This window comes from Suricata suricatta, chromosome 10 (assembly GCF_006229205.1).
Source record: "Suricata suricatta isolate VVHF042 chromosome 10, meerkat_22Aug2017_6uvM2_HiC, whole genome shotgun sequence".
Taxonomy (NCBI): domain Eukaryota; kingdom Metazoa; phylum Chordata; class Mammalia; order Carnivora; family Herpestidae; genus Suricata; species Suricata suricatta.
The window spans coordinates 65601263-65715936 of NC_043709.1; the positions used below are offsets into that span (position 1 = coordinate 65601263).

At 48.1% G+C, this 114674-nt stretch overlaps 1 protein-coding gene and 2 long non-coding RNA genes across 4 annotated transcripts; 2 read left to right on the forward strand and 1 right to left on the reverse strand.

The window, feature by feature from the left end:
* The first annotated feature begins 1284 nt into the window (after positions 1 to 1284).
* Positions 1285 to 31739, forward strand: LOC115305700. Its single transcript, XR_003914948.1, has 4 exons — positions 1285 to 1319; positions 23778 to 23814; positions 30707 to 30802; positions 31690 to 31739. It is a non-coding gene; the product is annotated as an uncharacterized LOC115305700 (long non-coding RNA).
* A 13139-nt stretch (positions 31740 to 44878) lies between these two features.
* Positions 44879 to 59078, reverse strand: LOC115305699. 2 transcript variants are annotated; one of them, XR_003914947.1, is made up of 4 exons: positions 58898 to 59078; positions 47651 to 47783; positions 45486 to 45526; positions 44879 to 45125 (listed from the first exon to the last, which is right to left on the reverse strand). It is a non-coding gene; the product is annotated as an uncharacterized LOC115305699 (long non-coding RNA). The 2 variants fall into 2 exon arrangements; XR_003914946.1 differs by having other exon boundaries at positions 44879 to 45526.
* A 2346-nt stretch (positions 59079 to 61424) lies between these two features.
* VDR (vitamin D receptor) lies at positions 61425 to 93780 on the forward strand. The gene is made up of 8 exons (XM_029955941.1): positions 61425 to 61572; positions 72193 to 72323; positions 79680 to 79864; positions 80077 to 80197; positions 83107 to 83278; positions 89229 to 89380; positions 89598 to 89714; positions 91012 to 93780. The coding sequence occupies exons 1-8, from the start codon at positions 61427 to 61429 to the stop codon at positions 91269 to 91271; spliced, it is 1284 nt and encodes a 427-aa protein (XP_029811801.1). The 5' UTR covers positions 61425 to 61426; the 3' UTR covers positions 91272 to 93780.
* The last annotated feature ends 20894 nt before the right edge of the window (positions 93781 to 114674 follow it).

Here is a 114674-nt window from a genome sequence, read left to right on the forward strand (position 1 = left end):
CATGTGTCTGGTGGAGCGGGTCCCCCTGTGTCCCAGCTCCCCCGGTCTTCCTGAAGTGGAGAGAGTATGTCTGTTTTGAGCAGAAGGTTAGGACAAAGAGACTGGCCTTCCCCTGGATTACAGCCGAGCCGGTGCCTTATGACCTCCTAAGCAACTGACAACCCCACCCACCCCAACGTCCACACTTCCTTCTCCTGTCTTCTCTCTCTGGCCCCCATCCCCTCCTCCCTCCTGACCCTTGACCTCTGCCTTGTGCTGCTGGTTTGGATACTGCTGGGTGTGCTCCTGGCCTCTGAGACTCTTATCTCAGAGAGCTGGGAGGAATTGGGGCCGGGGGAACCCAGAGTTCAGAAGACTCTGTGTCGACACTGTGCAAGGTAGTAAGCTCGCTTTCTGCCAAGGCCGCCCCAGGAGAGGGTGCCATGCTGATGGTGAGGCACTGCCCCATACCCACATGGCAGCTTCCTGCTTCCCAGAGGGCATGGACGATGGGAACTGTGCCCAAGTGTCATGGAAAATCCAAAGCCTTGATCTTTGTTCTTGATTGCTCCTCCCCGATTTTTACGACTGGAAAGTTGCAGCCACTTTGTTCCCATCCCCTTAGGAGAGAGGTGTGGGGAGGTGGGGGGGAGCAGCTGAGTCAGCGGATGGGGGTACAAAACTCCATGTTTGCAGGGACCAGCCATGACCCTTTCTCTCTCACTTACACCCGCAGTTCACCAGTAAACAGACCACGCTTCCCAGCTGGGCGGCAGAGGGTGCAGGGATGGTGGGTATGCCTGTCCTGGGCCCGTTTCCCCTCCCCCAGGATTGAACCCTCCCCCGCATGGGTCCAGGCCCATGATTCCCCTTGCTCCAAACACATCTAAGTCTTCTGATGTCTTGGTGGCAAGCGGTGCCCAGCCCTTCTTATTCCTCAGGGCAGGTCCAGTGTGTCTGTTTGCCACAGGATCCAATTAGAAGTTTATGGTAAGAAAACCACTTTGCAAGGTTGCTTCCCTCCCCCTGCGCTTGGCCCAGCTCCCACTGCCCTCTCCCTTCCCTTCTTTCCCATAGCCAGGGTACATGGAAACTTCTCAGGTCAGTGATCCTCACCTTCCTTTCCTCCTCAGCAGAGAGGGGCCCCACCCCCTTCTCTGGGGCCTGGCACCTTCTTTCCCTCAAAGCCCTGCTCTCCTTGGACAAAGCAGATGAGATGTGGTGGGGGGGAGGGGGGGCATGCCTTGGAGCTGAACCCAGAGCAGGAGTTCCGCCTCCACCTCGCTCACCTCCGGCACTGTCGCCCGGGAAATGGGCTCTCGCTTCCTGTGATCTTCAAGGTGAGCCTGGGCAGACTTCGCCCTAGGTGAGGGAGGACGGGGTGCTGAAGCAGAGAGAAGGCCCAGATCCTGACAGCAGATTCTGCACTTCAAAACCAGCTTACCACCACTCAGCCCACTCACAGATGCTGCGAACGACCAGCAGCACTCCTGAGGACCCTACAATGTAGCTTGGAGGGGGGTGTGTGTGGCATCAGCTTTGGGGCTTCAGAAGAGGGAGGCCTGCCTCCTGGGGTGGGGAGGGAGGTGGATGGTGAATTAAGACCTGACCAGCTCAGGAGGTTGGGAGGGAGTGCCCGGTGGGGTTGAGGGTGTGTGCTGCCAGCCTGGCACCTGTGCTCAGGCTCCTCTGCCTCGCCGGGGCTCAGTGGCATTCTGTCCCGTCTGTCTGTCTGTCTGGGTGGTGCGCTTGCCTGGAGTCCGGACTAGGCAGTGGCTGTGGGGCGGAGGGAACTGAGCTGGTGGCCTGGTGCTGAATGCGTGACCATTACTTGGTGATGCTCCGCCCCCCAGGGCACCATGGCTCCCTGCGGGGCCAGAGCTGGGCTGAGAACAGTGCACTGAGAGATGCTGGGGGCCAGGCCTCTTCATCACACATCGGATCCGCCTCACCGCCCAAGCGGGACAGATTATTTCTGTTCCTTCAGAGTCTGCCAGTGCCTTTGCCCCTCTCCAGGAGTTACTCAGTTACCAGTGTCAGTGTTCTATTTCCAGGGCAAGGCCCTCTCCTCCTGGCTGCCTTTACCCCAGGCTGTGGGCATTCCCCTCCATCCAGGCCAGGGAGGGGCCAGGTGCCTGGGGCAAGGTCACCGTCATCTCTGTTGGGGAAGCCAGGGCCAGCTGAGGGTGGGTTAACCCCTCTCTCCTTCACATCTTTACTCTCCCATTTCCTGCCAGAATGTTCCATCTGCACAAGAACATGCTGTATCTCTCATCCAAGACCCATGCCCTTCCAGCCCTGCTGCTCTCACAGTCACACTACTCACAGGGATGGGCACCACTGGCTGCTTCTTCATGTCCCCTTGCCATTCCCTCTTCACCCCTGCCCCATCATCTGGCTTCTGCCCCACCACCCACCTCACCACACCCACTCACATGAAACTCGCTAAACCCAGTGCCCACTTGTTGGCTTCATTTACACCCTGTCTCTGCAAACTGAACTCAGCTGGCCCCTGCCCTGATGTGCTCTGCTCTCTGGGTTTCCTTGCACAGTGGTCTCCCAGCTTTCTTCCTGCAGGTTTCTCTCCAAAATGGCTCCTACGCCAGTGTCCTTGGACTTGGCCATGAGCTCCTCTCTCCATGTGTCCATTGCTGCAGGCACCACCATGTGGTGACGAGTCCACATTTCTGGCAGCCATTCCTCCTCTTTGAGCTCTGACTCTGACAAGCAGAGTTGACTTTTCCACTCAAAGTCTCCCAGGGGTTTCAACTGTGACCCATCCCAAGGAGAATGCTTGATTCTAACCCCATTGCAGCCCGGTCTTGCCTGTACACCTTCACCTTCTTAGTCACTAAAGACTGTGGTTTTGATTCCTCCTCACCGTTTACATCCAGTTTACCATCAAGTCCAGCAAACCCTATCTCCAATGTGGATTCCACCATGTCTAATTCCACCATTTCTCTTAATTGCCACCACCATCCTGTTTTCTTTTAGACTACCTTCCTCTCTTTCTGGGACTCTATGGTGGCCTTGTAAGTTGTCTGCCTGCTTCCAAATGAAGTTCCTCCATTTCAATCTCAATAAAGCATTAAGAATCATTCAAGGTGCCTGGGTGGCTCAGTCAGCTAAGTGTCCAACTTTGGCTCAGGTCATGATCTCTCACAGTTCATGGGTTCGAGCCCCACATCAGGCTCTGCACTGATAGTGCAGAGTCTGCTTGAGATTCTTTTTCTCTCCTCTCTCTCTGTCCCTGCCCACTCGTACTTTCTATCTCTCAGAATAAATAAATAAGATTTAAAAAAAAATAATCATTCAGACCATAAACCCTTTCCCCATGAGCCTTTCCATATTTGTGTGTGTATGTATGTGTGTGTGTTCAGAACGTGACCACAGCCTATACGGTCTTGTGTTTTGTTTTGTTCTCATTTCCTGCTTCACTTTGTCTTATGCCCGCCCCACTGGCCAGCATCTGAGTCTCCTTTCAGTCGCTGGTGGTCAAAGTTCTTTTCCTGCCTTGGGGCCTAGAATCCCTCCCTCCCACCAACGCACACACAGCCAGCCCCATTCTCACCCTTCAGGTTAGCCGGAGAGTCTCCTGGGAGAGATTTTCCTGTCATCCTGTCCAACCAGCCCTCCTCCTTCAATTTCAATTTCAGCCCTGTATTCAGTTTATTTTCATAATCGTTGCCTTACTACACTTGTCATCATATAATTCCTCTGTTTACTCTAGAATATAAGCTCCGTGAGAGCAGGAGCTATAATGTTTTCACCACTGTGCCTCCAGCACTTGCAGAGGGCTTGGGCCTTGGTAGACAGACAGTAAAGTTTGTTGAATGAGTGAATGAATAAATGAATGAGTGGTCTCGGCTGCTTATGGTCATTAGGTTCTGGTGGGGCTGGAAGGAAGGTATGGAGAAAGGGGAGCCTATCATTGGTAGAATGATACTTCCTGTGCAGGGTTGCCAGATTTAGCAAATAAAAATATGAGACACCCAGTTAAATTTACATTTCGGATAAACACCAAATCATTTTTCAGCATCAGTATGTCTGAAGTTAAAATTTCACTGGGCATCCTGCATTTTATGTGGCAGCCTAGTGAGGGAGGAGGGTGGGATGGGAGAAGGTGTGGAGCCTGATCATGTCATGGGGCTGAGGGAAGGTATGCAGGGCCACTGGTCAGCTGGAGCTGTCTGAGACCCTGTCAGTAGGAGCAGAGCACCAGTGTGCACCCCAGTGTGTAGCACCCTTGGGTGGGTGGGGGAGGTAAAGAGGAAACTCTGGAGACACTGGCTGAGATCTGGGGGAGCTGGATTCTGGGGTAGCTGTGGGGATTCAGGTACTTGCCTTTCTAAAGTCACAGGTGGAACCTTCCTTTTCCATGACCTTCTGATTTGTCCTTGAATTTTGTTAATTTCAACACACACTCACCAGATGCCCTAGGGATTGCTGGGCACGGGGCCAGGCATTGAGGGCATAAAAGATGAGTAAGACTTGTCCCTGAGCACTAGACAACATGATCTGGCCTGGGAGGAAAGCCACCAGTACCCACTGTTCGCAGACACAGGGCTGGGTGCTTTCCTTGCTTTATCTCATTTAGTCCTCCAGACACCCCACAGAGTAAAGCATCCTAGCTGCTATTTCCTAAAGAAGGAAGGACATGTTCAAATGATTCTGTAACTTAGCAAAGGTCACAGAGGAAGTAAGTGATGGGGCTGGATGTAAACTTGATTTTCTAGTCCCTTGGAGAAGAACTCATCCCCCCTGGAGGCTCTCAGCTGTCAGGGCCAGGTCAGAGGCTAGTGGGGAAGGAGGAGGTGATTGCAAGAGAGGACTTCCCCGGACAATGCTGCCCTGCAACAGGGTTAGGCCTCAGACTTCCTAACAGCTTCTTTACAGCCAGGCTCGGTAGAGCTGCCTGGCACACGACAGGGCAGGCCATCCACACACGGCCACTGGCATCCTGGTCTCACGGCCTCTCCCAGTGACATTAAACATACTGTCTTGTGACCTCAGGCCCTCCAAAGGTACCTAAGCCCTGAAGAGTAGAAGCAATATGGGAGAAGGGACTGGTGAAATGCTAACCCCACTCTGACACCACCACCCCCTTCCACTCCAAGGGCTCTTGTGCATTCTAACTTGGGCCATAGCTGGGCTCACATTCCTTTCCTTAAAACCCATGTGTCATAGACTCTCAGGTCAGGTTGGGTTCCCACCTTCCCATTCTTGCCCTCCTTCTCCCTCTGGGGAGGCCAGGCCCTTCCGCTGCTTTGACAAGTGGGCTCCTGGGGCATCAGAGGTTCCTGAGAAGGAGATGCTTCACAGCCTATCTTGCTCACCCTCCTCAGAGCCTTCTATGCCTTCTCTCACCCATGCTTGCACTTATATTCACACACACACGAGCACCTGGGTGCTGTCCATCTATCTGTCCTGTAACAGAAGGGCATTGGTGTGTCAGGAATGGGCCCACTGTCATTGAGCATCTGTGGGAGAATTCATCCTTGGGCCCTTTGCTGAACACATGTCATGATGGGCCACTTGGGTTGTGGAGGCAGTTGTTGAATGGGGTGGCTTGGACTGAGACAAAGAGATGCCCAAATAGGGATGTGTGGGAGAGAGCTGTTTAGCTGAGAGGGAACTAGGGTGAAGAAGGAAGCACATGGCAGGATGCTTGGACCCAAGGAGAAGACAACTCCCCATGGTGGCAGTGAGGAGAAAGGGAATAGCTGGAAGACCACTGAGGACAAAGATTCTAGTAATCAGCATTATGCTCTATTCTATCATGCAGCAAAGAATGGTCCCTCAATTACTTTCATGTCTCCAGGCAAAGTCTCCTATATCCGCTGGTCTTGATGAGTGATGTTTTGGAGAAATCATGGTAAATGGATTGAATTAGATGTTTGATTCAATGCAAGTGGGGCATGAAAATGTGCACAGGAGACAAGACATAAGAGGGAGAAAAACTTATGGAAGCAGGAGCTGGGAGCCAGAAGTGGGGAGGCGGAGCATATGGCCAAGCCTAATCCCACCCCAAACATTCCTGGCAAGATTGAGAGGCACTCTGGATTTCCCACCACCTACAGGATGACTGTTGAAGTTGATATTATTTCCTCTCAAAGAGCAAAATGGCCCAAGAGGAATTACATGTAAATGTACATGTGAAAACCAGTGTGCATTCACACTCACATGAACATTTCTTTCCCCTGATAGAGCTCACACTCAGTGATTTGGCAAGTATGAGGTTAACTTTATAAATGAAGACAGCCAAACCAGAATATTTAGGTTCAAAAATCTACCACTGGCCTGAATTATCTGGTTTGGCCATCTAGACTTAGCACATTAACCAGAAAATTGCCAAAGTCCCGTACTTGTACTAGGTGGACACAAATTTTAGGGTGGCCTGCATCCTTGCAGATCCACAGATATCTCTTCACACATTACTATTAAGTATATCTCTCCACGTGTTATTACATCTAATGTTTATTTGTAATTAACACAGTGATTGTCCCAGATTACTCAGGATCAACTGTTCATACCAGGCTGGTTTTTTACGGCTGCCTATCATGTGATGGAACCATAGGTATAAAAACACTGAAAAAGTAGCACATACTAATCAAACAGAATGCAACCATTGCTTCTGTTCTTGTTCTTGTTTTTATTATCTAAGAATGTGTGCTCAGAAAATGCAATGGTGGGGCACCGGGGTGGCTCAGTCAGTTAAGCGTCTGACTCTTGGTTTTGGATCAGGTCATGAACTCACTGTTCGTGAGTTGAAGCTCCACATTCAGGCTCTGTGCTGACAGATTCTCTCTCTTGGGATTCTCTCTCCCTCTCTCTGCCCCTTCCCTGCTTGTGGTCTCTCTCTTAAAAGTAAAGGGATAAACTTTAAAAAAAAAAAAAGAAAGAAAATGCAAGGAAGTTTACTATTAGCCCAAATTGCACATAATTGGCAAAGAAAGGCTGCCTTTAAAACAGAACCCCAGGGGTACCTGGATTGCTCAGTCAGTTAAGCAGCTGACTTTTGATCTCAGCCCAGGTCTTGATCCCAGGGTCTTGATCTCTTGGTCATGAGTTCAAGCTCTGCACCGGGTGTGGACCTTACTTAACAATAAATAAATAAATAAATAAATGAATGAATGAATAAAACAGAACCCCAAGTGAAAACTACCAAATATGAAAATTAGAAAGATAAATAAAGAAATAGAAAGAGGGCAGCAGATGTAACGGAAGCCTTTTGAGCCAAAAGAGAAGAGATTTGGGTTTTCACCTCAGTTTTGCTAGGAACTGGATTTGAAAATTTGTCAGGGTCATCAGTTTTACCATGATGGAGTAGGTGCAGGTGATTTTGAAAAGCTCCTTCCAAAACAATTTAAAATATTAAAAAATAAAAAGAAAGGGAAGCTCGAAACTACTGAGGCTTTCCGAAAGTGTATAACTCAAGTAGATCATCAAGTGTTTATGAAGAATGGCCTGATATGATGGAAATGCTATTTCTCAAATTTTCATGTGCATATTAAATGTGACTCTCTGAGAATCTTGTTAAAGTACAGATTCTGACTCCCTCGGTCTGGGTTTGAGACTCCTTAGTTCTAGCAAGCTCCCAGGGCAGGCTGACCCTGCTGGTCCATGACCACACTTTGAGAAGCAAAGGCATAAGCTATATGGGCCTGAGTGAGAAGTTCCAGTTCCAGCACAGTTTCTTATCTTTGCTGAGCCTCAGTTTCTTCTTTTGCAAAACAAAAACAGTCTTAAATACATACTCCCAGAGGATGTTGTGAAGCTATAGCAGATAACACATCTGAAAGCCCTGTCTCTGTTGTAAAGTGCCTTACAAACGTGTGTCATTACTGTTTTGGGGTTGCCGGCTTTGCCTTCAAAGACTCCCCGCTGCGGCTGACAGGGCAGGTAGAGGATGGAGTGGTAGCTGTGCGCATCCTCGCCGGAGGTCCGCCGCGCACTCACCTGAAGCCGATTCCCTGGGAGCTGTTATTTGCGGAGCCAGATGTTCTGCGTGTGTCTCCCTCCGCCCTTTGATTGCTGTTTTGCTTGTGCTCCTGGCCCTTGACCCACAGAGGCCTCATGGCTTCCAGCTGCGCTGGGGCATCCAGAAGGCATCTGGCTCCCAGCCCCGGGCTCTTCCTTTAGCTCACCACAAGCTCAGGACTGGCCTTGGGCAGAACTCTGCACGAGGCAGTTTTAACTCCCTGTTTTTCCTTTAGGGAGCCAGTGTCCTCAACGCCCTCCTGCCCTCAGCTCACTCCACCCAGCCCACCCCCACCAAACCTCAAGTCAGGAAAGCATCTGACACTCGAATTCATAGCAATGGCTGATAAGGCTTAGGGGTGACCTCTCTTCAGGGGACGAAGCCAAGGTGGGGGGGGGTGGTTAGAACCGCAAAGGAGTGGTTCAAGCCTCAGGGCCTGGGAAGGGTGGGTGTTTTGGAAGGGGTTAGGAGGCCTCTCTACTACCTCTGAAATCCTAGACTTCAGTGTCCTGCATCTGCTTGCCTTGCCATTTTCCATTTCCAGCCAGAAATATTCCTTCCTTGCTGTGTGTGTTCTTGCTCTTGCTCCTGATGCACGCTGGGTGTTTGTGAAAGCTGAGACCAACTCTTTGATTTCAAAGACTGATGTGAAAATCTGGCAGATCCAGGTTTCCTGGCATATAAAACTTGGGCACAGACGTCATTATCAGCCAGGGGTTCTTGACCTCCTCGGCCCCTCAATAGGTTGGCATTTGGGGCTCACATGTGGGACACAGTCTCCCCGGCATCCTGGGCAATATCCCTCTCTCCCCGGCCTCTGCCCTTCTGCCTCTACACTTCTCTCCCGTATTCAGGCCAGTCTCGTCCAAGCAGGGGAGAAGAGTAGGACTATAACAATAACCTTGATTTAATTATATTATTATTTTAATTTTTATATTTTTATAAAATTTTATAATTATAAAAATTTATAATTATATTTTTATATTAATTTTTATATTATTTTAATTAATTTAATTTTAATTTTTAAAGCATGGTGTTCCTAAACTCAGGTGCTTTATTTAACATTACAATCAGTGACGTGTGATCTCTGTTGAGAGCTGTGTTCACAGACTCTCTTTGCTCCAATACTGGGGCCAGAGACTGTCTGCTCAAGAAGGGGAGCAGACTGAATGAATCAGGCAACAGACTGAAATGAATCAACAGACTGAATATCTATCAAGCCTCTGCAGATACAAAGATAAATAAAAACATGGGCAGTACGCGGCCAGACGGAAGGGGGGAGGCAGATGTGTTTCCTCCAAGGTCAGCAGAGTCCCTCAGCTTTTCTTATATCTAGTAACACCATCTCTGTTGACCTGCTGTTTCTACCACCTCTTTCTTTTTTCTCACCTGATGAATCTTGCTATTTTATTTTTCATTTTAAGTTTGTCAGTTTCAGTAGTCTCAGAAACCAGCTCTTGAGTTTGTCTCCTGGTTCATTTATCTTTGCTTTTATTTGTTTCTACTTTCTCTGAATCTCCTATTGAGTCTTTAATTGAATATGTAGTCATTAACATTCAATCTTATGTTCTTATCAATGTATTTTAAACTGTCCATTTTCCAATAAAGACTGTTTTCTCTGCATCCACAAATTTTGATGTGTGTTGGATGATGTGTATTTTTGTTATTATTTGGTTATAGCTTTCATAACTATAACTATTTTCCTTTGACCTATAAATTATTTAGGAGAGTACTTGAAGTTCACCAAATAGGATTGTATTTATCCTTTTGAACTCAAGCGTGTATTTTACATCATTGTGGTCATAGAATATATAAAAAAAAAATTGAGGGGTCTTTTTTTGAGACTTGCTTTATGATCAATTTTTGTAAATATTTTGTCATGTGCTCTTGAAAAGGACGTGCATTCTCCAGTTTGGGGATGCAAGCCTTTATATATGTCCTTCAGATCAAGATTTAATTTCTATTTTTATGATTTGTGATTTGTGTTCTTTTTCAATTTTTGACTTCCTGAGCTTTGAGTTTCTGGGAAAGATAAATGGAAATCTCCCATTCTCATTTTGGATGTTTTAAGGTGTTTTTTCCTTAAGATTTTATTTTTGGGGCACCTGGGTGACTCAGTCGATTAAGCATCTGACTCTTGATTTCAGCTCAGGTCATGTTCTCACAGTTGTGAGATCAAGCCCTGCATTGATCTCTGTTTTGACAGTGCAGGGCCTGCTTGAGATTTTTCTCTCTCCCTCTCTCTCTGCTTCCGACCCCCCACCCCTGCTCTCTCTCTCTCAAAATAAATAAACTTAAAAGAATTAAAAAAATGTTTTTAACGTTTATTCATTTTTGAGAGACAGAGACAGAATGCAAGCAGGGAAGGGGCAGAGAGAGAGAGGAAGATACAGAATCAGTAGGAGGCTCCAGGCTTTGAGCTGTCAGCCCAGAGCCAGACATGGGGTTCAAACCCACAAGCTGTGAGATCATGACCTGAACCAAAGTCAGATGCTCAATTGACTGGGCCATCCAGGTGTCCCCCCAAATTTTTTTAATACAAAAAATTATTTTTAAGCAATCTCTACACCCAGTGTGAGGCTTGAACTCACAACCCTGAGATCAAGAGTTGCATTCTCTACCAACTGAGCCAACCAGGCACCCCTCACTTTGGATATGTTAACTTCTCCTTATAATTCTGTCAATTTTTTGCTTCATGTATTTAAAGACCATCTTGCTAAATGCATGCAGATTTAGTTCCTAATGTATTTTCCTGGTATAGTTTCTTTAAGTAAATATCCTCTGGATCTCTATAGTGCTTGTATTTTTTTCTTGCTTTAAAATCTATGTGATATTAATTATTAATTAATAATTTTATTATCACTGATATTAATATTGCTATCCCAAATTTCTTTTTATACCATTTAACTTATAACATTTTTGTATATTATTATTGTATGAATTATGAACAGACTATAGATTGACTTTTAAAAGTCTGACAATGTCTGTCCTTTAGCAGATGGGTCTATTAGCACTGTCCACATTCACTTTTCTAGCATTCCCGGGCTGTAAGGCAGAGGTGCCCAGAGGAACTGAGAATGACATTGCCAGTCTCAGAAAACCAACATGGATTCCTCACTCACAATTTTCCCGAGTCCTGGCCCTGAAAGTTACCTTATCTGCACTTATGTTCCCTTTACTTTCTGTGTAAGATGCGGTCATCCTCACTGCCACCTCCATCTGTTGGCCCTGGATCTGTCCTGTGTACCTCTGTCCCCCGCTTCTTGGCTCACACAATCTACAGAAGGGCATTGTACTCAGGGTGTCCATTTCCTTCAGCACAGAGGAGGGATGCACAAATGTGTGGACCGGTTTCAGCACTAGCACCTTCAAGTCTGAACCAAACCCTTTGTTCTCCTGGGCTTTGTTCTCCTGGGCTTTGTCCACCTGGACTTTCCTCTGTCCTCCTGTCCTGTGTCACTGTGGCTTTTCCTATCTGATATTTGCCTCTACAACCCCCCTTCTTGCATGCACAGATGCCCCCCCCCTACATACATATATACACACAGACATGCTCACAAGTTTCTATCCTGGCTCCAGCATAAACTGGTTGTGGGGAACTTTGCTTCGATGTTTAGGGTGAGGGTGAGGAGAGGTGAAAGGCAGGTAGCAACACTTATCCAGTGTCCAAATGGTGTCCGTGTGGGAGATTCACGAAGCCATATTTACGTCTTTGTGAGCCCTGTATTTCTTGCCCACAAGGGGTTGGGCTTGAGGTGTCCAGGCTCTCTCCCCATCCAACCTGAAGTTAGACCTCATAAGGCTGAGCTGAGCTGAGCTTGAGTGGGGAGGTGTATCATCTCTGTAGGTTTCACCCTAGTGGCTTAGGGGTTGGAAACTGGAGGCCATGTTTGTGGTCTGGGAAAAGCCCAGGCAGGGGCCCTGATGTGTATGTAGCAGATCAGGAGTCTGCAGGTAGTAGTGGCACAGTGTGGGCAAGTCAAAGGGGGCCCCAAGAGATCTGGCAAGAAAAAGAGCACCTAACCTTTCCACCATGGCACACCAACTCCTGGCTAGGCAAAAGGGGACTCTCTTACAGCCTGGTCAAGCATGAAGTACAGAGACAATGGGGGGACAGAGTCTGGGGGTAGGAATGATAAAGGGGACTTTATGATTGAGTATCATCAGGGCCATGGCCACCAGCCAATCTGCATTGAACTTGAAGGATCTGAAGACCACCTCATCAGACACCCTCCTTAGGGGCTGAAGGCAGGGGATGGGTCCCTTTGCTTGAAAGCCTTCCTGCCAGGGATGGGAGGACACAATCAGAGGGGCCAGGATTTCTTTAACAAGAGGGTTCTCAGAAACTATAATCTGTGCTTAGGAACCAAACAACTCCATTAAAAATATATGTTCACATAAATCAGTGACCTTTGGGTACATTGAAACAATTTCTAAACAATGAATTATGGCCAATAAACCAATTTTTCAGTACTCGAGGATGGGATAAAAGGCAATAACTATGTGGGTGGAGCCATCCATATAACACCTTCCACTTATTAAGTGAAGAGATCAAAGCTTCCACATGTACTATGCCTAAGTGAACTTTTGGGCTCTTATCTACAACAGGAGTGGGGGCATATTCTTACTTGGTAACTTCCTCCTCTATTTCTGTTCATCCCCAGGCACATGCAGATATAATCAAGCTATTGAGCATCAGTTGGTCCAGACTGACCTGAATGGACACGGCTAGATAAGGATAACAAGAACCCCGGGCTGGGGGCAGCAGCCCATAGCATGGGCATGGAGTGGTATGTGTCTCAGGAAGCTCAGCACAAAACCAGATCTTTTAGCGGACTCTGTACAGACGTCACCCCTGTGCTGCCCACTTGCTTGGCCAAGGCAGACTCAAGGTTTGTCTGCAGCATCTTGGAGAGCCTCCCTTGACCTGCCTTGAGCCCTATCTCCTTTGGTGGGTGGGTGGGGGAGTCACTGGGAGCAGAGAGCACAGCAAGTTTCCCAAAAGCACCTAGCCATCAGCCCCACTTAGAGGAGGAAAATAGAACTCTGGAAGAAAGTATCTCAGCAGTAGGTGTGTGGGTGGGTCCCTTCCTCCGGCACCCGGCAGTTAGAGTAATTGCCCGATTACTGATTCCCGCCATGGCAGGTGAGGTGTATAATTGGGTGGGGGTGTGCATGGTGGGGGGCCTGAACTTAATAATGTGAGTTTAGGAAATTGAAAGCTGGCTTATTGGCGAGGAGAGCACCCCAGCACCTAGTGCCTCCAGGAGAAAGAATCTGCTCCTAGGAAAACTTAGAAGCTGGAGTTGGGGGTTAGGGCAAGGATGGAGGCACTGATGGTACCCAGAGATCTCCAACTTGGTTCACAGGAGGTTTCTGTCACTTAGAGTGAAGCTAATAAACTCTAAGTCACATCTGGCCCTTAGCTGATCTTTGGACATCAAAGCAGGGAAGGTCTGAGGACGGCTGTCATCGTGCCTCTGTCCCCCCACCCATCTGTCCGCCTGCGTTTAATGAATAAAGAGTCTGGCTAAAGGCTTCACGCCAAGCCCACGGGCTCCAGGAGTCCCTGGGGAGCCATGGAGGGCCGGATGGCAGGGGCTGTGACGCCTCTGTGTGTGTCTCGCCTGTGGTCTCAGGCAGGCTGCAGATACCACAGGGCTGCGTGGTCTGGGGGTTCATCTTTCTCCCTCCCCACTGGCCATGCTGACCCGGGCCTCCCATCCTGTCTTGGCCTGGTCCCCCCTGTGTCTGGGGACCCAAAGAAGAGGGCCTGATTGTGTAAGTTTGGGGCCAGACCTCGCTGTCAGGGGTATCTTTGGGTTCAAGAGGGAATTTGGGCCATGGGGTAGGGTAAACAGGCTGCGTTCCTGGGAAGAGCAGTCCTGGCCAGCTGCTTGAGGTTGAGGGAGAGAGCCCAGTGCCCAGACCCAGAGCCAGTGGGCCAGGCCACACGGAACCATCTGGAGGGAGGGAAGACTGCATTCAGCCAGAGGGTGAGTCCTCTCTTGTGCCTAACACCTTCCCTGGCCCTTCATTTGGACTTCAGTCTGCTTTATCTTTGTTCACAGTTGCTAACCTGGTCCTGAAAGTCCCACTGGGCCAGAGAAGCGTGCCACCATGAGCCCAGGGGACTGGGCTAGCTGAGAAGTTAGCCAGAGGAGAGAGAGAATACTTGACCTTTCTGAGCCAAATGTTGTGAGGGAGCAGGGGCTTGTCCAAACTGGACAAGGAAGCCTGGCGGTATGTGTAGTGGGATTTGGGTTGCTCAAAGACTCCATCTGTCCTAATAGTACTGACTGTGGCTCTTCATCAGAATTAGTGTTTAAGTCTCTAGTTAGTTAGAAACCTTCCTAGGATTGTTCTAAGCCCAATGAGAATATTTTGGGAAAAGAATGTCCTTATTTAAAGCTGGGGAAAAAATGTGATTCTTGCTGTCCTAGTAAATTTATCAATTCCCTGTAATTTTCTTGACCCAAAAGATAACAAGATGTGCCCCAAAAGAAAGGCTTAACCACATCCTTCCCCTATGTGATCCTTTTTCTGCCCCTCTCCTTCCAAAATGCAGCCGTATAGCCTTGGCAGAAACCATCAGTTCAGTCCAGCTCTACGCATGGTTTCCCACCACTCTGAGTATGTAACCTTAAATCGTTCAGGCTGCCGTATCTGGGAAGCCCCTAATGTCCTTGGGTTAGAAGCTCCCACAATGACATATGATACCCCTGTCTTTATTTCCCCAAACCTTCTCCTATTGTGGGAGGTAATTGCAATCACAGAGGGTCCTGAACTGGAGGGCCAAGATGTGGGGTTTGTTGTCATGGGATCTTTCCTCCTTTCAGATTGTCTCTCCTCTGGGCCCCACCAGCAATAGGGTAGCCATAGAAAGGATCCAAGGGTTCAAAGTGGTCATGACTGAGCCCATACATGGCCCAGGTCATGGCAAAGTCAATGTCATGGCAAGGCCAATGAGCTTCTTGGTCCCCCTATATGCTGATCATTCTCTGTTCCTCACTCTTAACTGTCCCCCAGATTCATTCTCCATCTTTCTTTGCTCTGTTCTATGTTCCAGGAGGCTGACCCCTCTGGACCACATCTCCCTGGGACCTCTTGCCTATTGGCTTCTGATTGGGTCCATCCAGGAGAGTCACTTTCCAAGGATCAGGGGGAGGAGAAAGAGGCTGGATATTTCTCCTGGCTTCTTCCTACTTCAAAGTAATTCTCTGGCAATAGTTCCATGCCTTTTGTGGCTTTCAGTTCCCACCAGGTGGCCCACTCTTCAAGGTTCCGGCTCTCATTGGGCTCTGGTTACTATTTCTTCCCTATCCCTTGGGCCACGGAAGTCGATGTGGTAATGATTTTCTGCCATATCCGTATACCATTTTTGTTCTCTGAACCTTACCCACACATCTGTCAATTGACCTTTCTTCAAAAGCCTCTTCATTTGACCCTGTGGGGGTGAATTACTTTCCTGTTAGGGCCCTGCCTAATGCATCTCACCTCCCCCATTTTCTGAACAGAAAGCACTTCTCTGACTAATAGGATCCTTGAGTTAGTGCTCAGAGCCTTGCTGACTATACTTCTTCTGTTACTACGTGAATGAGACTTCCAGGTGGTCCTTGCTGTTTCATCCATTTAGGGAAGCTGATTTCACTCCCTCTTACCATCAGTTAATCCCCTTCATAAGGGTCTGATGGTGGACATTGGTGGATTTGGGCAGCAGGACATTGTCAAAGCTCTGACCACATAGTTACGTCTTCTTCCCACCACATCATCAGGCAGGACTGGATGTCACCACCTGAAGAGGAATAGCACTGAAAATGAAGAACAGGAGGATGTTAAGCAGAAAAGAAAGAGAGAAGCATATAAAACTATATGGACCTCCCAGACATTAGTCAGATAAGAGGAGTATTTCCATGCTGGGCAGGAGATGAAGTAGCTGGGGGAGAAGGGGAAGAAGAAAGCAGTGCTCAAGAGTAAAGTTCAGGAAGGGCACCTGGGTGGCTCAGTCAATTAAGAATAAAGTTCAGGGGCGCCTGGGTGGCTCAGTTGGTTAAGTGTCTGACTCTTGATTTCGGCTTAGGTCATGATCTCACTATCGTGAGACTGAGCCCCTTGCGTCGGGCTCTGTGCTGAGTGTAGAGCCTGTTTGAGATTCTCTTTCTCTTTCTGCCCCTGCCCCATGCTCTCTCTCTCTCTCTTTCTCTTTAAAAATAAATAAATAAATAAATAAATAAATAAATAAATAAACTTTAAAAAAATGAATAAAGCCCAAACTCCTTGACATGCATGAAATTTAATGACTGTCAATCTGGCTCAAACTTAACTTTGTAGACTTCCCATGCCCTTCCCTGTGCATCCTTCCACCCTGAGTTTCTGAGCTACTTGCTCTCCCCCGAAGGCTCAGAGCACTCTTACACGATCCTGCTCCTGCTGTTCCCGATGAATAGAAGACTCTGAGATTTCTATTGCTATGTAATAAGTATCATGCATGTTACAGCTTAAAACAACACCCACTTATGATCTCCCTGTTCTTTGGGCCAGAAGTCCAGGTGGGCTCTACTGGATTCTCTATTTAGAGCCTCACAGGGCCAAAACCAAGGTGTTGGCTAGGGCCCGCTCTTCTCTGGAGGTTCTAGGCAAATACCTGCTCCCAGGCTCATTCAGGCTTTTGGAATTCATGTCCTGTGGCTGCAGGACTGAGGTCCCTGTTTCCTGGCTGGCTGTCAGTGGGGTGTCTCACAGCTCTTTAAATCCACCCACATTCCTTCTCAGGTGGTCCCTTCATCTTCAAGGTGGTGATGGCATGTCAAGTCTTGCTTGTGCTTCAGATCTCTCTGATTTATTCTTTGCTGCCAGCTCGAAAGGGCTCCTATGACTAGATTAGGCGCACATGGATAATTTCCCTTTTGTCACATACAATCATGGGAGTAACACCAGGAGGTAAAGGTCATGGGGACCATCTTAAAATTCTGCTCCCCATACCTTTCTCTCCTGAGTTCACATGTTATCACAGCTGTAAAGCCTTCCTGGCCTCTTCACTCAGAACTAACTGCTCTCCGAGCACTGTACTGGCACGCCATTAAACTTATCACAATATCCTAATGGGCAATTTGAGAACTGGAATCTGCCTTATTCATCTTTGTATCTTCTGTTACATCAACACCTACCGCTTAGTAGGTGCTCAGTAAACATTTGTAGAAAGGAAGGAAAAGAGCCAGGGAGGTTGGAATAGGTAGAGGCTATAAAGACATAATGACAAGTGTGTTAAAGGTCACTTTGTTTAAAGGATATATTTCTATAAAGATATCAAGGATACTAAGACTGCTTCATTTTTTAAAGTTTTTTTCTATTTCTTATACCCCCTTTTACTCCTCCTTCTCCTCTTCCTCTTCAAACTTGATTTGGAAAAGATTTAGTTTCAAAACCTATTAACTATCCCAAGAACTAATGTTTTTGTACCTTTGTTTCCTAGCAAAGTGCATAGTCTATTCATCAAAAGAACCAGTTCAAGAAGTTGATCCCAAATTGTGTAAGTTCAGAGGTCATTTCCACTCTTACAGGTCAGGGACCCGGAGAACAGGGAAGTGTGGGCATTTTCCAGTTCAGATAGATGTGAACCAGGCAAAGTCTCTGACTTTAGCATCAAGATTCTGAAGGAAATGAGAAAAATCCAATCCTTTTCTACCTGGAGAATCATCCTTTTCAACAACAGGATATAAAAGTTCTTGCTTGTATTCTACCAGGCAGGGAGTGGGGAGAGGGGCTGTCAATGATCCCATTAGTACAGTCCTTCTCTTTTTCAGTAATAAGGCATGGTTTGCCACACACCTCAGATAAAGCAAGTGGCACCAAACCCAGGGCTTAGCTAGGTCCCAACTCCTGCAGAGTTCCAAGATGGTCGTTCCCGGTTCTTCCTACATGTTCCAGTTTCTTCCTTCTTCTTACCCCAGATGTGAGTACTAAAATGAAGAGAGGCCACCCAGTTAAGAAAAATTGTCCTTTTTATGCACTGACATTTAAAAAAAAAATAATAGGGGCACCAGGGTGGTTCAGTAGGTTGAGTGTCTGACTTTAGTTCAGGTCATGATCTCATGGTTTGTGAGTTTGAGCCCCACATTGGGCTCTGGGCTGCCAGCATGGAGCCCGCTTCAGATCCTCTGTCCCCCTCAGTCTCTGCCCCTCCCCCACTCTCTCTCTTCTCTCAAAATAAATATTATAATAAATAAATAAAAATAAAAAATAAAAGAATAATAAATATAATATGTGTATATGGTAAAACCCAAGTGGAACAGAAAGCCAAAAAGTTAAAATTCCCTCCATACAACTCACCCCAAGTTCCTCTTTCCAAAGGCTGACACTGTTAACAGTTTTGATACCTTCTTGCAGAAAAAAAAATCATGATACCTGGATTTTAAGTTCAATTATAGTACTTCTGCAGTTGGTACATGGTTTAATTGGGGCTTGATTCCTGTAACAATCATTTTCTCTCCTCTGAGTAGTTAAGCCAATTTAGAAGCATTTAGCACAAGCATTTTTCAAGCAAATTAAAATATTGAACCTGTTTACAGTTTATCCAAGGTGGAGAATGAGGTTTATTTTAATGCCTCCAGGCAGCGGCTTCCTCTCTTCAGCCGCCCCCATGCCTTTTCATCCCCTGTTCATCTGGCAGCAGTCAGGAAGTTCAGGAAGACCTTTTTGGGGACATTTCAGTATTCTCTCTCCAGCAGATAGAAAGTGGAGAAAACTATCTCCCTGGCATCATCCCAGTCTGCCCTGATCTCAGCCTTTGGTAGATGCCGCAAGAAGGAAATTGCTGAGACATTCAGAGAAGGAAGAGCCGAGATGTCAGGGAGGCAGGAATCCTCGTTAGTTACAAAATAACATCCTTGCTAGTTGTATTCTACTTCACTGTCAGGATGTAATTTGGAGCATTTACTGAGTGTGTGTATGTTAGGTGTGTGTGACTCTGTTTTTATTGAGGGTGGCAACCTTCCTGTTTATAAATAAAGCTTCAGCAGAAGCAGGTGAGTCCAAATCGAGGAATGGCTGATCTGAGCAAGATCTTAGTTCAAAGATATATCTTAAGAGACATCTAATGATCTAGATGGTGGGGTCAACATGGGGCAAAGGTCTCTATCTGCTACTTCTGAGATTGCTTCCACCCCCGCTGTCATTATCTATATACCTTCCCTCTGTTTACAGCCTCACGGATCATCTGGATTTTCCAATCTTCTAAACCAGCAAACAGAATCTAAAACTCATTTAGGTATAAAGTCATTTATAAATGAGGCAGTGCCTCCAAATCAAAACAATGAAAAAGTTTTCTGTTAGATGCTCTGGGGAGCACTCAGGTTTGGAAAACCTTGCATACTACATCTGTGTGAAGAGTTACAAAGTGGATTCATATATGAAAGGCCCTGAGAAGTCCTGTAATGAAGAAATCTATTTCATACCAATTGACTGATTCATTCATTCAAATATTTGTTTCAACAGTGTACTAGATGTTATTCTAGTCACCAGAGCTCTGGCAATAACCAGAACACATATGGTTCTCTATTTTAATTGGGGGAGCAGATTACACACAAGTAAAACTGTTAAGAATTGCTGTGAAGAGTGATGTGGTGGTGGTGGGGTATTTACTTTAAATGGCACGGTCAGGAAAGACCTCCTCCAAGGATGTGACACTTGAACTGAGACCAGAAGAAGGCAGCTCTATGAAGATCTGGGAGAGCATCCCTGGCAGGGGGGTTAGCAAATACAAAGATGCTAAGGTTGGAGTGAGCCTTTGCATGTTGGGGGTCTGAAAGATGGGGGGCAGGTGCACCCGGCATAGAGAGATCCAGGAGCAATACAAGGGGAGATCTGAGGTAGGGAGGGGCCACATCATTTAGGACCTTGTCATCTACAGCAAGGTATTTACCCAGTGTTTCCCACCTTGTTTGGCCATACAAGACTTTTCCAGTTTTTTAGACTGTTTTTAGCATCTAGTAACTTTCCATAGAACCAGAAAGTTGGTGATCACAGTTTGAAAACCCAGCCTGAAGCATGATCTCTCTCAGAATATTTGCATCCTCTTGGAGGAATTTATGTTCTAATAAGGACATATAACAGAATAATAATGCTCAAAAGTGAAGATGCAGACTTTCGCTAGCATGTGGGAGAGTACGTTCTTTTCTTTCCTATTTTGATGTTTATTTTAATGATAAACATCATTAAACCTGGTTGTCAGAGGTTATTTTAAGAGTTTATGCAAGGTTATTTATGTAATGGTCATAATGTTACTTGTGTACATATTAATGTGTGCTATTTTTAGTTTTGTAAGTTTTAAATATTTAAATGCCAAAGCTACTTGAATATTGGCTCTTTTTTCTTATATCCTAAAACAGTTTTGAAATCAGTGTCATTGGATAACAGAAAAAGGGAAGAGGGAGACAAGCCAATTGTGATTCTTCTGTGTGGCTGACAGTAGAGGGAGGGGGATGGAGAATTTCCAGCTATAGTCCCAGAGAGGTAAAGATTGAGGCCACTGAGGAAAGAATCAGTGAATGGCCATGACCCCAGTGGAAGGAATCGAAGTAAGAGATCAGGAAGAAGCTCAAGACTAGCAGAAGGGGGGGCGCCTGGGTGGCTCAGTCGGTTAAAAGTCAGATTCTTGATTTCAGCTCAGGTCGTGATTGCACAGTCGGTGAGTTCCAGCCCCCTGTTGAGCTCTGTGCTGACAGCTCGGAACCTGGAGCCTGCTTTGGATTCTGTGTCCCCCCCGCTCTCTCTGCTCCTCCTCCGGCTCATGTTCTATCTCTTTCTGTCTCTCAAAAGAAATAAATGTTAAAAAAAAAAAAAAAAGACTACCAGGGAATTACTGAAAAGTAGAATAGAATGTTCCGGCCACTCAAGGCCAGACCCTGTTAGGACCCAGACAGGCTCCCCATCTATCTGGGTAGATTTTAGGTCAACTTTCTGGAATCTCATTTTGATGCCAAGCTGGTGGAAGTGACTGTAGGAAGGTAAGAAATTTGGGAAAAGGACTATTTCAGAGTCCAGAAAAGTAAACAAGAAATAATTTTACCACAAAGAAGAACACAGGTTTCAAAACAGATCAGTAATATTAAGATAAAAATAAAGGTATAATATCTGATATTTATTAAGTGCTTGCTACATTTCAGACAACCTGCTAAGTGCTTTGTGTGCATTTGTAAAATTTGATTATTTATTTATTTTGAGAGAGACAGAGACAGTGCAAGTGGAGGATGGGCAGAGAGAGAGGGAAAGAGAATCCCAAGCAGGGATTCCAACAAGGGGCTTGAACCCACGAATTGTGAGATCATGGCCTGAGCTGAAACCAAGAGTCAGATGCTTAACTGACTGAGCCACCAGGGCACCCAGGTGTGCATTTCGAATTTAATGTTCATGACACATTTTAAAGTGGGAAAAACACACTATCCCTAGTATATAAATGAAGAAGGTGGCCAAGCGGGTGCCCAAGCAAAGAGCTCAAGGTGGCAATTGTTAAATGGCGGGTCTGAGAGTCAAACTTAGATCACTTTGAATCCAGAACCGTAATACTTAATCACGACTTTATACTTTCAAAACAGGGAGGCAAAAGATTACTTATTAACTTTTGAATTTGAAGGTAAGGTAGGGAAAGGGAATCTCAGGTCAAGATACACTAAACTAAACTAAACCTTTTTCTTGTCTTGAGAGGGAAAGAATACAAACAGCAAAAAAGTAATGGAGTCAGTCCTAGTCAGAGGATGCAGAAAAGAGATTCTGCCTACTAAATGCTCCAGCTCACTCCCACCACCAGCTATCCATCTACAGAGCTTGCTCCTCAGCAGATCTTTCTACTTAGTTGTTACTGACTAATGGTTATACATATAAAGGGTAGAAGACTGCATTATTGTATGCACAGTTAAATAGTCATACTACTGTTACAAGGACTACCCATATACTGAGATTAAGAAAGAGGAAGGTGCAGGGGCAGAGCAGGAGGGGGCGCCTGAGTGCCTCAGTCAGCTAAGTGTCCAACTTTTGGTTTTGGCTCAGGTCATTATCTGATGGTTCATGGATTCCAGCTCCACACTGGGCTCTGTGCTGACAGTGAGGAGCCTTCTTGGGATTCTTTCTCTCTTTTCCTTTTGCCCCTCCCATGCTTGCTCTCTCTCAAAAATAAACTTAAAATTTTTTAAAGTTAAAAAAAAAAAGGAAGAGGAGAGTATTAGTACATCAAAGGCCCTCTGAATACTCCTTCCCTGACAGGTCACTATCATTCTAAACTTTGTTGTAGTAATTTCTTTGTCTTTATAGTTTTGCCACCTGTGTTTTTAATTCTAACTATTAGATGACCTAATTTTGCATGTTTGGGACATTAAATAAATAAGACCATTCTGTATATATTCTTCTGTCACTTGCCTCTTTTGCTTAATATCCTATATTTGAAACTTACCCATGTTGATATGTGCTGTTGTGGTGGCTTCATTTTTCACTGCTGTATGGTATTCCATTTTTTGAACATACCACAATTTACCTATTCACTATGCCATTGATGGATATCTGTTTTCTTCCAGGGATTTTTGTTTGTTTGCTTTTTGCTATTATAAATAATTTTTAAATGAACGTTTTTGCATCTTTCTCCTGGTGCACATGAACAAAAACTACCTAGCTAGGAGTGCATTTGCTGGCTTGTAAGTAAGGCTTGGGCATGTTATGGCTCACTAGGTAGAATAAACTCTTCCTTATGGTAGTTCCAATTTACCCTGCTTTCAGCAGTGAAAGGAGTTCTGATTGCCCCACAGTTACGCTAAAACTTGAGTTGACTGACTTTTTAAATTGGGAGATATGAAGTGGTGTTTTATTGTGGTTTTAATTTGCATTTCTGATTACTGTTGAAGCTGGACCTTTTCTCCCCATATGTCTATGGACCATTTGTGTTTACTGTGAAATGCCCATTCAAGTTTTCTGATCATCTTTGTGTGCTATTGTTTGTATTTTTCTTATTGACTCATGGTTGTTCTTTATATATCCTTGATACTGATCCTTTTTTGGTTCTCTGTGTGGCAAATATATTGTTGCACTCGTTGGCCTGTCTTTTTACTCTTCTGATGGTGTCTTTTTATAAATAGAAGTTCTCCATTCTAATATGGTCAAAATTGGTAGTCTTTTTCTTTTTTAGTTTTTTTCTTTTCCCCTTTTTAAAAAAGAAACTCCTCCTTTCAAACATTCAATGAACTTCAATTTTTTTACATGTTTATTTATTTTTTAGAGGGACAAAGTGCAAGCAGGGGAAATGCAGAGAAAGAGGGAGATACAAAATCCAAAGCAGGCTCCAGGCTCTGAGCTATCAGCACAGAGCCAGATGCAGATCTTGAACCCACAAACCACGAGATCATTTCCTGAGCCAGAGTCAAACACTTAACTGATTGAGCCACTGGGGCACCCAATGAACTTTTTACTTTTGAATAGTTTTAGATATATAGAAAAGTTGCAAGTATCAGAGACAGTTCTTATATATCCCATGCCCAGTTTCTCCTACAAACATTTTACATCACTACAGTACACTTGTCACAACTGATAAACCAATATTGGTATATTGTTATTATCTAAAGCCCACATTTTACCTTAGTTTTTATGTTCTAAGATCCCATCCAGGATACAGCATTACATTTAGTCATGAAATCCCCTTGGGCTCCTCTAGACTATGGCAGTTCCTCGGACATTCCATGTTTTTGATGACATTGAGAGTTTTAAGTACTGGTCAAGTATTTTGTGATATATCCTTCGATTGGGTTTGTCTAATGTTTTTTTTTTTTTTTCATGTCAGACAGAAGTTATGGGTTTTCAGGAAGAGGACCACAGAGGTAAAGTGCCATTTTCATCATACAACATTAAAAGCATATGTATGCTATTAGCATTACTCACCACCGATGATGTTAACTTTGATCACCTAGCTGAGGTAGTGTTTGTCAGGTTTCTCCACTGTAAAGTTACATTTCTCACCCTTTTCCATACTGTACTCTAGAAAGAAGTCATAATGTGTGTACCATACTTAATGACTAGGGAGTTATGCTCCACCTTCTTGAGGAGGCAATATCTATAAGGTATTTGGAATTTTTCTGTAGAGTTGTCTATTTTCCCCTACTTATTTACTTATTCAATCACTAATTTATATTTATTATAGATATTTGTTTAGAGAACATGGATTGTGGGAGACAAATTTCTCACTATTGGAGAGAGAGGTTACAGACAAGCAAAGGAACAAGGCTGGAATAAACCATGTGGCTCTCGATGAGAGCTGGAAAGATTAACATGAACTCATGTTTAGCTTAACATAAATAAATACTGATGGACAGAAATAGAAATACTTACAGATGACTGTATATACTATACCGTATATAGCATACATATATGTATTTCCGAACTCTGTCTCCTGAGAGGCGCTGCAATACCCCAATAACCATGGGCACATACAGTGCTCAGATCCAAGAATCTTTGGAGAAATGACTGATTCTAGGACTGGGCAGGAAATATGCAAGATGAGCCTGGAGTATCTTACAATGCCAAAAAAGTAAGAATGTGCTCATGCCCCCACAATGATAGGGGTATGTCAAAGGGACACAGAAACCTTCAGAGCTCTCCATGGCCAAAGTTAGAACAATCTGAGCTGCAAAATAAATGATGAAGTATTGGATTATAATACAAGTATAAAAGAAATCCCATTTTAATGTCAAAGCCCAATTGATATTCTCGAGCATTATTTTGTAAGAGTTTTCTCGGTTTGCACTTTCCCATTTAAGCCTTTAATCAATTCATAACAGGTTTGGGTATATTGTTTGTGGTGGAGATCTAATTGAATCTTCTTCCATATGGATAAACAGTTGCCCAGCTTCTTATATTGAATAGTTAGTCCATCCTTCCCCTACTAATATGCAATACCCACTCTGTTAAAACTAAGTCTCTATACATGAGTGGGTTTGTGTTTTGATTCTGATTTACTGGTCTAGTTGTCTTTCTCTGCCTTGATATTCCATGATATTAATTTTTAAAGTTTTATACTGTGATGATGTTAGAGTGAGTAACCCACTTTGTTCTTTTTTTTAATCAAAAATATTTTGTCTGCATTTGGTACTTGAATTCCCAAATAAACTTCAGAACTAACTTACCCAGTTTTAAGAAAAAACCCTGTTGGGGTTTTAATAGAATTGCACTAAATTCATAATTCAATTTGTAAACAATTGACATATTTATTATATTAAGTCTCCTTAGCCAAGAACATGGTGTTTCTCTCCATTTACTAATCATCATCACTAACACATTTCTATAGAGTTACATACTTTTCTCCTTGAAGATCTTGGACACCTTTTGTTAGATGCTATTTCTAGGAACTTTATATTTTTGCTATTCTTGCAAGCTGGTTCTTTCCCCTTTATTCAATTTTTCCATCATATAACTGATGGTACATAAAAATACAATTGAGTTTTGTATATTAATTTTGTATCCAGCAATTGTGCTCAACTATTGTTAATTCTAATATTTAGTGGAAATGATTTTGGGTTTTCTACATATATAATCATGTCACCTACAAATAATGATACTTCAGCTTCTTTGTTTAATCCTCATGGCTTTCATTGGTATTTCTTGACGCTTATCAGTGGCTAGAACTTCCAGTATGGTTTTGAATAGAACCAATAATGATAGGCATTCTTATCTTGTTCTAGATCTTAATAGAAGTATTTCAAAGCATCAAAGTTAGGTATGCAATTTTCTATGTCTTATCAGGTTAAGGAGGTTCCCATCTATACCAAGTTTGCAAATATATTTTTAAAAATCAACAATGAATGTTGCATTTATTGGACACTTTTTACTGCATCCACTCAGATAATCACATGGTTCTGTTCCCTTTAATCTGTTCATGTTTCACACATTGCTGGATTTGGTTTGCTAATATTTTGTCTAAGATTTTTCTGTTTATGTTAATGAATGAGATTAGCTTGTCATTTTCCTTTAGTGGACTGTTTTTGTCTGGTTTTAGTATCAATGTTATGCTAGTCTAACAAAATGAGTTGAGAGATGATCTTTCTTAATCTATTGTCTGGATTTACATAAGATTGAAATGATGAGGTCCTTGAATGATTACTAGAACTTACTGTGTGCATCAGCTCTTGTGTCCCACATCACACCCTTTTGGCTCTCCTTTTATCCAGCAATTGCAGTGACAACCACTTCACACAGATGCAACCTGGTGGCATCTGGCCTCGGCTACCCCACCTATCTGTCACTTTCTGTCCCTGTGAAAGTAGCTTGGAGGAACCTCTAGCACATGAGGGTTTGCAAACCTGTAAGTTCAAGACAGTTGACACCCTATGGGGGAAACTTTGACAAACAGAGGGTGGAAACTGAGGGATAAATGCTTTTTTCTTTCATCCCTTGGGCAGAAAATGCTAGGAATCATTCCACCTGGCAGTGTTAAGCCTTACTTGTCCATAGTGGTGATACTATTGTGTTGGCTGATTCTCATTACATGTTAAAATTTTCCTGGTTCCCTACTCCCCAAATAAAACACTTCCATTTCCAAAATAACCATCTACACTCGAGCCTTTGACTTGGGCTCCACTTTTGGGGGAAACCCAGACTACTTATGATTAAGCTGTTTGGTCTGGTGTTTTCTTGGTGGGAACATTTTAAATCACTAATTCAATTCTTTTTCTTTAAAGCTTATGTAACTATCAAGGTTTCTATTTCTTCTTTGGTCAGTTTTTGCAAATGGTATTTTTCTAGGCTTTATTCACTTCCACAACTTCAAACTTATTGGCATAAAACCATTTATAATATTTTCTCAACTGTTTCATTTCCACAGCATCTCTAGTTAGACCGCTTTAGTCCTCTTATTTTTCTTTTGCATCTTCTTGATCTTGTCTTGATTAATCTTGCCATAGATTTGTCCATATGATTAGTTGTTTTAAAGACCCAGTTTGTGATTGTATTGATTTTTCTCTTTTATATCTTTTTCAACTTAATTTTTACTCTTTTTATTTTTTATTTTTTTACATACTGCTTTTAGGGTTGTTTTGATTTTTCTCTCCAAGCTTTTTTAAATGCTTATTTATTTTTGACAGAAAGATAGAGCATGAGTGGGTGAGGGACAGAGAGCGAGGGAGACCTCAAATCCAAAGCAAGCTCCAGGCTCTGAGCTAGCACAGACCCCGATATGGGGCTCGAACCCACAAACCATGAAATTATGACCTGAGCTGAAATCAAATGCTAAACTGACTGAGCCACCCAAGTGCCCCTTTCCTCTTAACTTCTTAAATAAGATCATTAATGCATTAATTCTTAGCTTTAAATTTTTTTCTTTTTTTTTTCTTTTTTTTTTCCATAATATTTTATTGTCAAATTGTTTTCCATACAACACCCAGTGCTCTTCCCCTCAAGTGCCCTTCACCATCACCACCACCTGTCTTCCCCCCTCCCCACTCCCCCCCAACCCTCAGTTCATTCTCAGCTTTCAATAGTCTCTCAAGTTCTGCATCCCTCTCTCTCCCCAACTAAATTTTTTTCTAATGTAAACATTTACAATTATGACACATGGACTCTGCAGCCTGACTGTCTGAGTCCAATTCTTGGCTCTTGTTGCTTGCTTGCTGTGTGGATTCAGGTTGCTTCTCCGTGCCGCAGTTTCCTCAGTGACACCTGCCTCAAGTGTTGTTATGAGAATTGAATGAGTAAAATACGTAGAGCACGTAAAACAATGTCTGTCATAGTAAATGCTAGTATTGTATATTACCTCTAACAAAATATTACCTATTTTGTTATTAACTACGTGTTCATCAGTATTTCCAGTGTGCCCCTCTTCATGGACCATGTGTCCATGCCCCTCTTCACTGACCCCTGATGTTAAGCACAGCTAACTGACTTACTTTGGTCAATGAAATGTGAGTAGAAGCATTTAAGAAAGCAGCTTGCAATTCTACATGTTCTCTCCCTTTCTCCAAGCTCAGTTCCCCAGGGATTGGGGAAACACATATTGAGATGTTGTTAGTATATTCGATGTTGTTTCTATAGCATGATCTATAATATTCTGATATTATTTTTATTTTGTTTATATTTTATTATTGTATTTTATTTATTTTATATAGTGAGAGCATAAGTAGGGGAAAGGGGCAGAAGGAGAGAGAGTGTAGTGTAGAGCCCACTGGAGGGCTCTGTCCCATGACTCTGGGATCATGACCTGAGCTGAAATCAAGAATTGAATGCTCAACAGACTGAGCCACCCAGGTGTCCCAGATATTATTTCTATTTTAATCAAGTTATGGTCAAAGAATACAACCTGTCTGAAAACAATCCTTTAAAGTTGTTGAGAGACTAGCCTTATGGTCTAACATGTGGCAGATTTCCATAAACATTCTATGTAGGGCTTGAAAAGAGTATTTGTTCTCTAATTGTTGTGTGCAGTGTTCCTTTAATGAACATTAGATCAAGCTTGTCTGTCTTCTCTATCCTCACTGATTTTTTTATGTCCTTAATCTACCCTTTCCTGAGAGAGATATGTTAAAATCTCCCATTATGGTAGTGGATTTATAATTTACTTTCCATCCTGTTATTTTGGTCCAGATTATTGAGGCTATGTTATTAATGCATTTGCATTTGGAATTATTTTAGCTTCCTAATTATTGTCCATGTTTTTGTCTTACTGGGCTATATTCTAGATAATTTTTCAGTCTTAGCTTTCAGCTTACTAAGTTTTCCTTCAGCCATGTCTCATCTGCTACTTAATCTATTTGCTGAGTTTTAAGATTCAACACTTTTTATTTCCAGAAATTCTTTTTGGTTATTTTCCAAGTCTGATTGGTTATTTATAGTCTCTTATTCCTTGGTAACTTTTTTGAGTTTCTTTTTCATTTTAAAAAATCTATTAAACTTAGCTATTTTATATCCTGTTATTAAAAAATTTAACCATCTGAGGACTTTGTGGGCCTAGTTCTAACTCCCACTCAGTGTGCTCTGTTTCCATTTTGTGACTTTGACCATGGACTGTAGTTTTCCTTGAAATTTCACCTGTGGCAAATCCTCGAGTACTGGGATGAGGACAAGTTCATATGGAGAGGATTAAATTTGATTCAGCCAGTTACCTGATTAGTACCAACCTAGGATCAGTTTAAAATTTCTGCTTGAGGGTTGTTTTTGTTTTTGTTTTGGATCACCCAGCATATGAGTTTGGGCTACAAACCCGAGTTTGTGGTTGCGAATTCTGAGGGGATATTTATGATTTTTCCTGCCATCTAGAGTGACTCAGACCAATTTCCTTACTGTTTCTTTCTAGGTGAAATTTTATTTCTCATTCTCCTTACATAAAGAGTCTTGAGGTGTACCTTCTGAGAGCCCAACTTTATGCAGGATAAGCTGTTGGCTGTATCTCTTATCCCCACACCCTGTGAAGGCCACCACCAAAGCTCAAGGTTCCCAAGGTTCTAAAGACACTCTCAGGTTGAAGACCAGTTTTGGTCCTTGCTTACCAATCTCTTCAATTTCTTTCTTTCTTTTTTTTTTTTTCCCAGTGTGGGGATACATTTAAGATTAAATGTTGTTTAATTAAAGCTGTTGTTAAAATTGTTATTTCAACTAAGAGGGTCATTGCACTGGTAGAAATGAAACATTTTTGGGGTGCCTGGGTGGCTCAGTCAGTTAAGCATCTGACTCGATTTCAGCTCATGTCATTATCTCACTGTTCAAGAGACTGAGCCCTGAGTCAGGCTCTGTGCTGACAGCGTGGAACCTACTTGTGCAGAGCCTGTTTGGGATTCTCTCTCTCCCTCTCTGCCACTGTTGGTGCATGCACCCTCTCTCTCTCTCTCTCTCAAAATAAATAAATAAACATTCTTTAAAAATACTTAAAAAATAAATGAAATATCTTTTTCAAGGCTGGGGTTGAGATGAAGGTAACTCAACCTTGACACATACAATTCTTTATTAATTGCTCTGGTTCCAACACCACTTGCCCTCAAATGCCCTCTATTTGAAGGGTGTGCAGAGTTTGGGAGAAAGAAACATGGCAATAAATCTTTAATGACTGCAGATGAAATGTCAACGGACAGTCTAATATAGTAAGATAACAAGAGGGGAAACTTATTAATCACAAAGCAGGAATTGTGTCTACTCACATTCAGGGCTTTGAAAAGGAAGTAAACCAGCTACAGGCACCAAATCAGCCTCTCTATCAGGCAAATTGCACTGTCAGAATTGACTGGGTACAGCATATCAGTCCAAAGTTTAAGTCTTATGGAATGGAGGAGGAGGTGGGGGAGGGGAAGGTGATGAAGCGGCATATGTTTCTCTAGAGTTTCAGCTCCCAACATGGCGGAAGGATTGAATTACTTTAATCACATTTAGGAACAAACAGTGGAGATTTTGACACTTGCCTTTGGGATTCACTTTTAATTTCTGTCAAGATCAAGCATAAGGTTCTTGGGAGGAGGAAAAGAGGACAGGAAACTGAGATATTGAGATTACTTTGAGGACATAGAATAGAGACTCAGTTGTAGTAATTCATTGTTCTGGGTGCAGCATCCTGTTCAGAACCTCTGTTTCAACCCAGTGAGGAACCAATAGCAGGCATTTTCATGACTGAGCACTGACCTACTTGCTTAAATGTTTTCTTTTGACCCATCCTCACCTATGTTTTGGGTTTCACTAGAGGGAAAGGCACAGAGAATGCAGGGAAGTGTTGGCAACTGGAATATTATTCTATTTTGACAGGTCCTTGTCGTAGACTCACTGACCATCAGCTCTTTAACTCCTCACCACTTGACAGATAAGAAGCCTGGGGATGAATAAGGTACAAAGATACATGAGGTAAGCTGGGAGCAGAGGGAGGTCAGGAATGAATGTTCTAAGGAATATTTGGCTTGTCTAGACAGAGAGGCTGGTGAGGAGAGGGTTTGGGGTAAAGTGTCCACTAAGGTGAGGCCTGAGTGTGAAGAAAAGATCGAAACACCTGGTGGTTCAGACCTCTTCACCGTGTTCTTTCTGGGCTTGGCAACTACCACTCAGATGTCACTTAAGCTGGACACCCAGATTCTAGGAAACTTAACTGAACAACAACTCTCCTTGAGAATGTGGGTTGAAGGAAGGTCTTTGGTGGTGGCCAAGCTAAGAACGTGGGCCACATGTGGCCACCACAACCTTTCCTGCTAGTAGCCAGGGCTGGGAGAGCTTGTCCTGTTTGTCTCTCTGGTTTAATCTCTTAGGGGCTTGTAGCATCTGACTATTGGCAGTTGTGGTCCCAGGAACAGTCCTGGGACCACAGTTCCTGGATCCCAGGAACAGTGGATCCTACATGGATCTTGCCTCAGGCTTTGCTTCAATAAGCTAAAACTGATAAAAGAATTTAGCTTCTTAGCCTTTAAGAACTTCTCTCTCTTATACTCAATGTGCCTCCATTTCTTCACAAAGCAGAGAGAGGAGGCACAGAATGATGCAAAAAATGAGAACTGAATTTCAAGGCAGTAGATTTGGCCTCTAGCTCCTGCTTTGCAGCTTTTCAGTTGTAAACTTGGATGGGTCACCTAAACTTGCTGAACCCTCATCGTTTAAATCCTACCTCTCTGTTATCTAGTGCAGAGGTCTCCAGGGGAGGATGTGCGACATGATCTACTGGGTACAGTGGGACAGTGTTAAACTCTTTCTTTTTTGTTTTTTTTATCTTTTAAAAATGAAGCTTTAATATGTTTAATATACAGATTGACACCAGCACCTCACTTGGTCCTTCTGTCAGATGGTCACACACCAGGTATATTGGATGACATATATGAATGCAAAGAAGGAGTGTCAGTGAAGTGAGTAAAAATTTTCAAAAGTCTCAAGGATTTCATTCGAAATATGAAATATTTGACTATGATTTGAAATACTTACATCTGTTTATGTTGATAAGGAATCTCGCCCTGTGTAGTATGACTTGAGATATGAGCTAATGATAGAACTTTAAAAACCATATTCATCTATGGGGATGGCGACATTTTTTGTCAATAGGTTTTGTAATCAAAAATGTTTAGAGGCCACTTTTTGGTTGTGAGACTTGTGGGTGATACAAAGCAACACAACCCCACTCTCAAAACTCTATCAGAAGTGGAGGTGGACAACCAGAGACAACAGTTTCAACAATGGTGGCATTTTTAATGACAAAGGACAATGAAGCACATACAACAAAGGGGCATCCATGCTGTGCAGTGTTTGTCCTAGGCCAGAGGCCAAAGGCAAAGGAGAGGAGCTGTCAACAGCCACATCTCTCTGGAGTTGGGGCCTCAGGGGAGAGTTGTTTAATGCATTCCTGGACTGCTTACGGAATGTCCTTCCTGTTCTTCTGGAGAAAGAAGCAGGCTTGCCCGGGATGAGGCTTGTGGGGCTTCTGCTCAATGGTATGAAGGAAAGGAGCTCATTACCTAATTGCCTTTGGAGACTACCCTTTGCGGAAGGGGGCTTCTTTTGAGAACAGTCAACTTTTCCCTATGGAACTTTGCAGCAGAGATTTGACAATGCCTGTCCTCTCGCTTGCTCCCATGACCCCTACTCCTATGCCATGGGGCCCTCCATTTATATCCCCCACTTCCATAAGACACTCTTCCCCAGAGGAGCAAGCTAATAGTTGTCCGAGGCCTAGGGACTGGGGAGGGGGGGGGGGGTCTCTTCACCTCCTACTAGAGTAACTGTAGTTGTTGCAAAACTTACAGTCACGAGCAATTGTAGAGGCAAAACGCCCCTGAGCGTCCAGTTTATTCTGCTGGTCTCTATGGTTGGAGTTGGGGCTTGAAAGTCATCATTGTCTCCTGGGGTTTGGATGGGAGCCCAGCAAATACCTAGGAGCTTGGGAGAGCTCTGGAGCTGCCTCTATTTGGAGGTGCAGGTGGGAGTCTATACCTTCATTCATCCGGCCCCTAGGCTCTGCTTTACCATGCCAGCAGACACTGTGTGTGGGCCAGCAGGCTGGCAGCCTAGGGCTCAAGGATGTGGGAGCAGGTGAGAAAAGCAAGTGCCAAGAGCCCCAGGGATGGAGACATGAGCTGGGCTACTGGGAATGGAGCCCTGAAGCCAGATGAATTTGGACTGAATAATCATCAGTGCCCTACTCTTTCTGAGCAGGCTCTCTATGGACACTCACTATGGCATTGTACACAACTCCTCCAGAGCTGTCCTGTTCTGGAGAAATCAGGGTTTCTGAGATGTCATAAAACTTCCTAAGGCTAAACAAGCCCCTCAAACCTGGAAAAGATGGGAAGGATGGTAAGATAGCTGAGTTAAGGCCACAAAAATTGAGTGGATACATACTGTCTCAGTGACCTAACCCTGACCATGTAGCCTTGGTGATAGAATCCTCCAAAGTCTTGGAGCCACCATGGAGCCACTACAGGAGTCAGAGGGTGCTGTGTATAAGCCAAGCTGGTCTCCCAAAGCCCTTTTTGGGAATCTCACGGTGCAAGTTCTAAATGAGGGGATCCCATGGTGAGAGGGACTTTTTAAACTTCAGGTTAACAACTCATTGTCAGTCATGAAATCAATTAGATGGATCTCCTTCCCAGAATGAAGGCAGGCAGGCCAGAAGGGAGGGAGGGAGGGCAGGAGGAAGGGTGGAAAAAGAATAGAACATTTTGCAGGGCATCTCTTGTTCCATAAAACTTGTATGTATGCATGGGTGTACTAGGTCATGATAAATACCTATTTCTTATTACGGGTTGAGGTTAAAAATGTAAAAAACACTGTCCTGGGAAGATCCTTGTGTTTGGGTTGCTTTCACTGCTTACAGCTTCTTCCATTTATCCATTCCATTTTTACCATCGGGAACATTAACAGAGTGAATGCTCCTATCGTAGGTAAGAAGACAAATGAGTTAACCTTTCTGAACCTAATGTTTTTTAATCTCTAAAACAAGGAAACTGAGAAGAAGCCTACTGGCTTCTGTCTTTATGAACCCATGACTCTGTGTCTCTCTGGATGTGTTTTTTGGAGTTTGCTGAGAAGCTTCCTTTTGTTCCCACTATGCCTATACCTATAAAATATTTAAGGAGAGAAATGAGCCCTAAAAAAATGGAAAAGCAAACAGATGGGAGTGCTCCAGAAAGCTCAAAGGTCATATTTTTACCGGGACTGCTGCCTCTGGACAGCTTAGAAACTGTCTATGGGGACAGGGTCTGTAGGAACCTCAGGGGGACTGCAGGATCCGTTCCAGCTCTGGTACCATGGCAAGGGGTACAGAGAGTGCCAGGCAGCCTCAAGGACAGTGAACAGGGGAGCCAAACAGAAAAGGGGAACCCATCAGACCACCATAGACACCAGAAGCCCAGTAGAGAGATCAAGAGGCCAGGCAATGCCCTTCCCCTGATTTTGTAAAATGAGGTACAGAGGTGTGGCCTCAGCCTGGCGCTTCTGGAATCTTTCTTCTGAGGCAGATCACCCCTGGAAGGGCTCCTTTGTTTCTCTACAGACCCTTGGGTCTATAGCACTACAGCATGGCAAAGGCACACAGCAAGTGCCTACTAGATATTCTTTGATGTAACTTTCCAGAGATGAATACTGACAAAAATGAGCATCCTATAAGGATTACCACCCCTCCCAGGCACAATAAGAATATAAGAAATGTTAACTTCAGGGAAAAGAAACAGAACATTTGTGTTTTCTGCAGAGGTTCTAGAACATGTGTCAAATAGCAGTCAAGCTCGAGGAGTTCAAAGCTATTCTGTAGCACAGGAATGCTGACTTACAAATCTTAACCGGAACAGGGTCTCAAGAGCAACGGCCCTTCCTAGTCCCTGGCTGGGAGAAGGTAGGATCAGGAGCCAACTGGTGATTACAGTAAGACTGGGAGAAGGGAATCTCCGTATTCTTGCTTTTCTACTTTTCACAAAATGACATTCCCAAGAACAAAGCTGAGGTGAAAAAGCCGTCTTCGTTCAATATAAATACAAGCCAGATAATCATCAAGTGATCAACGATGCAATACAAACAATACATGCTACGAAGACCAGAGAATTGACAGTCACTTTTGCGTAGAGATTTTCAGGAGAGCCCTGATGTGAGAGACAGAACCTGATAGAGGCTAGGTCTGCAGAGACAGATGAGAAAGAGCAGCTTAGGTACTGGGGAAAGAGAAAAAGAACTTGGTTAGGGACATTGCAACAGGGCTGGTGGCAGCACACGCTGGGGTATCTGAGGACACCTATGATCTGCAAATCTAGGTCATCCAGATTGTGGTCCAACAGGTGAAAAGCCCATGGAAATAACTTTTTCTTTTTAAGAGGCACCATGGAGCAATGGAAAGTGCAGAGAGAAGACCTGGGTTCAAGTTATGGTCACTCTCCAAAGGCAAGAACTTTGACAACTGCTCACCATCGTACAATGAGGGAGTATTTTCTACTCTGCCTGACTGAGAAGGCAGTGATGAATGTCAGACAAAGAGCTATGAAGAGACTAATAGTCAATGGCTAAGGAATACTCAGTAGTCATCTTCTACCACATTGTGATAAGGTTTATTTTCAAGGTGTTAGGTTCACTCATCTGGCCAATGAAGCACCACAAAAGTGACATCTTCCCGAGGCTCATGGAACTTCCTGAGAATGTCCCAAGGTGTTGGTTATCAGAGATTTCCTCTCCTATTTTTCTTCCCATAAGAATGACTGCTGGCTTCCCCAATGATGCTTTGGGCAAGGGGTTTCTTTCTTTTATTTTCATTGCAAGCAGGGACTCTATCCATCAGCTGGCAGCACCTCCAAAGGGGCACTTCCTTTCACCTATTTCTCAGGATTGATGGGTCATTCCTCAACTCAACCAGTCTGTGTCTCTTTTATTTTTTTTTTAAACCTTTCCAGACTTAAAGTTTTCATGATAGTCTCTTAATCAACTGTGTGAGTGCCTACCAAATTTTGCTGTGTGAAGGTTCTTCTTTCTGTTCACCTCAGTCCATTTCTCTTGATCCCCTTATTGAGAGTTTGAGAGCGGCTGGTTATCATACAGTTTAGCATAACTGCTTCATGAATGGTTCAGAGGCTTTGTACCAGCAGATTTGCTGGACTGTAGTACTGTCCTTCATTGAACAGCTGTTGGGCACATCATTTAACCTCTCTATGCCTCGATTTTCCACCTGTTCAGCTTGTCCCTCTGAGCCACGGTTTCCTCCTCTGCCTAAAGGAGCTCACCAACTGCTGGATGGCTTTGTGGGATCTCTATTATAGAATATTATATTGTTAATTACTATTTCTTTACACATTCTCCCACTGGACAGTGAGGGGAGCATACCTTTTTCATCTCTCCTCTAGCATCTTGAAGGGTGCCTAGCTCATAGCCAAGGATGAAGAATAATTTCTAGCCAAATTTTCTACGGCATTCCCCCCCCCACCCCCCATCTACCTACAATTCCAGGTCTCATGATAGACTCTTTTCAACTCCTCTCTTCACACCAGTGTCGTTTAGGGTGGGTGGTGGGGGACTGGGGATCGGTCCAGGGAAGCTGACACTAAGCGCGCTTGAATGAGATTCGCGACAGGCCGAGAAGGGGTTCAGCCACGGTCGTGGGCGACGGGGGACAATGACGCAGTTCCAGCCTCCCACTGGGGCTGCGTTTTCCGTTTGCGCTTTTGTCCTAGCGAATGGGGTTCAGGCTGAGTTCCCAGGCGCTTTGCAGAAGTAACGTGACGGCGAGCGGCGTGCGGGATTTCCCACGAGCGTAGAGAAGGGATGGAAGCACCCGGCGCCCCCAGCGCCCCGCCGTCGGTGAAGTCCCGGTCGGGTCAACCCAGGTAGGGGGTGACGCACCTGGAAGAGGTGTGCGCAGCAGGCTGGGTGGAACCACGGCGGCGGGTGGTGGGCGAAGGCATCACAGATGAACGCGGGCAGAGTGTGGATCTGAACACACATAACCCTCGAAAACTCTCACGCCCAGAGAAGGAGCATGCTTTCCTCTGTGGATCGCCGCCGTGGAGGACTACCCCGAGCAGAATCTTCCAGTGGTTGATTCCAAGTCAAGATGGTAGCAAAGCCGGCAGCTTTCCCTCAGGGCGGGGGCAGGTCCGTTGGGCGGAGCCAAGGGAAGGGGCATGTCCAGGGGCGGGGCCATGAGAGGGGCGGGGCCAGGTGCTGGGCTGTCTCTGCTTGTCAAAAGGCTGCAGCCGAGCGGGAGGCCCCGGGAGCGCGGAGCAGCGTGCCCACCCGCCTGATCAGGTGCGGAACTGGGAGCGGCGGGGTCCCAGGATCGGGATTGGGCCCGGGGTCGGGATTCCGGGGGGTACCGGGTCTGAGTGCCCGGGTGCAAACACTATAGTGTAAATCGCAGGGGCAAACTTGGCTACTGAGGTCTGCGTTGTCGTGCCATGAGGCTGAGGCACTGACGGGACACTGAGGTATGAGAAAGAGCTAAAGTTCTTGCCAGGTTGGCGAGAGGGGCAACGACCTCGGTGCTCAGGCAGTTTAACAGACAAATGTTCTGCTACACAGTGCTCAGCACTTGGGCAACGAGAAGCGTTTGTTTCCTTCCTCTGTTGGGGAGCCTTGGCGTGGAGTGGAGGAATAGGAAAGGAAGATCGGCTGTCTATGGTACTAAGGTCCGCTGGAGATGGAGAGTGTGTAACTTTATCATCTTCTAGGACCTACGTACGGCCACCTACGATGGTGGAATTGGATCTTTTAAGTAGTTTTTTTCTTCTTAAACCACCAATGATTTTAGATCTGTATTAATTTTTTAGGAAAGCCTGTCTTTAGATGTTCGTTCAGAGGAACTCAGGGGCAAGCATCTAACCAGAGAGGGAGCTCATGGAGTAGTTTTTGTTTTGGGGAGTGAAGGGTCCCTCCTCTGTGGGTGGTGGGGGAGAATTTAGGGGAAGTATCTAGGAGGGAACAGCACGTGGTCTGCATGGAGCAGTGGATAGTGACTCCTTCTCCTCCACACACCCTGGAACGCTGAAGCTGAGACCCAGGTTACCCGGACTGGGAGAGCCCTAGGTCTCCCTGCCCAGGCCCTTCCCGCATCTCCTCCTCCTCTTTCTCCTCCTCCTCTTCCTCCTCCTCCCTGCGGTGAGTGAGTCAGCCTCCTGTCTGGGCTCAGTTGCAGCCAGAGGGGCCAGAGCCCAGGCAAGCAATTGGGCAGGCATTTTCCGAGCATTGCAGGAGCTCTTGTAGGCAGAATCAGCTCCACTCTAGCTCCCTGCTGGAAGGCTTTCTTCCTCATGGCCGGTGGTGGCCACCCCTCTGAAGGGAACACCCAACACAGCGATGATTATGGGATGGCTATGGTATGATTCCAGAAGGGGTTGACTGTGAAGAGATTGTGGATTTGTGGTAAATCCACATCTCATATCCTTCTCTTGGGATCAGGAGGTACACCCAACACTGTAGACTTCCAGCCTCTCATTCCATTTCTGCCTAGTGATCTTGTTAGCAGTACAGCTCGGTTTGCAAGGTGTGTGTGCCCAGGAAGTCAGTAAGGTTCTGGGACTAGGGAAGGCATGGTATTGTCAAAGAAAGTTTAAGCCAGGATAAGAAGTGGGCTTTGTTGAGGTGGAAATGGATTGTCTGGACACTGGAACCTCAACTCAAGGAACTGCTGAGTGTTGTGTACTGGGGGGGAGATGGGCTTCCCCATCCCGTCCTTGTCCAAGTGCTGGAGGGGATTGAGGGTCCTTCTGGAATGATATGTAGCCAGACCAGGAGGTAGTAAGACTGTAAATTTCTCTCTAGCTTTTACTTTGGGTGCTTCAGATCCTTGAGCAGAAATGGGAGCCGACTCAGTGGCCTCTCTGGATCTATATGAGACAAGCCCACAACCAGGCTGTGGTGTGGGGCTGACTCAAACTGCGAAATGCTAGAGATTCACGGACTGTACTCTGGTTGGGTCCCATGGCTTCAGTTGGCTGGTCCCTCATTAGTCACGACTTGGACCCTTTCCAGGAAAGGAAGGAAGAAAAAGGGTAAGAAAAGATGAGAGTGAGATAAGGAAGGAGGGAAGGAGAGTTAGGAAGCTTTCCTGACCCCTCACAGCTCCTCAGTCAAGGCCATCACACTTTATTTGTATGAACATTGTGGAAGGTCTGGTATACTTTGGGGCGCCCTGGTTATTTATATTTCCGGTTTCTCAGTCTTCTTTCCCATCCTACCTCAGAGCTGATCTCTTTTGGGACTAAGTCCCAGAGGAAGTACCAAGAGGTCCTTCCAGACCCTCACCCTCTACTCTCAGACCAATAGCCAGTGTCTAAAGCCAGTGTCTCCATGTTCGGCCTGGGGCTTGGGGGCCAGAGCAGGCAGTTAGCAGGCAGGAGAGGGAGCTCCACTGTTCAGTCCTTCACCCTACATCCTCAGGAAGCGACAGCCATCCCAGCCTAGATCTGCTGCTGGAACCTCTGCTAGAAGCCCCGCCCCCCCAGTTGTCTTTGTCTAGCATTTGGGTGCTGGTAGCTGGAGGGCTGGAGTCAGGAGTACCTGGAAGTCTGAGCTAGGATGAAGTTCCAGTTTGTTACTGAGCAGGAGGTGTCATAGTAATCCAGCTCTCCATTTGTCCACTGCTGTGAGTCTCCTTGGATGCAGGAAGAGGGAAGTAAGGAGATGACAAGTTGTGACTAAACACACCTTTGAGGGATGACAGGAACAGAACCCACCAAATCAGGCCTCTTCCCTGAGATGGTCTGAGCCTGAGGATGGGCAGCTCCTGTCTGTCCAGTTCTGAGAGGATCCGGGTGGGCAGAAGTTAGCCTGGCTGTCGCTCTGGACCACAGGGCCTCCCTTCCAGTCATGCTCGTCTCTAATTCCCTCTTCACCCTCTCCTGTGTCAGTGTCCTCTTGGTGGGCTAGAGAGAGTGACCATGTAATTCACTGGCCAAACTGGGAGTGAAAAGGGGTGCTCTTAGTAAGTTCTCTCAGGTCAATAGACATAAACCACAACTGTCTAGGGCCAACTGAAACATTTAGTCATTATGGTGAACAGCACTCTGAACCTATCTGAGGTTACACTGATGGGTGGGAGTGGGTTTAATGAGGAAGAGAGGTTGGGGAGGTACTTAATGATGAGGGGGAGATGGAGGTAGCTTACTTCTCAGGGCAGCCCCAGCACCCCAGCTTGCTCTCTGGTGTTGTCACCCAATTCCAGTGTTTTCCCTGAGGGCAGCACCGCTTCCAGCCACCTTCTCCTAAAACCCAACCTACCACTCGCTCACTCGTGTGACTTCCCTTCACCCTTGACTTATGACTGGCCTCACCTTTGGTTTTCCTGCCCCACCCCTACCTCAGATGGGGACAGGAAGGCCTGCCAATTCCCCGTCAGCTGCCCCTGGGGGAATTGGGACTTATAATGGAGCCAAGACTCATGCTTCCTCTTCCCTCTTCCTCCATATCTGCAGCCTCCTCATTTTGTCTGTCCAGCTTCCCAGATCTCTGGGGGCCACACCATACCACAGGGAAGTCCAGGTCTAAAGCGGGTAAACAACAATAAGGGAAGGGTGATCAAACCTTGCTCATGTGGATAAAGGGCACAGGTCACTTGCAGTCAGGTTCTGGGGAAATGGTGAGCAGGGTGGAGGTCAGAGCCAGAGAAAAACTGCTTAGCAGGAGAGGGAGTCAGTTCCCCCGGACACTGGAGTTTGATTGTCTCATGAGGTCTGAATATTGGGGAAATGGTCCAGGGCGGGGACAAACTGTTCTTGCTCAACCCAAGCTATAGGCGTTGGTGGCAATGACTGCATTGTGCCGCTGTTAACGTGTAGAAAAGAAACTGCCCTCCCTTCTGCGTCTGTGGTCCTTGTGGCCCAGATGCTCAGGGCGGGCTCCCTGGAGAGTCTTCAGAGGTCCAGCATGAGAGTGATGGGGGTGACTGACGTGGGGGTGTAGCCTCCTTAATGATGGTGTAGTGACTGTGAACTTTGGCAGGAAGGAAGTTGTTCTCATCACCAACAAATGAAAAGGGCAGGTGAAGACCTTTTGGGAAGTCCCACCCTTTGAAGTGACTTGTGGGGAGAGGGAAGGGGGAGAGACTCCCTGGGCTGGCAGGGGGAGGAGAGGGGAGTGGCTTGTCAGTAAATGGCAAAAGTGAGAGGCAGAAGCAGCAGGCACTAGGGGAATCTGAGTGTGTGTCATACGTTTGCAAACCTGCCCTGCAAGTCCCGTGCCAAGGAATAGACCAAGCAGTGTTTCCAGAACGAGGTGCCACACAAAGTCCCCATTCTGCACAGGGGAGAATCCTGGTCCTGAGCAGGGTGTGGGCAGCTACACCAGCGGGAACGTGGAGTTTGGGCAGCACCCAGAAGCCAGTTCTTGGGAAGCTGCTGCCTCTCACTGGCCTTCTGACCACAGGTTGGAGCTTTGAGGTGTTACGCAAGCTGTGACATTCCAGGCACTGTGAGGCACCCATGAGCCCCTAGGCTTTGTTGGTGACACATCCAGTGTGTGCCACCTGCTGGCACTGGGGTTGAAGCTCCAGGAACAGCTACTCACTGAGTGCTCAGCTTGGTTGTACCAGGTGCTGTGCTAGGTACATTGCATGCAGGGCCTCCCAGATCTGCCTTGTAAGAAAGGAACCACTGTTATGCTCCTCTTACAAATGGGAAACTGAGGCTTGGTGAGGTTGAGCAATGTGCCAAGGTGCCATAGCTGATGAGTGGGACAGTCAGGACTTATACTTGGGTCTGTCTTAACTTCCTTGGAACCCTACCACTTCTGCATTCATGGGAGCCCACAGGGCATTTAGCGCCATGCCTTGGACATAATGGGTCTGCAGTAAATGTTTGTGAGTGGCATGGTTAGATTTACTAACTGGTTTGAACAAGTTGACCTGGGAGCAGGCTTGGTTTGCCCAGAGGTTACTGTGGGGACAGTGGCCTCCCAGAAGGAGGCTCCTTCTGCCAGTACGCTCAGGCCTCAGTGCTTCTCTAGCACTACTGGGAACCCAACTTGGGTAAAAACAGCAAGCTCAACCCAAGAGAGAGAGAGAGTTCATTGCAGAGAGATTGCATGGAATCAGGTAAGATTTGAATGGTCTAGAGGCAAATAACAAATACTCTTTCAATTTCAAACAAGCCACTTTATTGATAACCTACTCTGGGCGAAGGGCACCAAGGATGACCTTTGTCCCTTTGGTCAACTGGTCCTAATCTCATCGTGGTTACCCTTTCCCCTCCTAGCTACCCCTCAAGGAGCACTCCTGAACCTAGCCTACTGGAAGGGGAGATGGACTCTAGCCACATCTGCCAGCCTCTGCCAGGCACTGTGTGATCCCTTATCTCCTTTCATCTTGACAGCTTCTTCTTGGCGGAAGCTACTATTATTCTTTCCAGGGTGGATATGGGAAACCAAGGTTTAAACTCTGCAGCAACCTGCCGTGCTGTAGAGTTAACCCATGACCACAGCGCTATCCTGCTTGCTGGTGCTGGGCTTGGCCATGCAAGCCACTCTTGGTGCCAGAGCCTGGAGATGGAGTTGGCAGGAAGAGAAAGTGCTCATCCTACCCTTCAGCTGTGCCCCCCCACCCCGGGTTGCTTGGTATATTCCTGAAATGTTAGGTAATGTTATTAGAAGCTGTGCTAGCAGCCTCAAAGAATAGGAAGAACACAGGATTTGAGTTAAACATACTTGGGTTCAAATCCCATCTTTGTCACTTTCTAGCCTGTGACCTTGGGTAGGTTTCTTAATCTCTCTGAATCTCAGTTTCCTCACCTGTTAAGTGGGATAAGAATAACTCTGCTGTCAAGAGCCATGTGAGGATTACAGATGACTTAAGTCAAGTGTCTGGCATGCAGTAAGCCTTCGAAAAACTTGGGCAGATGGTCATTCAGCAGATATACATTGAGGGCCTACTATGTGACAGGCATTATTCAAGATGCTGGGAGTCTAACAGTGAAGTCTTGCACTTGATCTCAAATTTATTAGACCAGAAACTCATCGTCTTGCAATTGATCTAAATTTATTAGACCAGAAACTCATCGTTGCGAGAGATCCCTTTAGAGAATGGCTGTCTTTGCACCTGGCTGAACTCAGATTTGGCAAATTTCTCTTCTAGCCATTTGTTAGCTGATGAGCCTGGGAAAGTTATTTAGCTTCTCTGAGACTCAGACTCTTCAATTCTTTTTATTTATATTTTTGACTGAGATATATCATATACACATGGGTATACAATATGCTTATGTATAGATTAAAGAATAATATAATACAGTCTGTACACATCACCTAAGTTCAGAATGGAATGGCTGTAGCGCCTTAAAAGCTCCTATTCTTCCTATTTGCATCTCCTTCCTTGTTCTCCACTCCACCAATATTTTGAACGTTAGTTATTTCCTTCCTTTTCTTTGGAAGTTAACATCTATGTACATTTTACAAAACAAAGTATTGTTTACCTTCACATGCCTATGGAGCTTACCTACATGCATTTTCCCTGTGATGTACATCCTTCACCCCCTGTCATGCTTCTGAGAGTCCCCCCGGGTTGACACACTCAGAGGTAGTTCATTAGTTTTCACTCGGGGTGATGTCCATTGTAAGGATGTGCCACAATTTGTATGTCCTCCCTCCTGGTGATGGACGTTTGGGTTGTTTCCAGTTTGGAGTTATTATGGTAATACCGCCAGCAGTACACTGTGCTTGTCTCCTGGTGCGCGTAGGTGTTTCTCCAGGGCACATACCTGGGGGCAGAATTGCCAGGGCACATGGGATTCTGTGTTTGGCGTTGCTTCACAGCGCCAAACCCTTTCCCACGGTGGCTGTACTGAAAAGCATTCCCTTCAGCAGTGGATAAAAGTTCCCATTGTTCCCCATTCTTTTCAATACCCAATATGGGCTTCATTTCTAAATGAAAAGGTTACCCTAAATGAGTTTCTAAAGTCCGTTTCAGCTCTTATAATTGGATCGTCCTCTGCCGGCTATGTGTGTACCCCTGTCTGATGTGTGTACACAGGTGGTCCTGTATAGGGATCAGCCTGACTCTGTGAGCTCTGCTCAGGGTCTCCAGGTGCAGCTAAAGCCCTTCCTTGCTGGGCTTCCAGCAACAGTGAGGGAGGGGTCCCATGGCCCCACACCCATCCCAATATTTGGTGTTTTGTTCAGTTCAACCAAGAGCCTGGTGTCAGTGCTGAGCACATAGTACACGATCAGTTAATACCCACTGGATTGCATTTCTGCCAAGAGTATTGGGATGGCATATTTTCCCTGGGCGTCGATTTTGAGGAAGGGACATACAAGTATCAGAACTTTGTGTTTATTAGCTGATCAGAGTTCAGGGCCCTGGTGGGCAGTGATGGGATGGATTTACATCTGTCCAGGGCTTTTTGATGTTTGAAAGCCCCAGATGAAGTAAACTGAAAACTAATTGTTCAGAGTCTGGCCTTGATCTTTGACCTGCTGACTTGTCCAATCTGAGAAGCAGAGGGTGCTAGAGGGTTGGGGTGGAGAGAACAGAGGAGGTACCCTGGGGAAAGGAACAGAATGCCCACAGAGAATCTTTTCCCCTTCCAAGGTTGAACACTCTGAGGCCTGGGGGCGCTGGGTTGAATAGATGTTAGATAGACCCAGTGTCCCAGCAGCCACATATACAGCCAGCTGCCTACTCACTCAGCCACCCACAAAAGAATGTGGCTTGCTGGGCAGTTGCTTGGACCACCCGAGGCTGCAATCCTGTAATTACCCAGCTAGTCTGTGCCTGTCAGCACCAGGGGCAGGTGAGTGCCTCTGCACTGGGCCTCATCTTGGTCACTAGGCTCACACTGGGCTCTGGGGTAGGGCCCCGCCCATTCTTCAATCACCTCCCACCCCAACTCTGCCCCAGTGTCTCTCTGTACACCAACCTTTGACCTTTGTGAGGCTAACATATCATATATCATAATAAAGCTGACAATCGCAATAAACCTATGGTTATTATAACTTCTATATTCCAGGCACATGTTAAATGTTTTCATACATTTTCTCATATATGCCTCTCAATAATCCTATGAGGTAGGTAATCTTGTTATCCCCATTTTATAGAAGAGGAAATTGATGTTCAAAGAAGTTAAGAGGTTACATTTCTTGCCCAAAGTCATTGAGCTCCTAAGTCAGAACCAGAACTTGAATTCGGATCTTTCGTAGTCTGGATTGTCTGCCCCCGCTTCACCTGCCCACGACCTGTCCTGCGTAGTATCCCTGGTCGTTTGGCTGTCTCCTCTCTCCTCTTCCTGTCTGAGGAGGGCTGGAAAAGAGGGAGTAGGTGGTGCCAGCCGAGGGAGAATGGGACAGTTCCAGGCTGGCCAGGATGATGCTGGAAAACACCTTCAGGGCAGAGTTCTTTGTTCCAAACAGCTCTGAATTTCCGGACTTCTGCCAGGGGCGGGAAGGTACCTCTGCCCAGCCTATTTGGCAAGCACACCGACATCTTGGGTGCCATGATGTTAAGAAGTGGGGGCTGACAGCCTTAGGTAAAATTCCATTATAATAAACTCCATCTGAGATCTGAATGGCTTTGTTGAGATGAAATTATGTTAACCAGTGTGCAGTGGAAGAATTCAAGTGTGGAACCTGAGAAACTAGAGGGTAAGTGGAGCTAACTTACCAGAAAGTGTCTTTTAGTAAAGTTCTGGAAAATTTTGGAACCTAGGAGGAGAGGGAGAATCAGAGTCACCCCTGTTCCGCCTTCAATGCCAAGCTCCTGGATGGTTGGGGCAGGGCGGGGAGGGGAGAGCTTTGTGCTCGACTTCACATCACAGGGCTGTGCCTGTCTGTTCAATTGTCCCTGTACTCCCTGTGTTGCAAGCCCCCGAGAACAGGGCTGGGTCCTCTAACTGAAGTGTCCTTACTCCGAGCAATGCTTAACTCATCACAGATATGCTCAGTGGCTGTTTATTGGACAGAAATGTGTTTGTAGGTAGACCGGGACCCCGGAACTATAAAAGAGAGTTGGGGCCCCTGGGTGGCTCAGTCGGTTGAGTGTCTGACTTGGGCTCAGGTCATGATATCATGGTCTGTGAGTTTGAGCCCCACATCGGGTTCTGTGCTGACAGCTCAGAGCCTGGAGTCTGTTTCAGATTGTGTCTCTTTCTCTCTCTCTGTTCCTCCACTGCTTGTGCTCCATCTCTCTCTCACACAAAAATAAAATAAACATTTAAAAATTTTTTTTAAATAAACATTAAAAGAAAATTTTTAAAGAGAGTTGAATGTCAAGAGCTTTGTGTGACTAAATCCTTAGAAAAAGCTGGGCTGGGGGCGCCTGGATGACTCAGTCAGTTAAGCGTCCGGCTTTGCCTCAGGTCATGATCTCACAGTTCGTGGGTTTGAGCCCCACGTCCGGCTCTGTGCTGACAGCTAGCTCAGAGCCTAGAGCCTGTCTTCTGATTCTGTGCCTCCCTCTCTCTCTGACCCTCCCCTGCTCACGCTGTCTCTCTCTCTCTCTCTCAAAAATAAATAAAACATTAAAAAAAAGAAAAGAAAAAAAGAAAAGAGCTGGGCTGCAGCTCAGAGGACTTCTCCCCAGTTACTGAAGCAGTCCTGCAGAATCACAAGCACTGACATTCCCTGTGCCAGGTGCAATGCTGAGCACTTGACCTGCATTATCTTATTTGACCCTCACAGACGAATGAGGTAGGTTTCGTTGTTTTTTTTCATTTTACAGGCCAGGGAACGGAAGCTTAGAGAACTCTGGACACGGCTGGCGGGAGGTGTGTGGGGAGGCAGGGTTTGCTCTCATGGCCGCTGCCTCCAGAGCCTCTCTTACTTGTGTCCCCCTGCACACTGAGCTCTGCTGTCACTTGGGCTGGTTGCGTGGTGTGGGGGCAGGGGTAGGGCCAGGTGATGAGTGAGGCTGGAGGGCTGCAGACCCTAGTGGGGTGGAATGGGGGCGGGGGCACAGCCTGGTCTGGAGGGTTAGCCCCACTTCAGGCCAGCAGGGTTGCCCCGGGAACTGCAGCCCAGTGTGGCCCTATTAGCCCATTTTTTACTAGGATGCTGGACACCCAGAAGTTTTCCAAAAGTGAGATCTCTCTATTTTTCAAAAACATTGACAACTAATTAAAAAATGTATAATGACCAGTTGGTAATGGCGGTGGCAGAGCGGACACATTCATGGCCAGGTTTAGCCTGCAGGCCCCCTGCGTGTCCTCCGGTAGTTTCTTTCTTTGAACACGTGAGTGTTAGAGAGAGTGGGACCAGGAAGGCCCTTGTTGATGTAGAATTTCTCACTAAAGGCATTATCACTCTCCACGGGTCACCTTCCCAGCATGTGATAATACTATGTCGCGCAGATGTTTCTTTCTGGAGACTTATAGTGAAATCAACCTAAAGATATTCCATGAATGAAACCCCTCCCGCTCCCACTCCCCTGCCCCCCCACCTCGACTCTATATTCCCAGCTAGACACTTTCCTAGAGGTGTTAGAAGGAAAGTTCTGTGTAAAGAAAGAAAAAAGAAACTAAGAGTCAAACAAAGGGTCTCTAGGGGGAAAAAAAATAGAAAGAATAGTGGATGGGGGCCCTGGGTGGCTTGGTCAGTTGAGCTTAAGCATCTGACTTTGTCTCAGGTCATGATCTCACATGAGTTCGAGCTCCTTGTCGAAGCCTGGAGCCTGCTTCAGATTCTGTGTCTCCCTCTTTCTCTCTGCTCTCACCCCCTTGAGCTCTCTCTCTCTTTCTCTCTCAAAATAAACATTTAAAAAAATTTAATAAAAGGAGAAAGAATAGTGGGGCTTGGGGGTTGGGGTTGCTAAGCCATGAGTGACGTGCCCACCTATGCTGCACTTTGGGTCTCCCAGGCTGTGAGGACCTCATGTTTCCAGAGAAGGTCATGCTCCTTGTCCTGCTGCAAAATGTGTTCTCACAGCCTTCCACTTCATACCTGCATTTCCTCCTCCTCTTAAAACCTGGGGCAATAATTGTAAAGTAGTAACATTTTAATGGAGTATCACAATTTTTATAAAACACTTTAAATATCTTATCTCAGATAAATATTGTGAGATGTTTACTCTGTGAGACAGGGCAATGGGTACAGAATCCCTTGCTTGTGGCTTGGTAAAGTAACGTCGTTTTCCCTCTCTTCTTCCTTCCATTCCATAAGATAGGGGTAGCCATGGAAGACGTAAGCCCAGTGTGCAGGCAGCACGAGGTCCCCATGGGCCTTCCCTTCCCTGCTGTCCTCACTCCTTACCTGGAGATGACAGTTGGGGGCAGGTGGCACAGCCCCTGACAAAGGTCCCACCTCCCTGAAAACCCCACGCCAGGGGGACTATGGAGTGGGCATGGGGTGACCTCAAACCAGGGGATGGCTCGTGGCCAGCTTCTTCCCCATGCCTGCCCCACTGCCCACTACCTCGAGCCATTGTTCCCAAAACTGGGCAGAAAATAGCTCACTCCAAGGAATTATTTTTGTCTCTGTTAAACTTCAATCCTGAGCTCCTGCAGAGCCTGGCTGCAGAGTTATTTTTGAGGTCAGGGGGAGCTCTGGCAAAGGTAAGGGGGGGTGGTAAAGGGGAGGCAGTGGGAGGGGCCACAGGCTCCTGGCCCCTTGCCCTGCAGGGCTGCCCATGGCTGCCTGACAGAGTGGAGCCTGCCTAGCCAGCTGGGGTGAGGTCTCTTCACACCTCCTTTGAGCTGGTCCCTCAGGTGCATTCCCCAGGGAGATTTGCTGCTGTGGGAAGGAGCACTGAGTGAAGGAGTGGCAATCCTGTGACCCAGTGCAGAGGCCAGGTGGGCAGCAGGCCTGGTCCCAGGGCCACTGGGGTGGCACACCGCTGACTGCTAAGGAGGGAAGGATGGTTCCTCTAGAGACCCAGGTGCAGCTCCTGTGTGCCCTGTGGCACCACTGAAAGGTGCTCTGTGTGGCAAATCTGTTCCATCTTTGCCCCCAGGTATCAAAGAAAAACAAGGAAGAGGAAGATAGCCAGTGGATAGGGATGGGGGAGGGGATTATAGTTTGGAGAGGGTTCACGGGTTAGGACAAAGGCAGCCATTGCCTACCACTTGGTGGCTCGGGAAGAATCCTCCTGACAGATTCCGATGTTTTGGCCTGAAATCTCGAAACAAGGTTCTCTTCAGTTACAGCTCTGAGGGGAAGGCCCTGCGTGTGTTGTTGCCAGCAGTGAGTGTGGACATTCCGACTCAGGGTACAGGCTGGTGTGTGCCCACACAGGTCAGGGACTTTCCACAGGTGTCCGTGGTGCAAGTTGTTTGTGAGCATTGTGTGTCTGTGGCTGATGCCCTTCCTTACAGCGATTCCTGGCAACAAGGAAGTGACCTCGTTGACGGGGAGAGAGCAGTGAGCCACGTGGAACAGTGCAGGCAGGTCTGGGGATTGGGCAGCTGTGCGTAACTCAGCATCCCCTTGCCCAGCAACCATATCTGGCCACCCTGGACAGAGTGATGCATTAAATAAGGATTGAACTGGTGGTGTGCAGCCGAATGGTTCACCAACTTCCGTCTGCCCTTTTGAGCCCTTTGTTCTTTCTTTGGTTTTCGCTCAGAAAACATATTTTCCTGTTCAGCGGGGCTGAGTTTTCCAGAACTCTCTCCTTTGTCTCTGCCTTTCGGTTCAGTGATGCTTGTCTTACCCCCGCCCTGGTAAAGGATTTCCCCCTGAAGGAGGATGGGGTGGTGGCTCTGGGTGTGCACCAGCTGGGGTCTCAGCTGTCTGAAGAAGAGGCCCACTGCTTTGCTGACCTTGGGGGGCTTTCTCAATAAACCAAGGGGAGAGAGAGCCCTATTTTTACGTTCCATACAACGCCGGAGCTCAGTTCAGGTTGGCATGAGAATCTGATCGGACTCTGAAAGTCTTCGGTTTAAATCATGAGAGACTCTTAAATACTGAGAACAAACTGAGGGATGAAGAGAGAGGGCGAAAGGGGAAGGCGGGTGATGGTCATGGAAGAGGGCACTTGTGAGGAAGAGTGCTGGGTGTTATATGAAAACCAGCTTGACCATAAACTATAAAAATAAATATATACACAATGGAATACTACATGGCAATGAGAAAGAATGACATATGGCCATTTGTAGCAAAGTGGATGGACCTCGAGGGTGTCATGCTAAGCGAAATAAGCCAGGAAGAGAAGGACAGAAACCGTATGTTTGCACTCATAGGTCTAACAGGAGAACAGGAGAAACCTAATGGAGGACCAAGGGGAGGGGAAGAGGGAAAGAGAGTTAGGGATAGAGAGGCACGCAAAACTTGAGAGACTATTGAATGCTGAAAATGAACTGAGAGTTGAAGGGGAAGGGGGAGGGGGGAAAAGAGGTGGTGGTGATGGAGGAGGGCACTTATGGGGAAGAGCACTGGGTGTTGTATGGAAACCAATTTGACAATAAATATTATGGAAAATAAATAAATATCATTACAATAATTTAAAATTCCTGATATTCAAGACTCAGTGGGTTTACTAGAAGTAGTACTCAGTGGAGGAAAGAATGGAATACACTTTCTCTTACAATGAGCGTGGTCAGTTGGTTCATCTCTTCCGGTGCCCTCTCTCTTTCCAGCCATGCAGAACCAGTTTCCCTGCCTCCAACACTCTCTTCCCCTTTTGCCTCCTGGCCTCTGCACATGCACTGGCTGCCCGGAGCCCTCATTACCCTTCTTACCACTGCCATGTTGAACTATGATCCTTCCTGTCTCTGCTTCCGGGCCAAGGAGTGGCCTCCTCTGAAGAGCCTCCTTTGCCTTGCCAGCACAAAGCCAGGAGCTCCTGCAGGCTCTCGTCATGTGTGCTTACCTATATCCTAGCATGGGTCCCACGGCTCTGTGCTTCCTGTCTGTGCCCCTCAGTGGACTGTAAGCTTCAAGAGGACAAGGTCTGTGTGTGGCTCTCCATTCTGTCTGACTTCAAGGACAGGCCTTGCCATGGTCTCGGTGCTTAAAAACATTCAGGAGTCACCATCAAAGATAAACCATCAGAGGCCAGAGCCAGCCTACTACAGTGTGAGGCCAAGAAAGAATGTTACAGCTCTCTGGCCTTCCAAGGGGGTTCCCAGGAAGAAATCTGCACAGAAGGATGGCTGGAACTCTGACAAAACAGAAGCTCTGGACAAGACCTTTAGGGGGAAACCATTCTAATGAGAAACTGAGGAGCAGTTGGTGTTCCCTTGGGGCGACTGCATTGCCTTCTAAAGAGAATAGGAACCTATTTAGCCTAGGCCCTGAAAAGCTTCATGGATACATGAGGAGTGTCCACCCCCTCACTAATAACCCAGAAGATAGAGAGGATGCCTTAGCGTAGGTCAGCACTTCTGGGACTGGAGTTGTCCTACGTATCTCAGAAGACCTGGGATCCTTCTCTGGTTCTGACACAGGCCAAGCAGTCTAACAGTGTAAGTGAAAGGCCTTCCAGGGTCCCTGAGGGCCAGGGGCAAACACGAGTCCAGGCCCCCTGAGCCAGAGCCAGCCCAGTGTCTGGGTTAGGGGCCACGGTGGGTCCCCCTGTTGCCAGGGTGGCTACAGCCCTCACTGCCGCCTCCGGGCTCCAGCCCCTGGCTCCCTCCCTCAGTCTCCCCTGCGTTCTGCACATTCAGTGGTGGGCAAGAGCAGCTGAGGAAATGCCACTGCCCTGAGGACACTCCGGCAGCCTCCCGGGGCCACTGAGCCTCAGGTCCCACTAGGGGAAGACAGATATGTGACGGATGCATGGCAAGCCCTAGGTGACAGAAGAAGTAGGGGAGAGATGGTATTGGGTGACAGAGGGAAAGGAAGGGAAGGACAATGGGCTGAAGTGTTTGGTACTCAGTGGCACCTCGGGAGCCTTGGGTCTTATCTTTCTTGCAGAGGAAGAATCCAGGTGTGTAGCTCAGCTTCTCTGCTTGTAAGAGAGAGATTAGCCATTGTCTGTAGCTTCCAAAAATCTGGCTGGGGAAAATTTCCCCACCCTGAGCAGCCAGATTTTCGGAAGCCACAGCCAATGGGTGGGGTGGTCAGTTTTTTCCTAGTTCAGTGGAAATGTGGCTTTCTGGGCAATGTTTGGACCAAGAGCAGGTCTTGTGCCCTCTATGGCATCTCTGGGAGGCCTGCAAGCCTCCGTATTTTCCAGGTTCTGAACTTGTACTGACAGCAGTTCTAGCTCTAGTATTGAGCTCCAGCTTACATCCAACTGCATTGTGCCAGGGACCGTGCTGAGTGCTAGACAGAGATGTTGGTCCTGCAATAGCCCTGTGACCTAGGTGCTCTAGTATCTGCATTTATAGAGAAGGATGTGGGAATGGGCTTTGAGGGACTGGACAGGAGTCACATTGCCAAGGGCATCAGGCTGGCCAGGGCAGTTGTGAAGGTGAGTGAGGGATATGATGCCAAGGATCCTGAGTAGCTCAGCCCCACAGGACCTGCGCTTTGGATCTGACACAGTGCAGAGTGTGAATGACACAAAGACTGCATTGGTCCCAGAGGAAAATGAAGAGAAGGCTGGCTGGGGTGGACAGGTTGGGAGTGGGTGGGGATGGGCTCAAAGTTATCTGTCTGGGCAGAGGCAGACTCAGGCCTGCATGGACTTGAGCTGAGGGCCCAGCAGTAAGAAAGATGCTTAGTCTGTGTAGAGGGCCACAGAGACACTAGAAACTGGGCTTGAGTCTCTTAGGAGAAGAAGCAGCTTTCTCCTAATGTCCCGAGGCCATTGTTGCTTTAAATTCCATTTAGCCATTGCCTACATTAGCAATAGTAGGAGTTCAGGTCTCCCCAGAGGAGGGCTAGAACCACTTCTCTTGCATTCTTGGTGTTCCCCATTTGGGCTATTACAACTTCTATTCTTTGGTCTCCAAGTCATCGGACCAAGAGCCTCCTTGTCCCATCAACCTTGGCCTGGAGCACATGTCCCAGGCAAGTACCCCCATCCAAGTACCCAGGAGAGCTTCCCAGAGTAGTGAGAGAGCAGACCAGGAATATCTCACTTCCCTCTAAGATTTCGCCTTACTGCCCTGGGTCCGGCTCCAGAGCCAAGAGCTGGAGCTGCTTGGACAAGAGCAGATGGGTTGCCCTCATTCTATTCCTCTGAGTTGCTTATGGTAGATGGTGTCAGTGCTGAGTGGTCCCACTGCAGTGTGCTTCAGGGCCTCCCTTGCAGCTTCCTACAACTCCCCTCCTCCAAAGATGACGTTCATCCCTTCTCCCATGGCCCATTTCTCTCCCATGCCACTCTGAACCCTGGAAGCAGCTTGGGCTGGTGGTGAGAGGTCTTGGGACTCGCCCAGGGTGGAGGTGGAGAAGCAGTCTCCCTCATTTGTGCTCTTGGGACAAGTCATTCCCCCTCTGATGGCCTCAGTTTCTTTTCTCTAAAACCAGAGAGCTTGGGCTTCAGCTTATGAATGGGCAGTTCCCTATGCTTCACCAGACACTGTTGCTGCCCACACTTTCCAGCAGTGACAGAGCCTGGCCTGCTGGTTACCTGGAGAGCCATAATCAACCCAGAAATCTTGTTGACAAAGCTAAGGGCAGAGTTTCCATTGGAAAAAAGCAGCTTGCAGGACTAATTGTTGTTGATAAGAAGTGGAAATACATCTCAGCAAGCTACGTATCTCCAGCCCCACTGTCTCGGGCCCTGTGGGTTCCTGCCTCTGGGTTCTGCTCAGCTCCTAGAAGCTGCCAGTGCTCCCAAGAGTAACAGGACAGTCAGCCAAGACAGAGTCTTGGTGAATGGCCAATAGAGTGGGAGCTGATAGCATGGTTTCTAAGGAGCTAACCACTAACCCTTGGCATTGCGTGGGGTGTCCGTCCATGACCTTTATCACGTTCTCAAAGATGATGTATATTCCCCAAAGGTTTGATTTAGAAGCACCTTCAGGATAAGCTCCTTCCTGCGGCTGTTGAGCCATCAGTCACTTAATTTCGCAAGGTTCAGTCAGTCATTAGATAGTTAGGGACACCTTGCCTCTGTTGCTGGGGGCCATCCTCCCTTGGAGATGGCTAAGCCAAAGACAGGAGAGGGCGGGCAGGCTTGGGGGAGTGCATGCAGTTACTCACTCTCTCCTACAAGGCCCTCTTCTTGGGCTAAAAACTGTTCTCTCCAGGCGAAGGCCACAGAGTCAGATGCTGCACTCACCCCCTTACTCACTGCCCTTGTAGGATCATACCCGGCAAGTTTATGAGGTCTAAGCCAAAATTAAATGTAGCCCCCATTATCTTTTATGCTTCTCCCCTGCAGTCTCACTCACATTATAAACATCGTAGATTTTTCTACTTTTTGCAACAGTTTTCCAGCAGATGGGGAATGGTCCCTTTTCTAATTTGCATGATGGCACCATGTGATGGTCCCACCAAGCCTTCCTCCAGTAATGCTGTGGGAAAGGCCTGGTAGCTTCATTCTGTGTCCAACTTCAATATCTGTAAAGAGTTTGTTTAGGACCAGTGATTGATAGCTACAGGGCCTATTTCATCTTTGCATAGTGAAGAACTTTTTAAGCATACAGCCATTCAAGGAAAGTGGATTGCCATGGGAGATAGTTCTTCATCAGGAAAAATATTCAAGTACAGTTAGAATATTATGAAGGGGATTAAGATGGTTGGACTAGGTAGAGTTTCCTTCAAATCTTGAGATGTCTGAGATGACTGATAGCTATTGGGTTTTTCTTTGGAATTATAGTCTGCAGAAAATATTTCCAACCGTTCTCACCCATATTTAAAATATGTGTGTGTGTGGAGGGGCTGGGGAGAAATAAGGCAAGAAATAGTTTGGACGAGATTTATTTATATAATATACTTTCCTCTCCCCTTTCCCTCCTTTTCACTCTGTTCCTCCTCAGGTTCTTCTAAGACTGTTCTGGAAAAAGAATGTGGATATATATTGGGGATTATGGGAAGGGAGAAAAGGCATCACCTTTAGTTGGCCATGACATTGCTGTGCCTAAGTTACACTAGAATAAAGAGATGACCAAAACTAAGTTAGGTCCTACAGTGCACAATACTCTTGGACGGAGTTGAAAGGATGATGAACTGAAAATTGACAGGAAACACGTGCGCACGCAAAAGCTCACGTGCAGCATGGCTGACCTACGCACAGGCCCATTGGCTCCAGACAGAGACCCACATGTGGTTCATTCTGTAATGTGCCAATTTCAGGAAGAAGAATTTTTCTCTCCCTCTTCTGGGAAATCATGTAGCTTTCCCTTTCTTTCTAGAAGGAGGGGGAGGTCTGAACCAATGTTAATAATTAGAAAGCTCAGTTTTGATCATTCCAGTCCCAGCCCAGCAGAGCCTGACCCCCTGTCCTGGGCTCCCGTTCTCCATGGGGCCCAATAGGGACCACACTGCTCATGCCCTTCCTGACCCTTAGCATCTCAGGATGAGGGAATCTCCCTTGCACTTGCATGGTGTTGGGGCTCAACTGAGGGAGTCTGAGAGAGAGCTCAGCAAGGGAATCTCACTTTCTGAGTGGTCTTAAGGCCTCATCATGATGGGAAATCTGACCTTGCAGTTCCACACTTTCAGAGGTGGAAAAGACCTTAGCAGTCAGATCTCTTGTCTACCACCTATCCTCCAGGCCATAGCTTTGCACCCTCAGGACTCTGAGGAGGGTTCAGTGAATGTGGTGGGGATAAAGTGAACCCAGAGGTACTTTGATCTCTGTTTTCCCAGGCTCTGCCCAGGACACCCTGTAGCCACCATATCATGAAACTGTTCTAGGCAAGCCTGCCCTGGCAATGCCCATGTAGCAGAAGCCCTAGAAGATGGGGTGCGTGTTGTGTGTGCTGACAGGCAGACATGTAGGAGAGGCAGTGGTTGTGGCTTCAATGACTGGAAGGAAACACGTTATCTCTTCACTTCTTGCTAAGGCAAGGTCAGGACTGGGTCAGGCTCAAGCAGGGGTTTTGATGTGGAATGCAGTCCCCGGAGGAATGGAAGCCAGGGGCTTTCTGCACAGTTGAGCTCCCCACCCTTTTTCTCTGAGGCTCAATGCCAGGGGTTTGGGTATTTCTAAAGCCAAGCAGGAGGGAGCTGTTCTGGGGACAGCCCCAGCAGAAGCAATGGGATGTCCTATGTACTCAGAATGTAAATTGTGGACAAGAATGGGGAGCTGTATGATGTGGCAATGGGGGGTAGTATTAAGTGCTTTTTTTCCCCACTTCTCTTTCTACCCGGTGTATTTACTCCACTTTCCTTGCACTTGGAACTTTAGGCTAAATCTAGGTTAATCTCTTCTAAAAGGACCATCTTGTAGCTTGCGGTTACATGGGGAGAAGAGACCAGTGTGTTGATCAAAGTTTTCCCAGTAAGAGGGGCTGGCAGGCATTCTTCCATCATGACCTGTGGGAATTGTTCTCTTCTTTCCTCCCTGACTCAGGGGAAGTGAAAGGCATCCAGGACTTAGGGCTGATGAGATGACAGATAGCTCCCTTAGGAAATGCAGCAGAGCGGCAACTCAAGGCTAAAATGTCTAACTTCAAATCTGGACTCCAAAGACAAGCGACTTCCCCGTGCCTTAGCTTCCCATGGTTAGAAAAGGGATAGTAATGGGACCCGCCTGATGCAGTTGTTGTGAGGACTGAATGAGAGAACATCCTGGAGAACTGGGAGCGGGGCTCAGAGCAGAGTATCACCTGTCCACGGATGGTCATCACTGGGGTATGGGAGGGGTCAGCAGGAGACAGCAGCAACACGTGAGCACTGCACTGCAGCTAGTCCTTGTGTGGCTGCCGGCCCACCACTTGTCTGGCCATGGCACCCTGGGCAAGTCACTCTGTACTTTGTTTTTGGCATCTGTAAAATGGGACTGCTCCTCACCTCATGAGACTTTTACAAGGCTTATGTAGATCATGCATCTGGCTAGAGTCTGGCAGGTTGGCACGTAGTAGATACTTCATACACTCTTTTTTTTTAAGCTCAAGGGTGGTAGTCTACCTGGATCTCAAGCCTGACGTTTGAAAACCTTAGGGGTTGAGGACAAGGTGGCAGTGGTCCTTTCTGTACCGACTCAGCCCTCACCTCAGCCTCTGAGGAGCAAGCCGGGATTCTGGGAAATTGATAAGGCCATGGGGTAGAATCCAGAAGAGTGTAATTAGCTGGAGGCCTTGGACCATACATGTACAGGGAGCAAAGAAGAGCCTGGCTTGGGGGTTAAGTGACAGCATGTCTGTCCCCAGCAGCAGTGTCTCATCCTGCCCACGGCCCTTGGGAGCTGGCCAGCCTGGCTCAGGTTATTTTAGCTCATCACCCACTGGCATTTTCTTTTCTTTCTTTCTTCCTTTTTTTTTAATGTTTATTCATTTTTGAGAGAGAAAAGTAGGGAGGGGCAGAGAGAGAGGGAGACACAGAATCCAAAGTAGGCTCCAGGTTCTGAGCTGTCAGCACAGAGCCCGACACGGGGCTCGAACCCACGAACCATGAGATCATGACCTGAGCCGAAGTCAGACACTAAACCAACTGAATCACCTAGGTGCCCCCATCTACTGGTATTTTCCTTGGGTGTTTGCTGGGGGCTGGCAGGGCCCAAGAGGATGGGAAATGCACTCAGGGAGCTGACAGTCCTCGGCCCACATCTTGGAATTCCTGTGGGCTCTTCCCTTCCCTGCCTAGTTGGGCCTCTAGGAGGCAGAGGAACAAATGCTAGGGGTCTGGACTTTCCCCATTTGGGGACTAGCTTGACAGCTTTTGCCAGGTTTCAGGGTTGGGCACCTTCTGTTGGCATCAGGGAAGGAAGTGTGTGTGTGTGTGTGTGTGTGTGTGTGTGTGGTCTATCTGTCTCTATGGGTAGACAAGCAAGGCTGGGTGTGGGTAGAAGTGGGACGTGTGAAACTCTGCCAGCCCCACCTTGGTGACCCAGCATGCCAATAACACATAGACTCTGGGCACCAGAGTCATCCCACTGTCAGCCCTTGCTGAGGTCAGGGGTGTGGAGCATGTCTCAGGAAGAGCTAAAAGTGGCAGAAAACATCCTGTTTGAAAGCAATAAGTTGCTGTATTTAACCCCTGCAGCGCTCGCTACGCCTACACCCAGTCTGCACAGACAAGGATCCCAAACACCTGTCTTTGAAGCTGTCCCAGGAGGCCAGGCCCTGTGCTGCAATCCCAGCCTGCACCATTCCCAGCATGCCTGAGGGGTCTCGCAGTCCTAGCTGGGGTGGGGTCTCTTTCCTGCCATCAGCAGTGTGCTAGGCCATCCTTTGGTCTGCTCCCCTCTCCCCAAGGACTTCTCAAATATGGGGTGGTCTATGGGCACAGCAGAGCTCCCCTAGAAAAAAGCCCTCCCTCCCTCTCAACACACTCTACTGTGAAAGAAATACAGAGGTTCTTTCCATCTGCCCACTGCTTCTTGCTACTCCAGGCCTCAAGGGAGGGTTGGTCCTGGCTGCTGCCAGGCTCCACCCCCTCACCCAGGCCAGTGATGACATGGCACGCCTGTGCCCAACAAATCACTCTGTCAAGTTTTCAGGCCCTGATCTGGGGACGAAAGTCTCTTGAGAAAACCTCCTGTACCATTTACTGAACTCGCCAGAGGACTGGCTATGAGGTCAGTGCTGAGCTGGAGATGAAGCATTTCCCCTTTTTCATCTCAGAGTCCTTTTGATTGGACGTGTCTGTGACCTCACAGAAGGGCATCTCCCTCCCCCACTCCTTAGGTGGGTGTTTCCTCATCAGCCACAACCTCTCTGGCTGTTTTCCAGGAACAGGTACAGGCCATAGGAAGAAGGGGTCCAAGGGCAGGAAGAGAATCCTACCCCGGGCTTTGTAAATGCGGGTCGTATCCTGTGTCAACAGAACCCGTAGCAGCCCACAGCTGAGACCCAGAGCCAGCTGGAGGCAGGGTGGGGGCTCAGAGAGGGGGTCAGAAGGGAGAGGCTGCTGCCTCCCAGGCCAGGATACCAGGGGGCTGTCCAGCATCGTGATGTTTCCTGCCCAGCTCCAGTCTGCTCTTTCTCTCTCCTGCCCCCACAGTCTCTTCTTGCCCATTCCTGAAACGGCCAGCTCTCTGGCCACATATGCCTGGGTCTCTTTTGCACCTCTGGACTTGTCCTGGGCCCTGACTCCTTGGTAGCGGCAAATAAACCCAAGCCTGGCTGAGTTTTCTCTTACCTGAAATGGTTCTGTTTCCCGTGGGCCTCTGGCTGATGGGTCTGGCCTTCTGTCTGGCCGGACCAGGGCCCCGGGCCCCCACCCCCTGGCCAGGAGCCTTCCCGATGTCAAGGTAGTAGCTCACGCCATTGCAGGAAGGTGCTGTTACCACGTGGGGTAGCCTGTTGTCCCAGCTCTCTTGTATTGTGACATTGCCAGTGAGCCTGTGTGATGATGAGCACTAGTTGGACTGATTTGTCTGGTATTCCCCCCACGCCCACATTTGTTTTCTCCTTTTTCCACCAAATCCACCAGATGTTTAGTTGCCTGGATGACACAGACTCTGTAGCAACAGCGTGATGACTGAGAGTTGCACCATCTCAGCTGACCTGGGGTTAAGCCACAAGCATCCTAGACAGTTTCTCCTCTTGCCCCACAATGGTATTGGGCCTCTGGGATCCCTGCCCATGGCTTGGATGTGTGCTGCACTCTAGAAGCTCTGGGGAGTCGGCCTGGCCTTGGGCTGGTCTACACGAACAATGTTGACAAGCCCACAGGCACTTTTTCACTTTTCATTCTTTGAAAATTGTGAAATGTTTTATATACATGGATAGGCATATAAAACATAAAATTGCATTTTAGTAATTTTGTTAGTTTATTTATTTATGTTAAGAGTGACAGAAAGAGCGAGCAGGAGAGGGACAGAGAGAGAGAGAGAGAGGGAGAGAATCCCAAGCAGGCTCTGCACCATCAGCACAGAGCCTGATGCAGGTCTTAAACTCACAAACTGTTAGATCATGACCTGAGCTGAAATCAAGAGCTGGACACTCAACCAATTGAGCCACCCAGGCACCCCATTAGTAACAATAAAAATACTAAGTTACCGTATACCTACCACTCAAAGAAATATAGTTCCTATGTAAGGCCTCTGCATGCCTGTTCCCAGGCTCAGTCCCTCAAAGGTTTCTGTTAATCATTCCTTTGTTCATTTTTTTAAAAAGAGTCTTTCTTCCTGTGCGCGTGTGTGTATGTATAAATGCTGCATTTTAACAAGTGTCAATCTAGCTATGATGGGGATGGGCAATAGTGTCACTATTAGTCCATTCAAGTTCGCAGGAAAAGAAAAGCTGAGAGAGACGGGATCTTCATCCATCTGTGATCAGGGTCTCCTACACCCCATCCTTGTCTGTCCCACTTCCTTCCTTTGGTTTGAGGCTCTTTGTGGAATTTTAGAAAAGTTAAGTATTTGCTTTGTGTGTTTTGTAATCATAGTTGATAGAGATAACTCAAGATTTGGGCTTCTCTGGGCCTCATTTGTAAAGAGACTGACAGTAATAGCACTACCTCGTTGGGTGATTTGAAGAGTAGATGGGTAAGACTCAAGTGAGCTTTGATACGCCAAGCCTCAGCTCCGAGATTCCACTGGAAAGAAACTCAGAACCTCCCAAGGGTCCCCCAGAATATACCTCTCTCACGTCAGGGTGGGAGAACATGGTACTGGTTCATAACTGGCTTTCTCTCTTATATTTCTTCTGCCCTGAGGGACCCTCCTGCCCTGGGGCCAAGGGGCCACTTCAGCCTGCAATGGCCCTCCTGGACTCGGACAGAAGTAGGAGGCTGCAGGGTCTGAAGCACCTTAGGAAGGTCTGAGGAGCTCTGAGCCTGACAACGTGGAGCCGAGGGCCCAATTTGCCTAATGGAAGAGTCAAGTCAACTGCCTCCTGAGAAGGATTTCCAAAACTATTAGATTTTGTTCCCTCGATCTTTTCCCTCTCCTCAAGCGTGAAATCTATCTCTAGATGATAATGCCTATTTTTAAAAGCCATCTCTGAAAACTAAATTAGTTAATTGTATATGACTCACATTATTCAGAAGGATGTTCAAATCAGTGTGTTAAATTTTTACTGGAAAAGAAAGAAGAGGGAACAAGATTTTGATTACCTTAGCACAGGACCACAGGCCTGTCAGTTCTGAGCTACATGGCTGTGAGGAACGGGGATCGAATAGCAAGATCTGACTTGGGCATGTGAGCTATTCCCTCCCCCAGACAGAGGGGCTGAGGGCATCTATCTGCACTTGAGGATGTGGAGGGAGGGCTCCCCTTTCCTCTTGGAGGAGGCACTGGGCAGAAGAGAGGCCTCTGACACGCTTCAGGTCTGCTCCCTATAAAGGAAAATGGCATCCTTCAGGTGAGGGTGGTAGGTCACAGAGAGGCTAAACTCCTCGCCCAAAGGAGCCTGGCTAGTAGGTGCAGAGGCAGCCTTTGAGCCCAAACCACACTATGAGTGACTTCACCACAGCGCCTCCCACAGATCAGTCCAGACTTGGGTGAGGGAGCCCACCTTCTACTCCACAGAGAGTCCAGAGGGTACTCTGTGGGGGGAGAGTCACAAGATGAGGGTGCCAAAGAAATCCTGCTCAGGCCTGCGACCTGGGGAGCTGCCCGGCCTCACTGAGCTTCTGACAGCCAGGGTAGGGGTGCAAAGGCTACTGGCCAGCCCTGGCACTGACTCCAGCTCTGGTTTTGCCCTCTCTGCTCTTCTTACAGGGATGGAAGCAATGGCGGCCAGCACTTCCCTGCCTGACCCTGGCGACTTTGACCGGAACGTGCCCCGAATCTGTGGGGTATGCGGAGACAGAGCCACCGGCTTTCACTTCAACGCTATGACCTGTGAAGGCTGCAAAGGCTTCTTCAGGTGAGTCCTCCCCAAGGGCAAGGGGAAGGAGAGGAAGCAGGATTTCCCATGAAGAGAACCCCTGCATCTTCCCTGTCTCCTTCCTTCCCATGCCCACGAGCATGCAAGCCACTGGGAGTAAGTGTCTTGGTGAGAATATCTTCTTCCTCCCCTCCCTGCAGCTCCAGCTGTGTCCTCTGACCCTCTCAGAAATGGTTCTCCTGAGTTTGGTGTCAAGGTCCCCATCTTCCCATTACCCCTTGGACCCACAGTCCCCTATACTAATGCCCATGTCTGACCTGGAGTGAACCTCCTAACAGATTGATGGTCATAGGCATGTCCTTGGAGAAGCCCCAGAACTTGGCCTCAGAGCTTGTCCTCCAATTCAAGTGAAATCATTCCTTGGAACAAGGGAAATCATACTCCTGTTGGACCTCCATACCTGATCTGTGCCCATATCTTCACCCATGGCTTGCTGTCCCAGGTTGGAAAGCTCAGGCAATGTCAGCAATGTGCCAACCATCTTGTTCAGTCAGGCCCAGTTTCTCCTACTGGCTGCCTCTTCTCCAGTGAGCCCAGTACCACAAGTGCAAACAGTATGGGGAACGTACTGGAAATGCTGAACGAAGGGTGTTCCCATCCAAAGGCAGGAAAGGAGGATGGGAAAGTGAAGAATTGCAGGATAGGACCGAGAACCATGAGAAATGAACATTTGGCATATAGTGGAGAAAGAGCAAGCAGGAGAGAAACCTGGAAAGAAATATGAAAAAAAGAGCTTCTGTGCAATAGTCTTAATTGGAGGTGAGTAAAGAAAAGGACAGGGCTTTGGCCATCAGGAGAGGAAAGAATGAATCAGGTCCAGAACAAGAATGCAGAGGCTTTGAAGGCAGAGTGAATCAGAGCCTGGGCTCTTGTGAGGCACCTGCCCCGTCCCCCACGCCCAAGCACAGGGACTTGTGGGCCATCTGTGAATGCAGCTCCCAACTCACCTGCCCTCTGTCCCAGGAACCAGCTGGCCTGGAGTTTCACTGCCTGAGCAATCACTGGGCAGTGGGCTTTCTGTGGGTGCTCATTGACTGGCCTGGCCTGGGGGACCCACTTGGCTTCCTGGCAGGCTGCTCCCCAGCGTGGGGAGCCTGCCCAGCAGCATCGCTGGCTGCAGCTTCTGCTGCCGTGTCTCTCATTCCTCTGCACTTCCTGCAGGCCCGCCAGAGCCCACCTGGACCTTTCCTGTCAGGGCCTTTGAAGTAGTAATGGGGAAGGAGGGTAGGTGCACACATCAGGGCTGCTTCCTCTCAGAAGAGCAGCTAGAAATGTGTGGGCTCTAGAGCTGGCCACGCCATGACACGTCCTTGCTCACGTCTTTTGACTTCTCTGTTTCGGTGACCTCAACCACGCACCTGAGTGTATTAATATCTGACTCCTCTCATATAGAGTTAGTCTGGTGATTGATTAGATGACATGTAAAAGTACTTTAAGAAACATAAAGTATTATATGTTATTTCTGAACCTGATGGGTCAATACTTATGTTCTTAATGGAACACTGCCCTAATAAACAAGTCTCTCCAGCCACCCACCTCCTTTACATACTCTTTCAATGGATTTTAATGAGCATCTGTTATCAAGGCACGGGGCTAAGGTTGGCAATATGGGGACTCTGACCAAAGGTCATATGTCACCAGTCTGTAACCCAAAGGTCTCCAAAAGCTCTTGGGGCTGTTTGATTATTTCACAGACCCCTGCCCCCAATCCTCTCTCTTTCTAGGCCACCTATCCCAGGGGTTCAGCTCTGGGAGATGGGACTCTTAGATGGCTGCTAATTGGGTTATGACATACTGGAGGTCAATTCTTCATTAGAGCGGCTCCAACCTCCTTGCCTCTATGCTTCCTCCCCTCAGACACAACACTAGGCTCTGATTCCTGGAGGCAGGACCACGGTGGGTAGGCATCTGGGTGGAGGGAGGACAGGTTCCCAGATGCCCAGGGCCAGGTGTGGGAAATGGCAAAATAGACAGGGATGATATGTTTGCACACCCATGTCACCAGGGTGTGGCTCTTGTTGCCTGTGGGCACATTATGCTCCTGTCACCCACCTAGAGTCCCTCTTTCCAACAACCCCTGTGTGAAAGTACTGGTATCATGGGCAGCATGCTGCTTTTGTCTTGTTACCTGTCCTTGTCTACCTTTACTGTCCCTGCCTTGATGACTGAGTCAGGATGCACTTTCTGAAGAGCCAACATCTCTTGCTGTTTGTCTTGATTTTGTTTGAGAAAAGTCACACACACACACACAAATATACACACACACACACAACCAATCTTCATTGTTTTTAGATTCTGTATGTGCAAACTCGCCCACCTGTTAAAAATTTCCTTGTAGTCCCCACATCAATACTTGCAGACTTTTGTGGTCATTTCTGGACATGGCTCAGAGTGGTGAACAATTCAAGACCCCTGATGCACATGTTCCCAGCTAAGGTGGGACAAGGTGGCACTCTGCCTTCTTGCTTTAGCTCTCAGGCTAAAAACAAGTGTCCTTTTTGTGGGCTGCTTAGTGTCACAGGTTTTGCATTTTTGTGCAGTTTGATGGTGATCTCACTGTTTAGGATGGCCCCAAGCATAATGCTGAAGTGCCGTTAAGGGTCCTAACTAAGCACAGGAAAGCTTCGATGTGCCTTATAAAGAAAATATGTATTCAAGAAGCTTCGTTCAGACATGAGCTATAGTGCTGTTGGCTGAGTTCAGTTTTAATGAATCAACAAATATATACTAAGTAAGATGCCTTTAAGTAGAAAGCACATGTGAAACAAGGTTATGTATTGATTGATTAATTGATGAAAATCTTGTGACCAGAGGCTCCCAGGAAGCTAACCCTAGGAACAATGTTTCAGTATGTGTTAATTCAGTTGTTCATGGTGACTTCACAAAACATAACTGCTGCCAAAAAGAAAAATCAAATATACATAATTTCTCCTCTTTTCTCCCCTTTTCCCTTGCTTCTCCTTTGCTTCATCCAAATTCTCTATTTTAGTCTAGTTCAAACAGAACCCCCTTGCCACTTATGTCTGTTTGTGAAATCCTGATCCCAGAAGAAAGGTCTACATTGTGTGTGGGAGTCGGGGGTGGGGAGTACCTTCTCTGTGTCAGGTACCGTATTCTTAGGAACACAAAGATAGGTGCAACCAAGTCCTTGCTCTCAGGGAGTTCACTCAACCATTTCATGGTGTCCTCAAGGAAAGAGCATCCCTTGTATGCTGAGTCACTGGCTATTTTCCAAGCCCTGGGGACCAGTTTGGCCATTCAGTATTTGGTTTCACTTCCAAGATAGTCAAACTAACCTGCTGTAGGAGTTAGTTGTGGTCATCCCAAGAGGTCCAGAATTCATAATCAAACCAAAACAGGACTATGAAGGTTGAATAGTGACCACAGTTCTATTGATCTGTGGTCAGACCATAGAGACCATTAGAGGCCATTGTTGGCCAATTCATCCTACAAGTTATTTCATGCTTTTTCTGCTCCCTGTTCCTCTAGAATACATGGACATCCTTGGGAGAAAATGATAGTTCCAGTGTGAATAAAATGGCATGGGCAGGCTTGTAAAAGGTTACATGTTTTGGCTGTGTTAATAACCAGAGCATAAGTAAGGGCCAGAGGGGGGAAATACGCAGGTCTAGTACAAAGGATACATATATATTGGATAATCTGTAAATGTGAATGAATCTCTGGTCATGAGTGGCTTAGTTCAGACTCGAATATAAACTAAAAGGTATAAAGGACAGAGAAGAAAATCAGAGGGTCCCTTTGATGAAGAGAATTAAGAGTATGGTGAAGTTTAAGAGGTGGTCCTGGGGGGGGAGTGCCTGGGTGGTTCAGTCACTTAAGCATCTGACTCTTGATTTCAGCTCAGGTCATGATCTGACAGTTGTGAGATCAAGCCCCACATTGGGTTTTGTGCTGGGTGTGGAGTCTGCTTGATATTCTCTCTCTCTGCCCCTCCCCTGCTTATACTTGCTCTCTTTCTCCCTCAAAATAAAATAAAATAAAATGAAATAAAATAGGGGGAAAAAAGAGGTAGTCTTGGAACACAAGGTTGAGAAACAGATCACTGCCTCTTCCCCTTGTCTTCTTCCTCCCTGTTAATACCTCCTTAATCCAGACACTGTGAAGCTGTGTGCTGCAAGTGCCACGCTAACAAATACAGTGTGGAGAAATGCCTTCTCATCTGCAGGCCTCAGGGTTCTCAGGGACCTTGTTAATTATGGGTCCTGTGGAGTGCAAGGGGCAAAAGGCAGGCTGGTGAGGATCCGGGAACATGAGGAATGTTCTGGCTTTCAGGAAGTCCTCCCAGATGATACGGCAGGAGCTGTGATGTGAAGGGGAGCAGAGAAAGGAGACAGATGTCCAGCGACTTTAAAGCTCAAAGTGCTTACAAGCACTGGAGTAAACAGAGAGGAGAGAGGAGCAGGGCATTCTGTGGGCACAGGTAAATGAGTGACCACGAAGTTGGTGTTGCTGGAAAAAACTTCAGCTCAGTTCAGCTCAGCAGCTGGCATCTCTTCTGTGGCTGCTCAAGGCTGTGAATGAAAGGGAACAAGGAAGGGTATCATGGATGGGCAGAGTAGTTTGGGAAGGCTGGGTAGAGGAGGCCAGATTATTTGAAGAGAGAATGTCACTGGAGTTCTCAGTAAAGACAGCTGTTGCCATGTGAAGAAGATCTTATGTTTTTGGGGGAACTCACTCCTTCATCAGGGCTCATTGGCATGAAGTCACTCTTGGGATATGTGGGGGTTGTCTCTGTGCTATGGCAGCAGAGGGCCAGGAGAGGACTGCCAGAGGTTATCCCACACTGGCAAAGCACCCCTCTCAGGGACTGCGTCTTTCCCAGTGGCGTTGTCCAAAAGGAGACCTTCAAATGGCCTCTGCTGCACGTTCTTGGATGATAGGGTGCATGTTTTGACGGCTGCTCTGGCTTGGATTGAGGTTTGGTACCTTTGTAAGGAGGACCATGTTATGTAAGAATACTGGAAGCTTTGGAATCAAACAGCTCTTGATTCTGATCCTGCTTTCACACTTTTTAGCTGTATAATGTGAAGCAAGTGATTTAACTTTCCAGTGCCTTTTCATATCACCTGTAAAATAGAGAGAATGCCCATCCTGAAAGGTCATTGAAAGCCATGGAAATAATACATGAAGTACTGGCATCGAAGGCTCTCAGGAGGCAGAAGCTATCCTCATGGCCCTTTTGTAGTGTTTCCTTTCTGAGAACAGACAGCCCTTTCCTGTCCTCTCTCATGGAACCTGGAATGTGTATGTAAACAACCCCTTTGGTTCAAAAGAAGCTCAGAAGGGTATATAAGTGAAAAGTAAGTCTTCTCTACCCAATTCCCATGCTTCTACCTCCTCCAGGTGCTGTCACTGTCACCAGCTTACTGTGTTCACTGCCAGACTCTTTATATAAAAGCATGTGTGCAGGTTTATGTGTTGTGCACGTGCAAGCATGTGCACAGGAGATGGGAGTATACTATACTCTCCCTTCCTCATCTTATGTTTCTATACTACAGAGCATTTCTTCAAGCTAGTTCCCATTTCCATGTTCTAGACCATTGGTCTATCCTTTCCACAGCCCCATCATTTTGGATGGATATACTATGATGTAATGGACCAGTTCTCTCTCTCTCTCTCTCTTTCTCTCTCTCTCTCTCTCTCAGTTTGAGAGAGAAATCGAGCATGAATGGAGGAGGGGCAGAGAGAGAAGAGAGAGAGAGAGAGAGAGAGAGAGAGAGAGAGAGAGGGAGAGAGAAAGAGAATCCCAAGCAGATTCTGTGTACTGTCAGTGCGATGGAGCCCAAGGCGGGGTTTGAACCCATGAACCATGAGATTATGACCTGAGTTGAAATTAAGAGTCAGGTGTTCAACCAACTGAGCCACCCAGACACTCTTGGACCAGTTCTTCTTCTTTTTTTTTAAATTAAAAAAATGTTTTATTTATTTTTGAGAGAGAGTAAGACAGAGACAGAGACAGAGTACAAACAGGGGAGGGGCAGAGAGAGAGAGGGAGACACAGAATCTGAAGCAGGCTCCAGGCTCTGTCAGTACAGAGCCTGACACAGGGCTCAAACTCACAAACGGCGAGATCACGACCTGAGCTGAAGTCGGATGTTTAACTGACTGAGCCACCCAGGCACCTCAGGACCAGTTCGCCTTTGCTGGACATTTAGGCTTCGTCCTCTGCTTCTCCAGGCAGTGCTGCAGTGACCACTTTGTGCACGTGTCTTTGAGCCCATGGGCTGACTTACTCACAGGATGAATTCCTGGAAGTGGATTTACTGTGTTAAAGGCTCTTTGCATCTTACGTGTTGGTGGACATTGCCAAAGTGTCCTCTGAAAAAGGGGCTCTTGCTCTTAAAAACAGTGTTAACTCACCTTCCTTTGAGCTGGGTTTTTTTTAACTCCCCCGAGAAGCCCTTGATCCTGCCACATACAATGTGCCATGTAAGTCCCACCTATCAGACCATTTAGACCATTGGTCTTTCACATCAGGAACTCCCTCAGGCTCCTGTATCTAGTCCAGGCTCTGAGATTTCTGTGACACTCAGACTTGCAGTGGAGACAGAGCCCAGAGCTGGTACTCAGCCCCAGGCTTGGGTTTTACAAGGTGTGTCCCTGGGGATAGGACCACCTACCCAAAATGGACCCTGTTGTCCCAAGCCTGAAACCCTAGCCTTGGGCCCTTCGTGCTTCTGTGAATTGCCTGTCTGTCATGTTTTGATGAATTGGTCAATGTCCTCTCTCACCCCGGACTTTCTAGAAACTGCATCTATATTTAGCCTGGCTACACCACCCCTACCCCTCCTTCCGGAGCTGGGATATAATTGCCAACCATCCAGAGGATGACAGGGTCCAGGCTCAGAGAGGAGCTAAGGCAGTGGGCTCCCATGGAAACTTGAAGCTCTTGTTTCTCAAAACCAAACCAGCTCATAAGCAATTAGCATTGGGAGGGAGGCAGGGTAGGGTGGGGATCTTTAGGACAAAGCACAGAGCCAGGGCTGGCCGATCTGGCTGCTCTGACTCCTTGTGGGCAGAGGCTAGATGACAGCCACATGTGTGGAAGTGCCCTTAGAAGGCAGGAGATCAGGGGAAAACTGGGCCTCGAGCTCATAAGACCTGAGGCCCAGCAACTGGGCTGGGTTGGGTGCACCTGAAAGCCATTTCAGAGGAGGACCTGGGTCTGGCTGTTGGAGGTGGCGAGGGAGTTTCTTCCAACCCCTGAACACCGACCCACACTCCAGAGTGCAACAATGTTCTTTGTGATGGCTAACCTCCATTTCCTGGCTACAATTACAGGGTCTTTCCTCTGATTCTGTCTTTAGAGGAGTCAAGGAAGAGCTGCTTACTATAATTTTCCATAATAATAATTTAAGAGCTCCATGAATTTATGGGCTCCTTTCTGCGTTGTTCAAATAATGTGCAGACACGCTGCGAAGTTGGTGGGCTTTGGGACAAAGTGTGGCAAAGGGTGAAAGGCACAGGTGGCATTCTTACCACAGGTCTGAGCCTTCCTGTGAGATAATGTGCCCAGCCAGAAGAATTTTTAACATTTCCTTCCTGCCTGCCCTCCTTCCTTCCTTCCTTCCTTCCTTCCTTCCTGCCTTCCTCTCCTCCCCCTCCTCTTCCTCCTTCTTTTCCATCTCTCCTTCTACCTCCCCCTGCTTTGTTTCTCAGTACTCATGAGAGTACTTCCTACGACAACTACAAAGCTAGAAGTAAGGATACTGGGTTTTCTCCCCTCTGTATTTTCTTTTAAGACAGATCTGCAATTTTTTTTTTATTCCAACCCAGCCTTGTTAGAGTCCACTCCTGTTGTCAGGCAAAGCTGGGCTGAGTGGCTATCTCTAACTCTCCTGTGTGTGGAAGCCTGAGGTGGGCTTCAGATTTACAGTGAGGAAGATAAAAGAAAGATGGTGATGATCCACATCTCTTTCTGAGCAACCTCGTGGGTGGGGGAGGTGCCCGCCAGTGAGAGTCAGAGGCAGGTGCACTAGAGCCCAAGGAAGGAGAGACAGGCCTCTAAGGGATGGGACGTGAGGCCGCCTCTCGCCTGGGGCTTCAGAGAGCTCTCAGGCCCCAGCACAGGACTGGTGGGAGGCTTTGGCTCATGTGTCTGGAGGTACCACATGGTATGTTCCTCTTGGTGCCCCAAATCCTGGAGAATGAACAGGAAGACCTCTGAGCCAGACAAGACAGTGGGTGGAAGGAAAAAGCAGACCCTCCACTCCTGGGCAAAATGCCTAGTTGTAAAAAAAAAAAAAAAAAAAGGAAATGAGAGTTTACTCTGAATTAGAAACTTCTGGCCCTTGAATAAGTTTAGAGAATTACAGGAATTCTGGGGCCTGAACATTTGTGGTAATAGGCAGAGCCTCAGGAGCCATGAGTGGGAAAGAGGGGGAGGAGTAAAGGGGTGAATCAATCTCACGTCTGGTGGCGATGGCTGTATCTCATTTCGGGGTGGCCAAGGTACCTCCATATTTGCCTGTCCCTCTGGAGAGTTACAATAGACAGAGGGAGGCTCAAGGAGAAAGGAGAAACACAAAGGTGGGCAAAAGCCTAATGTACAGTCCCTCCCTGGGTAGTCCCTGTGAGGCTGGATGTAGCCTTTACTGGTCTGGACTTGACCCCCATAGCCTCATGTTTTTCCACCTCCCTGTGTAGCCCAGTTTACTGGGGACGCCATTGGGTCAGAAGAGGTATGACAGAAGGGTGCAGGGGGCCAAGGTCCAAAACCAAGAGCAGCTACCTCATGGGCCACTGGGTCACTTTTGGTCTTGAGTTGTTCTCAAGAGCCAGCTGCCTGGAGGTCTTTGCCTGTGGGCTCCATTTCACTGAGCACCTTGAGTTTCTAGATATGAGAGTAGTTGTTCAAGAAGCTAAACGCTGCGCCTCACATCTCTAACAGCCATCCAGGGAGCCTTCACTTCTTGCTAAATCACCTCACTGAAAAGTTTCTTCCCCTCAGTGGTCCCATCTATAAAAGGAGGAGGTATACCAGTAGTTTCTTGGGTCCCCTAACCATCTGTCCATATCAACCCATGAGTATGTTTGTCCTAAACCCCAAAGGCCTTCCAGTGAATGTAAACAATGAGTCATTTTTCACCAAGAAGTACAAGTAGTGTGTGACCAGCTCCTCTCTAAGAGAGAGAAATGTTTGGACCTGGGCCTTTGCTTCTAAAGGGTGAGCATCTATCTCCACAGTTCCTTGGAAGATGGCTCCGCTCACAGAGAAAGTGATTCTGCCACCAGCCTTCCCCAACTAACTCCTGTCACCCGTCCTGGGGCAAACAAGTGGATCCTGCCCCTGCTCGGGCTGGGAAGAGTAGAAGGAAACTCTAGGACATGGGTGATGTAGCCTCCCCAAATCCCATGGGGTATGGCTGGCAGCAGGGGAGAAAGCCATATTTAGGAAGACGAGCCCTCAAGCTTGCACACCACATATGGGCACACATGTGTGTGTACACACACAATTTTACACAGAATACCAGGGGCTGGGGTACCAGCTTCCTAGCTAAGATCCTTTGATACTTTTCTGTCCTTGTAGAATCCTTGTTTCCTCTGCCTTTTAGAAAGCCAAAGCCAGACCTCAGGGCTCCTGCCCACTCATCTGGCCTTTTCTCTCTGGATATGTTATCTGGATGCCTAAAGCTATGGTTTGGGCCCTTCCTCCCTTCTCCATGCACCTGTGCATGTGTCTGTTGCTGGATCAGAGATGCTGTAATCACAGACCACCAGACTAGGTGACTTAAAGCTGCTGCTAGTGTCCTCACCTCTCATGATGGCTTCACTAGGAGCAGTAAGGGCTGCTCTGCAGATTTCAGAATTTTTTTTCTTAAAAATATTTTTTTAATGTTTATTTATTTTTGAGAAAGACAGAGACAGAGCCCCAGCAGGGAATGTCAGAGAGATATAGAGAGAGAGTCTGAAGCAGACTTCAGGCTCTGGACTGTCAGCACAGAGCCCAAGGGGGCTGGGGTGGTGCTCAAACTCAAGAACTTGGAGATCATGACCTGAGCTGAAGTCCCATGCTTAACCAACTGAGCCACTCAGGCACCCCAGTATTTTTAAAAAGCCCACTAGGTTAATTCACTCATGTATCTCCTATGTAATAGTAATAGTAATAGTAATAGTAATAGTAATAGTAATAATAATAGTAGTAATAATAATAATAGAAGAGTGAGAAGTAGAGTACCATCAAAGTAAATCAGGGGCTCTATGCTGGCTTAGTGGGTAAAGTGGGCAGCTCTTGATCTCTGGATCATGAGTTCAAGCCCCAGGGGTAGAGCCTACTTAAAAAATAATGATAATAAATAAATGAGTAATAATAATTAATACATCCTTTCAACTAGTAAAAAAAAAATAAATGAAACCGAGATGGGAGCAGAGTAGGCAATGGAAGAAGGAGGGGGAGCCTAGAGTGTGGGGAAGGGAGCCATGATCACTGAGAGACCGGGTCCCAAATCCTCCGTGGGAGACGTGGAGATCCCATGGGCCTTGCGGACAGATCTCAGTGGTCACAGCCCCTGTAGGCAGCCGGGGCCACGGCTGGAAGGTAGGTGGCACACAGGTGGCAGGTACTTTCTCCCTTGGCAGGCGAAGCATGAAGCGGAAGGCGCTGTTCACCTGTCCCTTTAACGGCGACTGCCGCATCACCAAGGACAACCGCCGCCACTGCCAGGCATGCCGGCTCAAGCGCTGTGTGGACATCGGCATGATGAAGGAGTGTGAGTGCTCAGGGTGGGGCGGCGGGGGTCAGCGCTCCGCTCGAAGCAGAAGGTTTGTGCTGCTGTTCATGCAGATTTGGCCTGAGAGGTGTGCGCGCCCTTCCCCTGGGGTAGCTGGCACCTGCTACCTGGAGCTGGAGCCCTGCGGTCGGTCAGATCAACTGGGTCGAGGCACCAAGAGGGAACCTCGAGCCTCTCCAGGGTTTGTATGTGTGTCTCAGAGGCCTGGGACAGCCCCTCCAGGCTGAGGCCTGTGAGGAGAGAGCTGCAGGGCACTGTCTTCCTGAGCCCCCGGATCAGTCCTCCTCCAAGACCTCATTGCTATTCTCTCCAACCTGCTCGATGACCCAAAGATCTTTGGACTTCGGGAGAGTGAGCTGATGAGCTTGGGGAGGGGCAGGAGTGGTGGGGAGAATAAATATGGAGAGCTCAACTGGTATCTGGCTTCTGCACCCCCCCCACCACCACCTTGCAGCCTTCCTGGCACTCTGGTCCCTGGGCAGATCTGTTGGCAGGAGCCCAGGGGAGACCAGGGGGAAAGATTCGGTGAGGGGAGGCACTGGACTCTAGGATGACCCTCTGGATTCAGGTGGAGAGAGGGGAGCATTCCTAGGACTTCCTGTCCAGCTGTGGGGTCAGAGTAGAGGACCAACAGCAAATTGGTTTGTTCTAACCCTTGGTTAAAAACAGCCCCTGGACTTTGTTTCTGAGTGTGGTACCAGTTATTTGCTAACCAGAGTAGCCATTGAATTCAGCAGCCCCTGGGAGGGGCTAGCCAGGCCCTCCCTGGCCTGGAGCCCAGGGCACTGGGCCAGCCTGGGCATGGATGCCCTCTGCACATTCAGCCCTGCTCTGGCTCTTGCTCACTCCTGTCTGCAGTCTGCATGCGGATCCCCTCCTTGGCCCCGGAACAGGGTCTGTGTCCTGCTAAGCTGCGGACCAGAGGAAGCTAAGGCGGGGTGTGAAGATCAGGCACCCCAGGAGGCCCTCCTGGCTATGGGGCTATTGCTTGGGGAGGCGGTAAGGGAGGCAGGTACAGGGAAGATGTGTATGGAACAAGGGAAGAGTCACAGGATAGGGCTTAGAGGATGGGAAGTTTCTTCCTTGATGGGAAAAAAAATGCTGTTGTTGGGGAACAGAGAGAGCGGGAAGGCCCTCATCTGGGGCCTCTTCCTTGGGCCTGGTGGGTCACAGCCCTTCACTCCTGATCCCAGCTCCCCAGTCAACACTGGCAGTTCTGGAAGAAGTTTCCAGGCTATTGTTCCTTCTTGCCCCCACGGGAGCATGCAGGCCTGGACATGCTGGTCTCTCTGAGCCCCATCCCCTGCCCCACCCGACTCCCGTGTTTATCCTGGAGCTGAGCAGGTCAAGGCTGAATGCCTCATGGGGCTTCTCACACATCAGCTTAGTGTGGCCTGCTCCGTGCGAGGCATGCAGGTAGACACAAAGCAGGGTTTGCAGCCCCTGCTCCTGCCCCCAAGGAGCACACATCTTCCACAGGGCAGGGAACCTGGGTATAAGGCTTTTGTCAACACAGAACCACCACGGTTACACCTCTGGATTCAGTAAGGCTCTGCGCCGGAGCTTCTAGTCAGCTCCAGCCTCACTGATGGTCTCTGGGGGAAGTAGGTGTTCTATCAACTTAGAATAGGAAGAACACTTGGAAATCATCTGAGACCCAGAAAGGCAAAAATTCCAGGATTGGAGTCAGAAAGCAAATCTCCATGTCGGCTTCTAGACCCCTTCTGGTCTCCAAAGAGAACTCTGCATCCATGATGATAAGTAGGTCTTGGGTACATCAAAGTGCCCTCCTGCTAGGAACATGGTGTGGTGGTGGGGGCCAGCAATCCAGAAGTGGGTGCCCACCCCTCAACCCCAACAGCTTTGAACTTCAGCCACCCCAAACACAGCCTCAGTCTTCCCCAACAGAGCCCTGTCCCCACCCTGCTATATAGCCACTATAGTCCCATACCCCTGCCCTGCTAGATGCCCAGGGCACTTGTGTCCTTGCCTTGTTGTATGCGCCATAAAGCCCTGTGTCCCCACGCTGTTATGTATCTGCCGTAGGCCCACACCCCTTCCTTGCTATGTATCCACTGTAGGCCCACACCTGTACCCTGCTATATGCCCAGTGCAGCCCTGTCTCCCCTCAATCTTAGGATGCTCTAGTGAGTGAGGCATGGGCAGGTAGAGCTGTGCTCTTGGAGTCGGGGACCTAGAGCTCCAGTTAGATGCTACACTTGATCTTAGCCAAAAGGCCGAGAAGCAATGAGCTCCAGTTAATTGGACAGCTTGAGCTAGCACTAGGCTCGTTCTAACCATTGCTCTAAGGGAGGGTCCTTCAGGAAGAACTGAAGTTCTCTGCCTCAAGTTAGCCCAGCTTAAAGAAGTCTGCCAGAGTGTCTGGGCCTAGAGCTCCCAGCTCAGAACCTGGGAGAGCCGCTTATCTATCACCTGGGCTGCTGATGGTCTTAAGGCTCAGCCTCCCAGAGACAATTTTGTGTTAACATTTGTAAAACCACAGGACAGCCCCCAGGCTCCCTATGAAGGAAGCTGCAAACGCAGGCTCCCTTCTGGCAGGGGCAGAGAAGAGGGCCCTTCCCTAGAGGCAGCTAAGGAAGGGGAAGGGGTTGGGTGTGGGAACACCTACTGAGTGCAAAATGCTGCATCAGGCATGTGCAATTTCTTATTAAATTCTCATAAGAATCCCTAAAGATGTAAATGCTTCTGTTTTCTTCATGGATGGGGAAACGCAGAGGAATTAAAATGTCATGCTTTTAAGCTAATAAGGTGGTATGGTATGGGCATTCTAACCTAGGTCTGTTTGCTTCCAAAGGCCAGGGGAGTGGGCCCCACCCTGGCACAGCCCATCAGGCACCCCCAATGGGCCAGAGCTCCCCCACTGTGCATTTCGAGGCACCTTCCAGGTGCCCAAAGGGATAGGCTCAAGAGATTGTTCCCGGCGAAGTCTCCCTTTCTCTTTCTTCAAGTCCTAGTTGACTTTATTCCTTGGAACCCATGGTTGAATTCTTATTTGTGGGTGACTCATCCTGCACAGAAACACCTATATGTTAGTTTGTTCATTGTTTCTATAGATGTGTGTCTTTCTACCCTGCGTTACCACAGCCCCTGGCACAGCGCAGGCACTCAGTAAATATGTGCTGAATGACTGAATGTTAGCTCCCCATTATGCTTATTTGTACCTCTGTATCTCCCACTGGTCTATAGCTCAGGAAGGTCTCCCAAATCTGATATTGTCCGTGTCGCTCACTTGATCCTGCTTTCAGAGTTTGACTTCCAAATGCAGTTCTAGACTTCATGAAGCAGGGAACATTCTGCATGGGAGCACCTGGTGCGAAGCCATTTTAGCACTCAGCAGGCAGCCTAGACGGAAGGCAGAAAAGCTACAGAGCAGCCATATGGGTGTCACAAAATCTATGGACACAGCTCATGTGCTTTCTTCATTGGAGAGCCCATCAAATGTTCTTCCAGAACCTGTTTGCTCTTATTCTAGGCCAATGGCTTTCAGCTCCAAACCGTGTGTCCCACATGATAGTGATGGCATTTTTAGTAGCAATTTCTTGAGAAGATGATTTTTTTAAAAAACACACGATTTCCTATGAAATTAGCAACCCCTTTAAACAGTGACCTATTTGATAAATCACAATAGCATCTGCACATATGAGAGACTTGTGGCTTATTCAGCCTCCGGACAATTTTGCCTGGAGGGAGGCCTGGGGCTTGGCAGCCCCTGTTAGAAAATGGTGGGTCTCAGAATTTCCTCCATGAGCACTGCGCCCAGGATGGCAGTGGCTATTTGATATGGTGATTGAGAGGAACAATGTCATAAGGTTAACCTTGAATCTTCTTAACCTTGTCCTTTTCAAGTAAATCATTTACAAACTTTGCTACTTTATTTATTTTTTCATACTCTTCAGATGGATGGGAACACTTTGTGTGTTCCGTGGCTGAGGACAAGAGTCCTACTGAGCAATCACAGCCAATTATAACCACAGGTGATATGGGGCAGGGGTTATAATCACGGACTCGAGAGCCTTATTGCCCAGGCCTGAATACCAGCTTCACCACATGTTAGCTGTGTGACTTTGAGCAAGGTACATAGCCTCTGGGTCTCCGTTCCCTCACCTGCAAAATGGGAATAATAGCACCTGCCTTAAGAGCTTTTTATGAGCACCCAATATACGAGTTAATATTTAAGAAGCATTAGAATAGTGCCGGCATATAGAAAATTGTGTATTTTTTGTTTATTTTTATTACCACTATTTTTTTTCTTTCATAAAACTTGATCTCCAGATTTCCAGCTCCCCAACAGTCTAGAAGTTAATTGTCAAGGGGAAGAAAGGCACGCTTCCACAGGCAGGTACTAACACAAAGAGATAACGCATAGCTTACCAGAGATGGGGAGACTGAAAGCTATATGAGGCAGCACAAGAACTCCAAATGAGGGACCCCTGGGTGGTTCAGTTGGGTAAGCCTCTGACTTTGGCTCAGGTCATGATCTTGCAGTTCATGGGTGCAAGCCCTGCATCAGGTTCTCTGCTGTCAGCACAGAGTCCGCTTTGGATCCTTAGTCCCCCTCTCTCTCTGCCCCTTCCTTCCCCACCCCCCCGCTTCAAAAATAAGTAAGCATTAAAAAAAATAAAGAACTCCAAATCAGAGCCGACTGAGTCATATAGTGCATGGACACAGCCCTGTACAATCTTGAGGTTATCAGTAATTGTTCCAAATGATGATGCCTCTGAATCATCAAAGAAAGGTCGTATGATGCTACAGGTGTTCTGTTACAAAGTATTCTGTCTTGAAAATATTTCAATCACAGTTATTTAAATTATAAAGGTAAGCTGGGCTCAGTTACCTAGTGGACTGGCATTCGATGTGTGCCATCCCAACATTTTAGGGCACATGCAGCATTGGTGCACTTCTGTCATTTCCTGAGCAAAGGACAGGAGGGAGGTACAAAAGGAGGTACAATAAGTGTAGATGTGTTGAGTTTGCAGTCTATCAGATTATGGAGTAAACACCATGGCCCAGAAGCCTCACTGAGCTAGCCTTTATGCAGAAGCCATAGGAATGGTAAGATGTGCACCACCACCCCTTAGGTAGTCTATAGTTCTAGTGAAAGAGATCTTTTTTTTCAAGTTTATTTATTTATTTTGAGAGGGGGGGAGGGGTGCAGAGAGAGTGGGAGAGAGAGAATCCCAAGCAGGCTCCAGCTGTCGGCATGGAGCCTGACTTGGGAACTGTGAGGCCATGACCTGAGCTGAGATCAAGAGTCAGATACCTGACTGGCCAAGCCACCCAGGTGCCTCTAGTGAGAGAGATCTTGAAGACATTTATTGGAGGCTGTCCTAACCATAAATACTACAGGTGCCAGTGTGGGGAGGAGACAGTAGATATACCACAAAAGCAAGAAATGAGAGCAGATCAGGGCAATCCAGAAAGGCTTTACAGTAAAAGAGGGCTATAAACGAGTGCCGAAGACAAGAAAGAACTTGCACAGCTACTAGGGACAGAAGCCCCAGCTGGACAGACATCCAGCGTAAGTGGAAATGCAGTGGCAAGAGTGAGCAAGTCATGTTCATAGGTCAGCAATCTTGACATGACTAGAACACGAGCTGTGTCCAGAGGCCCTGGGAAATGACACTGCCAAGCTAGGAAGATGTGAAATCATGGGGAATCTTGACTTTAATTTGGGCCATGGTGAGCAGGAAGAATTCAGAAAAAGTTTCTGAACAGGCGAGTGACATCATAGAATCACAAGAGACTATCAAAACACAGTCAGGCTGAGAAACACGTCCTGGGATGTCTGTGGTGTGACTGGCAGAGCACCCACCCTCAGGGGAGCAGGAAAGACCAGACACCTAATCTTGGATTCCCCAGGCTAGGGCCTTAAACCTTACCTTGAATGGAATGCTCCCTGCTCCTTCCCCTTTCACCCCACCTGACCTCGTGGAGTCTGAGCAGACACCCTCTGTGGGAGGAGGCTTGGCAGCTCTCTGGGCAGGTGAGTCAGTAACCTGGGCGTGGCCTCCTGCAGTCCTCTCTGTATGGCTTACCTCAGCTGTGGAGGGAGCTCGCCATCCTCTGCCACAGGCTTCCCTTCCTGCTGTGCCTGAAGCTCTAACTGCCCACCCTACCCTCCGCAGGCTCTCCATCACCTCCCACCAGCTTCTTTCATTCTCCCCCCACCTGAGGGGGCTGGACCAACAGGCCTTTCTTAAAACCCAGAATCCACCCACTCTGGGTTCTGTTTCCTTTCCCTGCTCTTGTGAAACTCCCCAGTTCTGTGGGCAGAAGTGCTGGCAACACAAGCATAGAGCAAGTAGCTACAGGCCAAGGGCCCCAGTGCCCACTCCTGCCGCCAGCACTCTGCAAGCCCCGGCCAGGAGGTCTGTTTGCCCGGCTGCTGTGCCAGGCATCCCTGCTCACAACCCCGCCCTCCTGGGCAGCTGCCCAGCTTGGTGAAGTGGGCACAGTCCTGGAGCCCCTGGACGGCCTGACGGTGGGGTCTCCCCTTCATCAGACACCCTGGCTGGCAGCTGAAGAGAACTGCAAATTAGAGCATCAAAGTGTTATCTCTGGGACTTCTAGAAGCCTCAAAAATGTCCTTGGGCAGAACTTTCAAGACTGGACAGGCCGGAAGAGGGGTGGTTTTGCAGGAATTCAAAGATGCAAAGTCTTTCTAGGTTGGTCAGAGATCAGATGCCCGAGTTCCATGCCTGGAAACTTGGGCGTGGGAATGGCTCCAAAGAGGGGCCTTTCGCATCTCCTCACTTCCAACACCAGGCCTGGCCACACGGTCTCACCCTTCTTCCCCCCGTGTCTCAAGATCATGGGCAGTGAAGGTGAGGGAGAAGAGACAGGAATGAGCAGCTGCTCTGTGCTAGGCAAGCATTCAGTTCTCAAAACAGCCCATCCACCAAGGTAGGCGTTATCACCGCCACCACGCTGTCACCCCACATACACATGCTCTATGGAGGCAGGAGTAACAAAGGGACCTTAGAAGAGACATGATGGAACAGGCTTCTTGGTTCGATTAATGAGATAAAAGCCCAGAGAGTTCAAACAGTTTGCCCAGAATCGTATCCTTGTTCCTGAGAACCCAGACTCGCTAATCATGCCTGGCCATCCCACCTCTCAAATCCATCTTCTCCTCTCCCATGCACCTGCCCTTTCAACATAGGAAAGCCAGTTTTCCATCTGTATGGTGCACTTGGGGTTCCCTGTGGCAGGAAGCATCCCCACCCTGTGAGCTCCAGGCGTGAGGGGAACAGCCTCTCCCATCTTGTGCTGTTAGCACCTGGAGACTTTCACATCCTCCTTCTTGCCCCCTAGTCATCCTGACGGATGAAGAGGTGCAGCGGAAGCGGGAGATGATCCTGAAGCGGAAGGAAGAGGAAGCCTTGAAGGACAGCCTGCGGCCCAAGCTCTCTGAGGAGCAGCAGCGCATCATCGCCATCCTGCTGGATGCCCACCACAAGACCTACGACCCCACCTATGCCGACTTCACCCAGTTCCGGGTACGTGTGGAGCCCGGCGTGGGGAGTGGGGGCAGAGGACCACCGGCACCCGGACCCGGCCAGGGGTGGAGGCTACTCCATCCCTCCGGCGGCACCGGGGAGGCCTCCCCCTGCCGTAGGACTTCCTCAAAGCCACTCCCGTCAGAGATTAGGGCATGGTGGGAAAGTGGCCCCCCAGTGTGAGCTTCTGATCCTCCATCTTTGCCTTCCAGCCTCCAGTTCGTGGGGACATGTGCGGAGGCAGCCATCCCTCAAGGCCCTCCTCGAGAAACACGCCCAGCCTCTCCGGGGACTCGTCTTCCACCTGTTCGGATCACTACACGGCCTCTCTCGGTGAGCCCACTGCGTGCCCCGGGGGAGCCCAGCCGTGGAGAGCCCAGAGCTTCTCAGCCCCCTGCCCTTGGCTGCGGATGGGAGGGTAGCTCTTCATACTTTGTGCCGCAGTGTCCTCAGAACAACACCCTGCCCACCCCACTGCGCTTCATTTTTTTTTTTTTTTTTTTAAACAGAAGAGGGCTAACTAGCCCAAGGGCCAGTGCTGGGGCAGAGGCCAAGCTGGGGTCTGGCTGGGCAGGGTCTGTCTGCACAGTCCCTGCTCTTTCCTACAAACAAGGCTTCTGCCCCTGCTGCCCTCCCTGGGGATAACCGTTCCTTTCAACCGTCTTTTGGGTCGGAGCCTTTTGGGGGTTCTGTGTTTTTAGTTTGTTTGTTTTTCCAGTTTTACTGAGGTATAATTGACATATATCATTGTATTAGTTTCAGGTATGCAACATAACAATTCGATACATGTATGAATTGCAAAATGATTAAAATGATTACCACAGTAAGTTTAGGTCTTCATCACCTCACATAGTCAGAGTTTTACCTCCCTTGTGGTGAGAACTTTTAAGATCTGCTCTCTTAGCAGTTTTCACATGTACAAAACAGTATCATTAACTATAGTCCTCAGAGCCTGGAGGGTGATACTTGAGTGGAAGCACATGTGGGTCCCGTTGCAGCCTCCCCTCCCCCACCCTGAGCTCTGGGGGAATCAGTAAGGTGCTGGAGGACCTGTCACCTCCAGTGCATCCTTGCTTTTCTTCTTAGGGTCCTTTTCTACCTTCTTCTTTATCATGCTGCCCCTTCCCCTCTCACCCAACCCCTCAGCCCTCTGTGTGGGTCCTGCAAAAGGGCAGGGATGGGAAAGCTCTTTCCCTCTGGGGAGCTAGAGCCCTCAGATATGGTACTTCTTTGCCCAGATCCAAAAGAGTTGGAAGGGGTCTCAGTGTAGCTGGACAAAGATAGCCATGGAGCCGGACATTGTGTCTACCCACCCAGCAGGGACAGGATGGAGGTGGTCAGGGACTAAAGAAAAGCAGTGACGATTGCACAGATCGACTGACCCGTTGAGCCTCTTGTCTTGTAGGGATTCTTCCCATGTGTTAATTTTCTCTACCCACTTGGTTGCTCTTTTCACTCACTGGCATATTTTGCACCAATGAGGATCAGTCTGCATGTTGTACATTCAGCTTTTAATAATTCCATATTATTTAGGAGTTTTGATACCCTCATAGGTTAATTGATTTGAGGTCCTCATTCCCTATCAATGGTATGTTCATTATAGCATATATTTTTTTTTTTAACATCTATTTATTTAAAGGGGTGCCTGGCTGGCTTAGAGGAGTGTGCAACACTTGATCTTGAGGTCATGAGTTTGAGCCCCATGTTGGGCATAGAGATTCCTTAATAAAAACTTAAATAAATATATAAATTTCAGACTAGTTAACATTTTAATTTTTTTTTAACATTTACTTCATTTTTGAGAGACAGAGCATGAATGGGGGGGGGAGGTCAGAAAGAGAGGGAAACACAGACTCCAAAGCAGACTCCAGGCTCTGAGCTGTCAGCACAGAGCCTGACATGGGGCTCGAACCCACAAACCGCGAGATTGCTGAAGTCATATGCTTAACCGGCTGAGCCACCCCGGTGCCCCATACTAGTTAACATTTTTTTTTAATGTTTTATTTATTTTTGATACAGAGAGAGACAGAGCATGAGAGGGGGAGGGGCAGAGAGAGGAGGAGACACAGAACCGGAAGCAGGCTCCAGGCTCTGAGCTAGCTGTCAGCACAGAGCCTGACGTGGGGCTCGAACCCACGAACATGAGATCTGACCTGAGCCGAAGTGGGAGGCTTAACCGACTGAGCCACCCAGGCGCCCCAACTAGTTAACATTTTTAAAGCAAAAGGAACACATATTCATTATAGTCATTCAGAAAATATAAGCTAAATTATATGTATACAAAATAATTACATATTTTTATATATGTAAAATCTTTAAGCCTACTACCCAAGGACAATCACTGTTAGCACTGTGATATATCTCTTTCCCATCTTTTTTTAATTTAAATGCATATGTATATTTACACAATGGTGTTATGCTATACACAATATACATAACTTGCTTTTTTTCTCCTAATAGTATATTATATCATATTTTTCTGTTATTCAATATATCTCTAGGATATCACATTTAAAGCTGATAAAGTATTCTGGGGTATGAGTGTACAATAACATAGCTAATCTAGATTGTGTCCCAGCTTTTCATTAGGATAAAAATATTTTTGTAGCTAAAAGTTTGCACTTATTCCAAATTTTTTTCCTTATGATGAATTTATGGCAGTGAATTTTACTGGTCAAGGAACATACATAATCGTAGGTGGCAGATGCCTGCTGTCCAATAGCTCTCTAGATTACTTGCATGACACCCTGTGGCACAAGGGTCACCTAATTCCCTGCACCTTTACAAACACTGGCATCAAACATATTTGTTTCTAGTTTACAGATGAAAAGTGTAGATGTTCTAAGTTGTAGATCTTTAATCACTAGTGAGGTTGAGCATTGTTTTCCATAAGTTCATTAGTTCCAGATTCATTTTTGAGTTGGTCATTAGAAATATGTGCTCTGTAAAATCGGGGCTCAAGAAAGTCTCATTTCTTGGAGCATCTCTGATCTTTGATTTCATTGCCTTACTCTGCCTGAAAGTTTTTTTTCTTCAAGTTTCTTTTCCAAGTTCCTAGGATTCCCAAGGGGAATTCTAGAGGGAAGCCTGGGCTGAAGCGTGACCTTGGAAAGAGGCAGTCACTATGGGATTCCTGGCTAGCCCTGCTGCTAGGGCACAGGAGGTCCTCACAAGGCCAAGTAGGAGGGTGTCTGGCTCAAGTAACCCTAAGTAGCTCTTTCTCTTTCCTCATCCTTCCTCAGATGTGATGGAGTCGACCAGCTTCCCCAATCTGGATCTGAGGGAAGAAGACTCAGATGACCCTTCTGTGACCCTGGACCTGTCCCAGCTCTCCATGCTGCCCCACCTGGCTGACCTGGTCAGTTACAGCATCCAAAAGGTCATCGGCTTTGCCAAGATGATTCCAGGGTTCAGGTAAAAAGAGTCAGAATCCTAGACTGAGCTATAAGAAGTCATAGAGGTCAATCCACTGATTCCTAGAAGAGAGACTCAGACCCTATCCTAGACCTCCTGTATCAGGACCTCTGGGAAGTACAGCCCATCTGGCATCACTCAGCAGGCCAGCGCTGGACAGCTTTCCATACCCCACAGTTTCTGGATGACAGAACAGAAGTCCAGAGATGGTCAGTGGCCAGCCAAGATCATTTTCTAGTATTAGAACCAGTATGTGTCAGAGCCATGGTCTAGAATTCCAAGTGCACTGCCATGTCCACTCCAGCTGGCTTGAGTCTAACTCTCATGTTAACCCTTTAAATTAAACCTCCGTTAATTCTTCACGCCCAATGCTGACACCCAAATGAAGCCATAGAGAGGAGAAAGGGTTGGGCAAGGAGACTTGTGAAATAATTTCTGGATCCCAGAGGGAGAAAGTTTTCCTGGCACACATGACTTGGGCCTCCTTCACCCAAATTTCCAAGAAAAGGCCTTTTCCTAACCATAACTGAGACCTTTTGCCAAAACAGCTAGGTCTGAGGAGTTCTACTGGAGTAAAGATCCTCTGTTACAGATTCATTGATACAAATTTCATTCATTCAACTGTTTTATTGTTTTGGTAATAATGGTACATATACTTATATTTCAATGGCTGTGCAGTATTAAATATTCTTAAAATAATGGAGCGTTGACACTTTCAGTAGAATGTGGGGAGCTGGTTATATCTATATTGACATATGATTTATATCATTTAGAGCATTGCCATGCAATACATATACAATGTGGTGGAGAGAAAGAAAGAGATCACCAGCAAATACTATGAGTATCAGTTCCAGGATCAATAATTGCAATTGCAGCAGAAGGGGCCTTGGATGCTCTCTAGACGCCAATGCTCAGATTCAGTGCTGCAATTCTGGGAGCCCAGAATTATTTGACGTTGGCAAGCTCTGGATGGAAACTAATGTGACATGCGATTCATTGTTTTGGGAATCTCTCCGCCATGCAAAGGTGCCATCGGCTACTTGTCTAAATGACTATATTGCCAGCTAGATGGTGATAATTCACAGAGCCAAAGACGGTTCTTCCCAGTTTGTATCGGCCCTGAGACAGCTGGCTCTGTGTTATTTTATGCCACTAGGCAACTCAGATACCAGGGGCCCTCCTATGCTCTTCCCTGGGAAGGAATGTGAAAATTGTAAAGAGAAAAGCATTAAATGCCCTTAATGCAAGGAGACACCCTTGAGACATCCTTACTGCATTGCACATTTTGGTTGCTGAACAATCAAGGGCCACTGTGGCATCTGGCAGGAATGAACTGCCAAGTGTCACCTGTGAGCTGCACTGGGCCTGGGATTTACCCTCCAGAGGCTTTCCTTGGAACTGACAGCACATTCCACTTCCTGGGAGTTCCAGCTCCCTCCTACACGCTTCAAGGTAGTGTTTGCAAACTCTCTCTGTTCCAGAGTCTTGTTTTGTATAAACAGCTAGAGACAAAGGCACTTCAAGGTGCCGATGTGTACATGGTAGCACCTGGCTTCCACCCTGGTTCCAGGAAGCCGTGTGCACAGTACTCCTCTTTCCTAGGCTGGCGGGGAGCTGGAGAAGAGTACCCTTGAAGGTCAATGCTCACGCTTGCTGATTCTGAGTGGTGGCTGGGGTTGCACACATGGGGAAACTATCCTAAAAAAAAAAAAAAAGCCATCCATTGAACCAGATGACCCCAATGCAGCCCCTTGCAGTAAGCAACCCAAGCCCCCATTTTACCCCCATGCCCTTGACCTCCATCCCTTACTCTTGCCACATATGTCCTGACACAAATAGCATGACCCGCCCCTTGATGTCTTTCTCCAAGAATGAGTTGAAGTCCGCCCCCGTCTTTCCATATCCAGGCTCATTTTCCAGAGTTCCCTAGTCTAGCCCTGCATTCATGGCCACAGTAAGGTATGGAGGAGCAGACATTGAATCAACCCAGCTATTGATCCAAATTCAGTTACATTGATCCTACACCTGCTTGGGTTGGCTTCTCTCTTCAGACTGACTTAAGAAATCTCAGCATGAGGGGCACCTGGGGGCTCAGGCAATTGAGCATCCGACTCTTGATTTCCACCCAGGTCATGATCTCATGGTACATAAGTTCAAGCCCCAAGTTGATTTCTCTGCTGAGATCATGGAACCTGTTTGGGATTCTCTCTCTTTGTGTCTCTCTGCCTCTCCCTCCCCCTCTCAAAATAAATAAATTAAAAAAAAAAAGAAATCTCAGAATGGAAGGTGTTCCAATAAAAATGGAGCAGGCCTTGGCAAGAACTCTGAGGGCAAGGAGGAGGGTCACTGATGTGGATACTCCCAGACTTTGGTGGGACCCAGGTGGGTCTCTAGCTTGCTGCTTTCTGTGCTTAAGGGATTCCTTTTTCCCAAGAAGTGAGAGAACTATGGCTACATCCTGGTGGCTTTGATCCTGTTGCCTGTAGGCAGGGGTGGAGGGTGTGGGGAGGGCAGAGTGAGACTTCTGTGTGGGTAAGTGCAGGGGGATGGAGGGGCCAGGCTGAGACTCCAGTGCAGACTTGTGACCAAAGTGGGGTGGGGACTGAATGGGTGTGCAGAGTGCAAAGTGCACTGTGATGTGGCCTTGGCCATGCTCCTGCTTCTCACCTCCACTCCCTCAGCCTCTCTGTCTGCACCCCACAAACCTCCCTCCCTCAGCACTTCAAAAGCAAGGCATGGAGGAAGTGGTATCAGGAGCAGCATCCAAATGTCCAGGAGCCATCTTGGATCTGAGAGCCAAGGATCTGAGAGCCATCTTGGATCTGAGAGCCAAGGCCAGGTTTCATTGCCAAGAGGTATAAGAGGGACCAGGCCAAACCAGCTGGGACCCAGCCTTCTGGGCAAAAAGCCTTTGACCTCACTGTCATTTCTATTCCCAGGGGATCCTTCCTGGGTCAAAGGCCTGGGGTCATAGTGCATCCCTCTTCCTATGCCCTCTGTTCTGTATTCCTTGTTCATCTCTGTAACAAATAGCTTTCTTCCTGTGAGGGATACAGGTTGACTAGAACATAGTTCCTAGCCTTCGGGGTTCAGTGTCTGATGGAAGAGATAGACGCTGAGACAATTGCTGTGCAGAGATAAGAGACAAGATACGCCTGCTGGAGATGCTGTGGGAATGCAAGCAGGGAGGGGCCGGGCTCTGCCCGGGGTGGGAAAGATGAGACAGCAGGTCTCCAGAGCACCTTGAAGGTGCCCAGAAGTGGCCAGCCACTGGTGTGAAAACTGATCCGGGTATACATATGACACAGGTCAGGAGAGGAGAGAGCAGAAACGAGATCTCTTAATGATTTCCCCTTTATTTCCATCTGTATTCCACCCACCACCATCCCCACTTCTGGCTATGAATCACACTTAGCAAGTCCCTGGATTTCTAGGCTGTAATTTGAGGTTGTTGTAGGTTTGCTTTCATAGAAGCAGTGTGCCTCGATGACAATAGGCAGGGTGCCACCAAACTCTCTCTGGCAAGACTTATATGGGAAGTTTGTTCACTTCTGGCCATCTATTTCGAGTGGGCCGTTGAACAAAAGGTTATGTACAAAAAAATGTGCCTCACAGAATTACTGTTAATAGCAAAAATTAGAAGCAACAAAAATGTCCAAAAAACAGGTGGATGGGAGACCAATTAAATAAATTGTAGTATGTTGATAACATATAATCTTATGCAACTCATTATGAACTGGGCTACAGAAATGCTCGTGGTATAGGAAATGGGACACAGAATTACTATGAACTCAAGTATGTTTTAAAAAGAGATATTTGCAGGGGCACCTGGGTGGCTCCATCAGTTAAGCATCTGACTCTTGATTTTGGCTCAGGTCATGATCTCACAGTGGGTGGGATTGAGCCCTGAGTTGGGCTCTGTACTGACAATGTGGAGCCTGCTTGGGATTCTCTCTCTCCCTCTCTCTGCCCCTTCCCAGCTCGTGCATGCTCTCTCTCTCTCTTAAAATATATAAATAAACATTAAAAAAATAAAAATAAGTAAAAAGAGATATCTTCATAAAAAGAAGATAGGAAGGAAATACACCAAAATGGTCATTGTGGTTATAGAACAATTTTTACTCACTTTGATATTTTTCCTGTACTTTCCAAGATTTAATCCTGAGCATCTTTTATTGTCTCATGAGTTAAAACCAAAATGAGACTTTAGTTTTTATTTCCAAACTGTGGGTGGAGCATCAAGAGAAAAGTGACAAGGATGGTGAGATGCCTAGACTCCATGTCATCGTGGCTGTCTGTCCTGGAGAAGACACAGGGGCACAGACTAACTTTCCTTACATAGTTAAAGGAAGTCCCATGCCTAATGGAGAGGTCCAGTTCTGTGTTCCTTGAGAGGACAGAACTACAAGCTATGGATGAGGGTGTCCTGCTGTGGGTATAGCTCCAGAGAGGAAGAAGCTATTAACCCAGGAGCTAACAACCTATGGCTGTATCCAGAGACCATGAGCTCCCTGACCCTGGAAGGATCCTGCATCTGTCAGGAATGCTGAAGAACAAACTGGATCACACAGGCTCCACGAGGGGTCTTCCAACTCTAGCACCTTGAGATTTTTTTTTCAATGCAGACCCTTTGCAGCCATCCTAACCATCATCTATCACCTGTTGATGTAGAACTCTCATCAGTTAACATCTGCTTCCCACTTTTCCACATACCAGAGCATAGCCAGGGAGAGATGACCACCTTCTCACAAGATATCTAGGTGGAAATATACAGTCAGGAAGAGAAAAGGGGGGAAAACTGAAAGCAAATTGGTTTGTGGGTGCTGCTTTTTCCTTGTCATTGTTCAGGCAAGCCCAGCTCATGATTCAGAATAGTAGAACCAGTCATTGGCCTCTTACTCATCAGTATGTAAATACGTGACCTTCTTGTTGTGCTCAGAGCTCAATAATCATGGTGTGGGCAATGCTAAGGTAGTTGGGAAGTGGTGCTCGCCCTCAAGTAGCTTGTGGGTGAGAACCACACACAAACATATGAAGAGCAGAGCTGAAGTGGAAAGAGCAAAGTAGGAGCATACGCTGCAGGCAGTGAAGAAATGGCTCTAATGCTTCTGAAGGTAACCAGGGGGTGGAGAGCACTGAGGGAGACCTCACCAGGTTCAAAGTCAGGATGATGAGGTGGAGCAGTAAAAGAAGTTTATTATTGCTGGAGCTGTCCCACGCCCGAAGGCAAGGTGGCATGAGAACACACAACATTGAATGTGGAGTAGACTGAAGTCGCTAGAATGGAGGGTTGCAGTTTGTGAAGGGAGGAGGGCTGGAAAGATGGGTTGGAGCCAAGTGATGGAGTATGGGCTTGATCCTGAGGGGGTTGAGAAGTAATGAGGTGCACAGGCACACTGGTGGTATTTCCCTGCAGCAGCAATAAGAAACATGGAATGAGAAGGACTTGATTCTAGAGTTCTGATAAGAGGCAACTGAAAAAGATAATGGAGTTCTGAACCAGAGCAGTCCTGGTGGTAATGGGAAGGAAGTCAAAGGCTCAAGAGACTGAGTTGGCTGAGCTTTACTTTTGAGAAGGACCAGAGGACATAAGTAACGTTGAAGATGACCATGGCCACACACCTCCTCAGACCTCCACATTCATGCTCTAACCCTCACAGCTTCGTCATAGCTCTGGCTGCATAGGCCTGGGAGGCACTGGTGCATCGCTGGGTTCTCTTGCCTTAGGAACTGAGCTAATTTACTTTCAGCTTTGGTGAACAAACACTGGCTTGAGTTGTTCTCCCTCAAGAGACAGTTTTTTTTCTTTCCAATCAGGCTACAGGCTCCTCAATGAAGGACCCAGGGCACATGTGGGTCACCTGGCAGGCACCCGTCAAAACACTACACTGATTTGCATGGCTTGAAGTCCTTGACCAGTAACCTGACTCCTTCCTGCCCTCCCTGGCAGAGACCTCACTTCTGAGGACCAGATTGTGCTGCTGAAGTCAAGTGCCATCGAGGTCATCATGTTGCGCTCTAACCAGTCCTTCGTCATGGATGACATGTCCTGGACTTGTGGCAGCCAGGACTATAAGTACCGCATCAGTGATGTGACCAAAGGTACATTCGGGCTCTGCCTCTACCGTCTCCAGTTCCCAGACTCTGGCTCTGCCCTTCCTGGGGTCATGAGCCCTGATCAGGCACATGAGAGGGCGCTAGGCAGCAACAGGGAGAGAAGGGTAAGAGGCAGGCCTAGTCTGGGTTGGGGGTGGGGTAGGGTGGTTTGGGTGGGTGGCTCCTCAGCTCTGCCCACAGAATCCGACCATCTCTCTCATAGCTGGACACAGCCTGGAGCTGATTGAGCCCCTCATCAAGTTCCAGGTGGGGCTGAAGAAGCTGAACTTGCATGAGGAGGAGCATGTCCTGCTCATGGCCATCTGCATTGTCTCCCCAGGTATGGGGCCCAGCAGTGGGGAGCTCAGGAACCTGGGAATTGGGGATAGGAAGTACTGAGCCCTGCTGAGGGCCAGCAGGGCAGTCTGGAGGGAGGAGTGAGCAGAAGGAGAGACAGATGAGGAAATGCCCACTTTACACAGACCATACAATGTGTGTATATTAAGGGGTCCGTTACTGCCCTGGGCCCTGAGACCATAGGTGATTCACAAGTGGGACTCTGAGGAATGATATAGATGGGTTTTCTCAGGTAACAGGCAGGTCTGAATATTCCCAATACACAGGTTCTGCTTTTGTGTGAATTGGACTGAACTTTGCAGACCTACTTGAAATCCTCTGTGGGGTTGGGTACAAAAACTTGGAGCTTATAGATGCTTCTGCCTAGAAAGTTTACCTGCCTGATATTGAAGGCAGTGTGCTGTGGCCCGTGAGCTTTTCTGTTTGTTGTGGTGGGTAAAGAGAGAGAGGCTGAGGAAGAGGCATTGTGGTCCTGGGGATATTATATTGGTGATGAGACCAGGCTGCCTTGGTCTGGACTAGGTTGAGGGAACAAGCAAGTGGCCTCTGCTCAGAGATGGGCTGGGGACCCACGGACATGGCTTCCCTTCTCCCTGCCCACCCAGCATTCACTCACTCACTCACTCACTCATTCATTCATACGCTCAGCAATGATTGAGCACCTGCTAGGTACCAGACACTGTGCTGGGCATAGGGATTCAGCAGCCAGCAGGACACAGATTTCTCTTCCATGAAGTGAGGGAGGAGATTAAACAATTAGTATTCAATGATTAATCTTAATGTGATGAAAGTTTAAAAAATAAATGTGTGATACTTTAGCAGGGCATAATAGAAGGAGAGAACTTGATGTTGTCTAGGGCATGGAGGTAAGGGGTCATTACTAGAAATGGCCTTCTTGAGGAAAACCTGAAGAATCAGTAAAGAGCCAAAGATACAAGAGCTAAGTTCCAGGCAGAGGGAACACAAACGCGAAGTCTGGAAGCCAGAGAGCTTGACACATCAGGATACTGATGGAAAAATGGAGCGTAAAGATGGAGGGAGAGAGTTGAGCTGAAGATGGGGCCAGATGGGACTGGAACTTGATCCTAAATGCAACAGGAAGTGATTGAGAGGCTTTAGGGAGGATCATGGTATCCCAGGTCAGCAGCCATACAGGAGTGACCTAAGAGGATGCTAAGTTTGGGTGTCTGTCTGGACATAGGGGTAGTGGAGAGACTGAATATTACGGGACCTGGCTCAGAGCTCCCATGCCTTCTCCCCCTGTCTCCCTGTGCTCACAGACCGTCCCGGCGTGCAGGATGCTGCGCTGGTTGAGGCCATCCAGGACCGCCTGTCCAACACATTGCAGACTTACATCCGCTGCCGCCACCCACCCCCCGGTAGCCACCTGCTCTATGCCAAGATGATCCAGAAGCTGGCTGACCTGCGTAGCCTCAATGAGGAGCACTCCAAGCAGTACCGCTGCCTCTCCTTCCAGCCTGAGTGCAGCATGAAGCTCACACCGCTGGTGCTGGAGGTGTTTGGCAACGAGATTTCCTGACTAGGGTGGCCAGCAGGGGAATCCAGGTGGGGCTGCTCCTCTGGGGCCCTGTGCCCTGGCCTGGGGCAAGCTGCTGCCTGGCAGCCCTTCCCACCCCGTCTGGAGTTCAGCCCCTCCTCCCCCACCTCCCCTCCCTCCCCAGCCACTCGTGTCTCCTGCCCAACCTAACATGAGGTCTCCCTTTCCTGAGGACCATAGGCTGCCCCAGACCCTTGGGACCTCAGTGGTGAGGAGTTGCTGTTTATTTGACAAAGAAACTCAAATGAGGGCAGAAGACAGAGGCTGGAGGTGGAACCTTGCCCAGGGATGTCCCTACTGCTCCAAAAGTGGCTGCTGGCCAATGCCAAGGGGTCAGTCGGGCAGGAGCAACACACCCATTCCTCAGGGACAGAGATACCTGTACCTCCCCCCACTCCAGGCCCCCACGTCCAGAGCCTAGTGGGGGTTCCCTTCCCCCTGCCACACCCACGGTACATAAATAGCCCCCACCCTCACCCCCATCTCAGCCTACTGCCAGTCTGGGCTGTTTTGTCCTGGGCAGTGTGCCATGGTGGGGGCTTCTCCCTTTGCCATCCCCCCTGGCCTGTCCAGGACACTCACTGCCAAGGATGACCAAAAACAAGGTGACAAAGGTCACAACCTCCCCTACTCCTCTCTGTTGGCCAAAGGGCACTTGTCTGACACTTCAATGCCCACCTTCATCCCATTGCTATGGTAACAATCTCCCTGGAAGTAACCATGTTACAATGGGCTTTCTCCTCATGGCAGGGGCCCACCAGCCCAGAGCTCACCTGCTGAGATGCCCAAGGAGAGAGAGAGCAGGGCCCAGGAGGTAGGGGACAAGCAAACTCAGCCTCATGGGAGGGTAGTAGATAGTGGCCACAGCTGTCCTTGTCTTCAAGCCCATGGCTCCTTGACCTAGATCTAACAGGTTGGTCAAGTCGAGAGCTTTCCTTCCACTGATCCATGTGGCAAGGCTGAGATGTCCCCAGGGTGCAGAGAAGTACCTAGCAGCATCCTTATCCTCACCCTGCCAGTGCCTTACCTCCCACCCAGGAGAGAGAACCAGAAGCCATGGGTGCTGGAGGAGCCTCACCAAGGATGGTCAAGTGGGATGCAGAGATGGGGGCACCTTTCCAAATACTGCGTGGTCTGGAGAAGCAGTACCCCTCTGCTAGCCAGTGGGGCTATTCTTTTCCACCTGGAAGAGAAGAACCCACAGACAGACCCCAAGAGCTCAGACCACACTCTCCCCCCACCTATCTGGGTATAGTTCCAAGGCTGCCATCCCCCAGAGACCCAAAAGCTGTGTTCCAACACCTCGCTGTGGGAGGATGGAGAGCCAGCTGGCAGCTGGGACTAGGCAGAGGGAACACCTAGGGGTGGGGTCATGTGGGGCTGGTTCCCTTCTTATTCTCACTCCACCACCCCCCCCAAATCCGGAAGGGGTGGGGGAGCCTAACTTCCAACCCCATTTTCCCTTCCAGAGCTAGCCCAGCCCAGGAGGTGGGGGCTCTTGTTCTGTTTACTCTGGGTGGGGTCCCTGGATGCATGAGTTGTAAGGGTGTGAGACCACTGCAGACAGGATTCTTCCAGGAGTCAGAGAGGGTCCCTCGGATCATTGCTTGAGTTTGGGGAGCACAGCCACATTTGAGGTCTCAATGGTGGGGGGGGGTAACTCTTGTCAGTCAATGCTGCCTCTGTCCTCTGTTGTTCTCTGAGAGCCTGGGAGCAATCAGACTTACAGTTGCGAGCACCATCATGTCCAGCAGACCCAGTGTTTCTTCCAGTGGAGAAACATCTGACAGCCACATTTCTTACCCCACAATACCATCTGTATGGCCAAGTCTGACATTTATTAGCTGAGTGGCTTCCAGAATCAGACTCCATTTTGTACTACATTTGAATGTAGCTAGTAGTACACACCACTGATTAGAAGATATTTTGGGGAGAAACGCTTAACCTTGTAAAATTTCTATACACCTATTATTGGTATTGTCCTTGCTGTTATTTTACAAATTAGGGAGAGAGCCTTGTTTGATTCTGCAGAAGACATTGGTCTAACATGCTAGTCAGTGGGAAAAAAAAGGCTTAAAATTTACTACACTAGTTCAACTCCCTTGCTAAGGAAAATGGACATTTAGAAGGAAGTGTGGCCAGCCAAGCTTAGACAGCTAGTTAGGGTTCCAGAGCTGGCCTGGACTGTGGACCCCCCACCCAGGGCTCTATTCACAAACCACACTGAAGCTCAGAGCCCTAAAGGCTGACCTGGTCCCTTAGGAGAAGGTCTGGATTTTAGACAGCAAACCTAGATCCTGGACCCCTGCCTTCCTTCCTTGAGTTGTCACCCTGCTGATCCATCAGGAGGAGGATGAGGAGGGACACCTCAACTTGTGTCTCAATGTGAATCAGACCCCCCACCCCTAATGTGGCCCTGGCCCGATGGGGTCTCTGCCTCAGCTCTGTATAATACTGTTGCCATATCAATAAAGTGCATTTGTCTTTGTAATGCCTCTACCTTCCCAGTTCTCCCTCTCCCCCTGCCTTCTCCAGGGCACCCGACCAGACACCGTGAAAATGCCAGACCCTCATCCCTGGAGCCCACAGCACCAGCTCACTACCAAAAGGAAGTCTAGGAGTAGGGGAAGAAAAGACTGGAGGAAAAGTGAGGCTTCACAGGATTTAATTGGGAGAAAATATTATCACCTACTGTTTTAGAATATGAGAATGAAGGTAGACATTTATAGATCTAAAACATTTAAAGTATATTATTGGAAATGCTGGGAAGTGGGCACCAGAATGCCAAAGACACAAGATTCTGGGAGATGGGAAAATCCTGCTGGCTATCTGGAAGCAAGTTGAAGAATCCAAGGGAGGCCAACAGAGAAGCGTGGAATGTAAGACCGATCTGGTGCGAGGAATTAAGGAGCAAAAGAAGAGTTTAAAGAGTGCCTCTTGAGTGATTTCCAAGGCAGTTACAATTTACCAGAAATTTGTCAAATAAACCAATGAAGAAAGTTTTGCCTATGGGAATACAATGGCTTATACTTACACACCACTTACTTTGTGGCAAGAACTACTGTAAATAAATGCCTTATGCAAAATAACTTGCTTTATCCTTACACAAACCCTCAGGGAGATGGATAACTGTGAACCCCATCTGACAGAAGGGTTAACTTGCCTAAATCCACACTGATGGTAAGTGACAGAGATGGAATTCGAACCCTTGGCAGCTGGCTCCATAAGCCACTAATTAACTGCAGCACTATTCTGCTTCCCACTGAGTTAAGGAGCCCCACAAATTACAGTCTTGCCAACTCTCCACTAGAGAGGATGTAAGGGACTTTCCCACTCCTAAAGTGGGCCCTGACAAGGGGAAATCAGCGGTGATGGATCAAACAGTGCTCCACTTGCAGAAAGCACGTGGTTTAGGATAAAGGCAGCACCCCTAAACACAGCAAGCAAAGACAACCGACCAAAGACACAGCGCTGTGATCTGGGAATGGGGAAATCAGGCTCAATCCGTGCGTTTGTTTTAGGGTAAGTCTGTTAGTCTAGGAACCTATAGATGTGATTTTACTTTAATTTTTCAGAAGTATCTGAAACAATGTCAAACAAAAGGCTGGAGTGTGTCACCATGGGATGGGACAGGAGGAGAAGAATCAGGGATAGAGCTTAAAGGCTATTTTGTCACGAAAGATGAATGGGCTTCGAGAAGGAAATCAACAACTACATAAAAGGAGATGTCTCTGGCTGGAGAAATGTGAAGAGGAAGTTCTTGAGAACTGTTATGAGAATCTGATTGAGCGTTTTATGGATGATCTAGAGGAATCCACAGTCTCCAAGGCTGTGTGTTACAATAAACAGAGGAATGCCACTCCCCTCCCCAAAGACCTAATGGTTAGGATAAAGCGATTTTAAGTTCTCATAGTGCAAGCTTTGGTTCTACACCTGTGCTGCTCAGGAACATAGCCAGAGGTGACGGGTGAAATTAAAATTCATTAGAAGTCAAATAAAAGTAGACATTTTGCTCTTTGGTTGCACTTACCACATTTCCAGTGCTCCGTAGCCCCAGGGCTATGGGGATGGACAGTGCAGAGTCAGGATATTTCCCTCGTGGCACAACAGTCTCTTGGACAAGTGCTGCTCTACACAAGGCATTCTTACCTGGTACCAGTCGTGGGTGATGGGCTTCTGTTGCTCTGTTGGGCAGACAGCCACTATCCAAAACTACAGCTTAGCTTCCTTGTACATCAAGCAAGGCTGCAACCGGACTGCTGTGAACAGGTCTGCTCCTTAAAAGAGGCCAAAAGGGAAAACACAGGCCCTGGGGTTGATAGCTCAGAGCTTTATGTGGCATAAATAGGTCAGTGGTGTGCCAGGAAATATTGATTTCTTCAGCCCTGGGGGTGCAAGCAAACAGGCCTGTCTGGAGCGGCCTGAGCCCTCCAGTCGGTGTTGCCTGCTTCATCTGCTGGGGTGCCTTGGAGGTTCTCTGTGGTGTCCCAGAATAGCCAAGGGAGTGCCTTATCCTGCCGATGCCCTACTGGTGGTTGGTACTCGGTACAGGCAAGAAGCCTGTGAGGCTCCTGGAGGAATCTGTGCTCCAAGTGATCAAGGAGCCCAGGGGGCATGTGGGGCAGTAGCTGCTTTGAATCTCCATGTTCAGACATGTCATACAGGATATATGAGAGTGTGCCTAGTCAGGTGCCAGGGAAGTGGACTCTGCATGTAGAATGAAGTACAGGGACTTTATTGAAGAGAGGTCTCAGGATCACCAGCTTTGGTGGCCGGGAAGCACATAGGATCAGGTAGAGGCAGAAGTCGGGCTGCAGTGTGGTCTCAATCACAGTCTCAGCTAACCCGTATGGGGAGTTCTGAAACTGGGACAACCCCTCACATTGCCCCAAGTTAGGGTGAGGAAGCTGGCTCTCATATGCTTGCATCAGCTAGTCATTGGATGCAGACAGTCTCCAGGAAAGGAGTGTGACTTTTTTTTTTAATTTTTTTTATGCTTTTATTTATTTTTGATACAGTGAGAGACAGAGCATGAGAGGGGGAGGGGCAGAGAGAGAAGGAGACACAGAACTGGAAGCAGGCTCCAGGCTCTGAGCTGGCTGTCAGCACAGAGCCCGACGCAGGGCTTGAACCCATGAACGTGAGATCTGACCTGAGCCGAAGTCGGAGGCTTAACCGACTGAGCCACCCAGGTGCCCCAGGAGTGTGACTTTAACAGGCCCCTGAGCTAGGTGGCTTTTTCAGCCAAGGGCAGATAGGACTGGGGGTGTTTCTTCATATTTTCTACAACCAGGCAGGGCCTTTCAGAGTGGGCTGCTCTGCCTCAAGAGAGAAGCCAGGAGGCTTAAAGCCCCTGCCGTTTGGCTCTCTAGAGGGGGACAGCAATGTTCCCTAAGGTCCCTCCTCCAGGAGGGTGTTCCCAGCCTCTCCCCAACTAGGAACAATCTAGTGCTTTTTCTCCAGTCATCTTGAGCTTCACCACTAGATGGTGCTACTGCCCTACAGGGACAGGTTTGAGCAACTTGCTTGGCCTCTTCCTCCTCCCTCTATCTCCTGCTCCCGGCCTTTCTCTCTGTAAAAGTGGCTCAGATCCAGCAAAGCTCTGACTCCCTGCTGCTGGAGGCACCTGGTACTGTTTACAGGGACCAGGGACCAAGCAGCATGGACCAGGGACCTGCTGTCTGGCTTCCTAGACTGCCTCTGGAGTCACAGCCAGGGGAGAATCTGATACACCTTAGCTAAGTGCCCCCCCAAGGCTGAGCTCTTACGTCCTCTCGACATGTTTGATGCTGGCTCCAGTTTCCCTCTGAGGTCCAGCCTGGTTGTGCAGTCCCCTTTAGTGCTTTCAAATACAAGCACTGAGCTCAGTGCTGGGGATACAGAGATGAATGACAGTCACTGCCCCCACGAAAGGTACAGTCCAATTGGAAAAGACAGACCTACAAACAGACCATCTCCCAGCAGCACAAGCAGAAGCCACCAAGTAGATGTCAAGTAGAACATTCAATGTCATACACTGCTGGGTCCCTGTCCCGGCTCTGCTACCTGCTACCTGTGGGAATTCAGGCAAGTTCCTTAATGGTTTTGAGCCTCAGAATCTTCATCTATAGAATGGCAACAAAATAGTGTCTACTTCTAGGTTTGTTGGCGTGATATAATCTGTGTAAAAAACTTGTCACACTACCTGGACATAGCCGTGACTCACACATGCTGGGTGGCATTATTACTATATTGCAGAGTGGAGAGATGGTCAAATAAGTTTTCATTAGGAGCTGACATTGCTCCCATCTTCTGACCACTCATCCAGAAGGACTCTCTGGCCCCTCCTTCAGATCGCAGCCTCTGGACTTGTGGGCACCTGCTCCTCAAATAGCTGTTAGAGCCTGGGGAAGGCATCACTGCCATCTGGCCACCAGAGAGCGGGTGTGCGACTTCATAAGCCAAAACTAGTGCCTACCTAAACCATCCTGCAGGAGACAGAAGTGTGGGGAAGAGATGGGAAGGTAGGCACATAAATCTGAAACTCATGGAATTCCGTTAATACTGTCCCCAACTTCCTTCAGTTGTGGTCTTTCTTTACCAGTGTCTACTAGACACTTGCTCCTTTGGCAAAGTCCAAAGCCCACCATGATCCAGCCTGCCTGCCTCTCGTGTTTCACTATCCAGACGTTGAAACTCAAGCTACTTCCAAGTCCAACCACTTGCGGCTCTCTGACCATATGCCTTGATGGTCTACCTCCCCGCCAGTGGCTCTTAATGTCTTGGTCTTAGGACCCTCTTCCACTATTAAAAATAAGGACCCCGGGGGCACCTGGGTGACTCAGTTGGTTCAGTGTCTGGCTTCAGCTCAGGATACAATCTCGTGGTTCATGAGATTGAGCCCCACATCAGGCTTGCTGCTGTCATTTTGTCAGCACAGCACAGAACCTGCTTCAAATCCTGTGTCCCCCCTCTCTGCCCCTTCCTTGCTTGCGCTTCTCCAAAAATAAATATTTTTTAAAAATGAGGACCCCCCCCCAGGAAAATTCTGTTTACGTGGGTCATACCTATCAAATTTGCCATGTTGGAAATTTAAATTGAGAAATTTTTAAACTATTTATTAAACTAAAAAAATTTTAAATGACGATAATGAATGTAAGATAACATAAATAACACATTTTTTTAATTAAAAATAGACTTTTTCCATGGATGCCTGGGTGGCTCAGCTGGTTAAGTGTCCAACTCTTGATCTCAGCTCGGGTTTTGATCTCAGGGTCATGAATTCAAGCTCCACATTAGGCTCCACACTGGGTGTGAAGCCTACTTAAAATAAAATAAAATAATAAACTTTTTCCAAAGGAAAACAAATTTAGTGACAAGAAGGTATTGTTTTACAGGTTTGCAAATCTCTTAAATGTCTGGCTCAACAGAAGGCAGCTAGATTCTCATATCTGGTCTTGCATTCCATCTGTTACGCTATCACACATCATAGAACCTCTAGAAAATTCCTCTGTACCTTGTGAAAGAATGAGAGTAAAAAGGCAGACAATCCTTAGTATTATTATGAAAGCAGTTTTGACCTTGCAAAGTCCCTAAATGGGGCTCAGAGGTGCACAGGGATCCCCAGACTACCCTCTGAGCCCTGAGCCCCACACTGTGCATTTTTCTGTGCATGTCAGGCATATGCATGTCCCCCAGTTTTCTCAACTGAGCAAATTCCTACCACTTCTTCCATTGCCCGCTCAGGCGTCAGGTTTTTCACACGTTCTTCCTGGAACTTCACCATGCTGTTCTGTCCGGAGGGTAGAAATGTGCACCACCCCACATTGTAAAATGAAGCTTCCATTGTAGTGTGTTTTAAATTTCTGTTTTGCCTTTGGGGCTCCTACCAGACTGGGAAAAGGGAGGGATTCCATAAATGTAGCTGAATAAATGGACACATGAATGAGTAGGAGGCAATGTGCTACCCCCTTCTGTTAGCATCTAAAAGATCTGATCTTCACAATAGATGTCAAGTGAAAAAAAAATTCTGCACAGGTCCCTGTTAGAAAATGATATGCAAACAGACTTATGCAAATTTAAACACCTTCCCTTGAACTTTGGAAACTGAGAAGTTAAGTCCCTGTGGCTTCAGAACCCATATGCTCACTAACTACCTCTCCCTAAAGCATCTGCCACATCTCCCTCATTCTGTATGTGGACAGTTTGGTTTTGAACCAAAATGCAGAACTTTGTACTTATCTCTATTCATATGTATCTAACTTGATTTATCCCACATCTTACCCTGCCCAAATCCTTTGAATCCTCATCTTATCATTCAATATTCTGACCATCTCCCCTGTCCTTATTTCTTCCAAAACTTAGGTTGGCACACCATGTGCAGAGTTGACCAAGATAGAGCCGAAGACTCTGCCCTGCTGCGGGCTGCCCTTAGCTCATTGACCAGAAACACTTCATTTCAGTTGCTCCCTGGGAGCAAGGGGAGGGGGCAGACAATGAGAGATGGTATCTAGGGAGAAGGGAATAGTTTTAAAGACTCAGGAATCCACAGGAATTGGGGGAACTTATCAATGCTTCCACAGCCCATCCCTCCTTGGAACCCAACATTATCACCCAAGTCTGAACACACCTGATCTGAGCCCTGGATCGGGATCCTGGGATATCTGATATAGAGACTGCAGGAGGAGATGGATCACGTATCAAATTCCCAGCTGGATTGTTCTGCAAATTCTGTCTGAGCTGGACTCCAGGCAGAAAGGCGTGGTCTCCTAGGTGCTGGTTCTGAGGAGAGGAAGACTGGAGGCAGTGGACAGAATGTTCCTTCAGCATCCATACCTCCGTGGAGCGTGGAGAAGTCAGTCACAAGTAGCCCAGTCCCGCAGCCCTTATTTAACTTCATGAGGCCACCCCACTGCCCTTTTCACTTGCATACAGAATCCTACAGGACATCTAGAAAGGCCTGGGCCACTCTGACCCAACTCCATCTAATTGAAAATCCTGCCCATGCCCGTGGACATCTTTGGGAGCAGGAGGGCCAGGAGAGGGCTGCCATTCTGTGTCTGTGCCTGGCTCCCGTTCTTTCTTCCATTCGACGGGCAGGATGGGCTGGGCAGATCAAGCAGCCCATCAGAAAAGGTTTGGCAGCCCAGGTCAGCCCAGCCTGGGTGCGGAGGACTGTGAGCACTAGGTTCAGAGTGCCAGGGAAACCCCTTCTTAGTGTCTCCTCTGTTTCCTCCAGCCACCCCCAGCCCCACCCCCAGTCCCTCTGATTTAAACTTCTTCCCCTCTCAGGGTGCTTGCGTGGCACAGTTGGTTAAGCATCCAACTTTGGCTCAGGTCATGATCTCATGGCTCATAGGTTCGAGCCCCGTGTCTGGCTCTGTGCTGACAGCTCAGAGCCTGGAGCCTGTTTCAGATTCTGTCTCTCTCTCTGTCCCTCCCTGTCTCGTGTTCTGTCTCTCTCTGTCTCAAAAATAAATAAACTATTAAAAATTTTTAAATTTCTTCCCCTCTTCCACCTGGGAGCCCTGGGGTGAGGACTGCAGGGAGGGGATTGTGGAACAGCCAGCGACAGAGGGGGGATGCAGAGAAGTGATAAAGAGGATCGGAGAGAAGCCAGCCCCACTTCCTTTTTGATAGGACCCACCCCGGGGGCTCCCTGCCTTCTGTCCTGTGTATGGGGAGGCCTTGAGATGGTAGGAGAGTGGATGGGAGGAAAGGCAGGATACTAGTGGCCTTTGGAGAGGACTGGGATTGCTTGTTGGTTTATTCTTTGAGCAAATGCATACCCAGTTTCTCCTACTCCAAACCAGCACAGTATTAGGCTAAGGGGGCAGCATAGGCACAGGGAGCTCAGGGACTCTCCTGCCCCCTCTCTGCCTCCCTGGCCAAAGGGAAGCAACCAAGCTAGTGAAACAGGGTGTGGACTTCTAAAGTAGGTCATCCCTACTTTGGGGAATGACTGGAGTTCTCAGGGCTCGGCTTCCTCACCTATGAATGGTAACATAGAGTCTCTATCAGGGTAACATGAAGGCTTGCGGCAGGTGCTAGCAGAGTCTCCGCGCGGGTAGCAGGAAAGGACAGTAGGCACAGCATCGAGGGGGAGCAGGATTTGAGCTAGCTGTGGCACTGCTGGCCATCTGGGCTTGCTCTGTCTCTCTTCTGTAAGCAAAGATAATAATGATACTGACTGCATAGGTGCTGTGAAGCTGGAGTGAACTAATACATAGCGTTTAGAATAATGCCTGGCACAAAGGAAGGGTTTGGTAACTATTACCCTGTATTATTATCATTTTTATCACCATCTGGGCATCCTCTCCCCTAACCAGACAGGTGCTCCTCTTCCTTGGAAGGAACACCCTCCCCTCAACGTGCATACGTGGCCAAGTCATGGCTGGAGGAGGCAGAAGTTGGCACTCATAGATGGGCCTGCCCTGGGCCAGGCTGGCACTCCAGCGGTGCTCACAGCCCTGCTCACTTCCCCAGTGCCTACACCTGCGGGCAGGGCAGTTCTGTCTTGAGCAGAGTGGGGGGTCAGGGTGGGGGGGCTGCTGGTGGAGAGCCGGTTGACCATGCCTGGCCCAAGGGCACCCTGTTCCAGACCAGGGCTCTGCTCCACCCCATTATCTCCTCCTGCAAAGCCTCCTCCACCCATCAACCCCCAACCGAGATTATAGACCCTCAACTGTCTCCAACTGCTCTGATTCAGGGATAAGGCTGGACCCTGGTCCCCACTCCACACTCCCGGCAACCTCCACCTCTGTCACAGGGTGTGAGGGGAGGCTGTATGTTCTCTGGGAGCCAGGGGGTTGGGGAGCAGGCAGATGTCCCAGGGACTGGGGAGAGATCTAAAGTCTCCCTCAGGTCTTCCTCTTGATTCAGGGTTGCTCTGTCTCTCTTGTCCCTGCCTCTCTGTGTCTCCAGGCTGCGTTGGCAGTTTCTGCCTCTCTCAGCTGCTCTTCCCCCACCCCCAGAGCACACCTGGCTCCTCACATCAGATAACCCAACCACAGCAGCTCCCCTCACCCCTACTTGGCTTCCAGTAGCCCCCTCCTTGCCCCTTGCTCTCTTCCTCCACCTCTTCCTCCCCTGCCTCCCCCACATCACAGCTCCTGACTCACTGAAATTCTGGGGTGGGGGGCAACAAAGCTTTAAGGCCCTACTTGGTAATGAGGGTGTGAGAAGACAACTCTTTCTATCCCCTAACACATTCTCCACATTCTCTTTCTCTCCCTCTCCCTCCTCTCTCTCTCTTAATCTCACACACACACACACACACACACACACACACACACACACACACACGGTGGAAATTCTATACCCCTGTGCCCTGTAGGAAACAGAGTGGGGGGCAGGGACTCAGCCTTGAGGTATGAGGAAAATCCAGCCTGAGGAAATGAGGGGGTGGGTGGGGTGGGGGGTTGCAGAAAGGGGCTGCCTCTGGGGCTGGGGGTTCTATGGCTTCTAGGCCAAGAGAAACTTCTTCCCTTTTCCAGGGCTTCCTGTTTGCAAGAAGTTACCTGTAGTCCTAACACCACGGGGCCTTCCCAGCAAGGCCTCTCTCGGGCCAGGTTCTGGGTTGGAGAAGCTGACAGGTTCCATCTGGGCCATTCTCATCCCTAAGCCCTGCCTTCCCCCCCCGCACCAAACAAAGGCCAAGTAGGGAGCAGCTGGGGTGGGGGTTTGGGGGAGCAGTAAGACATAGTGGGAGGGAGCAGAGGGGCACAGGGGAGCAGGGCAGGGACAGTAGGTGCCTGGGAGCTGGGGATGAAGGCTTTAATGCCTCTCAACAACAAGTGAATCATAGGCAAATTATGTGGAAATGATGGCATAAATAAAGATGTGTTATTTCAAGGCCCTAGTGTGCTGATGTATTAAGAGAGCTGAGGGGGAGGAGCAGCAGGCTGCCTGGGGGCCAGGGCCGGATGGTGCCTGTAGGTGGGGCCCAGGTAGAGTTCCTGTGGGGGCTGTGGAGGTGATGGCCCACTCCCATCTCCTGTCACCTTCGGGGAGGCATGCAGCAGTAGGTGGCAACCACAGCCCATCAACTCCTCCCCCAGAGCAGAGTGGCCCTCTCTTCACATAAGCAAGTTGGTGATCCCCCAACCCTCCCCTAACCTCCCTGGGGCCACCACTACCCCCACACTCTGCTCCCTTTCCCAGGGCCTGCTCTGGGCTTGCCTGGACCCTGTCCTCTGGGGTCTGTCCCTCCACACCCAGGACAAGACCCCTAAGGACAGGGGCTCAGGGGCCAGTGAAGCTCCAAGAGCTTGGAACCCAGATAGGGGATCCGAGCTTCTCCCAGGAGGAGAGTACTGAGCTAAGGCAGCCGACAGCCCCTGGCACTGGCACAGAGCCCCATCAATAAACCCACTGGAGGAATGGATTCATGACCCCCAGAAGGTTGTCAGGGCCCTCCTTGTAGCCCAATCTAGGCTTAACAATCAACTTTCATGCCCACTCTCCACGGCCCTTCACAATGTCGACAATCAGTAAATGACTGGAAAAACATGTGTACTCAGTACCCTACATAATCAGCACCTATAGGGTATTTCCTCTTAGTCTTTTTCTTTATGCCCATGTTGGGTTTTTTTTTTTAAATACAATTACCACCACAGGGCATAAACAAATGGCTATTCTCCTGTGCTGGTGGGTTGCATTCATAAACATCTTTTTAACAGCTTCATAATTTTCTAGTAAGTGGAAATATAATTTGCCTCGCAACTTTCCAGTTGTAGGTGTTCAAATTGTTTTTTAACTTTCCACATTCTACAGAATGCGGAGGTGAGCATCATTATTCCACTCCCCCTCCTGAATTTTGGCCATAGAAATCAAGTTTAGGGTACATTGGGTGGCGTAATTGAGCAAAGGTGTAGAGCTTTTACCATATGTTGCCAAATTGATCTCAAAAGGGCAAATGGCATGATTTCAAAACATGTGAATGTCACCACACTCTCACTAATGTTTGAAAACAGTGTCTACTTTCATCTTATTTTATTTTTTATTTTATATTTTTGTTTGTTTTAGAGAGAGAGAGTTGGGGAGGGGTCAGAGGGAGAGGATCTTAAGCAAGCTCTTGCTCAGCACAGAGCCCGAAGCAGGGACTGAATGAATCCCATGACTCTGGGATCAAAACCTGAGCTGAAACCAAGAGTCAGATGCTCAATCAACTGAGCCACCCAGGCACCCTGCTTCATCTTATTTTAATTGGCATTACTTTGATGGTGATTAAGCTGAACATTCTCCTACCTTGCCTACTAGCTGTATTTCCTCTTTCCCTGAAGAGTCTTTGCTTTGAACTTGAGTCTACCACGGTTTTAGTTCATTAGCAATTTTTGTGAGCTCTTTGTATAGGAAGAGTTTTAAAGCATCATCAGTTCTAATTGAGTGTAAATCCCTCCTTTTCAACCTTCTCTCCACTTTGGCTTCTGACATGGCCCTTCCTCTTGCTTCATTTAAATCTCTGACTGCTCCCTCTCAGCCTTCTCCACTGGCTGCCACCACCTGCCCACTGAAAACCTTTGTTCTCTCAAGTTTCTGTATTTATCCATCTTTCCGGTTCCCATCCACATTCCCCCCTCTTTTCCCTGCTCTTCTGATCTCATCCAGTCCTACCTACAGCTCCAGCTCTCACTGGTGATCCCAGATCTTTATTTTGCCTTTCCCTCTCAGATAGCAACTAACTGTCCATTCAACATCCCCTGAATGTCCCACCAGCATTTAAATGCCACACATCCACAGCATGATTCTGTATTTCCCTCCAAATTCACTTCTCCTCCCATATTCCCTCACTTTGCTGACTGAATTGCTTTGGGTTTGGGGTTGTGTTCGGAAGGGGGGAAGAGGTGGGTACAGGCTAGCACACCTGAAGAGGACATAGGTTTCTACCAACCTTCAGGTTAGAGCAAGAGGTTTAGGAACAAGAGAAGACTGGCTGTCTAGGAAGATGCTGCTCTGTGACTCAGTTTCCCTTCTTGCTTATATATGTTAGGACTGGTTCCAGGTCTAGGAGTGGATGCTTGAAAATCACAGTGGGTGATCTCCCTAGTGGAGCAAATCAACCCTTCACATGGACCTCCCTGCCCCCCTCCTCCACTTCTGGAGTCCCTTCCCCAGCAAGGGGCTAGAAAGGCTGAAGAAGAAACTCAGCTCCCAGCCATCTAGACCTCTTCTGTGCCCTATAGCAGCAGCCACTAGCCACATGGGCCATGGAGCACTTGAACCATGGCCTGTCAGAACTGAAATGTACTACTGCACATATAAAATACACATTGGATTCCAAAGACTTAGTATGCAGAAAGGGTGTAAAATATCTCATTAATTTCTTGTTTCAATTACATGCTGAAATGATATTTCACATATATAAGGTTAAATAAATACACTATTAAAATTAACTTCATCTACTTATTTTTACTTGATGGTGGTGGTGGCGGTGGTTGCAGTTAGAAAATTTAAAGTCACACACGTGGCTCACATTCTGTTTCTATTGGATGATGCTGGTCTAGACTGTTCCAGCAGGAAAAGCATGGAGCTCCAAGCTGAGAGGCAATGATAGGTCATGACAGATACAGACACACACCCCACTGGCGACATGGGCCAGCCAAAGCTCCAAACAGAGGTCATCAACCAGTCAGGCGCCCAAGGACAGACTCTCAGTGGCCAGTCCCTCAGGCAAGGCAAAGCAAAGCAACATTTCTGGGATAGCTTCTTTAATCCTGGACTTCATGAGGCCCTCTGATCTAGGCCTTGGCACTCTAGAGTATGCCCTTTGGGATGCCCTATTACTCCAGGGAAACAGTCACCCAGAGCCACCCCGGCTCTTTGGATCACCTCACCCCAACAGTTCATGGGGAAGTTCTCCATCATTCCACTGGGCCCAGGCCCTGGAGCCCTCTAGCAGCCCAGAGGCATCCTTCCTCCAGTCTAGAGTGTTCCTTCCCACCCACTTGGGCTTAGGCTCAGCCCACCTGTGTTCTGGGAAGGGATGAGAGAGGAAGGTGGGCTTGACATGACACTGGGCCTCTAGATACACTGCCTGCCCCGCATACATATTTTAAGCTCCATTTCTAATGCCTGTCCTTCCTGTTGTCCCACTGATAGGGGAACAGAAAGGGAACAGGAGGGGGCCAGGGTGGCAGACACTGCCCACTGGGCTGCCCTTGTTTGCCTGTCTCCCTTGCCTGTCCCCAGCTGAGCCAGCCATAGGAGGGCACTGGGAGCGGGGCCTCAGCCTGCGTGGGTATGCCCTTCCTTCCCCCCTCCTCGGTGGCTCCACCTCTCGCAGGTCCTGGCTGGGATCCGAAGGCCCCAGGCAAGTGGGGGAAGGGGAGCCACTCCTACTTTCCCAGCAGCTGCTGCCGCCTCTTCCTGTTTTGCTAAAAGTCTGGCTCTGGACCCAAAGGGGTGGGGGAAGTCACCAGCCGCTCCTGCCCCCCAAAGGTCAACCTCATCCCCCTGGTCTTCTTAGCTAGTTATTTATAGCCCCCTAGGCCCTGGCTGAGGAGCGAGATCTCTCCTCCCTCAAATGTCAGCAGCTGTGAACATTGCCCCAGGGATGCAGCCAGATGTGCAGATCACTCCAGATGTGAAGTGCCAGGATTGGAGAGAGGCGGCAAGGCCCTTTCTGCAGTGTCCCGGTATTCCCTGGAGCATAGTCCAGACCTCCCTCAACTGAGTCAACTCCGAGCCAACACCTGTACCTTGGGAGGGTCAGGAGAGGCTTCACATGTTTTCCCCATTCCCACAGCCCTGCCAACCTACTCCGTACACTCCGGAAGGGTCAGCTTGGGCTAGACTATCTGGATTTCATTGCATAAATTAGGGCAGTATTTATTTGAAGACTGAGTTTGTAGGGGAAAACTGTGACAGAGAGGGACAGAGTGACAGGATGCTGTCCTCTATTACAAAGATCCACATTGAGGTCTACACTGAACAGAGCCCCGTGTGGGCAGGCTCTTTATGAGATGTTTCACCAGCCATCTAGTTGGTCCTCACAGCAATCCTAATGGGGCAGGCACTTTGGACCCTGTCTGAGGATGAGCCCATAAGCATCGCAGAGGTCAAATAACATGCTTAAGGTCATGCAGTAGGTCAGCAACAAACTCTAGGCCAAGCAGCCTGACCCCCAACTCTTGCTTTTTGAACCACAATACAACATGCTCTTTCTTGAGCTGTTCCTTTACAGGTTTTTAAATGTTTCCTTGGAAAGTTTAGTGTAGAGAGGTGTGGAGCCCAGCCTCAGGGTCTGTCCAAGTGGAGAGGGGGGTCTTCTCTGCCTCCTATGCCCTCCTATCCCTAGGCACTCTGGAAGAGCTGGCGTAAGGGATGTGAGGGGGACAGAGACTTCTAGAATCACTGTTGTAGGCATGGAGGACAGCAGGTCAGAGCCAGACCACTGCCCTGGCCCACCAGGACTCCGTGGTCCATCAGGTCTCTTTAACATGGAACTTCTGGAACTCAGACCCCAGTATGTCCTTAACCACATGAGTGTCAGAGCCCCTTGCTTGTCAGCCAGTTTTCTCCCCTCTGGGCTCTTTTCGCCAGCCCTATCCTGCTCTCCAGGAGACAAAGAATTCCTCAGTGATAGGGACTGTGGTTCCTTTAGCCTCTGTGCCCAATAACCTGGCACAGAGAAGATGCTCAATATAAATGAAATTATGCTGAGTGAAAAAGAGGGTAGTGGTGGTCATAGGTCAGTGAGGTACTTCAAGGTCCTAGCAAGGACACTCCACTCATGTGCTGAGCAGCTAGCCTCACCCCATTCACCCTCACCCCAGCTCCTTTCCTGCCTCTACTCCCCTGGCCAAAGGGATACAGTCTAAACCTTCACCCTACCCCAAAGTCACTTCTAGGGAAGATTGGTATATGTCCTTAGGCCAGGACCTCCTCAAGGTCTTCCTAGAGATTCTGAGGCCAGCGATACATGCTTTCAAAAAGAACCATGAAGACTGGTAACTAAGTCGGACCCTGCTTTCCAGCCAACACAACCACTGGGGCTACAGAAGGTCCAGCATGTAGCAAGGCCAAAACCCCAAGTCCACCAGTGGGACCACAGCATCCCCACGGGGGCCCACTGGAGCGAGTAATTGCGAGCTGGCTGCAGAAAGGCATTTTGCAACTCAGACGAATTTCTTCTTGCCTATGATTAGAGTATGGCCCAGTGGCTGCCTCCCTGACCATAATGTCTGTTGGCACAGGCATCTCCAGGCCTGGGCAGCGTGGGCTGTTAGAAGAAGCACCGATCTGGAAGCTGGGACACCTGAGTTCTCCGCCCGCCTGCTCCCCATCACTGATTAACCAGGTCATCTCTGGCAAGTTATTTCCTTCCCCCTTGGGTCCTCAGTTTCCTCATCTGTAAAAGGAGTGGTGGGGATTAAATCAGAGCATCCTAAACCGAACCATATCTTAGAATTACTTGGGGAGCTATAGACTACTGAGCATCCCCCACCCCCCCACAAAGAGTCTGATTGAGTCTGTGAGGGGGCCCAGAAATCTGTTTTTCATGAATTCTTCTAAGTGATTTTGTTATAATGTCAATTTTGGGGAGGAGCCTATAGAACAGATAATCTTATAAATCACTTGCAGCTCTTAAAGAGCAAAGATCCTAGTAAATGGAAGAGTCACACCAAGAGGTTTTAGTGCTGTGGGGTTTGTCAGAGAGCAGGTGGTGGGGACTTTATCTCGTCGGCATCCTCATTACCAGAATTATTATTTTGTTGCTGGTATGATTGTTATGAAGGGGTGAGGCAGTGCCCCTATCTGCTTGTTCCCAACACTAATGGCGCCTCTGGCTTCAAGGGGCCCTGGCTTACCTCAGGGTTGGGAGTGGGGCTGGGAGAGGAGGGAAGGGTAGGTGGGGCCTCTTGGCAAGGGAATCTTTCTTTCCTTCTCTCCTGGGTGGAGTTTGGCTGGATGAGCTTTGGCACTGACCTCTGGGGCTGAGAGAGTGTCTTCCCACCCATATTCCTCCCCCACTTTTTCATCTCAGCTGCTGCAGCCGGGTGACTACCCCTTCTCCTCCTCAGGTCCTGACTTCCTCTCCAGATTCCTTCAGGCCTTACCAACCTCATTCCTGAGCCTGGCTAATCTGTTTGCCACCCCCCTACTTCCTCGACTCACCCTGCATAAGCCATTCACCCTACCTGGAATGTCACCCCCCTCACCACACACTGATTCACATCTCTGGGCTCCTCCAAAGCCCAGCTCAAAATTCCCTACTTTGTTAGGGCCATGATCTGCGCAGGTGTTTCTCTTTGCCGTGTGTACTCACTGAGGCTTGGAATGACAGGATTAGAAAATTGCTTTAGACTCTGAAAAATAAATAGACGTGACCTAAACCGGCTTCCCTCATTGGATAGATGAGAAAACTGAAGCCCGAAGAGGTTGTGACTTGGCCAAGATCACACAGACAGTGAGATTTTAAAAACAGTTGGCTTCATAAGAGGCTTTCAAATATTTTATGTTTGTTTTGTTTCCTCAACACATTGTGATCAATGTGAGGGCAGAAGCTGAGTTTTTGCTTTTGCCTTTAACATTCTTTAACTCCACTGTGGAGTGTGTGTGTGTGTGTGTGTGTGTGTGTGTGTGTGTGTTGTGTATCCAGGGGCAACTGTAATATTTCTTATGCTATCAGGACAATAATTCTAAAACTCACAGTGGTATAAATGTTTGAATAAGTATTTCACTTGATTTCAGAATCATCCCTGGGAAGAAGGTAGCCAAGATACTGCTATTTCACAGAGCAGAAATCTGACACTTAAAAGGGTGTGACCCAGAAAGTGAGTAGCAGGACAGGGTCTAGAACTCAAGTCCCCTGATTCTCAGAGCCCAGAGCCCTGATTCTCCTGATGTTCCCGGTTGGGGACCTGGAGTAGTCCAGGAGGTGACCTCTGCCATCTTTTGCATTCATGCTGCTTTCTTCATCTTGGTGTTAAGGAGACCCTGTCTTTGGCTTCCTGCCCCTCCCCATCCTGTCCCACCGCTTTCTCCTTATGTCCCCCCATGTCACTGTTGGCACATAGACACACGTATACTAAGAACTGCAGGTGTCTAGGGCAACAGACCACAGGGGAAACCACATCACCTTTGTTGACACTGGAGGGAGGCAGGGGCCAGGGTAAGGGACTCGCTTAGTTCTCTCCACCTGCCTTAGTTCCCAGCATCATCTGAGTCATCTGGACTTGTAACCATGCCCTAGCCTCTTCTTGACCTATCTATCCATCCAATTCTGACCCAGGAAGATGTATCACCTCTTCTCTCGCATCCTGAAATCCCAAGTGGGGGTCTGGCTGGCTGTACCCCAAAGCCACACACCCCTAACCCTAACTCAAATACTTACCTAGCCCCTCCAATCCTGCCTGGGCAATGCCAACAGTGGGAACCAGGGATGAAGTCGCATGGCTGGAGCCAGTAGGAGGTACATTTGGCATCTAGAAAGTCCACTGTACATCGGCTGAGACCTCGGGTAACAAGGTTTACACCGGGGCAGGACACCTGGCAGCAGCTCCTCCATTGTTCTGACCTGCCACAGAGACTGCATAGGCTCTGAATCAGACGTTCAGGATTAAGTCACTGGCTTTGTGGATTTGGGCAAATCGTTTTGTCTTTCTGAGCTTAAGTTTGCCCAGTCAAACAATATGGGTAATGAGGAGATATAAGTGAAAGGGCCTTGAGTAGCACCCTATACAAAGAAGATGCTCAATAAGTCCTAATTATCTTCCCTCCTTCTTGCCTGCCTTCTTGCCTGCCACTTGTTATATCTGGCCCCATGAAACCCTTTATTTGGAGTTGGAGACCTACCTCCCATATCAGTCTGCAAATCCCAAACCCGTGAACTGGCGTTTGATCCCAGGTTTGGAAACTGGAATGCAAGGCCTGGTCCAACCCAATGAAATGGCTGTCCTCTGAGATTTCACAGCGGCCTTGGGGAATGAACACTTTCTGACTAGCTTTGTGGGGCATGTGTGGGGAGTATGATTTAGGGAGGGATCATGGCTTTGGCTACTGCATCTGGAAGGCTGGGACAGGTATGGTCTCAGAGGCCTGAGATTTAGGCTAGATGACTTTCTGGAGCTTTGAATCCTGGCACAAGGCGGTTGCAGGCGGGGGGCGGGGGCACCTATTGATAGTTGTTGAATGAACGAATGGTCCCATCACTTACTAGTTGTGTAACTTTGGTCAGATTTCTTACCCTTTGTGGGCCATACTCTAATCACAAGCATAACAAGGATTATTAAGAATAAATCATCTAATATTTGCCAAAGGGACTAGCATAGGGCTGCTACATGGCACATAGTCAGTAAAAGTCAGCTACGTAAGGGAAGGAGGGGAGAAAGAGGTCAAGTAGGCCCAGAAGCCCAAAGAGAAGCAAAAGGGGTGTGTCCTTGGGCTTTGAACTGGCCTGAGACTCTGGGAAGACTCCAGGGAGCCAAGGCAGGTCCTATGGGGCTAATCTCGTCTGCTAGGTGCTTGGCTGAGCAGCCTGGGAGAGGCCTACTCAAGAGTGTAGCAGAGAAACTTCCCATGGTAACCATGGTAGAGAGAGGCAACTTACGCTTTTCTGCCTCGTGTCTCTCAGGGCTCCTGGAGGCTCCCTAACATATCCCAGCAAGGGCCATGTGACTTAGAACCTGGCTTAAGATCCTGCCTTGAGTGGGAGGGTGGTGGTGATGGAGTGAGAAGTAAGCTGGCAGGTGAAGGAGGGACACAGACCAGCTTCCCGGCTCACATGTCTTCCTGGCCATACTTTGGGGACAGTGAATCCTGGTGTGGGTAGAAAATGCTGGATACTTGGGGGACAGACAGAGGCAAGGGGAGATACCCTTTTGCTCAACTCTCTCAGAACTCAGTGATTAGGTCAAAAAGAAAAAGAAGGCTCACAGACAAATACATGAATGATGCACATGGTAGAAATGAGCAAACAAGGGCCTGATTTCAGTCCAGAAATAACTACAGGAGTCCTTGGGGGGAAGGGGGCATTAAGGTGGGAAGCATTGCAGGGCTAAAAGGAGAGAGACGGGGAGGCAGAGGTGGGGTGAGAGGGTGGGAGTCTAAAGTAACTGAGCAATTTTTTGGAAGCCATGGGCATGGAGGAGGGATCTGGAAGGAGAGTCATCTGGTTTGGAGGGGAAAGCTGGGAAGAATGCACCTGAAGGAGAACATGTGTCTTGCAGAGTCAGCATGGCAGTCATGGGAAAAAAGGGTGTCCAGCTGGGGGGATGGTCCTTGAAGGTCATGAACATCTGTCTCAATTCAACAAATAACTCATAGGGAGCTTGAATTCCAAGCAAGACACTTAGCAAGACACTAAAAGAAATGTACCCATGACTAAAGGCAGTAGCTGGGCTCAGGGGATGTCCACTCTTGAACATTCTTGGGAAGGAGGAGAGTTTTGACATGTAGACTAGGTGGATGAAGGTCAATGTACAGAGCAAGACTGTTGGCGGTGTGGGGGTGGGGTCCTCTAAAGGAGGAAAAGAACTCCTCTGATTATGTGAATCCAGGAAAGGCTTCTAGAGATGGTGGTATAGACCTTGAGGACTGGAAAGATTTCAACAGGAGCAGCAAGAACTGGGAGAATGTCACTTTTGGAGGAAACATGATGGGCCGAAGTAAGGGAGCAGGAAATCACGAGCACATGATGGGCAGCAGGCAGCAGCCTAGCTTATCTGAAATAATAAGAGAAATAACAACTAACATTACTGAGTACCAAGTACCAGGAGGCACTGGGCAAAAAAGAGAGGAAAATAATAAAGAGAGGGATGGGGCACCTGGGTGGCTCAGTCAGTTCAGCAGCTGACCCTTGATTTCAGCTCAGGTCATTATCTCACGGCTCGTGAGTTCAAGATGGGCTCTGTGCTGACAGCTAGGGGACTGCTTGGAATTCTTTTTCTCCTTCTTTCTCTGTCCCCCCTCCCGTGCCCCCCCCCCCGCCTTGGATGCACACAGAGGCACTCACTCTCTCTAAATAAGTAAATGAACATTAAAAAAAAGTAAAGAGAGGGAGGCAGAGTGAGAGAGGCAGAGAGAGACAGAAGGTGCACAGTGTGCTGCCATGTTGTAGGACAGCATGGATGCCAGGGGAGGAGTGTGTGATGGTAAGTTAACATGAGCCTGAGAGGTTGGATCTGCCTGCTGAGTCCTGGGACAAGGTACTGAAGCAGGAAGGCAGCCTCTAAAAATTCCAGGTAGCAGTAAGTGCTGTTTTCTAGGCGGAAACAAGGGTCTGTGGTCAGAAGTTGGACCGTGCCATGCCAGGCCCTCCTAGGCCACTGTGGACTCTTGCTCCCCATGTGGCATGGTGCCGCCTCAGTTTCTCCTTCTGTAGAACTGTGAGACTCTTGGGGTTCCTAGGATAGAGGAAGGTAGGATGGGTAGGAGGTCAGAGGGAAGCTGCATCCTGCCTTCCAGAGGTGAAGCCCCCCCACTACAGGAGAGTCTAGTATTTGGGTGATGGACTGCTCCCTGTCCCAGCGCCAGTGGCTGTGTCTCCCACCCAGCAGATTGCCAGAGGCCACAGGGCCGACAGGCTATGCCGGGAAGCACAATGGCGAGGTCCTCAGTCCCTGACCCCTGAGTCTGACCTTCTGGTTCTGTTAAGAGTTGTTTGGGGGGGCGGGGGTACGCAGAGAGGACTTTGCTGCGCAAAGCTGGCCCGGAGCTGAGTTTATTAGCTGAGGGAGGGCTGGAGGCGGCTGCATTCCGACTCACAGACTGGAACATTTCTGTGATCCGCTGTAATGCACTGGGAGACACTGGGCACATTGCTGAAGTTTGACTCATAGGGACCGGGAGGGGGAAAGTAGCGGGGAGGGTTCTAGGGGGAGAGGAATGGGAGGAAGAGAGGAAGAGGAGACGAGGGAAGGAAATCCCTTGAGAAATTTCTTTAAAAAAAGAAAACTTTCAAAATCAGCACCACCCCCAACCCCTTTTTCTTTTAATAGGAACAGGCTGGACCCTTCTGTTCCCCTCAGCAGGCGTGGGGGGGGGGCGAAGGGGAGGGCTGGGCAGTGATTCAAATCAGATCCTGGAACTTTCCTCAGGCAAGTCGTGTTGGGGAGGGACATGCGGGACGGGGATGTCTGTCTGGGATTCCTCGCCCGGGACTTGGGAATCCACGAGTGTCCCACTGCCCCTGTGTGCTTAGGTTTGCTGGTGGGCTGTACGTGCAAACACTTGCGAGAGCGGGGGGTTGCTCCCAGAAGTGTGTCTGTGCGAATGATTCTGCCCTGTGTAAACAGAGCTGTGCGCTCGTGTACGCTGTGTATGCAAGGCTGCGTGCGCTCAGGTATCTGGGTTTCCGGGAATTGTGCGCGGGTCGGCGCTACGCGCCCGGGGCTGGGCTGCAGCGCGGCGGCCGCGAGCGGGTTGGGGCCGCGTCCCGCGTTCCGGGTTCGGCGCTGCCTCCCG

Coding starts and splice junctions, on each gene's coding strand:
- VDR (XM_029955941.1), top strand. CDS start 61,427: ATGGAAGCAATGGCGGCCAGCACTTCCCTGCCTGACCCTGGCGACTTT. Junction 83,279..89,228: donor AAGATGATTCCAGGGTTCAG/GTAAAAAGAGTC, acceptor CCTCCCTGGCAG/AGACCTCACTTCTGAGGACC. Junction 89,381..89,597: donor CATCAGTGATGTGACCAAAG/GTACATTCGGGC, acceptor TCTCTCTCATAG/CTGGACACAGCCTGGAGCTG.